This window comes from Oncorhynchus mykiss, chromosome 5 (genome assembly GCF_013265735.2).
Source record: "Oncorhynchus mykiss isolate Arlee chromosome 5, USDA_OmykA_1.1, whole genome shotgun sequence".
Taxonomy (NCBI): domain Eukaryota; kingdom Metazoa; phylum Chordata; class Actinopteri; order Salmoniformes; family Salmonidae; genus Oncorhynchus; species Oncorhynchus mykiss.
The window spans coordinates 99,913,870-100,058,048 of record NC_048569.1 but is presented as its reverse complement, the minus strand read 5'-3'; the positions used below and the strand labels follow the sequence as shown (position 1 = coordinate 100,058,048).

General features: G+C 44.4%; 1 protein-coding gene across 1 annotated transcript; it reads left to right on the top strand.

Annotated features, from left to right (window-relative positions):
* The first annotated feature begins 41,752 nt into the window (after window positions 1–41,752).
* tprg1 (tumor protein p63 regulated 1) lies at window positions 41,753–107,186 on the top strand. Its single transcript, XM_036979014.1, has 6 exons — window positions 41,753–42,164; window positions 43,441–43,846; window positions 46,988–47,076; window positions 64,769–64,945; window positions 104,262–104,415; window positions 106,507–107,186. The coding sequence occupies exons 2-6, from the start codon at window positions 43,457–43,459 to the stop codon at window positions 106,699–106,701; spliced, it is 1,005 nt and encodes a 334-aa protein (XP_036834909.1). The 5' UTR covers window positions 41,753–42,164; window positions 43,441–43,456; the 3' UTR covers window positions 106,702–107,186.
* The last annotated feature ends 36,993 nt before the right edge of the window (window positions 107,187–144,179 follow it).

The window sequence follows — 144,179 nt, the reverse complement described above, 5'->3', positions numbered from 1 at the left end:
GACAGTAGATCCAGCTGGTCTGTCATAATCTAATAGAGACAGTAGATCTAGCTGGTCTGTCATATTATAATAGATACAGTAGATCTAGCTGGTCTGTCATGTTATAATAGAGACAGTAGATCTAGCTGGTCTGTCACAATATAATAGAGACAGTAGATCTAGCTGGTCTGTCATATTATAATAGAGACAGTAGATCCAGCTGGTCTGTCATATAATAATAGAGACAGTAGATCTAGCTGGTCTGTCATAATCTAATAGAGACAGTAGATCTTGCTGGTCTGTCAAATTATTATAGAGACAGTAGATCTAGCTGGTCTGTCATATTATGATAGATACAGTAGATCTAGCTGGTCTGTCATATTATAATAGAGACAGCAGATCCAGCTGGTCTGTCATATTATAATATAGACAGTAGATCTAGCTGGTCTGTCATAATATAATAGAGACAGTAGATCCAGCTGGTCTGTCATATTATAATAGATACAGAAGATCTAGCTGGTCTGTCATGTTATAATAGAGACAGTAGTTCCAGCTGGTCTGTCATATTATAATAGAGACAGTAGATCTAGCTGGTCTGTCATATTATAATAGAGGCAGTAGATCTAGCTGGTCTGTCATATTATAACAGATACAGTAGATCTAGCTGGTCTGTCATATTATAATAGAGACAGTAGATCCAGCTGGTCTGTCATAATCTAATAGAGACAGTAGATCTAGCTGGTCTGTCATAATATAATAGAGACAGTAGATCTAGCTGGTCTGTCATATTATAATAGAGACAGTAGATCCAGCTGGTCTGTCATATTAAAATAGAGACAGTAGATCTAGCTGGTCTTTCACATTATAATAGATACAGTAGATCTAGCTGGTCTGTCATGTTATAATAGAGACAGTAGTTCCAGCTGGTCTGTCATATTATAATAGAGACAGTAGATCTAGCTGGTCTGTCATATTATAATAGAGGCAGTAGATCCAACTGGTCTGTCATATTATAACAGATACAGTAGATCTAGCTGGTCTGTCATATTATAATAGAGACAGTAGATCCAGCTGGTCTGTCATAATCTAATAGAGACAGTAGATCTAGCTGGTCTGTCATATTATAATAGATACAGTAGATCTAGCTGGTCTGTCATGTTATAATAGAGACAGTAGATCTAGCTGGTCTGTCACAATATAATAGAGACAGTAGATCTAGCTGGTCTGTCATATTATAATAGAGACAGTAGATCCAGCTGGTCTGTCATATAATAATAGAGACAGTAGATCTAGCTGGTCTGTCATAATCTAATAGAGACAGTAGATCTAGCTGGTCTGTCAAATTATTATAGAGACAGTAGATCTAGCTGGTCTGTCATATTATGATAGATACAGTAGATCTAGCTGGTCTGTCATATTATAATAGAGACAGCAGATCCAGCTGGTCTGTCATATTATAATATAGACAGTAGATCTAATTGGTCTGTCATAATATAATAGAGACAGTAGATCCAGCTGGTCTGTCATATTATAATAGAGACAGTAGATCTAGCTGGTCTGTCATAATATAATAGAGACAATAGATCTAGCTGGTCTTTCAAATTATAATAGATACAGTAGATCTAGCTGGTCTGTCATATTAAAATAGAGACAGTAGATCTAGCTGGTCTGTCATATTATAATAGATACAGAAGATCTAGCTGGTCTGTCATGTTATAATAGAGACAGTAGTTCCAGCTGGTCTGTCATATTATAATAGAGACAGTAGATCTAGCTGGTCTGTCATATTATAATAGAGGCAGTAGATCTAGCTGGTCTGTCATATTATAACAGATACAATAGATCTAGCTGGTCTGTCATATTATAATAGAGACAGTAGATCCAGCTGGTCTGTCATAATCTAATAGAGACAGTAGATCTAGCTGGTCTGTCATAATATAATAGAGACAGTAGATCTAGCTGGTCTGTCATATTATAATAGAGACAGTAGATCCAGCTGGTCTGTCATATTGTCATATTAAAATAGAGACAGTAGATCTAGCTGGTCTGTCACATTACAATAGATACAGTAGATCTAGCTGGTCTGTCATGTTATAATAGAGACAGTAGTTCCAGCTGGTCTGTCATATTATAATAGAGACAGTAGATCTAGCTGGTCTGTCATATTATAATAGAGGCAGTAGATCCAACTGGTCTGTCATATTATAACAGATACAGTAGATCTAGCTGGTCTGTCATATTATAATAGAGACAGTAGATCCAGCTGGTCTGTCATAATCTAATAGAGACAGTAGATCTAGCTGGTCTGTCATATTATAATAGATACAGTAGATCTAGCTGGTCTGTCATGTTATAATAGAGACAGTAGATCTAGCTGGTCTGTCACAATATAATAGAGACAGTAGATCTAGCTGGTCTGTCATATTATAATAGAGACAGTAGATCCAGCTGGTCTGTCATATAATAATAGAGACAGTAGATCTAGCTGGTCTGTCATAATCTAATAGAGACAGTAGATCTAGCTGGTCTGTCAAATTATTATAGAGACAGTAGATCTAGCTGGTCTGTCATATTATGATAGATACAGTAGATCTAGCTGGTCTGTCATATTATAATAGAGACAGCAGATCCAGCTGGTCTGTCATATTATAATATAGACAGTAGATCTAGCTGGTCTGTCATAATATAATAGAGACAGTAGATCCAGCTGGTCTGTCATATTATAATAGAGACAGTAGATCTAGCTGGTCTGTCATAATATAATAGAGACAGTAGATCTAGCTGGTCTGTCATAACATAATAGGGACAGTAGATCTAGCTGGTCTGACATAATATAATGGAGACAATAGATCTAGCTGGTCTGTCATAATATAATAGAGACAGTAGATCTAGCTGGTCTGTCATATTATTTTAGAAACAATAGATCTAGCTGGTCTTTCAAATTATAATAGATACAGTAGATATACCTGGTCTGTCATTTTATTATAGAGACAGTAGATCTAGCTGGTCTGTCATATTATAATAGAGACAGTAGATCTAGTAGATTATGTAGTTTATGTCTGTCATAATATAATAGAGAGAGTAGATCTAGCTGGTCTGTCATAATATAATCGAGACATAGAAACAGTAGATCTAGCTGGTCTGTCATAATATAATTGAGAGAGTAGATCTAGCTGGTATGTCATATTATAATAAATACAGTAGATCTAGCTGGTCTGTCATATTATAATAGAGACAGTAGATCCAGCTGGTCTGTCATAATCTAATAGAGACAGTAGATCTAGCTGGTCTGTCATAATATAATAGAGACAGTAGATCTAGCTGGTCTGTCATATTATAATAGAGACAGTAGATCCAGCTGGTCTGTCATATTGTCATATTAAAATAGAGACAGTAGATCTAGCTGGTCTGTCACATTACAATAGATACAGTAGATCTAGCTGGTCTGTCATGTTATAATAGAGACAGTAGTTCCAGCTGGTCTGTCATATTATAATAGAGACAGTAGATCTAGCTGGTCTGTCATATTATAATAGAGGCAGTAGATCCAACTGGTCTGTCATATTATAACAGATACAGTAGATCTAGCTGGTCTGTCATATTATAATAGAGACAGTAGATCCAGCTGGTCTGTCATAATCTAATAGAGACAGTAGATCTAGCTGGTCTGTCATATTATAATAGATACAGTAGATCTAGCTGGTCTGTCATGTTATAATAGAGACAGTAGATCTAGCTGGTCTGTCACAATATAATAGAGACAGTAGATCTAGCTGGTCTGTCATATTATAATAGAGACAGTAGATCCAGCTGGTCTGTCATATAATAATAGAGACAGTAGATCTAGCTGGTCTGTCATAATCTAATAGAGACAGTAGATCTGTCAAATTATTATAGAGACAGTAGATCTAGCTGGTCTGTCATATTATGATAGATACAGTAGATCTAGCTGGTCTGTCATATTATAATAGAGACAGCAGATCCAGCTGGTCTGTCATATTATAATATAGACAGTAGATCTAGCTGGTCTGTCATAATATAATAGAGACAGTAGATCCAGCTGGTCTGTCATATTATAATAGAGACAGTAGATCTAGCTGGTCTGTCATAATATAATAGAGACAGTAGATCTAGCTGGTCTGTCATAACATAATAGGGACAGTAGATCTAGCTGGTCTGACATAATATAATGGAGACAATAGATCTAGCTGGTCTGTCATAATATAATAGAGACAGTAGATCTAGCTGGTCTGTCATATTATTTTAGAAACAATAGATCTAGCTGGTCTTTCAAATTATAATAGATACAGTAGATATACCTGGTCTGTCATTTTATTATAGAGACAGTAGATCTAGCTGGTCTGTCATATTATAATAGAGACAGTAGATCTAGTAGATTATGTAGTTTATGTCTGTCATAATATAATAGAGAGAGTAGATCTAGCTGGTCTGTCATAATATAATCGAGACATAGAAACAGTAGATCTAGCTGGTCTGTCATAATATAATTGAGAGAGTAGATCTAGCTGGTATGTCATATTATAATAAATACAGTAGATCTAGCTGGTCTGTCATATTATAATAGAGACAGTAGATCCAGCTGGTCTGTCATATTATTATAGAGACAGTAGATCTAGCTGGTCTGTCATAATATAATAGAGACAGTAGATCTAGCTGGTCTGGCATAATATAATAGATACAGTAGATCTAGCTGGTCTGTCATAATATAATAGAGACAGTAGATCTAGCTGGTCTGTCATATTATAATAGAGACAGTAGATCTAGCTGGTCTGTCATAATATAATAGAGACATTAGATCTAGCTGGTCTGTCATATTATAATAGAGACAGTAGATCCAGCTGGTCTGTCATATAATAATAGAGACAGTAGATCTAGCTGGTCTGTCATAATCTAATAGAGACAGTAGATCTAGCTGGTCTGTCAAATATATTATAGAGACAGTAGATCTAGCTGGTCTGTCATATTATGATAGATACAGTAGTTCTAGCTGGTCTGTCATATTATAATAGAGACAGCAGATCCAGCTGGTCTGTCATATTATAATAGAGACAGTAGATATTGCTGGTCTGTCATAATATAATAGAGACAGTAGATCTAGCTGGTCTGTCATATTATAATAGAGACAGTAGATCCAGCTGGTCTCGCATAATATAATAGAGACAGTAGATCTAGCTAGTCTGTCATAATATAATAGAGACAGTAGATCTAGCTGGTCTGTCATATTATAATAGAGACAGTAGATCTAGCTGTTCTGTCATATTATAATAGAGACAGTAGATCCAGCTGGTCTGTCATATAATAATAGAGACAGTAGATCTAGCTGGTCTGTCATAATCTTATAGAGACAGTAGATCTAGCTGGTCTGTCATATTATGATAGATACATTAGATCTAGCTGGTATGTCATATTATAATAGAGACAGCAGATCCAGCTGGTCTGTCATATTATAATAGAGACAGTAGATCTAGCTGGTCTGTCATAATATAATAGAGACAGTAGATCTAGCTGGTCTGTCATATTATAATAAATACAGTAGATCTAGCTGGCCTGTCATATTATAATAGAGACAGTAGATCCAGCTGGTCTGTCATATTATAATAGAGACAGTAGATCTAGCTGGTCTGTCATAATATAATAGAGATAGTAGATCTAGCTGGTCTGTCATAATATAATAGAGACAGTAGATCTAGCTGGTCTGTCATATTATTTTAGAGACAATAGATCTAGCTGGTCTTTCAAATTATAATAGAGACAGTAGATCTAGTAGATTATGTAGTTTAAGTCTGTCATTATATAATAGAGAGAGTAGATCTAGCTGGTCTGTCATAATATAATAGAGACAGTAGATATACCTGGTCTGTCATATTATTTTAGAGACAATAGATCTAGCTGGTCTGTCATATTATAATAGAGACAGTAGATCTAGTAGATTATGTAGTTTATGTCTGTCATAATATAATAGAGAGAGTAGATCTAGCTGGTCTGTCATAATATAATCGAGACATAGAAACAGTAGATCTAGCTGGTCTGTCATATTATAATAAATACAGTAGATCTAGCTGGTCTGTCATATTATAATAGAGACAGTAGATCCAGCTGGTCTGTCATATTATAATAGAGACAGTAGATCTAGCTGGTCTGTCATAATATAATTGAGACAGTAGATCTAGCTGGTTTGTCATATTATAATAGAGACAGTAGATCTAGCTGGTCTGTCATAATATAATAGAGACAGTAGATCTAGCTGGTCTGTCATAATATAATAGAGACAGTAGATCTAGCTGGTCTGTCATATTATAATAGAGACAGTAGATCTAGTAGATTATGTAGAGTATGTCTGTCATAATATAATAGAGAGAGTAGATCTAGCTGGTCTGTCATAATATAATAGAGACATAGAAACAGTAGATCTAGCTGGTCTGTCATAATAAAACAGAGACAGTAGATCTAGCTGCTATGTCATAATACAATAGAGACAGTAGATCTAGCTGGTCTGTCATATTATAATAGAGACAGTAGATCTAGCTGGTCTGTCATAATATAATAGAGACATAGAGACAGTATATCAAGCTGGTCTGTCATATTATAATAGAGACAGCAGATCCAGCTGGTCTGTCATATTATAATAGAGACAGTAGATCTAGCTGGTCTGTCATATTATAATAGAGACAGTAGATCCAGCTGGTCTGTCATATTATAATATAGACAGTAGATCTAGCTGGTCTGTCATAATATAATAGAGACAGTAGATCCAGCTGTTCTGTCATATTATAATAGAGACAGCAGATCTAGCTGGTCTGTCATAATATAATAGAGACAGTAGATCTAGCTGGTCTGTCATAATATAATAGAGAGAGTAGATCTAGCTGGTCTGTCATATTATAATAGAGACAGTAGATCTAGTAGATTATGTAGAGTATGTCTGTCATAATATAATAGAGAGAGTAGATCTAGCTGGTCTGTCATAATATAATAGAGACATAGAAACAGTAGATCTAGCTGGTCTGTCATAATGTAATAGAGACAGTAGATCTAGCTGCTATTTCATAATACAATAGTGACAGTAGATCTAGCTGGTCTGTCATATTATAATAGAGACAGTAGATCTAGCTGGTCTGTCATAATATAATAGAGACATAGAGACAGTATATCAAGCTGGTCTGTCATATTATAATAGAGACAGCAGATCCAGCTGGTCTGTCATATTATAATAGAGACAGTAGATCTAGCTGGTCTGTCATATTATAATAGAGACAGTAGATCGAGCTGGTCTGTCATATTATAATATAGACAGTAGATCTAGCTGGTCTGTCATAATATAATAGAGACAGTAGATCCAGCTGGTCTGTCATATTATAATAGAGACAGTAGATCTAGCTGGTCTGTCATAATATAATAGAGACAGTAGATCTAGCTGGTCTGTCATAATATAATAGAGAGAGTAGATCTAGCTGGTCTGTCATGATATAATCGAGACATAGAGACAGTATATCAAGCTGGTTCTTTCATATTAAAATAGAGACAGTAGATATAGCTGATCTGTCATAATATAATAGAGACAGTAGATCTAGCTGGTCTGTCATAATATAATAGAGACAGTAGATCTAGCTGGTCTGTCATATTATTATAGAGACAATAGATCTAGCTAGTCTTTCAAATTATAATAGATACAGTAGATATACCTGGTCTGTCATATTATTATAGAGACTGTAGATCTAGCTGGTCTGTCATATTATAATAGAGACAGTAGATCTAGTAGATTATATAGATTATGTCTGTCATAATATAATAGAGAGAGTAGATGTCAGGATTTGGCCAGGGTTGTTCCGGTTTTTGGTCACTAGATGCCCCCATTGTGCTTTTTGACCATTTGTTTTCCCTTGATCCCCATTATTATTTGCACCTGTGCCTCGTTTCCCCTGATTGTATTTAAACCCTTAGTTTTCCTCAGTTCTTTGCTCTTTGTTTGTATGTTAGCACCCAGCCCTAGTATTCTGTGAACTCTTGTTAATCCCGGTGGACTCTCTTGTGGAATTCTGTTTTTGTTCTTGTTTATTTATTTTTGAGTATCTTTTGAGGCTTTTTATGCTAATCCTACCACCTTGTGGATTTACCTTTTTGTCTTGGAGGATTACCTTTGTTCTTGTGGAATTCCTTTTGAGGTTGTGGAGTTACATGTTTTCCTGAAGGACTTCTTTTTTTACTTCATTAAATACACCGTCTCAAGTACTGCTGTGTCTGCCTCATCTTCTGGGTTCTGCCGACTATTCGTGGCTCAGTAGGTTAAGTGACTGTTTCTCACTCCGGAGACCCGGGTTCGTAACTGGGTCCTGACAGAAACACAGAGCCAAAAATGAACCCAGAGGCAGCCAGTTCCCAGGACCTTGTTGCCATGCTGTCCCACCACCAGGAGACTGTCCAACGCCACGAAGCCGCCCTGGTTCAGCAAGAGGCCTTAATGGCTAGACATTCTCATCTTCTGTCGGAGATGCTGACTTCCATAAAGCAGATATCTGATCGACTTACCCCGGCAACAGTTCCCGTCCCAGTACCTCAGATTCACGTACCCATGGCAGTTAATCCCCTGGCTGAACCTCGTCTTCCACCTCCCCAACGGTTCTCAGGTGATCCAAGTGCTTGTAAAAGGTTTCTCACCCAATGTTCTCTCTCCTTCGAGCTGCAACCCTCGTCGTTCCCCACCGACCGGTCTAAGATCGCATATATCATCACCCTGCTGTCGGAAAAAGCCCTGGCCTGGGCTACTGCTGTGTGGGATGCCCATAATTCCTGCTGTGCCAGCAACTCTGCCTTTGCTGAGGAATTCAAACGAGTGTTTCAAGGCCCAAGCAGTGGTCCTGACTCAGCCAAACAGCTCCTGACTCTCCACCAAGGTCGGCGCAGCGTGACGGACTATGCCATCCAGTTCCGCACGGAAGCAGCAGCGAGTGGCTGGAACAACGAGGCGCTCACGGTGTGCTTTCTGAAAGGCCTTTCCGACACTATCCAAGATGAACTGGCCACTCGGGAACCACCGGACAATCTCGAGTCCCTGATCAAGTTGGCCTCACGCATTGACCAGCGTCTGAGAGAGAGAGAACTCAACCGTAGACCTCTAGCCCCTATCAGTCCCAGCTCCGAGTCCCCACCTTTATCCTCGCTGGCTCCACCGGAACCCATGCAGATTGGACGTATCTCCCAGGCTGAGAGAGACCGCCGGATGAAGGAGCGACGCTGTCTATATTGTGGCAAACCGGGCCATTTCCGTTCCACGTGTCCCGTGATCCAGGGAAACGCTCTGTCCCGTACAGACCGGGGGGAACTGTAACGGGAAACATAACCTCCTCCCATCCGTCCAACTCCCGTCTGCTCATTCCAGTCACCCTTTCCTGGGACAACCGCAAGCTTCACCTTCAAGCCTTGGTAGACTCTGGAGCCGCAGGTAACTTCATGGATGGTGTCTGGGCGAAGGAGAATGGCGTTCCCTCTGAACCTCTAAGTGACCCCATGAGGGTTACTACATTGGATGGAAGCCCTTTGGGATCTGGACTTGTCACTCATGTCACTACCTCCTTGCGACTTTCAGTTTCACAACACCAGGAATTGATGAACTTTCATTTGATCTCCTTTTCCGAGTTCCCTCTCGTCCTTGGATACCCCTGGCTTCACAGCCATAACCCTCACCTCGACTGGTCTGTGGGCACTATCAAGCAGTGGGGTCCTACGTGCCAAGCTACTTGTATTTTCTCGAATTCCCCGAGTTCTACTCCCGAGTCTTTAGAATCCATCGACCTGACCCGAGTTCCCGAGTGTTACCATGACCTCAAACTGGTATTTAGCAAACAGAGGGCCACCATGCTACCACCCCATAGACCTTATGATTGCCCCATCGAACTGTTTCCGGGCACTTGCCCCCCCAGGGGTCGGATCTTTTCCCTATCTCTACCCGAACGAGCTGCTATGGATACCTACATCAAGGACGCTCTGGAAGCAGGCCTCATGCGTCCATCCACCTCCCCGGCGGGAGCAGGGTTTTTCTTTGTGGCCAAGAAAGACGGTGGCTTACGTCCTTGCATCGACTACTGGGGACTCAATGCCATAACCGTCCGTAACCGTTACCCGCTACCCCTTATGGCCACAGCCTTCGAGCTGCTCCAGGAAGCAGTTGTTTTCACTAAGCTTGACCTGCGGAACGCATACCATCTTGTGCGGATCAGACCTGGTGACGAGTGGAAGACCGCTTTCAACACGCCTACTGGTCACTATGAATACTTGGTGATGCCCTTCGGCCTGACCAACGCCCCAGCGGTGTTCCAAGCGCTCATAAACGATGTGCTTAGGGATATGCTTAACATATTTGTGTTCGTTTACTTGGATGACATCCTCATCTTTTCGAGCTCTCTTCAAGAACACACAAAGCATGTCAGACAAGTACTCAGACGCCTCCTAGACAGCCATCTGTACGTTAAGCCAGAAAAATGTGAATTCCATTCATCCCGAGTACAATTCCTGGGATTTGTAGTGGAACCCGGTCGAGTCCAAATGGACCCCAGGAAGGTAGGGGCGGTAGCGGATTGGCCCACCCCCAAATCTGTTAAGGAAGTTCAGCGTTTCCTGGGCTTCACAAACTTTTACCGCAAGTTCATCAAGAACTTCAGCTTGGTGGCAGCCCCTCTCTCAGCTTTAACCAAGGGTGGCAATGCAAGGTTTTTGTGGGGAAGAGAAGCTGAGACGGCCTTCCAAGGACTCAGGCAGCGCGTCCTCTCTGCTCCCATCCTGATACTACCGACTACGGATGAACCGTTTGTGGTGGAGGTAGACGCCTCAGAGGTTGGTGTTGGAGCTGTCCTGTCTCAGAGGGGTGAAGACAAGAAGCTTCATCCGTGCGCTTTCTTCTCACACCGGCTTACACTGAGAGGAACTACGATGTGGGGGATCGTGAACTCCTAGCGGTTAAGATGGCATTGAAGGAATGGAGACACTGGCTCGAGGGGGCTTCTCACCCGTTTCAAGTGCTCACGGACCACAAAAATCTGGAGTATATCCAGCAGGCGAAGCGGTTGAACTCTAGACAAGCTAGATGGTCTCTTTTCTTCAATTGATTCCAGTTTATCCTCACCTATCGGCCCGGGTCGAAGAATCTCAAACCGGATGCCCTGTCCCGAGTCTACGCTCCTGCCATTCGAGATGACACGGACATGCCTGTCCTTCCTGCTGCTAAGATCGTGGCTCCGATCTCGTGGCAAGTTGAGGATACCGTGAGACGAGCTCAAGCTATCGAACCGGACCCGAAAGGAGGCCCTGCCAATCGGTTGTTTGTCCCCAAGGCAGTGAGGACTCAGGTCCTTCTGTGGGGGCACTCCTCTCGCCTCACCTGTCATCCGGGCGTAGGTCGCACCTTGGAGTTCATCCAGCGTAAGTTCTGGTGGCCTACCATAAGAGAAGACGTTGCCACTTTCGTCAAAGCCTGCCCTGTGTGCTGCCAGGGCAAATCTTCTCACCTCCGCCCTCAAGGACTCCTTCACCCTTTACCTGTTCCCCACAGACCCTGGTCCCATATCTCGTTGGACTTTATTACTGGCCTTCCTCCATCCCATGGCAATACTACTATCCTAGTCATAATCGACAGGTTTTCTAAGGCGGCCAGGTTCGTCCCTCTGACTAAGTTACCTTCTGCCAAGGAAACTGCTGAGTTGGTAATTAATCATGTGTTCCGAGTCTTCGGCATTCCTCAAGATATGGTTTCTGACAGAGGTCCCCAGTTCGCCTCAAGGTTTTGGGAAGGCCTTCTGCCAACTCATGGGGGCTTCTGCCAGTCTATCTTCAGGGTACCATCCGGAGTCCAACGGTCAAACAGAGAGGATGAATCAAGAGCTGGAAACCACCCTCCGATGTATGACTCGTAACAACCTGTCCACATGGTCGTCCTTCATTGTTTGGGCCGAATACGCGCACAACACCTTGCGCTCCTCCTCCACTGGTATGTCCCCGCACGAGTGTCAGTTTGGCTATGCCCCTCCATTGTTCCCGGACCAGGAGGCAGAAGTCAGAGTGCCTTCAGCCTTGAAGTTCGTCAGACGCTGTCGGCTTATGTGGAGGAAGACCCGTCTTAATCTTATGCGTTCCTCACAGAGGTACCAACAACAAGCCAACAGACGTCGCCGACCCGGGCCTACCCTGCGCCCCGGCCAGAGAGTCTGGCTCTCCACAAGAGACTTACCACTACGGGTGGAGTCTCGCAAGCTGTCCCAAAAATACATCGGTCCCTTTAAGGTTGCCAGGAGAGTTAACCCAGTTTCTTATCGCCTATACTTACCCAGATCCCTTAAGATTAATCCCACGTTTCACATTTCCTTATTAAAACCTGTTGTTTTTTCTCCCCTTGTCCCGGCAGACAGACCTCCCCCTCCGCCTCGTGTCATTGGAGGCCAGCCGGCTTATACCGTCCATCGGATACTGGATTCCCGCCGGGTGCAGCGGTCCTGGCAGTATCTGGTGGACTGGGAAGGCTACGGTCCCGAGGAGCGCTCCTGGGATCCTGCCAAAGACATACTGGACCCTGACCTCATTCGTCGGTTCAGGGCCCTCCACCCCGAGAGAGCTGGTAGGAACGTCAGGAGCCGTTCCTAGGGGGGGGGGGGGGATTCTGTCAGGATTTGGCCAGGGTTGTTCCGTTTTTTGGTCACTAGATGCCCCCATTGTGCTTTTTGACCATTTGTTTTCCCTTGATCCCCATTATTATTTGCACCTGTGCCTCGTTTCCACTGATTGTATTTAAACCCTTAGTTTTCCTTAGTTCTTTGCTCTGTGTTTGTATGTTAGCACCCAGCCCTAGTATTCTGTGAACTCTTGTTGATCCCGGTGGACTCTCTTGTGGAATTCTGTTTTTGTTCTTGTTTATTTATTTTTGAGTATCTTTTGAGGCTTTTTATGCTATTCCTACCACCTTGTGGATTTACCTTTTTGTCTTGGAGGATTATCTTTGTTCTTGTGGAATTCCTTTTGAGGTTGTGGAGTTACATGTTTTCCTGAAGGACTTCTTTTTTTACTTCATTAAATACACCGTCTCAAGTACTGCTGTGTCTGCCTCATCTTCTGGGTTCTGCCGACTATTCGTGGCTCAGTAGGTTAAGTGACTGTTTCTCACTCCGGAGACCCAGGTTCGTAACCGGGTCCTGACAGTAGATCTAGCTGGTCTGTCATAATATAATAGAGACAGTAGATATAGCTGGTCTGTCGTATTATAATAAATACAGTAGATCTAGCTGGTCTGTCATATTATAATAGAGACAGTAGATCCAGCTGGTCTGTCATAATTAATTAGAGACAGTAGATCTAGCTGCTATGTCATAATACAATAGAGACAGTAGATCTAGCTGGTCTGTCATATTATAATAGAGACAGTATATCTAGCTGGTCTGTCATAATATAATAGAGACATAGAGACAGTATATCAAGCTGGTTCTGTCATATTAAAATAGAGACAGTAGATCTAGCTGGTCTGTCATAATATAATAGAGACAGTAGATCTAGCTGGTCTGTCATAATATAATAGAGACATAGAGACAGTATATCAAGCTGGTTCTGTCATATTAAAATAGAGACAGTAGATCTAGCTGGTCTGTCATAATATAATAGAGAGAGTAGATCTAGCTGGTCTGTCATAATATAATAGAGACAGTAGATCTAGCTGGTCTGTCATATTATAATAGAGACAGTAGATCCAGCTGGTCTGTCATAATTAATTAGAGACAGTAGATCTAGCTGCTATGTCATAATACAATAGAGACAGTAGATCTAGCTGGTCTGTCATATTATAATAGAGACAGTATATCTAGCTGGTCTGTCATAATATAATAGAGACATAGAGACAGTATATCAAGCTGGTTCTGTCATATTAAAATAGAGACAGTAGATCTAGCTGGTCTGTCATAATATAATAGAGACAGTAGATCTAGCTGGTCTGTCATAATATAATAGAGACATAGAGACAGTATATCAAGCTGGTTCTGTCATATTAAAATAGAGACAGTAGATCTAGCTGGTCTGTCATAATATAATAGAGAGAGTAGATCTAGCTGGTCTGTCATAATATAATAGAGACAGTAGATCTAGCTGGTCTGTCATATTATAATAGAGACAGTAGATCCAGCTGGTCTGTCATAATTAATTAGAGACAGTAGATCTAGCTGCTATGTCATAATACAATAGAGACAGTAGATCTAGCTGGTCTGTCATATTATAATAGAGACAGTATATCTAGCTGGTCTGTCATAATATAATAGAGACATAGAGACAGTATATCAAGCTGGTTCTGTCATATTAAAATAGAGACAGTAGATCTAGCTGGTCTGTCATAATATAATAGAGACAGTAGATCTAGCTGGTCTGTCATAATATAATAGAGACATAGAGACAGTATATCAAGCTGGTTCTGTCATATTAAAATAGAGACAGTAGATCTAGCTGGTCTGTCATAATATAATAGAGAGAGTAGATCTAGCTGGTCTGTCATAATATAATAGAGACAGTAGATCTAGCTGGTCTGTCATAATATAATAGAGACATAGAGACAGTATATCAAGCTGGTTCTGTCATATTAAAATAGAGACAGTAGATCTAGCTGGTCTGTCATAATATAATAGAGACAGTAGATCTAGCTGGTCTGTCATAATATAATAGAGACAGTAGATCTAGCTGGTCTGTCATAATATAATAGAGACACCTCAGCTCAACTCCTCCCATCTATCTCTGAACACCCCTCAGCTCAACTCCTCCCATCTATCTCTGAACACCCCTAAGCTCAACCCCTCCCATCTATCTCTGAGCACCCCTCTGCTCAACCCCTCCCATCTATCTCTGAGCACCCCTCTGCTCAGCTCAACTCCCATCTATCTCTGAACACCCCTCAGCTCAACTCCTCCCATCTATCTCTGAACACCCTTCAGCTCAACTCCATCTTTCTCTGAACACCCCTCAGCTCAACTCCATCTTTCTCTGAACACCCCTCAGCTCAACTCCATCTATCTCTGAATGTAACGGATGTGAAACGGCTAGCTTATTTAGCGTGGGCGCTAAATAGCGTTTCAATCAGTGACGTCACTTGCTCTGAGACCTTGAAGTAGTAGTTCCCCTTGCTCTGCAAGGGCCGCGGCTTTTGTGGAGCGATGGGTAACGATGCTTCGAGGGTGACTGTTGATGTGTGCAGAAGGTCCCTAGTTCGCTTTTCTATTATCCTTATATTTTTCAACTGTGCTGTGATGTTTCACTAAAGTTCTGAACCTTTCTATTCTCATAGTTTCTACAGATTGTAAATTAAAGATGTTTTGTTGTTGTATATTATATTATGGATCGATTGCCTTTTAAAATCACCCAGTATTACTTTCTGCAGCGTTAGTTTTAGGTAAATGTTGCAACTCTTCAGCCATTCCTGGACCTGCGATCAAAAACAACAGTACCAATATGAACAGTACCAAATAAAAATATAAAATTATTCTGTTTCTTCGCAGCAAAATCTGCAGAGTTGGGAAGGTTGTATCCCCCATATATATAACAGTCCATTGTTTGCAAGAATTTTGTATAATAATTTAAATAGAAAAATGTTAAGTTTTGAATCCGGCATTGTTTTGCATATCGGTTCATAAACCATGTTCCATGGAATCGGTACATCGAAAATCTCTTCCCAACTATTTAGCAATCTATATATATATATATATATATATTTTGTAGAGCAGATATTTCCATATTGTCATGTACTGTCATGTTGTGTCTTGACTCTGTCCTTTCCCTTCACCCTGTCTCCCTCTGCTGGTCGTTGTTAGGTTACCTTTTCTCCCCCGCTTTCCCCCAGCTGTTCCTTGTCTCCTCTTGACTACCTCGTCACCCCTTCTCCCACCTGTTCCCCTTTTCCCTCTGATTAGTCCCCTATATCTCTCTCTGTTTTTGTTCCTGTCCTTGTCGGATTCTTGTTTGTTGTGTTTCATGCCTGAACCAGACTGTCGTCATGTTTGCTGTAACCTTGTCTTGTCCTGTCGGAATCTGCCGGTCCGTCTGAGCCTACCTATGTTTGGTAATTAAAGAAGCTCTGTTTAAGTTAATTCGCTTTTGGGTCCTCATTCACTCACCGTAACAGAAGAATCCGACCAAGAATGGACCCAGCGACTTCGGATCCTCTCCACTCAGCCGTCGGGATCCAGGGAGCGATGCTAGGCAGACACGAGCAGGAAGTGTCTGCTGCTCGACATGCCGTTGAGACCCTGGCCACCCAAGTCTCCAACCTCACAGAACAGGTTCACCATCTCCGCCTCGATCCACCGGCCACTTCCAGGTCTTTCGAATCTCCGGAGCCCAGAATCAATAACCCGCCGTGTTACTCTGGGGAGCCCACTGAATGCCGCTCGTTCCTCACCCAGTGTGATATTGTGTTTTCTCTCCAGCCCAACACTTACTCCAGGAGCACTGCTCGTGTCGCCTACGTCATATCTCTCCTTATTGGACGGGCTCGTGAGTGGGGCACGGCAATCTGGGAGGCAAGGGCTGAGTGTACTAACCAGTATCAGGACTTTAAGGAGGAGATGATACGGGTTTTTGATCGATCTGTTTTTGGGGAGGAGGCTTCCAGGGCCCTGTCTTCCCTATGTCAAGGCAATCGATCCATAACAGACTACTCTATTGAGTTTCGCACTCTTGCTGTCTCCAGTGGCTGGAACGAGCCGGCCTTGCTCGCTCGTCTTCTGGAGGGTCTCCGCGCAGAGGTAAAGGATGAGATTCTCTCCCGGGAGGTTCCTTCCAGCGTGGATTCCTTGATTGAACTCGCTATTCGCATTGAGCGACGGGTTGATCTTCGTCACCGAGCTCGTGGAAAGGAGCTCGCGCTCTCCGTCGCCCCCCTCTCCGCATCACTACCATCTTCCTCTGCCGGCTCGGGTGCTGAGCCCATGCAGCTGGGAGGTATCCGCATCTCGACTAAGGAGAGGGAACGGAGAATCACCAACCGCCTCTGTCTCTATTGCGGTTCCGCTGGTCATTTTGTCACTTCATGTCCAGTAAAAGGCCAGAGCTCGTCAGTAAGCGGAGGGCTACTGGTGAGCGCTACTACTCCTGTCTCTCCTTCAAGATCCTGCACTACCTTGTCGGTCCATCTACGCTGGACCGGTTCGTCAGCTTCCTGCAGTGCCTTAATAGACTCTGGGGCGGAGGGCTGTTTTATGGACGAGACCTGGGCTCGGGAACATGACATTCCTCTCAGACAGTTAAAGGAGCCCACGGCCTTGTTCGCCATGGATGGTAGTCCTCTCCCCAGGATTCAGCGTGAGACGCTACCTTTAACCCTCACTGTTTCTGGTAATCATAGCGAAACCATTTCTTTTTTAATTTTTCGTTCACCTTTTACACCTGTTGTTTTGGGCCATCCCTGGCTAGTTTGTCATAATCCTTCCATTAATTGGTCTAGTAATTCTATCCTCTCCTGGAACGTCTCTTGTCATGTGAAATGTTTAATGTCTGCTATCCCTCCTGTTTCCTCTGTCTCTTCTTCACAGGAGGAGCCTGGTGATTTGACAGGGGTGCCGGAGGAATATCACGATCTGCGCACGGTGTTCAGTCGGTCCAGGGCCACCTCTCTTCCTCCACACCGGTCGTATGATTGTAGTATTGATCTCCTTCCGGGAACCACCCCCCCCCCGGGGTAGACTATACTCTCTGTCGGCTCCCGAACGTAAGGCTCTCGAAGATTATTTGTCTGTAGCTCTTGACGCCGGTACCATAGTCCCCTCCTCCTCTCCCGCCGGAGCGGGGTTTTTTTTTTGTCAAGAAGAAGGACGGGTCTCTGCGCCCCTGCATAGATTATCGAGGGCTGAATGACATAACAGTGAAGAATCGTTATCCGCTTCCTCTTATGTCTTCAGCCTTCGAGATCCTGCAGGGAGCCAGGTTTTTCACTAAGTTGGACCTTCGTAACGCTTACCATCTCGTGCGCATCAGGGAGGGGGACGAGTGGAAGACGGCGTTTAACACTCCGTTAGGGCACTTTGAATACCGGGTTCTTCCTTTCGGCCTCGCTAACGCTCCAGCTGTCTTTCAGGCATTAGTCAATGATGTCCTGAGAGACATGCTGAACATCTTTGTTTTCGTTTACCTTGACGATATCCTGATTTTTTCACCATCACTCCAGATTCATGTTCAGCACGTTCGACGTGTCCTCCAGCGCCTTTTAGAGAATTGTCTTTTTGTGAAGGCTGAGAAGTGCACTTTTCATGCCTCCTCCGTCACATTTCTCGGTTCTGTTATTTCCGCTGAAGGCATTAAGATGGATCCCGCTAAGGTCCAAGCTGTCATTGATTGGCCCGTCCCTAAGTCACGCGTCGAGCTGCAGCGCTTTCTCGGCTTCGCGAACTTCTATCGTCGTTTCATCCGTAATTTCGGTCAGGTGGCAGCTCCTCTCACAGCCCTTACTTCTGTCAAGACGTGCTTTAAGTGGTCCGTTTCCGCCCAGGGAGCTTTTGATCTCCTCAAGAATCGTTTTACATCCGCTCCTATCCTTGTTACACCTGACGTCTCTAGACAGTTCGTTGTCGAGGTTGACGCGTCAGAGGTGGGCGTGGGAGCCATTCTTTCTCAGCGCTCCCTCTCTGACGACAAGGTCCACCCATGCGCGTATTTTTCTCATCGCCTGTCGCCGTCGGAACGTAACTATGATGTGGGTAACCGCGAACTGCTCGCCATCCGGTTAGCCCTAGGCGAATGGCGACAGTGGTTGGAGGGGGCGACCGTTCCTTTTGTCGTTTGGACTGACCATAGGAACCTTGAGTACATCCGTTCTGCCAAACGACTTAATGTGCGTCAGGCGCGTTGGGCGCTGTTTTTCGCTCGTTTCGAGTTCGTGATTTCTTATCGTCCGGGCTCTAAGAACACCAAGCCTGATGCTTTGTCTCGTCTCTTCAGTTCTTCAGTAGCCTCCACTGACCCCGAGGGGATTCTCCCTGAGGGGCGTGTTGTCGGGTTGACTGTCTGGGGAATTGAGAGGCAGGTAAAGCAAGCGCTCACTCACACTCCGTCGCCGCGCGCTTGTCCTAGGAACCTTCTTTTCGTTCCCGTTCCTACTCGTCTGGCCGTTCTTCAGTGGGCTCACTCTGCCAAGTTAGCCGGCCACCCTGGCGTTCGGGGTACGCTTGCTTCCATTCGCCAGCGTTTTTGGTGGCCCACCCGGGAGCATGACACGCGTCGTTTCGTGGCTGCTTGTTCGGTCTGCGCGCAGACTAAGTCCGGTAACTCTCCTCCTGCCGGCCGTCTCAGGCCGCTTCCTATTCCCTCTCGACCGTGGTCTCACATAGCCTTAGATTTTGTCACCGGACTGCCTTCGTCAGCGGGGAAGACTGTTATTCTTACGGTTGTCGATAGGTTCTCTAAGGCGGCTCATTTCATTCCCCTTGCTAAGCTTCCTTCTGCTAAAGAGACGGCACAAATCATCATCGAGAATGTTTTCAGAATTCATGGCCTTCCGTCAGACGTCGTTTCGGACAGAGGTCCGCAATTCACGTCTCAATTTTGGAGGGAGTTTTGCCGTTTGATTGGGGCTTCCGTCAGTCTCTCTTCCGGCTTTCACCCCCAGTCTAACGGTCAAGCAGAACGGGCCAATCAGACTATTGGTCGCATCTTACGCAGTCTTTCTTTTCGCAACCCTGCGTCTTGGTCAGAACAGCTCCCCTGGGCAGAATACGCCCACAACTCGCTTCCTTCGTCTGCGACCGGGCTATCTCCTTTTCAGAGTAGCCTCGGGTACCAGCCTCCGCTGTTCTCATCTCAGTTCGCCGAGTCCAGCGTCCCCTCCGCTCAGGCTTTTGTCCAACGTTGCGAGCGCACCTGGAAGAGGGTCAGGTCTGCACTTTGCCGTTATAGGACGCAGACTGTGAGGGCTGCTAATAAGCGTAGAACTAAGAGTCCTAGATATTGTCGCGGTCAGAGAGTTTGGCTCTCCACTCAGAACCTTCCCCTTAAGACGGCTTCTCGCAAGTTGACCCCGCGGTTCATTGGTCCGTTCCGTATTTCTCGGGTCATTAATCCTGTCGCAGTTCGACTTCTTCTTCCGCGTTACCTTCGTCGCGTCCACCCGGTCTTCCATGTCTCCTGCATCAAGCCCGTCCTTCGCGCCCCCGCTCGTCTTCCCCCCCCCCCCCCCCCCATCCTTGTCGAGGGCGCACCCATCTACAGGGTCCGTAGAATTTTGGACATGCGTCCTCGGGGCCGTGGTCACCAGTACCTCGTAGATTGGGAGGGGTACGGTCCTGAGGAGAGGAGTTGGGTTCCCTCTCGGGACGTGCTGGACCGTGCGCTGATCGAGGATTTCCTCCGTTGCCGCCAGGTTTCCTCCTCGAGTGCGCCAGGAGGCGCTCGGTGAGTGGGGGGGTACTGTCATGTACTGTCATGTTGTGTCTTGTCTCTGTCCTTTCCCTTCACCCTGTCTCCCTCTGCTGGTCGTTGTTAGGTTACCTTTTCTCCCCCGCTTTCCCCCAGCTGTTCCTTGTCTCCTCTTGACTACCTCGTCACCCCTTCTCCCACCTGTTCCCCTTTTCCCTCTGATTAGTCCCCTATATCTCTCTCTGTTTTTGTTCCTGTCCTTGTCGGATTCTTGTTTGTTGTGTTTCATGCCTGAACCAGACTGTCGTCATGTTTGCTGTAACCTTGTCTTGTCCTGTCGGAATCTGCCGGTCCGTCTGAGCCTACCTATGTTTGGTAATTAAAGAAGCTCTGTTTAAGTTAATTCGCTTTTGGGTCCTCATTCACTCACCGTAACACATATATTTGTGTTAGTTGCATGTGTGACATAACTCCACCAGTCCTAATTATGATATAATTTACAAAGATTATATATTTATTTTTGGGGAAAATATATATATTTTTTTATCAATTAGTATATTTGAGTTTAACCACAATATTTGTTGTATTATTTATTCTGATTAAACTGAAATTAAACTGTTTTACTTGAGCCAAGCAGTTAAATATAGTCAAAGTGAAATGTGTGTAATGATGGGGCTGTGAGTCAGAAGCAGGTGAAACGTTTGAATAAAACCCCAATCCAAGAACAGGACACTAACATAAGGCAGAACGCCGATACACAAGAACAATACCAACTGGTGAGTGAACATGGGAGAGTGAGATATAAAAGGGGAGGAAATTAAGGTAATGGAGTCATAATGATTCACAGGTGCGCGTAATGATGAGTACCATGTGCGCGTAATGATGAGTACCAGGTGTGCGTAATGATGAATCCCAGGATGGTGAGCACTCTGGTGACATCGTACGCCGGAGGAGAGGAGCAGGAGCAGACGTGACAATGTACAATATTTGGTATGATTACTTTGATAGACTAACAGTAGCTAACAAACTTTTGTACATCGCAACTGTTCAGTACCTTATTTTAGAGCCAAAAAAACGTCATACTTCCGGGTATATTGTAATATGAATAGTATCGTAAAGCACAATTTCTCCCCTTTCCATTAAAAAATCAATGATGAGACCATGGCTTGCAGTGATGACACAACAAATGTATGCATTCAGATTGACTAGGTATCCCCCCTTACCACCCTGTCCCTTTCTTGTTTTTAATCTGCGAGAGAAGCTCTACACCTGGTGGAGAGAGGCTGTACGACACAGAATGAGTTGCATTATTCGTGCTGTACGTTACGTCATGACACGTCACAATGTAACATACATCGTCAGAGGGGTCCGTTTTTTAAAAACTTTTCTGCAATACTATTGGGCCATTACCATGTCAATCAATGCTTGAATAGAAAAATGTAGTTCACACCCCAGATTTTGATGCCAACACAGTCGCTACAGTCCCAGTTCGTTTTCATTGCAGCCTCGTTTGAATGCCGCGGTTGCGCAAATTTTTACGGAACGGCGTTACTCACCATTACACTATCAACCTTAGTACTTTGGATTGTGGGCAGTTAGATCACATATGTCATCACAAATAACTGCACTCAGACTACTAGACTCTCATACACCATCCTACCAGACTATCACAGTATATGACACCTGGAATAATATAATACAGAAGACAAGGAGACATTGTTGAAGTTTAAAATAAAAACATATTAAAACTTTGTCCCTTACCTCAATCATATATTATTATCTTAATCATATTATAAAGCTGTTGAAAGAAAGTTAAGACTGGACAGATAAATAAATAGGATATATAAATAAATAGGATAGATAAATAAATAGGATAGATAAATAAATAGAATAGATAAATAAATAGTATAAATAGTATAAATAAATAGGATAGATAGATAAATAGGATAGATAAATAAATAGGATAGATAAATAGGATAGATAAATAGGATAGATAAATACATAGGATAGATAAATAAATACTATAAATAAATAGGATAGATAAATAAATAGGATAGATAAATAAATAGGATAGATAAATAGGATAGATAAATAAATACTATAAATAAATAGGATAGATAAATAAATAGTATAAATAAATAGGATAGATAAATAAATAGGATAGATAAATAAATAGAATAGATAAATGAATAGGATAAATAAATAGGATAGATAAATAAATATAATAAATTAATAGGATAGATAAATAAATAGAATAGATAAATAAATAGGATAAATAAATAGGATAGATAAATAAATAGGATAGATAAATAAATAGGATAGATAAAGAAATAGGATAGATAAAGAAATAGGATAGATAAATAAATAGTATAAATACATAGGATAGATAAATAAATACTATAAATAAATAGGATAGATAAATAAATAGTATAAATAAATAGGATAGATAAATAAATAGGATAGATAAATAAATAGAATAGATAAATGAATAGGATAAATAAATAGGATAGATAAATAAATAGAATAAATTAATAGGATAGATAAATAAATAGAATAGATAAATAAATAGGATAAATAAATAGGATAGATAAATAAATAGGATAGATAAATAAATAGGATAGATAAAGAAATAGGATAGATAAAGAAATAGGATAGATAAATAAATAGAATAGATAAATGAATAGGACAAATAAATAGGATAGATAAATAAATAGGATAGATAAATAAATAGGATAGATAAAGAAATAGGATAGATAAATAAATAGAATAGATAAATGAATAGGACAAATAAATAGGATAGATAAATAAATAGGATAGATAAATAGGATAGATAAATAAATAGGATAGATAAATAAATAGGATAGATAAATAAATTGGATAGATAAATAAATAGGATAGATAAATAAATAGGATAGATAAATAAATAGGATAGATAAATAAATAGAATAGATAAATGAATAGGATAAATAAATAGGATAGATAAATAAATAGGATAGATAAATAAATAGGATAGATAAATAAATAGGATAGATAAATAAATAGGATAGATAAATAAATAGAATAGATAAATGAATAGGACAAATAAATAGGATAGATAAATAAATAGGATAGATAAATAAATAGGATATATAAATAAATAGGATAGATAAATAGGATAGATAAATAAATAGGATAGATAAATAGGATAGATAAATAAATAGGATAGATAAATAAATAGGATAGATAAATAGGATAGATAAATAAATAGGATAGATAAATAAATAGGATAGATAAGGTGTCATACCCTTTACGTTTTTCATCTATGACGCGTTGTTGGGGAAAGTGGTCAAGGAAGTCAATTTGTGTCAAAAGGCACATTGTTTACTCATTGTCTCATGCTTAGAATGTGCTCCCCCATTGTTTACTCATTGTCTCATGTTTAGAATGTGCTCCCCCATTGTTTACTCATTGTCTCATGCTTAGAATGTGCTCCCCCATTGTTATAATTTGAAAGTTCTGAATAATTCCATAGCAGTAAATTCAACAGTGGGAAGTTAGATAAATTAGCTGATGTAGTTACTAAAACAGCTGTACCTCTTGTTTCGTAGTATATATTTCTGTTCTTATTTCCAGATTTGAAAAGCAGAGAAGTAGAAGAAGATTTCATACCCTCTAATTTTTTGACTAATTTGTTCGGATAGTAGTCAAAACAGCCGTTTTTAAAAAGTAAAATTGAGACGAAAAATCATTGATGTGGTTACTAAAACATTAGTTCTGTACAATATATTTCTGTTCCGATTCAAGATTTGAATAGCAGAGAAGTAGTCCAAGATGTTATACGTCAAACTTGTTGGGAAAGTGGTCAAAACAGTTGATTATGTGTCAAAAGTAACGTTGTTTACAGTGAATATTTTACTTAACCTTTATTTAACTAGGCAAGTCAGTTAAGAACAAATTCATATTTTACAATGACGGCCAACCCCGGCCAAACCCTCCCCTAACCCGGACGGCACTGGGCCAATTGTGCGCAACCCTTTGGGACTCCCGATCACGGCTGGTTGTGAGATACAGCCCGGGATTGAACCAGGGTCTGTAGTGATGCCTCTAGCACTGAGATGTAGTGCCTTTAGACCGCTGCTCCACTCGGGAGTAAAGCCATGTTGAAGTCATGATGTCACAATGGAGAGCTTTAGAATGTTGAGGAAATATGAATATGAATATTATAATGACTGTTGTGAATATTACAATGATTGTTATGAATAATATTATGTATGCATGCTATACATTATGAAAGATCCACTTCCTACGTATCCCACTGTATGTAAAAATAGGATTCATCTAACTAGATGATGTGGTCAGCCCCAGTTTGAAAACATACGCTAGTGTTGTGTTTGACGTGGACAGTTCCTAACAAGGGTTACACCAATGAATCTCCCAGATGGTTTATGGTCCAATGTGTATATTAGACATGATTGTTCAACTGCTTTCAGTCTGTTAAAGCCTTTAAGGCTCATAAAGACATACGCACGTACGGCCACACACACACACCATCCATGCATGGTCATGCACATTCCCAGACAGACGTGTACACACACACACACTCGCACACACACACACACACACTCACAGCTTGGCAACAGGCAACGTTTCCAGTAGGCAGCAGTGTGTTGATTGCTTGGCCCAGATACAGCAAAATGAATTATTCTGATCCTCGCTTCTCTTCTCCGAATGCATAATGTAATGCATCACGAGGATAGGGATGGGGGGGTCTGGGGGCAAAAGGGTTTGTTAAGTTCATCGGTTTAATATAAATAACGGTTTACATAAAGGATGAGGAAGCAGAAATGAAAGGGATGGTTCTGGGATTACATCAAACATACTCAAGGTCTTGATTAATTATCTATGAGCAAAGATGTATTTTTTTGCTATGACCCCAGAATCACCCATTGTTTCAATAGCTTTCAACTGGTATACAAAATGGCAGATATTCTGACCTTTTGACCGTGTGAGGTCAATTCTTAGTAGCCTTCCAGCAGAGCAGGCTAAAGAGCTAAATACACCATCTCATGTTGGTTCTCCGGTGCATGTTGGTTCTCCGGTGCGTGTTGGTTCTCCGGTGCATGTTGGTTCTCCGGTGCGTGTTGGTTCTCCGGTGCGTGTTGGTTCTCCGGTGCGTGTTGGTTCTCCGGTGCGTGTTGGTTCTCCGGTGCGTGTTGGTTCTCCGGTGCGTGTTGGTTCTCCGGTGCGTGTTGGTTCTCCGGTGCGTGTTGGTTCTCCGGTGCATGTTGGTTCTCCGGTGCGTGTTGGTTCTCCGGTGCATGTTGGTTCTCCGGTGCGTGTTGGTTCTCCGGTGCGTGTTGGTTCTCCGGTGCGTGTTGGTTCTCCGGTGCGTGTTGGTTCTCCGGTGCGTGTTGGTTCTCCGGTGCATGTTGGTTCTCCGGTGCGTGTTGGTTCTCCGGTGCGTGTTGGTTCTCCGGTGCGTGTTGGTTTTCCAGTGCGTGTTGGTTCTCCGGTGCGTGTTGGTTCTCCGGTGCGTGTTGGCTCACTTTGCGTGACCGATTTGTTTTGTTTTTCTCTGATGGCTGTGAGACTGTTCCTGAGGGTCAATTCATAACCTACTAGGTGCCATTAAGTGCATGGATCTGGCTATTTTGATTCATCGTATATTTACATTGCCTTCAGGAACCCCTTTGAATTAATCCACATTTTGTTGCGTTACAGCCTGAATTCAAAATGTATTCAATATATATTTTCCCCAATCCATTTACACACAATACCCCATAATGACATCACAATACACAATAATGACATCACAATACCCCATAATGACATCACAATACCCCATAATGACATCACAATACCCCATAATGACATCACAATACCCCATAATGACAAATTGAAAACATGTTATAGAAATGTTTAAATATGGAAATATCTCATTTACATAAGTATTCACACACCCCCGAGCACCTTTGGCAGTGGTTACAGCTGTTACAGAGTCTTAGTCTCCACGATTTTTGTATACCTGGATTGTACAATATTTGTACATTATTCTCTTTGAAATTCTTTAAGCTCTGTCAAGTTGGATGTTGATCAGTGCTAGACAGCCATTTTCAATTCTTGCCATAGATTTTCAAGACAAAACTGTAACTAGGCCACTTAGGAATGTTCAATGTCGTCTTGGTAACCAACTCCAGTGTATATTTGTCCATTTGTTTTAGGTTATTGTCCTGCTGAAAGATCAACAGTTGGGCCTGAAAGGTGAATTTGTGTCTGTTGGAAAGCTGACTGAACCAAGATTTTCTCTATGATTTTGCCTGTGCAAACAGTAGCTGTTGTCTGTTTCTTTTTATCCCCCTAAAACTTGCAGATGACAAGCAAACCCATAACGTGATGCAGTCACCAACATGCTTGAAAATATAAAGAGTGGTACTCAGTGATCCGTTGTATTGGTTTTGCCTCAAACATAATGCTTTGCATTAAGGACATAAAGTTAATTTCTTTCCTCTCTGACAACTGAGAGGAAGGACGCCAGTATCTTTGTAGCGACTGGGTGTATTGCTACACCATCCAAAATGTAATGTTACGCCCCCTCTCGCTGCCTCTTTCTCTGTGTTTGTGCTTTTATTTGCAGACTGGGGACAGGTGGAGCTGATTGGATCGTTAAGATGACAAGTTGCACCTGGTTTGGGATCAACTAGGATAAAAAAAATGCCCAATCCTGCCTCTCTCTCTCTCCACGAGCTCCATTTTGTTTTGTGATCTGCTTGATAATGTGTTTTTGATTAGGTGCACCCTTCAAAAAATAAAAGCACAACCACAGAGGCAGGGAGAGGGTAACAGGTAACTAACTATAACTTCACCGTGGTCAAAGGGATCGAGTTCACTTTTCTATACCCCCCCCCCCCCCCCACCATTAGGTGCCCTATGTGAGGTATTGGAAAACCTCCTTGTGTGTCTTTTTATAAGGCTTAAACAGACTGAAAGCATACTGGACCAGAAACCATCTGGGAGATTCATTGGTGTAACCCTTGTGTTTAACGTGGACAGTTCCTAACAACACTAGCATATGTGGTCAAACTGGGGCGGACCATATCTAGTTAGATGAATCCTATACGGTAGGAAGTGGATCTTTCATATAGCATGCAAACACAGTATTATTCATTTAAAAAAAAAAACAATGATGCACATTAGGAATAATTCATATATAAATACACATTGTCACTGGTGTAGAGAGGAGTAGGCAAGAGACAGTCGCAGGGTTAGAACTACTGAATTTATTTAAGCACCGTAGATCAAAGCACGACGAAACCCAAACGCTGTTGTGCTGAAAATCTATCTTCATAAACAAAAAGCGGTGAACCTAAAGTGCTCATGAAATAGTAGGAGAAAACAAGTAACATTTACAATGAAAGACACATGACAGAGGGAGTGTGTGTATACACAGGGATGGAGTGGGGATTGGGAACCAGGTGTGTGTAATGATGACGAGACGAGTCCGGGGTTGATGAGTGAAGGTCGTTTGGCAGCATCTTGAAGGCCGGCGACGCTGAGCACCTGAGCCGAACAGAAGGGGGAGCCAAAGCGAAGTCTGGTGTGATACACACACTCCATTAAGTTCAGGGTATCCTTCTAATGATGGAGTCCCTTTTAGATTCCCATACCTAAGGGTATAGATTCCTGTGGTCAACAACTGTTTATTTCAACTGCAAATGGTCTATTTTTTTGTTGTTGCATCCTTTGTAAGACGACCTCACCCAACAACTGACTATATAAAGTCAATGGCCTTTCATCTTCGAAATATGCAAAACATTTAACTTTTGTGAAACTTTCCGGAACTGGCTATAAAACACCAAGTGCCAGAATAAGGGTGCATGGTACATTATCGCGCTCTTTTAACCTCCTTAGGGGGACAAGACAGGGTGATCCTCTTTCCCCTTTAATCTTCATTATGAGTATGGAACCGTTTGCCAAAAATATTTTAAAAAACGATCGGAAAATACAAGGTCGACAGATCGACCTGGAAGAACACAAATTAGCAATGTAGGCAGAAGACCTCAGTCAGTTCCCGCCTCTATGGATGAAATTAAACAATCCAATGTCATGTCCGGTTAAAGACTAAATAACATCCCAAGACATCGAAAATAAGTTTGAGCTTAAAGAGATCAAAATAAACTGAAATAGAGGATTACTATTCCCTAAGACCTAATGAAAGTACATTGGTAAAACTTTGGAACATTGGAAAAGCAGCTTATACAGGAAGTATAGATTTATACAGGACCTACACAGATGGACATTAGTACCTTTTAACAATAACAGGAATAATTGAAACTATTCAAATGTATGTTTATTCCTGTTCCAGAATATACCAATAAATATTACTCCAAATATGTTTAAACAGAGGGACAAACTATTGAATACATGTATTTGGGGAGGTAGAAAAGCCTGTGTCAAACTTAAAAACAATCAAACAACGTAAACAAGCAGGGCGACTAGCATTACCAAACCTAATGAATTATTACATAGCCGGCCAATTAAAATCAATTATTGTATGGATGAATCTGGCATCAACAGCTAAATGGAAACAGATGGATGTCGAACAAGTGGAAAAACCAATACGAACAACTAAATTAATGAAGACAATCAAGACAAGTACTAGGAAGATGGAAAATACCTGCATAAATAACACCGTAAAGGTCTGGACAAAGATCCCCAAAATTAAAGATATCCAAACAGACCTGTGGGATGGTTGAGCTAACGTAGGCTAATGTGATTATCATGAGGTTGTAAGTAACAAGAACATTTCCAGACCTGTGGGATGGTTGAGCTAACGTAGGCTAATGTGATTATCATGAGGTTGTAAGTAACAAGAACATTTCCAGACCTGTGGGATGGTTGAGCTAACGTAGGCTAATGTGATTATCATGAGGTTGTAAGTAACAAGAACATTTCTAGACCTGTGGGATGGTTGAGCTAACGTAGGCTAATGTGATTAGCATGAGGTTGTAAATAACAAGAACATTTCTAGACCTGTGGGATGGTTGCGCTAACGTAGGCTAATGTGATTAGCATGAGGTTGCAAGTAACAAGAACATTTCCAGACCTGTGGGATGGTTGAGCTAACGTAGGCTAATGTGATTAGCATGAGGTTGTAAGTAACAAGAACATTTCTAGACCTGTGGGATGGCTTCTACCAGATCTGTGTTATATTCTCCTACATTCATTTAACATTTCCACAAACTTCAAAGCTTTTCCTTTCAAATGGTATCAAGAATATGCATATCCTTGCTTCAGGTCCTGAGCTACAGGCAGTTAGATTTGGTTATGTCATTTTAGGTCCTGAGCTACATGCAGTTAGATTTGGGTATATCATTTTAGGTCCTGAGCTACAGGCAGTTAGATTTGGGTATGTCATTTTAGGTCCTAAGCTACAGGCAGTTAGATTTGGTTATGTCATTTTAGGTCCTAAGCTACAGGCAGTTAGATTTGGATATGTCATTTTAGGTCCTAAGCTACAGGCAGTTAGATTTGGTTATGTCATTTTAGGTCCTAAGCTACATGCAGTTAGATTTGGGTATGTCATTTTAGGCGAAAATGTTTTTTTTTAAAGGGGGGGATCCTTAAAAGGTTTCAAGCCAAGCATGATGGATGATACATTTAAATTATGAGCAGAAAAAGGACTGACTAGATATCATAAGATGTTCACAGATAACGGGATACAACCTTCAGCAGCAGGACAAAATAAAATGCTTCATGGTTTACAGGGCTTTCAGAAAGTATTCAGACCCCTTGACACAAATGTTGTTGTGTTACAACCTGAATTTAAAATGGATTCAATTGAGATTTTCATTCCACTGGCACAACAAACAACACCCCATAATATCAAAGTGGAAATATGTTTTGAGAAATGTTTACAAATTATTTTCCACCTCATCTCTGTACTCCCACATACAGTACAATTATCTGTCCCCAGTCGAGCAGTGAATTTCAAACACAGATTCAATCACAAAGCCCAGAAAGGTTTTCCAATACCTCGCAAAGAAGGGCACCTATTGGTAGATGGGTAAAACAAAAAAGCAGATAATGAATATCCCTTTGAGCATGGTAAAGTTATTAATTACACGTTAGATACCTTTGAGCATGGTGAAATTGTTAATTACACTTTGGACGGTGTATCAATAAACCCAGTCACTACATAGATACAGGGGTCCTTTCTAACTCAGTTGCCGGCGAAGAAGGAAACTGCTCAGGTATTTCGCCATGAGGCCGATTGTGACTTTAAAAATTACAATTACAGCAGCAGTTCCTAAATGAGGGTTCGCAACCCCATGTGAGGTAGCCTGATAAGAAAATGGGGTCACGGGAGAATTTCCCAAAATCCTGAAAAAAAATCTATATGCAAAATAAATGAACTGTTCGAATATCGTCTTTGTCTCTCAAAATCATGGTAATGTGGCTAACCTTAAAAATCTAAATGAAAAGGATTAAAATCTGAAAGATAGAATTCAACCAGAGAGTGCCCTTAGATCATTGGAATCGGCTGCCCTTGACCGTTGCACATTAACCACTTCCACAGAGAAGGCTGCTACGCTGTGAAACACTATTGCAGACACTTTGGTATTACCCACAGCAACTGATATGGTGAAAACAATGTATGGGGAGGCAGAGGAACAAAAACTCACATTAATACCTTTGTCAAATAATGATGTTAAACAAAGAATTGATTCTCTGACTGAACGACTCAAGCTTATGCTCTCCGAATGGATGTTATCTTTGAGGGCCGAGATGGCCATGTATTGATTTTTGTTCGCTATCTCAGCTGAAATGACTGAGCGTGAGACTAAGGTTAAAGAGAATAATTCATCGGCTCCCAAGGACAAAGACGGAGTGAATGAAACATTGGGGTTGGTACCTGGTGAGCCTGAGTCTGCCACAGTGACCTCTCATTTCAAGAAAAATAAGAAGAATAACAGGAAAAATGCTAAAAATGAAGTTGGGAAAGTGGCTACTGAGACCAGAGATAATCATAAGCCAATAGAAAATGCAAATGATAATAAGGGTACCCTGAAGGCGGGGCAACTCTCTGTGGAATACAAAAGAAGGCAGCCAGACATCAATGCTGGCCTTCATTCAAACAATCCGGAATCAATATGCACCCAAGCGGCCCAGGGTACCAAGCTCCCCATCAGAGTCTGGAGTTAGGTCACCTGCAGAAAAAAAGGCTGATATGTAAGATGTAATTCTGGGAGATAATGGAGAAAATTCCCATGAAATGAAATAATCTGTATTTGAGTATACGTATATATATATATCTGGTTCGCTAACATGGCTTTTCAAGAGATTGAGCAATCTGCTGATAATTTAATTTTAATGCCAACTCTTGATACATGTCCCAATAAAAACCTGCCTTCGAGTCAGAAACTCGGTTCCCTTTACCCAGGTATTAGAACACCTTGTACCATGAAACCTTTTCAAACTGTTAATCAGGTTAAAAGGTTCTGGGACCCTCGTTACAAGCCTCGAGGAATATTGGGAGGTCATCTATATTTTCTTAGCATTATTTCTAAGAGTGAACAGGTAGAACATTTATTGAACGACTCTAATATAGATTTTTTTTCTGTTTCTCTGAGATGAGACATGGCTTAAGAAATCTCCTATTTCTGCCTTTAATGTCCGTGGATTTTCCATATTCAGGAGGGGCAGGGGAGAGGGCAGAGTGGGTAGATTGTTTATGTACATGAAAGACTTTAAACGCAATCGTATCATATGGAAACATACCAATGACATTGAATGTATGGGGCTGAATGTCTTCCTCTCCCCTCATATGTCTTTCAATATTATCAGATTATATCGACCACCAACATCTGATATCTTGTCTCGTTTCATGACCATCTTAATGCCATGCTTAAAGAATGTCATCATAAGAAGGAGATTATCATCTTGGGCGATTTCAATATAAACTGGGAAAACAAAACTTGCAAAAAAAACTCAAAGAGATCACAGACTATTTCAACCTGACTCAAATAATACAAGTACCAACCAGAGTAACACAGTCATCCCAGACTCAAATTGCTCTGGTGTTTACTAACAGACCTGATAAGTCTGACCGAATAAGTCCAGTACCTTACTAGCTGATATATCTGACCACAATGTTACATTGGTAGTTAGAAAACTCACTAAAAAGAGATTTATGAACCATATTAATGTGAAACAATACGAAGAAGAAAAAAAAAGCAATGAAGACACAGAGTCCGGATACAGAACATTTCTGTCAGCTATTGACAAAGTGGATACCTTTTTTAAAACATTTTTTGGGAAATTTCAACGTAAGCCAAAAAAAGGAAAACCTCTCTAGCATGGCTCAACGAGGACCTCCTGGAGGCAGATGAGAGAACCGGATTTTTCCTTGGAAAAAAGCCCTGAAGTCAGAATGATGACAGATGTTTATTTCAATCACTGAGAAATAAGGTGGTTAGAAATACAGTATGAGTTCTTTCTTAGAGCAAAATTGAGATGGCAAAGTGATTTGGGAAAATCTCAACAAACTGACAGGGAGAGGAGCTGAAAAGTTCCCCCAAAAAAACATCCTGAGGTCCTCTTAGGTTAATGGGATTCTAATTCTCAAGACTCCAATTTCATATCCACCACCTTTTAACATTTTTTTGTGGTTGACTCTGTCAGGGAACTGGCTCAAATAAGTTCAACCAAGACCACAGTTCTCACTCCCATAGATAGTAATAAACCGATATTCAGAATTGCTGAAATCTCCGCGTCAGCAGTGGACAGTATTATTAGCTTCTTCAGGAACTCCAGAACAAAATATATATATTTGGTCCAGACACTGTATTCTTGAAGAGACACAAATATTATCTGATTGCCCCTATTGTACATCTAGTTCATCTGTCCATCAAATATGTGTTCCTCCCCAATGCTTGGAAGTCTGCTGCAGTGGTACCTGTTTTACAATCTGGGGACCCAAAAAGACCGACCTATAAGCATTCTTCCAGTGCAACGTAGCTGAAAGATGGATGGCTGATCATCTGACTGATCACCTCCTTTAGGGCAACTCCATACATCAAATGCAATTTGGATTCAGAACTAACCATTCTACCGAAACAGCCAATAGTTATTTTCTGGAGTGCATTACATCTAACCTGGACGTAGGTGGTGAAATCAGTCTGTTTGGATCTTAAAAAAGCCTTTGATTCTGTGAATCAGGAGGTCCTCCTATCCAAACTATCCTCCCTTAATGTGTCCACTGAAGTTATTAGTTGGCTGTATTCCTATCTGACAAACCGAAGTCAAAGGGTTTGTCTGGGGGACACTCAGTCAGTCTCTTTACTATAACATTGGGGTCCCACAAGGGTCAATATTAGGCCCCCTTCTGTTTACTATGTATATACATGATCTCCCAATTGCTTGCCCACAAGTTAACATGCAGATGTATGTAGACGATGGAGTTCTGTATGTACACTCCACAAAATAGACAACTAGTTGTTAACAAGTTAACTGAAGCTCTGGTACATGATTCTATGTGGATGACTAATTATTTCCTGCCGTTTTAAGACTGTTAGTATGTACGTCTCTAAGAAATCCATTGATTCTTCACAACCAGCTGCTCTTGTTAATGGGGGAGCATCTGAAAGTTGTGTCTAACTTCAGGTATCTTGGTGTCATTTTGGACTCCAACTTGTCATTTTTCCAAAAGGACTCCAACTTGACATTTAAGAAACATGTGAAGAAGGTGGTTTAACATGGTTAAGTTTGGATTATCCAACTTTAGGCTTATCAGTCCTTTCCTTCCTCTGGAGGCCACCAAACTATATATGCTGTGATCCTCTCACAGCTGAGATGTAGCCTCACATGCTGGTCACAAACAGGTGCTACTATTCTGAAACAAATTGAATTCACTCTACAAACAAACACCTACTATTTTTGATTACAAACCAAACAGTTACCACCATTGTCATATCATTTACAAACATACTTTATTTAGTTTGGATAGCTTTAAGCGGTATGTAGATGCAAGCCTTGTCTTTAAGATCCTGCATGGTTTTGCCCCTCCTCCTCTATGCCGGCATATCATGCTCAATGAAAGCACCTCCAGGGTAACAAGGGCAGTAACTAAAGGGGCGTTGTCCCTTTTCGACACAATAAAATCGGCCAATCGGCCTTCTCTGTTAGAGCTACAATATCCTGGAATGCAATGCCCATGGACTTGAGAAGCTGCACTGATTATTGTACTTTTAAATTTAAACTGAAAACATGGCTCAAATCTATCCAAACCTGTTATCTGTGGTTCCTCATATCTACGACGACAGTTGATGATAGTGTTGTTGTTGTTGTTAGAATGATATATTATTGGATGGTATTGGTATTTTGTATTGTTTTAGTGAGTATGTGTATTGTAACTGTGTAATTGTTGTCATGATGTGGTCCTCTTTGGGTACAGCGAGCACCATCTCCCTCTCTCTCTCACCACCTCTCTCTCTCTCTCTTCCCCCTTCACCCAGGCTCTGTTAGGCAGGTCATAAATTCCTAGAAGATTTTCTCTCCTCATGGCCAGAGTATATAGAGAGAGTGAGTTTCACAGGAGAATAAAGGAACCTCTTCCACATCACAGAACTTGAGAACTGAACAATTTCCATGTTTTGGAGAATGTGTACACGGTCGGGGAAGAATCCAGCTACCACCGGTCCATTTCATTTAATGTTTGTGAAACTCATGAGAGACAATACAGCCACATTACCATAACTCTTTTTATACAAGAGTCTCAGCTGTGAGGCTTGCATCTAATTGTTGTATAAAATGAATGAGTAAAGATACAACTATTTGTGAAATGATGTATTGTGATTTTAAACTTTTTAATGAAGGAAACTCCAATTCCTTTTGGAGTTTAACTAAATCCTTGGCTCGCCCCATGAGCACAGACATTGATCTGGCATCATGGGACAGCCCCTTTCTACTCTTCCGAATATAACCCCCACAGGGAGGAATTCCCTTCAGACCAGCTTACCTTGGTTACCGAGAGGGCTAAGGTTTGAGTCGAGACCAGTACCTCATCACAGAGGGAGCTAAGGTTTCAGACCAGCTTACCTTGGCTACCACGAGAGGGCTAAGGTTTGAGTCGAGACCAGTACCTCATCACAGAGGGAGCTAAGGTTTCAGACCAGCTTACCTCGGTTACCACGAGAGGGCTAAGGTTTGAGTCGAGACCAGTACCTCATCACAGAGGGAGCTAAGGTTTCAGACCAGCTTACCTCGATTACCACAAGAGGGCTAAGGTTTGAGTAGATTGCTGAATCTTTTAACCGTACCACGTGGTTAAACTCTGAGACTATCGATCCGACAGAATAAGAGCTACTCTTCGATACTAATTACTAGTCTGCAGCTAGAAATTATGTACCCGTGAATGCGAAGGCCGACAACCGCCGACACATCTATTCTATAACAACATTTCTGAATGGGACTCTGAACTATCCATTCTAACCACGGAAGCGAGAGAGAGAGTGTGGACAAACTCTCTAACAGAAACAAACTTTCCAACAGAGATCACGATGACACACTGAGCGTAAATATATATATTGATTGCAATTATTCCCGAATGAGTGAGCGTTCATGTGCAAAGGATTAGCATTTCAATGAATATGATTATCAAGTGTGTAGTGATTCATTTGCATAATTCCCGCCTTTCTCAGTCTACACCCACTTCCCTTTTGCCCACCAAGCCGCAATACCGGGGTAGCCCACTAGGGCACATCCCCTATCATTTCCTTGTAATCATATCTACTTTGTTTGTTTGTATGTGCATTTCTGCGATTATTTAGTTAGTTAATAAATAAATTATTGAGACAATTGATGTATGGAGGATTCAAAGTGAAGACTGGGTTCGTGCAGATAACCAACAATTTACAACTTTTGGAATGAGACGTGAGGTAAAGAATAATTAATTAATTAGAAGACTAGTCGATCAGATATTAAAATATCTAAAGAGAGAAAATTATAACTTTGTAATCTGAATATTTTCCTTGGTGCCCCGACTTCCTAGTTAATTAAATTTACCTGTTTAGTTAATCACGTAATAATAATGACAGAGAATTGATTTGGTAAACTAACAGTCTTCAGTTTAAGATGCCAAAGGCACGACATTGTGGTTGTCCTGGGACTACGGGGGCTAATTAGCTTTTGGCTAACCCCGGCACATTGACATGGATGTTGCATTATTGTAATATAGATGCTGATTAATGTGCATTGTCCCTTATAAATAAATATCAGAGCATGATGATGTTTCATTTCACACCGAGACTTGGTGGTTATCAAGGGGGTGTTGAGAAATATTTTTCTCATCGAGAGAGGAACTGTTGTCATTCACAATGAGTGCAAAAAAAATAATACTTTGTGTAATGAAAAGAAAATGTGTAACAGACATATTAGGGAAACTGAACAAGCTGAATGAAAGCATGCAAGGGAAATACAAAAACCTTCTACAGATGAGTGACCGAATCAGTGGATTCAGAGGAAATCATTCATATTGGAGAGAGACTCTTTCAAAAGCAAACCATGCCCTGTTCCCCGTGTCTGCTTTCCAGACACGGGGAGATTCATTTTGATTAATTGTTTATTTTATTTTTATTTAACCTTATTTATCTAGGCAAGTTAGTTAATTAAGAACAAATTATTATTTACAATGACAGCCTACCAAAAGGCAAAAGGCCTCCTGCGGGGAAGGGGGATTAAAAATAAATAAATATAGGACAAAACACACATCACAACAAGAGAGACAACACAACACTACACATAGAGAGACCTAAGACAACAACAACATAGCATGGCAGCAACACATGACAACACAGCAGGGTAGCAACACATGACAACGCAGCATGGTAGAAACACCACATGACAACAACATGGTAGCAACACAACATGGTAGCAGTACACAACATGGTACAAACATTATTGGGCACAGACAACAGCACAAAGGGCAAGAAGGTAGAGACAACAACACATCATACAAAGCAGCCACAACTGTCAGTAAGAGTGTCCATGATTGAGTCTTTGAATGAAGAGATTGAGATTGAACTGTCCAGTTTGAGTGTTTGTTGCAGATCGTTCCAGTCGCTAGCTGCAGCGAACTATTCACCTTTCAGGCCCAACTATTGATCTTTCAGCTGAACATTAACCTAAAATAAAAGGTCAAATCTACACTGGAGTTGCTTACCAAGAGACAGTGAATGTTTCTGATTGGCCGAGTTACAGTTTTGACATAAATCTACGTGAAAATCTATGGTAAGACCTGAAAATGGTAATCAATCAATTTGACAGAACTTTGAAAATAATTTTGAAAAGAATCATGGTCAAATGTTGCACAATCCAGGTGTGGAAATCTCTTAGAGACTTACCCAGAAAGACTCACAGCTGTAATCGTTGCTAAAGGTGCTTCTACAAAGCATTGATTCAGAGTTGTGAATACTGATGTAAATGAGATATCTATATTTTATTTTTAATACATTTGAAAAAATTCTCAAAACATGTTTTCACTCTCATTATGGGGTATTGTGTGTAGATGGGTGAGTTTTAAATAAATATTGAATCAATTTTGAATTCAGGCCGTAACACAACAAAATGTGCAGTAAGTCAAGGGGTATATATACTTTCTTACTTTTTAAAAAATTATACTGAACAAAAATATCAACGCAAAATGCAACAATTTCAACAATTTTACAGCGTTACAGTTCATATGAGGAAATCAGTCAATTTAAATAAATAAATTAGGCCCTGATCTATGGATTTCACATGACTGGGTTGGTGGGCCACCACAATCACTTGAGAGCCAGGCCCAGCCAATCAGAATTAGTTTTCCCCACAAAAGGGCGTTATTACAGACATAAATACTTATTAGTTTCGTCAGCCGTTTGGGTGGTCTCAGATGATCCCTCAGGTGAAGAACCCGGATGTGGAGGTCCTGAGCTGGTGTGGTTGCATGTAGTCTGAGGTTGTGAGGCCGGTTGGATGTACTGCCAAATTCTCTAAAATGACGTTATGGTAGAGAAATTAAAATTCAATTATCTGGCAATAGCTCTGGTGGACATTCTTGCAGTCAGTATGCCAATTGCACACTCTCTCAAAACTGAAGGCATCTGTGGCATTGTGTTGTGTAACAAAACTGCACATTTTAGAGAGGCCTTTTATTATCCCCAGCACAAGGTGCACCTGTGTAATGAGCATGTTTCTTGACATGCCACACCATTCAGGTGGATGGATTTTTTTTGGCAAAGGAGAAATGTTCACAAACAGGGATGTAAACACATGTTTTGCCCAAATTTTGAGAGAAATAAGCTTTTTGTGCGTATGGAAAAGTTCTGGGATCTTTTATTTCAACTCATGAAACATGGGACCAACATTTTACATGTTGCATTTGTATTTTTTGTTCAGTGTGTATATAGCTAGCTAGTTAGCTATGTTAGCTAATAAAACCAATCTTCACATTACATACAATAGCATAATGCTGCAACAGTTTCATCAAACAGATGTAGAATGTTAAAGAATGTCAATTCTTACCTTGATCATCGGTAACTACACTCTATTAGCTCGTATCTACAATATTATGTTGAGTCTCATCCCAAATAATACCTGTGTCCGGCAGTACACTGGATTTTGACTGATGTTGCAGCATCTTAGCCTGACTTTTTGGATAATTGTGCAATTCATAAACCGGGTGGAAAAATAACACCCACCACCCGACAAATATGGGTAGATTTTGGAATTGGCGGGTAAGAATGTCAATTTCACCAGCGGTTGGTCACCCAGAGCATTTGGGAAAAGTAAAACATTTATCAAATCTGAAGCCAAAATGTAGTTGGTCGATTTGACCCGAAATGCTAATAAAGTGTAACTTTGTCCTTGTGTTTCTTGGCTATTTACATAGTTTTGTTCAAGTGCTAGGTTGTTTTCAATATTACAGTAGTTTGAGTTTTCCTGCAATTGGCTGCTCCTAGCGAAGAGACAAAAGCTGTGTAATAATGTAAATAGCCAAGAAACACAAGGACAAAGTCTCAGTAGACTTTAGTTTCAAATAAATTAGACCAACTGTTATGCCTGTGCTCAGCGCTTCGAACAATTCATCTTTCACTCAGCTCTTTATGTGCGTACAGCCCCCAGCCAGGCAGTGTTGAGGCACCAGGTGGGAGAGGCCATATAAATCATAGTTCTTTCACTTTCAGTGATTTAATTTACAAGCTATGAAACAAAACAACAGAAATACTTTGAAAACAGCTACTGCATAATTATTTTTGATGTTGTTGTTGCCTAAAACGAGATCATACTTGACTATTGTTATTCACAAATGTGAGAGAAATGCTCAACACTTGTGGTACCACCCGGGTGTTCATTTTAGGCCTTGGTAACATGTGATAATCGTAAAAGACCCGATTATCACATTATGACGTCACTGCAGCGTGACGTCATAAAGACGGACGCTCCATTCTATATGTAGATCCTATGTAGATCCTATGTAGATCCTATGTAGATCCTATGCAGATCCTATGTGGATCCTATGTAGATTCTATGTGGATTCTATGTAGATCCTATGTAGATCCTATGCAGATCCTATGCAGATCCTATGTAGATCCTATGTAGATCCTATGCAGATCCTATGTAGATCCTATGTATGTGTACCCTTGCTTTTACCTCTTATGTTCTGGTGCCAACTCCCGAAAGAGAGGTTTCATTAGACTCCATAGAACAAGGTGTTCAGTATATTACCCTCCAGCAGTCTCTAATAATGATCACATTGTTGGACCTGTTTATACAGTCCGCTACATCAACTTGTAGCAGTCTGTTCACTACGTTAGACTTACTCTGACAATAAACAGCTGAAGTCCATGTCACCCCACATTACAGCGCTCTCCCTTAGTCTGTTGTGTTGCACCTGGAACTGAGGCCAGTCAGTGGGCAAATCAAATCAGATGTTATTGGTCACATACACATATTGAGCAGATGTTATTGCGGGTGTAGCGAAATGCTTGTGCTTCTAGCTCCAACAGTGTAGTAGTATCCTAACAATTCACAACAATACACACAAATCTAAAAGTAAAATAATGAAATTAAGAAACATATAAATATTAGATTGAGTAATGTCGTGGTGGCATTGTTTAAAATACAGTAGAATAGAATACAGGATATACATATGAGATGAGTAAAGCGGTATGTACATATTATCGTGTCATTGGAACACAGGAGTGATGGTTGCTGATAATGGGCCTCTGTACGTCTATGTAGATATTCCATTTGAAAATCAGCCGTTTCCAGCTACAATAGTCATTTACAGCATTAACAACGTCTACACTCTATTTCTGATCAATTTGATGTTATTTTAAAGGACAAAACAAGGTGCTTTTCTTTCAAAAAACAAGGACATTTCTAAGTGACCCCAAACTTTTGAACGGTAATCTATATATTTTTATATTCATAGCAAATACAACATGATCCCCAGATGTCCTAAAGCACTGGGTCGGGGACCCTTCAGTAATGCTTCTGGTTATCTAATTAAAGGTTTCTTTAGGAATTTAAAACAGGAGGACACTTAATAACATATTATTAGCGTATTACATCAAAGCAGCGATTAGATAAATGAGCAGTAATGACATGAATCTGGCCATAACCCATCGATTCCTGGTCTTTCAGCTCTAGGGTATTCAGTTAACAATACTGAAGACTTTCTCCTGTCTCGGCGGACAGAGAATAGATTAACACTGAATTCAGACTGTTTTTCTGTCTTTAAATAGAAAATAGACCTGCCATGCGTAGGTGTAGCCAAACCATACGCACAAAGCCTTTTATAGAACGCTGCCTGTCGCCTGTCAACATGACTTTGACGGTTCCTCAGGATTAGAACTAGGTTTGGGTTTAAACGTCAAGCCCTTAACAGAATATAAGAATAGGCTCCTTCAAAGACTTAGAAGAAATGAGTGGCCTTTACAGCGCGCCATTTCAGAAACGATTAGCCCGAATAGATGAACGGTGCGTCGACGGTTGATGATGTAAGGCCTATTCAATCTAGATGTATCGCCTCATCCCCGTCATTAAATTGTTTTAAAGATTAATGTCTGTCTCTCACGGTCAAACCTGGTGAAATTAAGTATTGGTATTTTAGGCACAAAAGAGAGTATAGCCAAGGAATAGCTTGTATGGTATCCTAAGATCTATTCTTTAGAGATGTGTCATACACAAGGCCTAACAGTGTTACAATTGGAAATTGAAATACAGCCAATAAAATGACATTTTATTGCAATCACCGTGGGCGATTTTTATAGACTGTAGGCACATTTCTTTGAATATTTAAATCCCCATAAACTGATTATTTTTTGTAGGGTGAATAGCTGGCTATAAGCTAGGCCTGTAACCACAATGTATGGGTGGCATGGGTAATACCCGAGACACATTTGAATATAGTACTTGACATTGAATTGGTACCAGATATACGGCAGCTGACTGCAGGCGACAGCCTTCTCAAGCCGTTCAGACATTTAGACTACAAGAAAGCGGCGTTATTTTTGAACTTAAGCTTTTTGCTCGTTTAAGGCTAAATAGCTCTGACCCAGGGAGAAGTGTCGCCTTCCTTCACTACTGGCCCAGTGTACAGATTGTCCAGCACCGAAACTACCGTGAACAACAAGTGTGTTGTGTTTCCGTGTACGTCTCCGTGGCTGCCCATTTAACTACAACACGGAACAAGGAAACACCTGATGCCCTGCAGTTGCGCATCTTTCACTGACTCTCATACCACTCGTTTTCCTCTGACAACAATACGTCCCAGAGTCCACAAATACCAACCGGTAAGTAGCCTATACTTGTCAACTATCTCAATTTGTTTGAAATAAGGAGTTTTTTTCCTCCCGATATTGTTTTAATGAAGAAACAGCGAAACACTAATGTGTCACGTTAGATTTATGGTGCGTAATGTATCCGAATGGCTCTGTTCTATGAAATAATGTCAGCACTAAAGTCTAACACATTTGTTTCAAGACCGAAGCATAATGAAATCTACTGATTATAGCGGAATGAAACCTAGTAGGCCTAATTATAGCCTATTTAATTTGGGTGGGGGATTGGGGATTGAATACAGGTAGACATTGCCTAATCAGTGACCAAAGCTATCAAACATGAATTGCCAACAGAACATGGCAACGAATGCAAGAGAAAGGCTATTTGTCCCACAAGGCACCCTATTTCCTACACTCCTGCACTCCTTCTGACCAGAACTCTATGAGCCATGGTCTAACAGTGCACTCCTTCTGACCAGAACTCTATGAACCCTGGTCTAACAGTGCACTCCTTCTGACCAGAACTCTATGAGCCCTGGTCTAACAGTGCACTCCTTCTGACCAGAACTCTATGAGCCCTGGTCTAACAGTGCACTCCTTCTGACCAGAACTCTATGAACCCTGGTCTAACAGTACACTCCTTCTGACCAGAACTCTATGAGCCCTGGTCTAACAGTGCACTCCTTCTGACCAGAACTCTATGAACCCTGGTCTAACAGTACACTCCTTCTGACCAGAACTCTATGAGCCTTGGTCTAAAATTTGGTACACTTTACATCTCATGGGTTTCCGTGGTGGGGTTAGTCTGTAAAATAACACGTGTAATGGCGATATTAATAAAAGTTAATATACAGTAAAGACGGATCAACACAATGCTTCGTGTACTGATATGTTTTCTCTTTCTTTAATACACTTGATTTTTACAAGGTTTTGTTTGTTCAAGATTGTGTTGATAGTGATTGACACCAGACTGGAGGCACAAGGACATCCATTGATTATTATTCTATTCTGTTGTACACTGTGTGATTCTGTAGCAGCTGACAACGCCACTGCGTTTTGTTTTGACTTCCTACAGGCCTCTCGGGTTGGTATTTACTGAACGATTAGAATAGACAAGGGCCTTCAAGAGGCCAGTTAGACCCTGTTGTCTTCTTCTGTTCAGGTGTCTCCCTGTTGCAACTTGTAATAAACCTGATCGATTTGTTTTAATTGATATTATCAACGGCTGCTCTGACTTTTTGTTCACCTGGATATTCCTATTACAGAATGTATGTGCGTTTTTGTTCAGATCTCGTCATAGGACAATGTCTGAGGGTAAAACAGTCACTTCCAAGGCTGTGGAGCTGGAGCCCCCAGAACTAGGACCAGAGACCCAGTCCTCCCCTCGGCCCCAGAGTCAACCTGACCCCCAGAGCAACCACCCGCCCCAGAGTCAACCTGACCCCCAGAGCAGCCAGCCGCCCCAGAGCAACCAGCCGCACCAGAGCCCCCAGGCCCAGAGCTCCCAGGTCCCGGAGAGTGGTCATCCCGAGGTAGAGACAGAGGAGAGAGGGTCTGCTGCCCCTACACCTGATATTGGAGCTGGACCCGGGGATGGAGCTGGACCCGGGGATGGAGCTGGACCCGGGGCCAAGGGGAACCGTTGGACTTCTGCACTAAATCAGTTCAAACTCAAGAGGTTCTTTGTTTTGAGGGTAATAATAGCCTACTTTTTAAAACGTATCCTACTGTAAAGACTTACTGTACACACATAGTAGGTCTACTACTGTAAAGGTTTACTGTACACACATAGTAGGTCTACTACTGTAAAGGTTTACTGTACACACATAGTAGGTCTACTACTGTAAAGGTTTACTGTACACACATAGTAGGTCTACTACTGTAAAGGCTTATTATACACACATAGTAGGTCTACTACTGTAAAGGCTTATTATACACACATAGTAGGTCTACTACTGTAAAGTGAAATCAACATTTCAATGGTTCTACTACACAGATGAATTACATTTGAATTATTGTAGTGATCCACCACGTTTATTTACTCTCAATGCAGTTTGATCAGATTAAGACCCCAGATTAACGTCCCCCTCAACCAGCTGTGTCTGTCCACTCCTACAGTAAATATAATAATGATTAACCAGCTGCCAGGCCAACGAGACACTCCTAAACTAACCACATTAATCTGAGCTTTTACAGTGCATTCAGACACCTTCTCTTTTTCAAAAATGTGTTTTTACGTTACAGCCTTATTCTAAAATTGGTTAAAGATATATTTTTCCTCATCAATCTATACACAATTCCCCATAATGACAAAGCAAAGTACAGAGAGATCATTGATGAAAACCTTCAGAGCGCTCAAGACTGCAGACTGGGGCAAAGGTTCACCTTCCAAGAGGACAATGATCTTAAGCACACAGCCAAGACAACGCAGGAGTGGCTTCAGGACAAGTCTCTGAATGTCCTTGAGTGGCCCAGCCGGAACCCGGACTTGAACCTGATCTAACATCTCTGTAGAGACCTGATAATAGCTGTGCAGCGACGCTCCCCATCCAACCTGACAGAGGTTGAGAGGATCTGCAGAGAAGAATGGGAGAAATTCCCCAAATACAGGTGTGCCAAGCTTGTAGCATCATACCCAAGACGACTCGAGGCTGTAATCGCTGCCAAAGATGCTTCAACAAAGTACTGAATTAAAGGGTCTGAATCCTTATCGTATGTTAATGTGATATTTCAGTTTTTAATTTTTTATAAATTGGCCAAATTTATGTGGTGGAAAAACTATTTTATCCATAAGGCATAACATAACAAAATGTGGAAAAAAGTTAAGGGGTCTGAATACTTTACGAAGGCACTGTATTTACTGACATGTCAATGTGTTCCAAATGGCACCCTATTCCTATATAGTGCACTAGTTTTGAACAGGGCTGGCACCCTATTCCCTATATAGTGCACTAAAACTGACCAGGGCTGGCACCGTATTCCCTCTCTAGTGCACTACCTCTGACCAGGGCTGGCACCCTATTCCCTATATAGTGCACTACCTCTGATCAGTGCTGGCACCGTATTCCCTCTCTAGTGCACTACCTCTGATCAGTGCTGGCACCCTATTCCCTCTCTAGTGCACTAGTTTTGAACAGGGCTGACACCCTATTCCCTATATAGTGCACTACCTCTGACCAGGGCTGGCACCGTATTCCCTCTCTAGTGCACTACCTCTGATCAGTGCTGGCACCCTATTCCCTCTCTAGTGCACTACCTCTGATCAGTGCTGGCACCCTATTCCCTCTCTAGTGCACTAGTTTTGAACAGGGCTGACACCCTATTCACTATATAGTGCCCTACTTAAGACCTGCAAAATGTGTGGTTTCACATGTTAATAACTTTTTCACGCCTGAAAATCCAATTTGCACTTTCACATGTAAGACAACTCCGCATGTAAGACAACTCCACATGTAAGACAACTCCACATGTAAGACAACTCCACATGTAAGACAACTCCACATGTAAGACAACTCCACATGTAAGACAACTCCACATGTAAGACAACTCCACATGTAAGACAACTCCACATGTAAGACAACTCCACATGTAAGACAACTCCACATGTAAGACAACTCCACATGTAAGACAACTCCACATGTAAGACAACTCCACATGACTCCACATGTAAGACAACTCCACATGTAAGACAACTCCACATGTAAGACAACTCCACATGTAAGACAACTCCACATGTAAGACAACTCCACATGTAAGACAACTCCACATGACTCCACATGTAAGACAACTCCACATGTAAGACAACTCCACATGTAAGACAACTCCACATGTAAGAACTCCACATGTAAGACAACTCCACATGACTCCACATGTAAGACAACTCCACATGTAAGACAACTCCACATGTAAGACAACTCCACATGTAAGACAACTCCACATGTAAGACAACTCCACATGTAAGACAACTCCACATGTAAGACAACTCCACATGTAAGACAACTCCACATGTAAGACAACTCCACATGTAAGACAACTCCACATGACTCCACATGTAAGACAACTCCACATGTAAGACAACTCCACATGTAAGACAACTCCACATGTAAGACAACTCCACATGTAAGACAACTCCACATGACTCCACATGTAAGACAACTCCACATGTAAGACAACTCCACATGTAAGACAACTCCACATGTAAGACAACTCCACATGTAAGACAACTCCACATGTAAGACAACTCCACATGTAAGACAACTCCACATGACTCCACATGTAAGACAACTCCACATGACTCCACATGTAAGACAACTCCACATGACTCCACATGTAAGACAACTCCACATGACTCCACATGTGAAAATCGCACTTTCGCTTTTGAGCCATTTTAATATCAAGAAAAACTTCTGAAGTCGAGGACAACATTTGTACAAAACAAACTCAAAAGTATTAAAGGAAAACTGTATTTTTTTGTTTTGTTTCATTAGTCCATTGTTGACATAGTCCCAAAATATTTAGCTCGTCAGCAATCAAGTTTTCAAGATATGTAACTTTCTAAATACAGAAATGATCCCCGTAGGTCCGCGTTTTGCATCATAAGATGCATTTTATTTCCCGATTTGACATATATACAGTATATCAGCCACCTGAGTCCCTCTCAACAGAGCAGAATAGATTCAAGTTCACTGTGACTCAGATGATAATGATCGCTAATGGTCGAAATAATTCTGAAGTTTTAGCTCTCATAACTGCAAGATGTGTATTTTAAACGTGGCTATTGTCCCGTTTTAAAGGTTGAACTGTAATCTAACACATTGCTTCCCTGTCCTGTGCAGCCTGGGACCCTGGACCAATCCCTAGAAGACATCAAGGCTCTGATCAATCAGGAGGACGGAGCTGTCCACGGTGTCTGGCTCATGGCTGAGTGAGTTTCATTGTTACCCATACCGTCTCTTCTAATCCCTTACAACAACAGAAAAGATATGTCAAATGAGCATTTTCACATGTATTAAATATAGGCGGCAGGGTAGCTTAGAGCGTTGGACTAGTAAGAAAGGTTGCAAGTTAAAATCCCCGAGCTGACAAGGTACAAATCTGTCGTTCTGCCCCTGAACAGGCAGTTAACCCACTGTTCCTAGGCCGTCATTGAAAATAAGAATTTGTTCTTAGCTGACTTGCCTAGTTAAATAAAGGTAAAAAAATATATTAAAAAAAATAGAGTTGACATGACCCTTTCACAGTAGGAGTCAGATGTACTCATGGATACCCTTTGTATGTGTCCAGTGTGAAGAAAGTTAGCATTGGCTGGTGAAACTACCTCTAAATTACATTAGCACTTCCAGTCTTTGTGCTAACGCTAGCAGATACCCATAGACTTTCAGTCATTGTGCTAACGCTAGCAGAGACCCATAGACATCCAGTCTTTGTGCTAACGCTAGCAGATACCCATAGACTTCCAGGCTTTGTGCTAACGTTAGCAGATACCCATAGACTTCCAGGCTTTGTGCTAACGTTAGCAGATACCCATAGACTTCCAGGCATTGTGCTAACGCTAGCAGATACCCATAGACTTCCAGGCTTTGTGCTAACGCTAGCAGATACCCATAGACTTCCAGGCATTGTGCTAACGCTAGCAGATACCCATAGACTTCCAGGCATTGTGCTAACGCTAGTTAACAATTGCACTAGTTAGCAACTTCCTTCAAACTGCTCGCAGAGACACATCTGACTCTGGGTCAGTAGATAAAGGACCTCATCTGACTCTGGGTCAGTAGATAAAGGACCTCATCTGACTCTGGGTCAGTAGATAAAGGGCCTCATCTGACTCTGGGTCAGTAGATAAAGGAACTCTGACTCTGGGTCAGTAGATAAAGGAACTCTGACTCTGGGTCAGTAGATAAAGGGCCTCATCTGACTCTGGGTCAGTAGATAAAGGAACTCTGACTCTGGGTCAGTAGATAAAGGAACTCTGACTCTGGGTCAGTAGATAAAGGGCCTCATCTGACTCTGGGTCAGTAGATAAAGGGCCTCATCTGACTCTGGGTCTGTAGATAAAGGGCTTCATCTGACTCTGGGTCAGTAGATAAAGGGCTTCATCTGACTCTGGGTCAGTAGATAAAGGGCTTCATTGCCAAAAAATCCCAAAGCGTCCGTTTTAAGGAGGAAGATGGCATTATCCAGTGTCTGGCTGAGTGAGTTTATCACATAGAAATACATTATAGATTCTTAATCACTTTGTCTCTTTGATGTCCTTGTTTCCATGGTCATTCTAGGCAGAGTGAGCTGGTTGTAAACTGGTTTTCTGGTTGAGAGGACTTCATATAATCAGGTTACAACCATCTGATCAGTGTCAGAGCCAGGTAGGGGTTTTCCTGATGTGTTTCTGTCATAGGTGCAACTGAAACAAACCACTGATCAACAGTATGGACATGAGGCCAATCGCTTTTCTCTGGAATTGATTTACTTGGAGCAGAAACACTCCAAACCTGGTCACTCTCAGCATGGGGGAAACATCAGGGAAACAAACCTGGTCACTCTCAGCATGGGGGAAACATCAGGGAAACAAACCTGGTCACTCTCAGCATGGGGGAATCGTCAGGGAAACAAACCTGGTCACTCTCAGCATGGGGGAATCGTCAGGGAAACAAACCTGGTCACTCTCAGCATGGGGGAATCGTCAGGGAAACAAACCTGGTCACTCTCAGCATGGGGGAATCGTCAGGGAAACAAACCTGGTCACTCTCAGCATGGGGGAATCATCAGGGAAACAAACCTGGTCACTCTCAGCATGGGGGAATCATCAGGGATAGAAACCTGGTCACTCTCAGCATGGGGGAATCGTCAGGGAAACAAACCTGGTCACTCTCAGCATGGGGGAATCGTCAGGGAAACAAACCTGGTCACTCTCAGCATGGGGGAATCATCAGGGATAGAAACCTGGTCACTCTCAGCATGGGGGAATCATCAGGGAAACAAACCTGGTCACTCTCAGCATGGGGGAAACATCAGGGAAACAAACCTGGTCACTCTCAGCATGGGGGAATCGTCAGGGAAACAAACCTGGTCACTCTCAGCATGGGGGAATCGTCAGGGAAACAAACCTGGTCACTCTCAGCATGGGGGAATCATCAGGGAAACAAACCTGGTCACTCTCAGCATGGGGGAATCATCAGGGATAGAAACCTGGTCACTCTCAGCATGGGGAGAATCGCCAGGGAAACAAACCTGGTCACTCTCAGCATGGGGGAATCATCAGGGAAACAAACCTGGTCACTCTCAGCATGGGGGAATCGTCAGGGAAACAAACCCGGTCACTCTCAGCATGGGGGAATCGCCAGGGAAACAAACCTGGTCACTCTCAGCATGGGGGAATCGCCAGGGAAACAAACCTGGTCACTCTCAGCATGGGGGAATCATCAGGGAAACAAACCTGGTCACGCTCAGCATGGGGGAATCATCAGGGAAACAAACCTGGTCACTCTCAGCATGGGGGAATCGCCAGGGAAACAAACCTGGTCACTCTCAGCATGGGGGAATCGCCAGGGAAACAAACCTGGTCACTCTCAGCATGGGGGAATCATCAGGGAAACAAACCTGGTCACTCTCATCATGGGGGAATCATCAGGGAAACAAACCTGGTCACTCTCAGCATGGGGGAATCATCAGGGAAACAAACCTGGTCACTCTCAGCATGGGGGAATCATCAGGGCGGCAGGGTAGCCTAGTGGTTAGAGCGTTGGACTAGTAACCGGAAGGTTGCGAGTTCAAACCCCCGAGCTGACAAGGTACAAATCTGTCGTTCTGCCCCTGAACAGGCAGTTAACCCACTGTTCCCAGGCCGTCATTGAAAATAAGAATGTGTTCTTAACTGACTTGCCTGGTTAAATAAAGGTAAAATAAAAAAAAATAAAAAATAAAAAGGGAAACAAACCTGGTCACTCTCAGCATGGGGGAATCATCAGGGAAACAAACCTGGTCACTCTCAGCATGGGGGAATCGTCAGGGAAACAAACCCGGTCACTCTCAGCATGGGGGAATCGCCAGGGAAACAAACCTGGTCACTCTCAGCATGGGGGAATCGCCAGGGAAACAAACCTGGTCACGCTCAGCATGGGGGAATCGCCAGGGAAACAAACCTGGTCACTCTCAGCATGGGGGAATCGCCAGGGAAACAAACCCGGTCACTCTCAGCATGGGGGAATCGCCAGGGAAACAAACCTGGTCACTCTCAGCATGGGGGAATCGCCAGGGACCTCACAATACGATATCACTATGCTTATTTGATACATATACTGTATGATATGTACTCTATTGTGATTTTCACGATTCTCACAATTCTACACGTATTGTGATTCTATACGTATTGTGATTTTATACGTATTGTGATTCTATACGTATTGTGATTCTACACGTATTGTGATTCTATACGTATTGTGATTCTACACGTATTGTGATTCTACACGTATTGTGATTCTACACGTATTGTGATTCTATACGTATTGTGATTCTATACGTATTGTGATTCTACACGTATTGTGATTCTACACGTATTGTGATTCTATACGTATTGTGATTCTACACGTATTGTGATTCTACACGTATTGTGATTCTACACGTATTGTGATTCTACACGTATTGTGATTCTACACGTATTGTGATTCTATACGTATTGTGATTCTATACGTATTGTGATTCTACACGTATTGTGATTCTACACGTATTGTGATTCTACACGTATTGTGATTCTACACGTATTGTGATTCTATACGTATTGTGATTCTACACGTATTGTGATTCTACACGTATTGTGATTCGAATACTGTGATTGTGTTGATGTTCCAGACATATTGCTCACCACTATACAGTATATCTGCTGCAGAGAAACAAGAAAGAGAATGAGAAATTAGCTTTGATTAGTCATGGAACAAACAAAATGCTGAAAACAGGTTGGGTTGCTATTTAAAAAGCAGATGGATAACAAGCGATAGCTAACGCTATCTAGCAAACATTAGATTTCATTTCACGTATGATACTTGGAGTCGAAGTGCGTTGACTTTTGTTCTCTATACATGTCGGGGATGTTATTCACCAGGACATATTGTTATGTCTCATGATTCCCAGAGAATGAAACGCCACAGGGGATGTTCAGTGGGCTGCGGGGCCGTATTGATGAAAAACAGATTCCACAGGGGATGTTCAGTGGGCTGCGTGGCCGTATTGATGAAAAACAGATTCCACAGGGGATGCTCAGTGGGCTGCGTGGCCGTATTGATGAAAAACAGATTCCACAGGGGATGCTCAGTGGGCTGCGTGGCCGTATTGATGAATAACAGATTCCACAGAGGATGTTCAGTTGGCTGCGTGGCCGTATTGATGAATAACAGATTCCACAGGGGATGTTCAGTGGGCTGCGTGGCCGTATTGATGAATAACAGATTCCACAGGGGATGCTCAGTGGGCTGCGTGGCCGTATTGATGAAAAACAGATTCCACAGGGGATGTTCAGTGGGCTGCGGGGCCGTATTGATGAATAACAGATTCCACAGGGGATGTTCAGTGGGCTGCGTGGCCGTATTGATGAATAACAGATTCCACAGGGGATGCTCAGTGGGCTGCGTGGCCGTATTGATGAAAAACAGATTCCACAGGGGATGTTCAGTGGGCTGCGTGGCCGTATTGATGAATAACAGATTCCACAGGGGATGCTCAGTGGGCTGCGTGGCCGTATTGATGAATAACAGATTCCACAGGGGATGCTCAGTGGGCTGCGTGGCCGTATTGATGAAAAACAGATTCCACAGGGGATGTTCAGTGGGCTGCGTGGCCGTATTGATGAAAAACAGATTCCACAGGGGATGTTCAGTGGGCTGCGGGGCCGTATTGATGAAAAACAGATTCCACAGGGGATGTTCAGTGGGCTGCGTGGCCGTATTGATGAAAAACAGATTCCACAGGGGATGTTCAGTGGGCTGCGGGGCCGTATTGATGAAAAACAGATTCCACAGGGGATGTTCAGTGGGCTGCGGGGCCGTATTGATGAAAAACAGATTCCACAGGGGATGTTCAGTGGGCTGCGGGGCTGTATTGATGAAAAACAGATTCCACAGGGGATGTTCAGTGGGCTGCGGGGCCGTATTGATGAAAAAGATTCCACAGGGATGTTCAGTGGGCTGCGGGGCCGTATTGATGAAAAACAGATTCCACAGGGGATGTTCAGTGGGCTGCGGGGCCGTATTGAAGAATAACAGATTCCACAGGGGATGTTCAGTGGGCTGCGTGGCCGTATTGATGAAAAACAGATTCCACAGGGATGTTCAGTGGGCTGCGTGGCCGTATTGATGAATAACAGATTCCACAGGGGATGTTCAGTGGGCTGCGGGGCCGTATTGATGAAAAACAGATTCCATATGGGATGTTCAGTGGGCTGCGGGGCCGTATTGATGAAAAACAGATTCCACAGGGGATGTTCAGTGGGCTGCGGGGCCGTATTGATGAAAAACAGATTCCACAGGGGATGTTCAGTGGGCTGCGTGGCCGTATTGATGAAAAACAGATTCCACAGGGGATGTTCAGTGGGCTGCGTGGCTGTATTGATGAAAAACAGATTCCATAGGGGATGTTCAGTGGGCTGCGTGTCCGTATTGATGAAAAACAGATTCCATTTGGCATCGAATGGTTGGCTTTTGTACAGATGCCTGCCGTCACGGGACGGCGGGCAGGCCTCTTCACTCTAGTTATGAATGTGTCTCCGATTCCCATATGGAAGCATTGTGTGATACACCGCACTGGGCTAGAATGGATACACCGGGAGCAACTGGAGGAAAAAGACTCTGAGATATTCAGCAGGTAATTTAGATTGTAAAGTACATCACTCACGCCTGTTCACTAAACTTTGTGGAGATTTGGGATCAGAGCATGACGATGTTTCACTTCACAGCAATACTTGGTGGTTATGGAGAGGGAGTGTTTTTTTTCACATTGAGAGAGGATACTGTTGTCATCCACAATAGGATGTAAACAAACAGATTTAGTTGACTTTCTGTGTAATGAAAATAAAATAACAGGTCACAGCATCAGTAAGTGTACCACACCAGTGATGACTGCTCACCTCTAACACTTGGAAGAGCACCGTGGGACCTGCTTCCCAAACCGTTTGACTGTGATCCTGGCTCAGTTGACATGCCGGTAAGGGAAATGGAACAGCTGACTGAGCTGTCATGTGACCGAATGCTGCAGACAACGTATTCACGGGTCACTACCAAGTAGTTTTGGTTCCTGACTCGAAGGGAACGATACCCTGCCGTCTGCCTCTGAGCATTAATGTTGCGTTCAAAACAGCTGGGAACTTGGAACCAGGAAATCTACAACTTCAGTGCGTTCAAGACAACTGGGAACTATGGAGAGAAAAAAAAACGAGCTCCAACTCGGAATTCCAACTCAGGAACTCAGGCCTCTTTCTAGAGTTCCGACTCTCCGACCTGTAGATCACTGATGTCTCGATTTGACCTCGTATTGTTCTGAATTCCTAGTTGTCTTGAAAGCACCATAAAACTCATGGTACCTTTCACCAGCTCTTACCTGTGTGGAGCTGGAGTCAGGGCTCTCGTCTCCATTATAACTAAAGTATCCATCCAGGTTGGATGTGACAGCGGAGATGAGGTGCTCACTGTCGACCTGACATGAGGGGACACGCCCCCCTGACTTTTAGAAGCTCTGAGGGGACATGCGTCAAGCCACACCCATCCCATTAGTGGTGGTGAGATAAGATGCATTATGTCAGACTCATTTGTAATTGACTCTCATAGCCACACATTAAAATTATGTGATGGTGATTTGAGAATACAATCAGAAATACTGATCGAATGTTTTACAATTGACTGCCATAGCCCGAAATAAAAAAAGTGAACATTGTCTCTTCATTACAGAATGGGTGGGGCAAAATAAGTTCAGGAACCAATGTAGTACTTTGGACCAGAGCCCTGTGGGGAATGAAGTACCATTTAGGACACAGACAGTCTCTTCCTGACGGAGCAGGAAGCAGGAAGCAGGAAGCAGGAAGAAGGCGTTATATATATATATATACATACACTACACACACACACACACACACACACACACATATATACACACACACACAGACAGATACAGACATACACACACACACAAAAACACACACACACACACACACACACACACGGCTGCTTGCCTGAGGAGTTACTCTGTTGTTGGTATCATTTAACAGAAGCGGCCACGTAGACCGCATGGGGCCTGCTCCACACAGCCCCTTGCTCTCTGCTCTGCCCAGTCAAGGTTAGTCATCCTATCTTCCCAGTCCAGGTTCAAGTCATCCTATCTGCCCAGTCCAGGTTAAAGTCATCCTATTGGATCAGTCAAAGTTACTTCAGCTCTTTCTTCTGCCGTTGTTTTGACTTGCCTCAGTGAACTATCCACCCAGCAACCCTGAAGGCTCCTAGCAGAAGTCTGAGTGTCGACGGAGGCGGAGACGGAGGCTGAGGCCACGTGCTACCGGCTCACCGAGCTGTGGAAGAGAGAGCGAGAGAGAATCCATGCCATTGTTAATTACTTGTATGCACAGGGGCAAGGGACTAAGTGTGTGTGTGTGCGTGTGCGTGTGTGTGCGTGTGAGACACAAACAACACGTTCAGACAGAGGTCCTCATGACATCAATTAATAAGACAACATTTCTCAACTCCCCCTTAGACTCAGAAGTGCTGAAGGAATGAAGAGGGGGTGTGGAAGAAAGAGGGGGTGTGGAAGAAAGAGGGGGTGTGGAAGAAAGAGGGGGTGTGGAAGAAAGCTAGAGAATGAAATGCTCCACTTTCTCTCTCCTTGTCTTCATCTATGATGAATAATGGAGGAGCATTTCATTCTCTTTCTTCAGTTAGATGAGTTGAAGTTTCCACCTCATTTTGTGGGCAGTGTGCACATAGCCTGTCTTCTCTTGAGAGCCATGTCTGCCTACGGCGGCCTTTCTCAATAGCAAGGCTATGCCCACTGAGTCTGTACATAGTCAACGCTTTCCTTAAGTTGGGGTCAGTCACAGAGGTCAGGTATTCTGCCGCTGTGTACTCTCTGTTTAGGGTCAGTCACAGTGGTCAGGTATTCTGCCGCTGTGTACTCTCTGTTTAGGGCCAAATACCATTCTAGTTTGCTCTGTTTATATGTTAATTCTTTCCAATGTGTCAAGTAATTATCTTTTTGTTTTCTCATGGTTTGGTTGGGTCTAATTGTGTTTCTGTCCTGGGGCTCTATGGGGTCTGTTTGTGTTTGTGAACAGAGCCCCAGGACCTGCTTGCTTAGGGGACTCTTCTCCAGGTTCATCTCTCTGTAGGTGATGGCTTTGTTATGGAAGGTTTGGGAATCGCTTCCTTTTAGGTGGTTGTAGAATATTTTCTGGATTTTTATAATTAGTGGGTATCGGCCTTATTCTGCTCTGCATGCAGTTTCAATTTGGTGTTTGTCCCATTTTGTGAATTCTTGGTTGGTGAGCGAACCCCAGACCTCACAACCATAAAGGACAACGGGTTCTATGACTGATTCAAGTATTTTTTAGCCAAATCCTAATGGTTGCTTTTTATGTTTCTTTTGATGGCATAGAAGGCCCTTCTTGCCTTGTCTCTCAGATCGTTCACAGCTTTGTGGAAGTTACCTGTGGCGCTGATGTTCAGGCCGAGGTTTGTATAGTTTTTTTGTGTGCTCTAGGGCTCTCTACTTCTCTCTCTCTAAATAAACATACATTTGTGTTGCGTTTTACAATGGTGTTTGTTCTTCACTGGTTGCATTTTTCTTGTGGCAACAGGTCACAAATCTTGCTGCTGTGATTTGTTGTCGAATTCTTTGTGGGTCTGTGTAATCAGAGGGAAATATGTGTCTCTAATATGGTCATACATTTGGCAGGAGGTTAGGTCAGGGAGTGCTTTTCAGTTTCCATCTCATTTTGTGGGCAGTGTGCACATAGTCGGTCTTCTCTTGAGTTCTCGATTTCTGTTCCTTCTGATTTAAAAAAAAATGTATTCACTAGGTGTTTTTATTCATTGATCTCTCAATTTGAATAACAATCAGAATCAACCTGTTTTTGCATTTGTTCTGTGTCTGCTACTATGGGTGTGGCGGGGAGGGGGAGGGAGCGCGGTCAGCCGGTCTCACGGTAATTGACCGGTAATTAACATGAACACGTTTAGCTTCTCCACGCCTCTACGGAAACAAGCTGGCTACATGCCGCTAATGTGTAACGTAGATGCAGGGAGTCAGGAAGCAGGTTGAAAATGGTGAGTTTAATAATAACAAACATGGAGAAAACAAGAGCAGCGTCTGGACATTAAAACTGAACCAATACTGCCTGTAGAGTGATGCTAGGTGGTGCTAGATAAAGAGGGAGTAATCAGGGAGGTGATGAAGTCCAGGTGTGAGGGTTGCCAGGTAGGCGTATTTAGGGTTGCCAGGTGGGCGTATTTAGGGTTGCCAGGTGGGCGTATTTAGGGTTGCCAGGAGGGCGTATTTAGGGTTGCCAGGTGGGCGTATTTAGGGTTGCCAGGTGGGCGTATTTAGGGTAGCCAGGTGGGCGTATTTAGGGTTGCCAGGTGGGCATATTTAGGGTTGCCAGGTGGGCATAATGAGGGTTGCCAGGTGGGCGTAGTGAGGGTTGCCAGGTGGGCATCGTGAGGGTTGCCAGGTGGGCGTCGTGAGGGTTGCCAGGACCGGTGTTTGGTAAACCGGCGATGCCAAGCGCTGGAGCTGGGGTAGACGTGACAGCGTGCTTTTGGAACATCTGCATTTTTAAAAGTAATAATATTTTTTTTAAATCAATAATATCACAATAAATCCATGATTTATTTTAGTCAGGTCTGAAGAAACATTATGATATGAAGAAAATGTATTTCAGAAGAACAGATTACGAGTTGGTCCACTGTATGTTATCTGGCTATAGGGCTGTAGGCTTGTTCATTTATCAGTCTAGATACTGTATGTTATCTGGCTATAGGGCTGTAGGCTTGTTCATTTATCAGACTAGATACTGTATGTTATCTGGCTATAGGGCTGTAGGCTTGTTCATTTATCAGTCTAGATACTGTATGTTATCTGGCTATAGGGCTGTAGGCTTGTTCATTTATCAGTCTAGATACTGTATGTTATCTGGCTATAGGGCTGTAGGCTTGTTCATTTATCAGACTAGATACTGTATGTTATCTGGCTATAGGGCTGTAGGCTTGTTCATTTATCAGACTAGATGCTGCATGTTATCTGGCTATAGGGCTGTAGGCTTGTTCATTTATCAGACTAGATACTGTATGTTATCTGGCTATAGGGCTGTAGGCTTGTTCATTTATCAGACTAGATGCTGCATGTTATCTGGCTATAGGGCTGTAGGCTTGTTCATTTATCAGACTAGATACTGTATGTTATCTGGCTATAGGGCTGTAGGCTTGTTCATTTATCAGACTAGATACTGCATGTTATCTGGCTATAGGGCTGTAGGCTTGTTCATTTATCAGACTAGATACTGTATGTTATCTGGCTATAGGGCTGTAGGCTTGTTCATTTATCAGACTAAATACTGTATGTTATCTGGCTATAGGGCTGTAGGCTTGTTCATTTATCAGTCTAGATACTGTATATTATCTGGCTATAGGGCTGTAGGCTTGTTCATTTATCAGTCTAGATACTGTATGTTATCTGGCTACAGGGCTGTAGGCTTGTTCATTTATCAGACTAGATACTGTATGTTATCTGGCTATAGGGCTGTAGGCTTGTTCATTTATCAGTCTAGATACTGTATGTTATCTGGCTATAGGGCTGTAGGCTTGTTCATTTATCAGACTAAATACTGTATGTTATCTGGCTATAGGGCTGTAGGCTTGTTCATTTATCAGTCTAGATACTGTATATTATCTGGCTATAGGGCTGTAGGCTTGTTCATTTATCAGTCTAGATACTGTATGTTATCTGGCTATAGGGCTGTAGGCTTGTTCATTTATCAGACTAGATACTGTATATTATCTGGCTATAGGGCTGTAGGCTTGTTCATTTATCAGACTAGATACTGTGTGTTATCTGGCAATAGGGCTGTAGGCTTGTTCATTTATCAGACTAGATATGCTTATAAGTCCCCTGACATTGTTTTATATTATTTTTATAGTAAGAAAAATATAATTGAATTCAGCTGAATAAAATAGAAAGGCTCCTTATCCCATTCTGGTGCGAGTGCTCATATGCAGTAGCTATGTTGAGCGTAAACATGATCATTTAATACAGGTCCTATGCACTAGATTTGGCAACTCTTACTCGCGAGAATAATGGCATAAATCAATAGAATGGAATGCTTCAATCTAGTTCACATCTTTAGTGAAGCAAAGACATTTAGGGACAGGGGAGAAAATGCAACAACTCAAAATAAACGGGACAGATTTTCTATTGACATCAGGAAATAGAAAGCTGTGAAAACGACCCAACATGTTTCTGATAATATTTCACTTCATATTGTATTTGGTTGAAATACTAGCAGCTGTTATGATGCTGATAAAGACAGCACCTTTTATAGACAGTCCCTAACTGTGGTTGAAATACTATCAGCTGTTATGATGCTGTTGAAGACAGCACCTTTACAGACGGTCCCTAACTGTGGTTGAAATACTAGCAGCTGTTATGATGCTGATAAAGACAGCACCTTTACAGACGGTCCCTAACTGTGGTTGAACTACTATCAGCTGTTATGATGCTGTTGAAGACAGCACCTTTACAGACGGTCCCTAACTGCACATTTACATTCTCTCAAGATGCTGAAAGAAATCAAACATATTTCTCCACTCTTGTTCCCGAGTACATTTGGTATATAATTTTACTGCAATAAATACTTCATTATGCATGAGTTAATATTACGGCTACAGTGTCAACAACAAATATTTGAAACCTTTGGAATTACCTGGATTTCTGCATAAATTTGTCATAAAATTTTATCTGATCTTCATCTAGGTCACAACAATAGACAAACACAGTCTGCTTAAACTAATAACAGAAAAACAATTATATGTTTTCATGTCTTTATTGAACACACCATGTCAACATTCACAGTGCAGGGTGGGAAAAGTATGTGAACCCTTGGATTTAATAACTGGTTGACCCTCCTTTGGCAACCAATAACCTCAACCATATGTTTTCTGTAGTTGCGGAACAGACCTGCACAGCGGTCAGGAGGAATTTTACAAATCTGTTTCAGTTCAGCAATATTCTTAGGATGTCTGGAATGAACCACTCTCTTGAGGTGGTGCCACAGCATCTCAATCGGGTTGAGGTTAGGACGGACTGGGCCACTCCAGAAGGCGTATTTTCTTCTGTTGAAGCCACTCTGTTGTTGATTTACTTCTGTGTTTTGGGTCGTTGTCTTGTTGCATCACCAAACTTCTGTTGAGCTTCAATAGGTGGACAGATAGCCTTGCATTCTTCTGCAAAATGTCTTGGTGAATTAATTTTTCTGTCGATGATAGCCAGCTGTCCAGACCCTGAGGCAGCAAAGCAGCCCCAAACCATGATGCTCCCTCCACCATTCTTTACAGTTGGGATGAGGTTTTGATGTTGGTGTGCTGTGCCTTTTTTTCTCCACACATAGTGTTGTGTGTTCCTTCCTTCCAACCAACTCAACTGTAGTTTCATCTGTCCACAGAATATTTTGCCAGTAGTGCTGTGGAACATCCAGATGCTCTTTTACAAACTTCAGACGTGCAGCAATGTTTTTTTTTGGACAGCAGTGGCTTCTTCCGTGGTGTCCTCCCATGAACACCATTCTTGTTTAGTGTTTTACGTATCGTAGACTCGTCAACAGAGATGTTAGCATGCTCCAGAGATTTCTGTAAGTCTAGGATTCTTCTTAACCTCATTGAGCATTCTGCGCTGTGCTCTTGCATTCATCTTTGCAGGACGGCCACTCCTAGGGAGAGAAGCAACAGGGCTGAACTTTCTCCATTTATAGACAATTTGTCAAGGCTTTTAGTGATACATCTGTAACCCTTTCCAGCTTCATGCAAGTCAACAATTCTTAATCTTTGGTCTTCTGAGATCTCTTTTGTTGGAGGCATGGTTCACATCAGGCAATGCTTCTTGTGAATAGCAAACTCAAATTTTGTGAGTGTTCTGTATAGGGAAGGGCAGCTCTAACCAACATCTCCAATCTTGTCTCATTGATTGGACTCCAGGTTAGCTGACTCCTGACTCCAATTAGCTTTTTGATACGTCATTATCCTAGGGGGTTCACATACGTTTTCTTGCCACTGTATGTGAGAGGTTACAGATTTCATATTCCTTTTAACCAATCTGAACAGTAGGCTACAGTTCCCTTGACCTATTTGAAGTTCCTGTCTTGTACAGTGCATTCGGAAAGCATTCAGACCCCTTGACTTTTTCCACATTTTGTTACGTTACAGCCTTATTCTACAATGGATTCAATTATATTTTTTCCTCATCAATCTACACACAATACCCTATAATGACATCACAATACCCCAGAATGACATCACAATACCCCATAATGACATCACAATACCCCAGAATGACATCACAATACCCCAGAATGACATCACAATACCCCAGAATGACATCACAATACCCCAGAATGACAAAGCAGAAACAGGTTTTTAGACATTTTAGCAAATGTATGAAATAAAAAAACTGAAATATCACATTTACATAAGTATTCAGACCCTTTATTCAGTACTTTGTTGAAGCACATTTGGCAGCAATTAAAGCCTTGTCTTCTTGGGTCTGATGCTACAAGCATGGCCCACCTACAGTACCACTCAAACGTTTGGACACACCCTCTCATTCAAGGGTTTTTCTTTATTTTTACTATTTTCTACATTGTAGAATAATAGTGAAGACATCAAAACTATTAAATAGCACATATGGAGTCATGTAGTAACCAAAAAGTGTTAAACAAATCAAAATATATGTTTGATTCTTCTATGTAGCCACACTCTACACACTCTTGGCATTCTCTCAACCAGCTTTACCTAAAATGCTTTTCCAACAGTATGGAAGGAATTCCCACATATGCTGAGCACTTGTTGGCTGCTTTTCCTTCACTCTGCAGTCCGACTCATCCCAAACCATTTCATTAGAGTTACCAGCCTGGAGGTGTGTTGGCTCATTGTCCTGTTGAAAAACAAATGATAGTCCCACTAAGGGCAAACCAGATGGGATGGTGTTTCACTGCAGAATGCTGTGGTAGCCACGCTGGTTAAGTGTGCCTTGAATTCTAAATATATCACTGACAGCGTCACCACTAAAGCACTCCCACACCTCCTCCTCCATGCTTCACGGTGGGAACCACACATGCAGAGATAATCTGTTCACCTACTCTGCATCTCACAGAGACACGGCAGTTGGAACCAAAAATCTCAAATTTGGACTCATCAGACCAAAGGATAGATTTCCACTGGTCTAATGTCCATATTCTTATTGGTGTCCTTTTGTAGTGGTTTCTTTGCAGCAATTCGACCATGACAGCTTGATTCACACAGTCTCCTCTGAACAATTGTTGTTGAGATGTGTCTGTTACTTAAACTCTGGGAACCATTTATTTGGGCTGCAATTTCTGAGTCTGGTAACTCTAATGAACTTCTCCTCTGCAGCAGAGGTAACTCTGGGTCTTCCTTTCCTGTGGCGGTCCTCCTGAGAGCCAGTTTCATCATGGTGCTTTGCTTTCTCTATGCTTATTTGAGCTGTTCTTGCCATAATATGGACTTGGTCTTTTACCAAATAGGGTTATCTTCTGTATACCACCCCTACCTTGTCACAACTAAACTGATTGGCTCAAACGCATTAAGAATGAAAGAAATTCCACAAATTAACTTTTAACCAGGCACACCTGTTAATTGAAAGGCATTGATTTACTACCTCATGAAGCTGGTTGAGAGAATGCCAAGAGTGTGCAAAGATGTCATCAAGGCAAAGAGTGGCTATTTTGAAGAATCTCAAATATAAAATATATTTAGATTTCTTTTTAACCCTTTTTTGGTTACTACATGATTCCATATGTGTTATTTCATAGTTTTAATGTCTTCACTATTATTCTACAATGTAGAACATAATACAAATAAAGAAAAACCCTTGAATGAGTACTGTACGTTTGTCCAAACTTTTGACTGGTACTGTATATTTGGAGAGTTTCACCCATTCTTCTCTGCAGATCCTCTCAAGCTCTGTCAGGTTGGATGGGGAGCGTCGCTGCACAGCTATTTTCAGGTCTCTCCAGAGATGTTCGATCGAGTTCAAGTCCCGGCTCTGGCTGCGCCACTCATTCAGAGACTTGTCCCGACGCTTCTCCTGCGTTGTCTTGGCTGTGTGCTTAGGGTCGGTGTCCTGTTGGAAGGTGAACTTTCCGTCTCCCAGTTCCTGCCGCTGAAAAACATCCCTACAGCATGATGCTGCCACCACCATGCTTCACCATGGTGCCAGGTTTCCTCCAAACGTGATGCTTGGCTTTCAGGCCAAAGAGTTCAATCTTGGTTAAAACAGACCAGAGAATTTTGTTTCTCATGGAATGAGAGTCCTTTAGGTGCCTTTTGGCAAACTCCAAGCGGGCTGTCATGTGCCTTTTACTGAGGAGTGGCTTCCGTCTGGCGACTCTACCATAAACACCTGATTGGTGGAGTGCTGTAGAGATGGTTGTCCTTCTGGAAGGTTCTCCCATCTCCACGGAGGAACTCTGGAGCTCTGTCAGTGACCATCAGATTCTTGGTCACCTCCCTGACCAAGGCCCTTCTCCCCCGATTGCTCAGTTTGGCCGGGCGGCCAGCTCTAGGAATAGTTAATCCAAACTTCTTCCATTTAAGAATGATGAAGACCATTTTGTTATTCGGTACTTTCAATGCTGCAGGTATTTTTTGGTACCCTTCCCCAGATCTGTGCCTCGACACAATCCTGTCTTGGAGCTCTACAGACAATTCCTTCGACCTCATGGCTTGGTTTTTGCTCTGACATGCACTGTCAACTGTGGAACCTTATATAGACAGGTGTGTGCCTTTCTAAATCATGTCCAATCAATTGAATTTTTCCACAGGTGGACTCCAATCAAGTTGTAGAAACATCAATGGAAACAGGATGCAACTGAGCTCAATTTCAAGTCTCATAGCAAAGGGTCTGAATACTTATGTAAATAAGGTATTTCTGTTTTTTATGTTTTCATTCATGGTCAGAAATGTCTAAAAACCTGTTTTCTCTTTGTCATCATGGGAAGTTTCTTCTTCTTCAGGCTGACGGATGGTAGAAAACAGGGTGAGGCTGTAGCATAACAAAATGTCAAGGGGTCCGAGTACCTTCCGAATGTCAATAGAAGAAGAATGATACATTTATGGATTGTTTTTGAAGGTATTCTTTTCTCTTTATTCAACCCGCCCACCTTTCAACCACACAGTATTGAATGACCCCAAACCCACCTGCCCCGTGGATATTTTATTGATTTATTTTACCTTTATTTAACGAGGCAAGTCAGTTAAGAACAAATTCTTATTTTCAATGACGGCCTAGGAACAGTGGGGTTACCTGTCTGAGGAGAGACCGCTGGGGAAGCTGAAGTTGACCGTGGGGACTGCAGGTTATGAGTCAACCCGCACATCACTAGTGTGTGTGTTCCTGTTGTTTAATTCACTGATTGGCTGGAGTGTCTGTGTGTGTGTCTGTATAATTCACTGATTGGCTGGAGTGTCTGTGTGTGTGTCTGTATAATTCACTGATTGGCTGGAGTGTCTGTGTGTGTGTCTGTCTAATTCACTGATTGGCTGGAGTGTCTGTTTGTGTTTGTCTAATTCACTGATTGGCTGGAGTGTCTGTGTGTGTGTGTCTGTTTAATTCATTGATTGGCTGGAGTGTCTGTGTTTGTGTCTGTCTAATTCACTGATTGGCTGGAGTGGCTGGTAGTAATGAATCTGCTTCTGCTATAGAGGAAGTTTTCATACTCTGTGTTTTTATCTGACTTGTTTGGATGAGTGGTCAAAATGGAAGTTGTTTGGAAAATGTGTTAATGCAGTTACCAGAACAGTTTTGTCGGTACCAGATAGTTTTATCGGTACCAGATAGTTTTATCGGTACCAGATAGTTCAGTTATTATTAGAGGATGATTTTATTATTATATATTTATTATTTATATATTGTCTACATGTTATAAAGTGGTCTGAATGGGGAGGGGAAAACTGAAAACTAGCTGTTATTGGCAGAGAGATTCGGAACTCTCTTTCTTATTGGTCTATTAACTAATTGCTCACCTGGTGATGTCATAAGGCCGGCCAAAACTCCATCCCACCAAATCAATCTGACATTTCAGGCAGTCTTTTCAAACAGCTCTGACACGTAAAGGGCATTATCATAATTTTCACAGTATTATTCCAATCTCATAGTGTTGGAAATCACTTTTTTTTCACTGCACTGGGCCTTTAAAGGTCATTTCCAATTGTGCCAATAAATGTTTACCGTGAATCCAGTCTCCGCTAACGCGGAAAACATTTCATTTCAATTTCCATCACGTTGTAACGCTGAACTTCCGCGATACAGATTGAGTAGAGCCCTTACTTTGTTAAGTAACTGATAAATACTGCATCTCTATTCTCCAGGGTTGACCATTGGAACAACGAGAAAGAGCGTGTAGTTCTGATCACAGACAACTCCCTGCTGGTCTGTAAGTACGACTTCATCATGCTCAACATTGAGCAGATACAGAAAATCCCTCTCAACTTCATAGACCGCATCTCCCATGGCAACTTCAGCTTCCCCCAGCGGTCTCTCCTCAAGTGAGTACCTCTCTCCTCCTTTTCTCCTTTCCTCTCCTCCTCACGTGAGTACCCCTCTCCTCCTTTCCTCTCTTCCTCACGTGAGTACCCCTCCCTCTCCTCCTCTTCTCTTCTTTCCTCTCTCCTCTCCTTTCCTCATCTCCTCTCCTCTCCTCCTCACATAAGTATCCCTAAGTATCCCTCCCTTCCATCTCCATCACTCCCTCTCCTCTTCCTCCTCCTCCTCTTCCTCCTTAACCCATACATTTCATTGCTGGCCAACAGCTTTTCTTTTTTGCTAAGGGTTGGATCAGCTTTAATATTGTGGATAGATGGTTTCTTCCATCAATGTAATTGTCTGCATCATTTCCAATACCCCATATATTGTTTGGGTAAATATATCTACACTGGGCAATGCATGCATGTGTGTGTGTATGTATATACAGTATATATCGGTTTTTCCTCAGTTTTTCACAATTCCTGACATTTTAATCCTAGTAAAAATTCTCCGTCTTAGGTCAGTTAGGATCACCACTATATTTTAAGAATGTGAAATGTCAGAATAATAGTAGAGAGAGATTTCTTTCAGCTTTTATTTCTTTCATCACATTCCCAGTGGGTCAGAAGTTTACATACACTCAATTAGTATTTGGTTGCATCGCCTTTAAATTGTTTAACTTGGGTCAAATGTTTCGGGTAACCTTCCACAAGCTTCCCACAATAAGTTGGGTGAATTTTGGCCCATTTCTCCTGACAGAGCTGGTGTAACTGAGTCAGGTTTGTAGGCCTACTTGCTCGCACACACTTTTTCAGTTCTGCCCACACATTTTCTATAGGATTGAGGTCAGGGCTTTGTGATGGCCACTCCAATACCTTGACTTTGTTGTCCTTAAGCCATTTTTCCACAACTTTGGAAGTATGCTTGGGGTCATTTTCCATTTGGAAGACCCATTTGCGACCAAGCTCTATCTTCCTGACTGATGTCTTGAGATGTTGCTTCAATATATCCACATCATTTTCCTTCCTTCAATGCCATCTATTTTGTGAAGTGCACCAGTCCCTCCTGCAGCAAAGCACCCCCACAACATGATGCTGCCACCCCTGTTCATCATGGTTGGGATGGTGTTCTTCAGCTTGCAAGCCTCCCCCCTTTTCCTCCAAACATAACGATGGTCATTATGGCCAAATAGTTATATTTTTGTTTCATCAGACGAGAGGACATTTCTCCAAAAAGTACGATCTTTGTCCCCATGTGCAGAAACCGTAGTCTGGCTTTTTTTATGGCGGTTTTGGAGCAGTGGCTTCTTCCTTGCTGAGCGGCCTTTCAGGTTATGTCAATGTAGGACTCGTTTTACTGTGGATATAGATACTTATGTACCTGTTTCCTCCAGCATCTTCACAAGGTCCTTTGCTGTTGTTCTGGGATTGATTTGCACTTTTTGCACCAAAGTACGTTCATCTCTAGGAGACAGAACGCGTCTCCCTCCTGAGCGATATGACGGCTGCGTGGTTCCATGGTGTTTATACTTAAGTACTATTGTTTGTACAGATGAATGTGGTACCTTCAGGCGTTTGGAAATTGCTCCCAAGGATGAACCAGACTTGTGGACGTCTTGGCTGATTTCTTTAGATTTTCCCATGATGTCAAGCAAAGAGGCACTGAGTTGGAAGGTAGGCCTTGAAATACATCCACAGGTACACCTCCAATTGACTCAAATGATGTCAATTAGCCTATCAGAAGCTTCTAAAGCCATGACATCATTTTCTGTAATTTTCCAAACTGTTTAAAGGCACAGTCAACTTAGTGTATGTAAACATTTGACCCACTGGAATTGTGACACAGTGAATTATAAGTGAAATAATCTGTCTGTAAACAATTGTCGTAAAAATGACTTGTGTCATACACAAAGTAGATGTCCTAATCGACTTGCCAAAACTATAGTTTGTTAACAAGAAATGTGTGGAGTGTTTGAAAAACGAGCTTTAGTGACTCCAACCTAACTTCCGACTTTAACTATACCTTGATGATCTGTTTGGACAATTTGCACATTTGGATCAAAATGACTGTTTATTTTAATATCATCACCCCCTTTTGAACGTCTTTGCCCATGGGAGAAATATATTTATCCCCCCCAGTCCTTTTCCACAAAAACTTCATCTAAAATTGTTGAATGAGTTTCCTGTAAACAATAGATATTATAGATATTATATTACCTCTCTCTCAGCCAGGTAAATACTGATTGTCTTTTCTTATTATCTGATAAACCACTACAAATATAACTGGCTATACTTATTTCACCACTTACCATAATGAGATACAACTTTCAATTCTATTGATCATAATATATGTTTGTAAAATGATGATTGAGTGTCTATATAGCTGTACCATGATATAGCAATTGCATTGCTTATACGTACACCTCCAATTGGTCCCCACTATTCCACCCGCTAAAAGCCCTCCTCATCCCGAGTTGTCATCCCATGGACCCGATGAGAACTCATCCACAGAACAGAAGCAAATCAAACGCATGTATATTTTATATAGCCAACAAATATACACTGCAGTTCAAAAGTTTGGGGTCACTTATAGACATTTCCTTGTTTTTGAAAGAAAAGCTATTTTTTTTGGTCCATTTAAAATTAGATCAAATTGATCAGAAATAAGGTGTAGACATTGTTAATGTTGTAAATGACTATTGTAGTTGGAAACGGCTGAATGGAATATCTACATAGGTGTACAGAGGCCCATTAATGCATTAATAGGTTATTAACAGTGGCTATTAACAGTGGCTATTAACAGTGGCTATTAACAGTGGCTATTAACAGTGGCTATTAACAGTGGTTGTTAACAGTGGTTATTAACAGTGGTTATTAACAGTGGTTATTAACAGTGGTTGGAGGTGGAAGTGTTTATTTGTCACATGTGCCGAATACAACAGGTGTAGTAGACCTTACAGTGAAATTATGAATACAACAGGTGTAGTAGACCTTACAGTGAAATGCTGAATACAACAGGTGTAGTAGACCTTACAGTGAAATGATGAATACAACAGGTGTAGTAGACCTTACAGTGAAATGCTGAATACAACAGGTGTAGTAGACCTTACAGTGAAATGCTGAATACAACAGGTGTAGTAGACCTTACAGTGAAATGCTGAATACAACAGGTGTAGTAGACCTTACAGTGAAATGCTGAATACAACAGGTGTAGTAGACCTTACAGTGAAATGCTGAATACAACAGGTGTAGTAGACCTTACAGTGACATGCTAAATACAACAGGTAGACCTTACAGTGAAATGCTGAATACAACAGGTGTAGTAGACCTTACAGTGACATGCTAAATACAACAGGTAGACCTTACAGTGAAATGCTGAATACAACAGGTGTAGTAGACCTTACAGTGAAATGCTAAATACAACAGGTAGACCTTACAGTGAAATGCTTACTTACAGGCTCTAACCAATGGTGCGGGGAAAAAAAGGTTGTGTGTGTGGGTAAGTAAATAAATAAAACAACAGTAAAAAGACAGGCTATATACAGTAGTGAGGCTATATACAGACACCTGTTAGTCAGGCTGATTGAGGTAGTATGTACATGTAGATATGGTTAAAGTGACTATGCATATATGATGAACAGAGAGTAGCAGAAGTGTAAAAAGAGGGGTTGGGGGGGCACACAATGCAAATAGTCCGGGTAACCATTTGGTTACCTGTTCAGGAGTCCTATGGCTTGGGGGTAAATCTCTTGAGAATATTTTTTGTCCTAGACTTGGCAATCCGGTACTGCTTGTCTATGACTGGGGTGGCTGGGGTCTTTGACAATTATTAGGGCCTTCCTCTGACACCACCTGGTGTCCCCAGTGATGTACTGGGCCGTACGCACTACCCTCTGTTGTGCCTTGCGGTCAGAGGCCGAACAATTGCCATAACAGGCAGTGATGCAACCGGTCAGGATGCTCTCGATGTTGCAGCTGTAGAACCTTTTGAGGGGGAATAGGCTTTGTCGTGCCCTCTTCATGACTGTCTTGGTGTGTTTGGACCAATCTAGTTTGTTGTTGATGTGGACACCAAGGAATTTGAAGCTCACAACCTGCTCCACTACAGCCACGTCTATGAGAATGGGGACGTACTCAGTGCTCCTTTTCCTGTAGTCCACAATCATCTCCTTAGTCTTGGTTACGTTGAGGGATAGGTTGTTATTCTGGCACCACCCGGCCAGGTCTCTGACCTCCTCCCTATAGGCTGTCTCGTCGTTGTTGGTGATCAGGCCTACCACTGTTGTGTCGTCAGCAAACTTAATGATGGTGTTGGAGTCGTGCCTGGCCATGCAGTCGTGGGTGAACAGGGAGTACAGGAGGGGACTGAGCACGCACCCCTGGGGAGCTCCAGTGTTGAGGATCAGCGTGGCAGATGTGTTGTTCCCTACCCTCACCACCTGGGGGCAGCCAGATTCCAGAAATCCAGATTCCAGTTGCAGAGCGAGGTGTTTTAGTCCCAGGTTCCTTAGCTTGGTGATGAGCTCTGAAGGTACTATGGCGTTGAACTCTGAGCTGTAGTTAATGAACAGCATTCTCACATAGGTGTTCCTTTTGTCCAGGTGGGAAAGGGCAGTGTAGAGTGCAATAGAGATTGCATCATCTGTGGATCTGTTTGGGCGGTATGAAAATTGGAGTCAGTCTAGGGTTTCTGGGATATTGGTGTTGATGTGAGCCATGACCATCCTTTCAAAGCACTTCATGGCTATGGAAGTGAGTGTCTGTAGTCATTTAGGCAGGTTGCCTTTGTGTTCTTGGGCACAGGGACTATGGTGGTCTGCTTGAAGAATGTTGGTTTTACAGACTCAATCAGGGACATGTTGAAAATGTCAGTGAAGACACCTGCCAGTTAGTCAGCACATGGCCGGAGCACACGTCCTGGTAATCCGTCTGGCCCAGCAGCCTTGTGTATGTTGACTTGTTTAAAGGTCTTACTCACGTCGGCTACGGACAACGTGATCACACAGTCGTCCGGAACAGCTGATTCTCTCATGCATGCCTCAGTGTTGCTTGCCCCGAAGCGAGCATAGAAGTGATTTAGCTCGTCTGGTAGGCTCGTGTCACTGGGCAGCTCGCGGCTGTGCTTCCCTTTGTAATCTGTAATAGTTTGCAAGCCCTGCCACATCCGACGAGCGTCGGAGCTGGTGTAGTATGATTCAATCTTAGTCCTGTATTGACGCTTTGCCTGTTTGATGGTTCGTCACAGGGCATAGCGGGATTTCTCCAACAGTGGTTGGAGGTGGAAGTATTAGCAGTGGTTGGAGGTGGCAGTATTAACAGTGGTTGGAGGGGGCAGTATTAGCTGTGGTTGGAGGTGGCAGTATTAGCTGTGGTTGGAGGTGGCAGTATTAGCTGTGGTTGGAGGTGGCAGTATTAGCAGTGGTTGGAGGTGGCAGTATTAGCAGTGGTTGGAGGTGGCAGTATTAGCAGTGGTTGGAGGTGGCAGTATTAGCAGTGGTTGGAGGTGGCAGTATTAGCTGTGGTTGGAGGTGGCAGTATTAGCTGTGGTTGGAGGTGGCAGTATTAGCTGTGGTTGGAGGTGGCAGTATTAGCTGTGGTTGGAGGTGGCAGTATTAGCTGTGGTTGGAGGTGGCAGTATTAGCTGTGGTTGGAGGTGGCAGTATTAGCTGTGGTTGGAGGTGGCAGTATTAGCTGTGGTTGGAGATGGCAGTATTAGCTGTGGTTGGAGGTGGCAGTATTAGCAGTGGTTGGAGGTGGCAGTATTAGCAGTGGTTGGAGGTGGCAGTATTAGCAGTGGTTGGAGGTGGCAGTATTAGCAGTGGTTGGAGGTGGCAGTATTCGCAGTGGTTGGAGGTGGCAGTGTTAACAGTGGTTGGATGGGGAGGTATTAACAGTGGTTGGAGGTGGCAGTATTCGCAGTGGTTGGAGGTGGCAGTATTCGCAGTGGTTGGAGGTGGCAGTATTAACAGTGGTTGGAGTTGGCAGTTTTAGCAGTGGTTGGGGGTGGCAGTATTAGCTGTGGTTGGGGGTGGCAGTATTAACAGTGGTTGGATGGGGAGGTATTAGCAGTGTTTGGATGGGGAAGTTATCAATTAAATTAGACAGATGATTGGACAGATGATTGGACAGATGATTGGACAGATGATTGAACAGATGATTGCCATTCAAAAAAAGAGAGGGAGATGTAACATTTCTTTGGGCCAGAGTGAACTGTATCAGGGTTAGGATTGGGAGAGAATGTGAAAGGGGAAGAGTGAGGAAGGGAGTGAGTGAGGAAGAATAGAGTGAGTGAGGAAGAAGAGAGTGAGTGAGGAAGAGAGTGAGTGAGGAGGAAGAGAGTGAGTGAGGAGGAAGAGAGTGAGTGAGGAAGAAGAGAGTGAGTGAGGAAGGAGAGAGTGAGTGAGGAAGAAGAGAGTGAGTGGGGAAGAAGAGAGTGAGTGGGGAAGAAGAGAGTGAGTGGGGAAGAAGAGAGTGAGTGGGGAAGAAGAGAGTGAGTGGGGAAGAAGAGAGTGAGTGGGGAAGAAGAGAGTGAGTGAGGAAGAGAGTGAGTGAGGAAGAGATGGCTCTATGATGTGTTTCAAGACTTTAACAGAGACCAAGGCCAGTGACGTGTCGTTGTCTTGCCTGTTCATTGGACCGTTCTGTGCTGTGCAGGACCAGGGTCTACTATGGAGCTTTGGCTCCCCTTAGTGTTTAACACACACACCAACACCTCCTTAATCTGGATCTTCATTTGGATCTCCATTAGCTGACACGTTCAACCTATCCCTGACCCGGTCTGTAATACCAACTTGTTTCAAGCACACCACCATACTCCCCGTGCCCAAGGACGTCAAGGTAACCTTCCTAAATTACTTAGGAAGCATCTAAATCCATTGAAATGGTTTGAAAGGCTGGTCATGGCTCAGATCAACACCATCATCCCAGACTCCCTGGACCCACTCCAGTTCACACACCACCCCAACAGATCCACAGATGACACAATCTCTATTGCACTCCACACTGCACCCACCTGGACAAAAGGAACACCTATGTGAGAATGCTGTTCATTGACTACAGTTCTGCATTCAACGCCATAGTACCTTCCAGTTTCATCACCAAGCTCAGGACCCTGGGACTGATCACCTTCCATACCCCTGTTCGAAGGCACTTCAATCTCTTGTGTTGCTCATTCACCCTCTGAATGGCACATATACATAATCCATATCTGAATTGTCTCGAGGTTTAACAATCCTTCTTTAACCCACAATAGTCTAAGCCGGGGGAGGTGGGTTCTACTAAGCTATATGGAATTGTTTTAAGGTTCCCCTAAAACATCACTCACTACCTGGAACAACAGATAGTCCCCCTAAAACATAATTCACTACCTGGAACAACAGATAGGCCCCCTAAAACATCATTCACTACCTGGAACAACAGATAGGTCCCCTAAAACATAATTCACTACCTGGAACAACAGATAGTCCCCCTAAAACATCATTCACTACCTGGAACAGCAGATAGTCCCCCTAAAACATCATTCACTACCTGGAACAGCAGATAGTCCCCCTAAAACATAATTCACTACCTGGAACAACAGATAGTCCCCCTAAAACATAATTCACTACCTGGAACAACAGATAGTCCCCCTAAAACATAATTCACTACCTGGAACAACAGATAGTCCCCCTAAAACATCATTCACTACCTGGAACAACAGATAGTCCCACTAAAACATCATTCACTACCTGGAACAGCAGATAGTCCCCCTAAAACATCATTCACTACCTGGAACAGCAGATAGTCCCCCTAAAACATCATTCACTACCTGGAACAACAGATAGTCCCCCTAAAACATCATTCACTACCTGGAACAACAGATAGGCCCCCTAAAACATCATTCACTACCTGGAACAACAGAGGCCCCCTAAAACATCATTCACTACCTGGAACAACAGATACAGTGCCTTGCGAAAGTATTCGGCCCCCTTGAACTTTGCGACCTTTTGCCACATTTCAGGCTTCAAACATAAAGATATAAAACTGTATTTTTTTGTGAAGAATCAACAACAAGTGGGACACAATCATGAAGTGGAACGACATTTATTGGATATTTCAAACTTTTTTAACAAATCAAAAACTGAAAAATTGGGCGTGCAAAATTATTCAGCCCCTTTACTTTCAGTGCAGCAAACTCTCCAGAAGTTCAGTGAGGATCTCTGAATGATCCAATGTTGACCTAAATGACTAATGATGATAAATACAATCCACCTGTGTGTAATCAAGTCTCCGTATAAATGCACCTGCACTGTGATAGTCTCAGAGGTCCGTTAAAAGCGCAGAGAGCATCATGAAGAACAAGGAACACACCAGGCAGGTCCGAGATACTGTTGTGAAGAAGTTTAAAGCCGGATTTGGATACAAAAAGATTTCCCAATCTTTAAACATCCCAAGGAGCACTGTGCAAGTGCTAATATTGAAATGGAAGGAGTATCAGACCACTGCAAATCTACCAAGACCTGGCCATCCCTCTAAACTTTCAGCTCATACAAGGAGAAGACTGATCAGAGATGCAGCCAAGAGGCCAATGATCACTCTGGATGAACTGCAGAGATCTACAGCTGAGGTGGGAGACTCTGTCCATAGGACAACAATCAGTCGTATATTGCACAAATCTGGCCTTTATGGAAGAGTGGCAAGAAGAAAGCCATTTCTTAAAGATATCCATAAAAAGTGTTGTTTAAAGTTTGCCACAAGCCACCTGGGAGACACACCAAACATGTGGAAGAAGGTGCTCTGGTCAGATGAAACCAAAATTTAACTTTTTGGCAACAATGCAAAACGTTATGTTTGGCGTAAAAGCAACACAGCTGAACACACCATCCCCACTGTAAAACATGGTGGTGGCAGCATCATGGTTTGGGCCTGCTTTTCTTCAGCAGGGACAGGGAAGATGGTTAAAATTGATGGGAAGATGGATGGAGCCAAATACAGGACCATTCTGGAAGAAAACCTGATGGAGTCTGCAAAAGACCTGAGACTGGGACGGAGATTTGTCTTCCAACAAGACAATGATCCAAAACATAAAGCAAAATCTACAATGGAATGGTTCAAAAATAAACATATCCAGGTGTTAGAATGGCCAAGTCAAAGTCCAGACCTGAATCCAATCGAGAATCTGTGGAAAGAACTGAAAACTGCTGTTCACAAATGCTCTCCATCCAACCTCACTGAGCTCGAGCTGTTTTGCAAGGAGGAATGGGAAAAAATGTCAGTCTCTCGATGTGCAAAACTGATAGAGACATACCCCAAGCGACTTACAGCTGTAATCGCAGCAAAAGGTGGCGCTACAAAGTATTAACTTAAGGGGGCTGAATAATTTGCACGCCCAATTTTTCAGTTTTTGATTTGTTGAAAAAGTTTGAAATATCCAATAAATGTCGTTCCACTTCATGATTGTGTCCCACTTGTTGTTGATTCTTCACAAAAAAATACAGTTTTATATCTTTATGTTTGAAGCCTGAAATGTGGCAAAAGGTCGCAAAGTTCAAGGGGGCCGAATACTTTCGCAAGGCACTGTAGGTCCCCTAAAACATCATTCACTACCTGGAACAACAGATAGGCCCCCTAAAACATCATTCACTACCTGGAACAACAGATAGTCCCCCTAAAACATAATTCACTACCTGGAACAACAGATAGTCCCCCTAAAACATCATTCACTACCTGGAACAACAGATAGGTCCCCTAAAACATCATTCACTACCTGGAACAACAGATAGTCCCCCTAAAACGTCATTCACTACCTGGAACAACAGATAGTCCCCCTAAAACATCATTCACTACCTGGAACAACAGATAGTCCCCCTAAAACGTCATTCACTACCTGGCCATACCATAACCTCACCACCACCATGGGGCACTCTGTTCACAACGTTGACATCAGCAAACCGCTGTCGCACACAACGCCATACACGCTGTCTGCCATCTGCCCGGTACATTTGAAACCTGGGATTCATCTGTGAAGAGCACGCTTCTCCAGTGTGCCACTGGCCATGGAAGGCGAGCATTTTGACCACTGCAGATGGGTACGACGTGAACTGCAGTCAGGTCAAGACCCTGGTGACTACGACAAGCACGCTGATGAGCTTCCCCGAGACGACAGTTTCTGACAGTTTGTGCGTAAATTATTCGTTTGTTCAAACCCAAAGTTTCATCATGTCACGTGTACGCTAAGAATCAGGACGGGGAGCGAATTTAATAAATAACGTAACATGGAACAAAACAAAATACAGGAGTAGCATACAGACAGAAACAGAATCAATAACACCTCGGGGAAAGAACCAAAGGGAGTGACAGATATAGGGGAGTCCAGGGGAGTCTCATGATGCGCAGGTGTGCGTAACGACTGCGGCAGGTGTGCGTAACGACGGCGGCAGGTGTGCGTAACGACGGCGGCAGGTGTGCGTAATAATGAGTAAACTGGCCAAAGTGAGCGCCGGGGAGCGGGATTAGACCTGACACATCAGCTGTCCAGGTGGCTGGTCCCAGACGATCCCGCAGGTGAAGAATCCAGATGTGGAGGTCTGTCATGTTCTTAGTTCCTCTTTGTTTTAGTATGGTCAAGGGTGTGTGTTGGGTGCGTTTGTCTATGTTCCATTTTCTATGTTGTGTTTTCGCGTTTGGCCTGGTATGGTTCTCAATCAGAGGCAGGTGTCGTTAGTTGTCTCTGATTGAGAATCATTCTTAGGTAGCCTTTTCCCACTTGTGTTTCGTGGGTGTTTATTTTCTGTCTTTGTGTTTGTCACCAGACAGGACTGTTTAGTGTCGTATCTTTCTCGTTGTTATTTTTGTTTTAGTGTTCTGAGTTGAATAAATATCGTCATGAACACGTACCACGCTGCTCTTTGGTCCGATCCTTGCGACTCCTCGTCAGAAGAAAAGGACAAGCGTTACAAGGTCCTTGGCTGGCGGTTGTGAGGTCAGTTGGACATACTGCCAAATTCTCTAAAAATGACATTGGAGGTGGCTTATGGTAGAGAAATTAACATTCAATTATCTGGCAACAGCTCTGGTGGACATTCCTGCAGTCAGCATGCCAATTGCTCTCTCCCTTAAAATATTTGCCATCTGTGGCATTGTGGTGTGTGACAAACCTGCACATTTTAGAGTGGCCTTTTATTGTTCCCAGCACAAGGTGCACCTATGTAATGATCATGCTGTTTAATATGCTACACCTGTCAGGTGAATGGATTGTCTTGTCAAAGGAGAAATGCTCATTATAGGGATCTAAACAAATTTGTAACAAAAATGTTAACGAAAAAAGCTTTTTGTCCATTTGGAACATTTCTGGGATCGTTTATTTCAGCTCATGAAAGGATCAATGCTTTACATGTTGCATTTATATTTTTGTTCAGTATAGATTTCCACGGGCCTCAGACATCGACCTTAGGGGGTTTAACATGTCTCCTCCCCTTTATCTACAATGACTTATGTGGATTTAACAAGTGACATCAATAAGAGATCATAGCTTTCACCTGGATTCACCTGGTCAGTCTACAGTATGTCATGGAAAGAGCAGGTGTTTTAAAAAAATGTTGTACACGGTGTGTGTCCTTGAATTTATTATTTAAAAATCGCACACAGAAGAAGTTATAAGGGTAATTTAGTTGCTAATGTCAGCCTGCAGTACACCGGTTGGCCTTCACCTTGAGTTACTCAATGAGTGGGGGCATCACTGAGCTAGCCTGCAACATCACTTCCTGGAGTAGTTTAAACTGGGCGTGTTATGTCTCCATGAGACGCCATCTTTGCCAACTTTATTTGGCCTCAAAGCACTAAGTCTTCACATATGAATGAATCGTGTCACATGATCGATGGCATTGTCCGTTCATATATATATATATATATATATATATATGTCATTGGTTGGTTGTGATGCTGCAGGAGAGGGAGAGTTTAATGGGTCATGTGATGCTGCAGGGGAGGGAGAGTTTAATGGGTCATGTGATGCTGCAGGGGAGCGAGAGTTAAATGGGTCATGTGATGCTGCAGGGGAGGGAGAGTTAAATAGGTCATGTGATGCTGCAGGGGAGGGAGAGTTTAATGGGTCATGTGATGCTGCAGGGGAGGGAGAGTTAAATGGGTCATGTGATGCTGCAGGGGAGGGAGAGTTAAATAGGTCATGTGATGCTGCAGGGGAGGGAGAGTTAAATGGGTCATGTGATGCTGCAGGGGAGGGAGAGTTAAATGTGTCATGGTGGTGTGTGTGTGTGTGTGTGAAAGAGAGAGAGTTCAAGTGTGTTTTTTGAGTGTTGCCTTACTGCTTTCTCTCCAAACTGACATGGTAATTAGTTATCCGGCACATCATTCACACACACATTCTTCTTTATTTATTGATTTATTATAAAGGAGCATTTTGTGAAGTATTCAAAAGAGGAAAACCCACCAGGAGTTGAAGGAGTCAGTAGTGATATCAGAGAAAGATGTCTATGAAGTTTGGAAATAATCCTTCCTCCTGCTCCCACTGTTTTCTGTGACTCGTTAGTTTAAAGGTAGAGGAAGAGAGAGAGAAGACAGAGAGGTAGGGGTAAAGCAGAGGTTGCTGTACACAGATGAGAAGAGAGAGAGAAAGAGAAAGAGTGAGGAGTTGCTGTTAACAGACGTAGGGAAGAGCACGAATACAAATTCCATCTCGACACCGTTTCCCTAGAGCACGCAAAAAACTATACATACCTCGGCCTAAACATCAGCAACACAGGTGACTTCCACAAAGCTGTGAACGATCTGAGAGACAAGGCAAGAAGGGCCTAAAATTCAACATACCAATTAGGATCTGGCAAAATAATACTTGAATCAGTCATAGAGCCCATTGCCCTTTATGGTTGTGAGGTCTGGGGTCCGCTCACCAACCAAGAATTCACAAAATGGGACAAACACCAAATTGAGACTGCATGCAGAATTCTGCAAAAATATCCTCTGTGTACAACGTAGAACACCAAATAATGCATGCAGAGCAGAATTAGGCCGATACCCACTAATTATCAAAATCCAGAAAAGAGCCATTAAATTCAACAACCACCTAAAAGGAAGCCATCCTGAGGCTCTGTTGACAAACACAAACACACCCCACAGAGCCCCAGGACAGCAACACAATTAGACCCAAACATCATGAGAAAACAAAAAGATAATTACTTGACACATTGGAAAGGATTTATCAGTCTGGAATGCTATTTGGCCCTGAACAGAGAGTACACAGTGGCAGAATACCTGACCACTGTGACTGACTCAAACTTAAAGAAAGCTTGTACAGACTCCGTGAGCATAGCCTTGATATTGAGAAAGACCGCCGTAGGCAGACATGGCTCTCAACAGAAGACAGGCTATGTGCTCACTGCCCACAAAATTAGGTGGAAACTGATTTTCACTTCCTGACATCCTGCCAAATGTATGACCATATTAGAGAGACATATTTCCCTCAAATTACACAGATCCACAAAGAATTAGAAAACAAACCAAGAGAGGTGTCTGTAAACAGGTGTAGGGGAGAGAGAGATAAGGAGAGAGAGAGGTGGCTGTAAACAGACGAAGGGAAGAGAGAGAGAGAGGTGGCTGTAAACAGACGTAGGGAAGAGAGAGAGAGAGAGAGAGAGGTGGCTATAAACAGACGTAGGGAAGAGAGAGAGAGGTGGCTATAAACAGACGTAGGGAAGAGAGAGAGAGAGAGGTGGCTATAAACAGACGTAGGGAAGAGAGAGAGAGAGGTGGCTGTAAACAGACAAAGGGAAGAGAGATAGCGAGATGGCTATAAACAGACTCAGGGAAGAGAGAGAGAGATGGCTATAAACAGACGTAGGGAAAAGAGAGAGATAGCGAGATGGCTATAAACAGACTCAGGGAAGAGAGAGAGATAGCGAGATGGCTATAAACAGACTCAGGGAAGAGAGAGAGATAGCTAGATGGCTGTAAACAGACTCAGGGAAGAGAGAGAGATAGCGAGATGGCTGTAAACAGACTCAGGGAAGAAGAGAGAGATAGCGAGATGGCTGTAAACAGACTCAGGGAAGAGAGAGAGATAGCGAGATGGCTGTAAACAGACTCAGGGAAGAAGAGAGAGATAGCGAGATGGCTGTAAACAGACTCAGGGAAGAGAGATAGATAGCGAGATGGCTGTAAACAGACTCAGGGAAGAAGAGAGAGATAGCGAGATGGCTGTAAACAGACTCAGGGAAGAAGAGAGAGATAGCGAGATGGCTGGAAACAGACTCAGAGAAGAGAGAGATAGCGAGATGGCTGTAAACACACTCAGGGAAGAGAGATAGATAGCGAGATGGCTGTAAACAGACGTAGGGAAGAAGAGAGATAGCGAGATGGCTGGAAACAGACTCAGGGAAGAGAGATAGATAGCGAGATGGCTGTAAACAGACGTAGGGAAGAAGAGAGATAGCGAGATGGCTGTAAACAGACTCAGGGAAGAAGAGAGATAGCGGTGTCTGTCTGGGAATAAGTGATACCTTGCTGAGATCCCACCTTCAAATACACACACCCTTACCTTACCTTTCCTAAACCGTGGATTTGCCTATTTGCTCATACAATTTCCAGTATTACAAGCTTTTTGGTCTGGAGAAAATCAAAGCCATGCATCTAAATATATCCCATTCACTGGTGGACTTGGTTGATTTCTATTTCTTCATTATAGAGCAGGCCTGACTGTACCTGCTGGAACCAGTAGCAACTACTGAGATGAACAGCAGAGGGCGCTCTAGCACATACAGATGTTGCCTCTTAAAGAGCAACTGAACGCACCTATTGGTTTTCTTTTGCTCATTAGAAAAAAACAAAGAGTCTTTAGGCAGTGTGGTTCGGTGTGGCAGTTACTGATGTTTGTCCCCGATGAGACACCATAGGAATAAAGCCAGTGTCCCTTCCTCAAAATAGTCAGAATGAATGTTGGATAGTTCATTTTGAGAGAAAAAAAATTCCGTACAGGAGCTTTTTAGTCACACAATTTGACATGTAGATGTTTGGTGGGGTATTTCTCAAGTAAAAAAAACACATGTAAACAAAGTCATAGCTGCCGTGTAGGTCTGTTTCACTGTCTGTGCCGTTGGATAGACACTAGTCACCACAGTGGTTCGTCTTAGTGGTTGTGGGCCAATCAAAACCCAGCCCTCAGGTAGGTCCTGACGAACATTTCAAATCTCACAACTCCGTGTAGGAAGAGATTGACCTTCGTGACCAAAAATGAACCTACTTTGCTTATTTTTTTTTTATGTTTCTGACTAATATCGATGTCACACATGCCGTTTTCAACAAGAAAAGTTTCACGTTTCCAGTTTTAATGTCACGTGCACAAGTACAATGAAATGCCTTTCTTGCACAGTTTAAAGCCAACAATGTAGTAATCAATGTCAACGTAGCACTAAAAATAACATAAAGGTGGAACTAAAACAATGTCACGTTCTGACCTCTATTTCCTTTGTTTTGTCTTTATTTAGTATGGTCGGGGCGTGAGTTGGGGTGGGCAGTCTATGTTTGTTTTTCTACGTTGGTTTTTGAGTTCGGCCTGGTATGGTTCTCAATCAGAGGCAGGTGTCGTTAGTTGTCTCTGATCGAGAATCATACTTAGGTAGCCTGGGTTTCACTGTTGGTTTGTGGGTGTTTGTCGCCACACGGTACTGGGTTTCACTGTTGGTTTGTGGGTGTTTGTCGCCACACGGTACTGGGTTTCACTGTTGGTTTGTGGGTGTTTGTTTCCGTGTGAGTGTTTGTCGCCACACGGTACTGGGTTTCACTGTTGGTTTGTGGGTGTTTGTCGCCACACGGTACTGGGTTTCACTGTTGGTTTGTGAGTGTTTGTCGCCACACGGTACTGGGTTTCACTGTTGGTTTGTGAGTGTTTGTCGCCACACGGTACTGTTTCACTGTTGGTTTGTGGGTGTTTGTCGCCACACGGTACTGTTTCACTGTTGGTTTGTGGGTGTTTGTCGCCACACGGTACTGTTTCACTGTTGGTTTGTGGGTGTTTGTCGCCACACGGTACTGGGTTTCACTGTTGGTTTGTGGGTGTTTTGTCGCCACACGGTACTGGGTTTCACTGTTGGTTTGTGGGTGTTTGTCGCCACACGGTACTGTTTCACTGTTGGTTTGTGGGTGTTTGTCGCCACACGGTACTGTTTCACTGTTGGTTTGTGGGTGTTTGTCGCCACACGGTACTGTTTCACTGTTGGTTTGTGGGTGTTTGTCGCCACACGGTACTGTTTCGGTTTTCATCACATCGTTTATTGTTTTGTATTTCAGTGTTCAGTTCGTTTTTAATAAATCGTCATGAACACTTCCCACGCTGCATCTTGGTCCGATCCTTACTCCTCTTCAGACGAAGAGGAAATCTGCCGTTACAAACAAACGAGAAATAAAAAAATAAGAAATAAGAACTCAAGAAAGTAAGACTCTACAGTATCAAATCAAATTTAAATCAAATCAAATGTATTTATAAAGCCCTTCGTACTTCAGCTGATATCTCAAAGTGCTGTACAGAAACCCAGCCTAAAACCCCAAACAGCAAGCAATGCAGGTGTAGAAGCACGGTGGCTAGGAAAAACTCCCTAGAAAGGCCAAAACCTAGGAAGAAACCTAGAGAGGAACCAGGCTATGTGGGGTGGCCAGTCCTCTTCTGGCTGTGCCGGGTGGAGATTATAACAGAACATGGCCAAGATGTTCAAATGTTCATAAATGACCAGCATGGTCCAATAATAATAAGGCAGAACAGTTGAAACTGGAGCAGCAGCACGGCCAGGTGGACTGGGGACAGCAAGGAGTCATCATGTCAGGTAGTCCTGGGGCATGGTCCTAGGGCTCAGGTCCTCCGAGAGAGAGAAAGAAAGAGAGAAGGAGAGAATTAGAGAGCGCACACTTAGATTCACACAGGACACCGAATAGGACAGGAGAAGTACTCCAGATATAACAAACTAACCCTAGCCCCCCGACACGTAAACTACTGCAGCATAAATACTGGAGGCTGAGACAGGAGGGGTCAGGAGACACTGTGGCCCCATCCGAGGACACCCCCGGACAGGGCCAAACAGGAAGGATATAACCCCACCCACTTCATATCTACCTCAGACTATATACAGGGTCAGTTCCATGTTAACAATGTACAGGGATACTGGAGTGATGGAGGTAGATATGTATAGGGGTAAGGAGACAGAGATACTGGAGTGATAGAGGTCGATATGGAAGGTGATCCATTCTGCTTTAATGTCTACTACAGCATTATATTTAGGATTTACTTTCCTGCACTGTGCCCAATGCACTACTAAATGAATCCATTAAAGTGCATTACGTTGGTGGGCTGTAGTATGCACATACAGGTGCACCTTAACACCTAAAGGATCAATTAGAAGCCATCTAGTACTCTAACCACTAGGCTACCCTGGGGCGGCAAGTAGCCTAGGGGTTAGAGTGTAGAGGCGGCAAGTAGCCTAGTGGTTAGAGTATAGAGGCAGCAAGTAGCCTAGTGGTTAGAGTGTAGAGGCGGCAAGTAGCCTAGTGGTTAGAGTATAGAGGCAGCAAGTAGCCTAGTGGTTAGAGTGTAGAGGCGGCAAGTAGCCTAGCGGTTAGAGTGTAGAGGCGGCAAGTAGCCTAGTGGTTAGAGTGTAGAGGAGGCAAGTAGCCTAGTGGTTAGAGTGTAGAGGAGGCAGGGTAGCCTAGTGGTTAGAGCGTTGGACTAGTAACTAAAAGGTTGTAAGATCAAATCCCTGAGCTGAACTGGTAAAAATCTGTCGTTCTGCCCCTGAACAAGGCAGTTAGTTACCTCACTGTTCCTAGGCCGTCATTGAAAATAAGAATCTGTTCTTAACTGACTTGCCTAGTTAAATAAATAAATAGTAGAGTCAATGAAATTCTCGGCTGGGGTCTTAAACAACATACTGAATGTGGTTGGTATATCTGGTTCACTCAGTTCAGAGGGGTGTGGCGGATAGAGAGAGGCCACAAGAAGCATAGCTACACATGTGTTTTACTGCCGTGAACACACCTGTAGGTACTAACTAACCTGACCTGAACAGTCCACCCCTCAACTTCTCTCTCTAGCAAACAAAACAGTGAAGACATCTGTAGATCTGTTGTCCTCCCTCCATTCTATATCTGACTCCATCTCTAGATCTGTTGTCCTCCCTCCATTCTATCTCTGACTCCATCTCTAGATCTATTCTCCCTCCATTCTATATCTGACTCCATCTCTAGATCTATTCTCCCTCCCTCCATTCTATATCTGACTCCATCTCTAGATCTACTCTCCCTCCCTCCATTCTATATCTGACTCCATCTCTAGATCTATTCTCCCTCCATTCTATCTCTGACTGCATCTCTAGATCTATTCTCCCTCCATTCTATCTCTGACTCCATCTCTAGATCTAAATTCCCTCTCTCCATTCTATATCTGACTCCATCTCTAGATCTATCCTCGCTCCCTCCATTCTATATCTGACTCCATCTCTAGATCTACTCTCCCTCCCTCCATTCTATATCTGACTCCATCTCTAGATCTACTCTCCCTCCCTCCATTCTATATCTGACTCCATCTCTAGAGCTACTCTCTCTCCCTCCATTCTATATCTGACTCCATCTCTAGATCTACTCTCCCTCCCTCCATTCTATATCTGACTCCATCTCTAGATCTATTCTCCCTCCATTCTATCTCTGACTCTATCTCTAGATCTATTCTCCCTCCATTCTATATCTGACTCCATCTCTAGATCTATTCTCCCTCCATTCTATCTCTGACTCCATCTCTAGATCTATTCTCCCTCCATTCTATCTCTGACTCCATCTCTAGATCTATTCCCCCTCTCACGGATGGATGGCCGTGAGAGAGAGGACGACTCTGAGGCTCAGAGCCCTGGGTCTGGACACCAAGCTCAGAGCCCTGGGTCTGGACACCAAGCTCAGAGCCCTGGGTCTGGACACCAAGCTCAGAGCCCTGGGTCTGGACACCAAGCTCAGAGCCCTGGGTCTGGACACCTAGCTCAGAGCCCTGCGGTCTGGACACCTAGCTCAGAGCCCCGGGTCTGGACACCAAGCTCAGAGCCCCGGGTCTGGACACCAAGCTCAGAGCCCCGGGTCTGGACACCAAGCTCAGAGCCCCGGGTCTGGACACCAAGCTCAGAGCCCTGGGTCTGGACACCAAGCTCAGAGCCCTGGGTCTGGACACCAAGCTCAGAGCCCCGGGTCTGGACACCAAGCTCAGAGCCCCGGGTCTGGACACCAAGCTCAGAGCCCCGGGTCTGGACACCAAGCTCAGAGCCCTGGGTCTGGACACCAAGCTCAGAGCCCTGGGTCTGGACACCAAGCTCAGAGCCCTGGGTCTGGACACCAAGCTCAGAGCCCCGGGTCTGGACACCTAGCTCAGAGCCCCGGGTCTGGACACCAAGCTCAGAGCCCCGGGTCTGGACACCAAGCTCAGAGCCCCGGGTCTGGACACCTAGCTCAGAGCCCCGGGTCTGGACACCTAGCTCAGAGCCCTGGGTCTGGACATCTATCTCAGAGCCCTGGTTCTGGACACCAAGCTCAGAGCCCTGGGTCTGGACACCAAGCTCAGAGCCCTGGGTCTGGACACCAAGCTCAGAGCCCTGGGTCTGGACACCAAGCTCAGAGCCCTGGGTCTGGACACCAAGCTCAGAGCCCTGGGTCTGGACACCAAGCTCAGAGCCCTGGGTCTGGACACCAAGCTCAGAGCCCCGGGTCTGGACACCAAGCTCAGAGCCCTGGGTCTGGACACCAAGCTCAGAGCCCCGGGTCTGGACACCAAGCTCAGAGCCTAAATGGATTCTGGACTTCCTGACAGGCAAACCACACACTATGAGGATTCACAACAACACCTCCTCCACACTGACTCTTAACACAGGGCCCCCCCCAGGGGTGTGTCCCCCAGTCCTTTGCTGTACTCCCTGTTCACCCAGGACTGCGGTGGTTTGCACGACACCTACTCCATCATCAAGTTTTCTGACAACACGACAGTTGTAGGCCTAATACTACTGCTGCTTCATCGAGAGCGTCCTGACCGGTTGCATCACGGACTGGTGAGGGAAAGGCTGCGACCACGACCGCAAGGCCTACCAACAGGTGGGTGAAGACGGCCCAGTACATCACTGGAACCGTGCTCCCACCCATCCAGGACATCTAGTTGAAACGTAAGGAAGTCCTGCAGCATTATCAAGGACCCCCCCCAGCCATGAGCTGTTATCTCCCTTACTGTTGGGCAAACTGTATCGGAGCATGAGGTCTGATACTAACAGGCTCAGAGACAGTTTCTGTCTACAAGCCATCAGACTGCTGAACACTTGAACTGGACTGACCTCCATGCTCTGATTCTCCACACCTTATCACTCACTCACTCACTCACTCACTCACTCACACACACACACACACACACACACACACACACACACACACACACACATTCATGCTACACACGCATCTCAACTGCTGCTACCAGTCTTTCATTATGATTTTTATATGCCTCACAATGTAACCACTTCCCCCTACCCCCACGTCCCCCAACCCCCACGTCCCCCTACCCCCATGTCCCCCAACCCCCATGTCCCCCTACCCCCATGTCCCCCAACCCCCACGTCCCCCAACCCCCACTTCCCCAAAATGTATAAAAATTGGACTATAAAATGTATCTTTCTGTTTCATATTGATGCTAGAATGTTTATTCTATTTACTTTGTTTTGTGTTCTTATAAATATATTTTCTTATTGTAGTTTCATTGTCAAGACCTGCAAGTAAGCATTTTGTTGGAAGATAAATACCATATGTTTCAAGTACGACTAATAAAACTGTCTGTCTGTCTGTCTGTCTGTCTGTCTGTCTGTCTGTCTGTCTGTCTGTCTGTCTGTCTGTCTGTCTGTCTGTCTGTCTGTCTGTCTGTCTGTCTGTCTGTCTGTCTGTCTGTCTGTCTGTCTGTCTGTCTGTCTGTCTGTCTGTCTGTCTGTCTGTCTGTCTGTCTGTCTGTCTGTCTGTCTGTCTGTCTGTCTGTCTGTCTGTCTGTCTGTCTGTCTGTCTGTCTGTCTGTCTGTCTGTCTGTCTGTCTGTCTGTCTGTCTGTCTGTCTGTCTGTCTGTCTGTCTGTCTGTCTGTCTGTCTGTCTGTCTGTCTGTCTGTCTGTCTGTCTGTCTGTCTGTCTGTCTGTCTGTCTGTCTGTCTGTCTACTTGCGTTGAAGCGGGCGTGCTATGTACAGCCCCCAGCAGTGTGTTTAGTTGTGGTGTATTGTCAACACAGTGAAGACTTCCAAGGTCTCTGGCAGGTTGGAGAACCCAGCCCTGTTGTGCCTGTCTGGGCTAGTCCCTCCACCCTGGTTCCTTACCTGAGGAATTCTGCCTCTTTCAAACTCTTTTCTATCTCCATTGATAACCAGGGCAATAGGCTCCACGCTCATACAAAAGGGTTGTGTATACACACCTTATCCCCTTCTCCTCCAGCCTCGCCTTCTTTTGGTGAAATATAATAAGTTGTCTATGAGCCAAGGCTTTAGGTGTTTGTACCCCCCCTGGGCTTATTGCTTTGGGTCTTTAGGTCTCTGTACCCGCCCGGAGTCTCCTTCCCTCCCAGCAGAACGTTTGGGTCTGTGGTCCCAAAATCGCACACCCTATTCCCTATATAGTACTGTACACTATTGTTGACATTCGCACACACACTTCTAAACTCATCATTTCCTGCTACTCTGTTCGTTATTTTACTCATATTATTATCTATCCTGATGTCTAGTCACTTTACCCTGCCTTCATGTACATATCTACCTCAAATACCTTATTATTATCTATCCTGATACCTGGTCTCTTTACCCTGCCTTCATGTACATATCTACCTCAAATACCTTATTATTATCTATCCTGATACCTGGTCTCTTTACCCTGCCTTCATGTACATATCTACCTCAAATACCTTATTATTATCTATCCTGATACCTGGTCACTTTACCCTGCCTTCATGTACATATCTACCTCTAATACCTTATTATTATCTATCCTGATGTCTAGTCACGTTACCCTGCCTTCATGTACATATCTACCTCAAATACCTTATTATTATCTATCCTGATGTCTAGTCACTTTACCCTGCCTTCATGTACATATCTACCTCAAATACCTTATTATTATCTATCCTGATGTCTAGTCACTTTACCCTGCCTTCATGTACATATCTACCTCAAATACCTTATTATTATCTATCCTGATGTCTAGTCACTTTACCCTGCCTTCATGTACATATCTACCTTATTATTATCTATCCTGATGTCTAGTCACGTTACCCTGCCTTCATGTACATATCTACCTCAAATACCTTATTATTATCTATCCTGATGTCTAGTCACTTTACCCTGCCTTCATGTACATATCTACCTCAAATACCTTATTATTATCTATCCTGATGTCTAGTCACTTTACCCTGCCTTCATGTACATATCTACCTCAAATACCTTATTATTATCTATCCTGAAGTCTAGTCACGTTACCCTGCTTTCATGTACATATCTACCTTATTATTATATATCCTGATGTCTAGTCACTTTACCCTGCCTTCATGTACATATCTACCTCAAATACCTTATTATTATCTATCCTGATGCCTAGTCACTTTACCCTGCCTTCATGTACATATCTACCTCAAATACCTTATTATTATCTATCCTGATGACTAGTCACTTTACCCTGCCTTCATGTACATATCTACCTCAAATACCTTATTATTATCTATCCTGATGTCTAGTCACGTTACCCTGCCTTCATGTACATATCTACCTCAAATACCTTATTATTATCTATCCTGATGTCTAGTCACTTTACCCTGCCTTCATGTACATATCTACCTCAAATACCGTATTATTATCTATCCTGATGTCTAGTCACTTTACCCTGTCTTCATGTACATATCTACCTCAAATACCTTATTATCTATCCTGATGCTGATTGCTCCACATTGATCTGGTACTCCCTGTATATAGCTCCATATTGATCTGGTACTTCCTGTATAAATCTCCACATTGATCTGGTACTGGTACTTCCTGTATATCGCTCCACATTGATCTGGTACTTCCTGTATGTAGCTCCACATTGATCTGGTACTGGTACTTCCTGTATATAGCTCCACATTGATCTGGTACTTCCTGTATATAGCTCCACATTGATCTGGTACTGGTACTCCCTGTATATAGCTCCACATTGATCTGGTACTTCCTGTATATAGCTCCACATTGATCTGGTACTGGTACTCCCTGTATATAGCACCACATTGATCTGGTACTGGTACTTCCTGTATATAGCTCCACATTGATCTGGTACTCCCTGTATATAGCTCCACATTGATCTGGTACTCCCTGTATATAGCTCCACATTGATCTGGTACTCCCTGTATATAGCTCCACATTGATCTGGTACTCCCTGTATATAGCTCCACATTGATCTGGTACTGGTACTCCCTGTATATAGCTCCACATTGATCTTGTACTCCCTGTATATAGCTCCACATTGATCTGGTACTGGTACTTCCTGTATATAGCTCCACATTGATCTGGTACTTCCTGTATATAGCTCCACATTGATCTGGTACTCCCTGTATATAGCTCCACATTGATCTGGTACTTCCTGTATATAGCTCCACATTGATCTGGTACTCCCTGTATATAGCTCCACATTGATCTGGTACTCCCTGTATATAGCTCCACATTGATCTGGTACTGGTACTCCCTGTATATAGCTCCACATTGATCTGGTACTCCCTGTATATAGCTCCACATTGATCTGGTACTGGTACTTCCTGTATATAGCTCCACATTGATCTGGTACTTCCTGTATATAGCTCCACATTGATCTGGTACTCCCTGTATATAGCTCCACATTGATCTGGTACTTCCTGTATATAGCTCCACATTGATCTGGTACTCCCTGTATATAGCTCCACATTGATCTGGTACTTCCTGTATATAGCTCCACATTGATCTGGTACTCCCTGTATATAGTTCCACATTGATCTGGTACTGGTACTTCCTGTATATAGCTCCACATTGATCTGGTACTCCCTGTATATTGCTCCACATTGATCTGGTACTGGTACTTCCTGTATATAGCTCCACATTGATCTGGTACTTCCTGTATATAGCTCCACAATTAACTGGTACTGGTACTTCCTGTATATAGCTCCACATTGATCTGGTACTTCCTGTATATAGCTCCACATTGATCTGGTACTTCCTGTATATAGCTCCACATTGATCTGGTACTTCCTGTATATAGCTCCACATTGATCTGGTACTTCCTGTATATAGCTCCACATTGATCTGGTACTTCCTGTATATAGCTCCACATTGATCTGGTACTTCCTGTATATAGCTCCACATTGATCTGGTACTTCCTGTATATAGCTCCACATTGATCTGGTACTTCCTGTATATAGCTCCACATTGATCTGGTACTTCCTGTATATAGCTCCATATTGATCTGGTACTTCCTGTATATAGCTCCACATTGATCTGGTACTTCCTGTATATAGCTCCACATTGATCTGGTACTTCCTGTATATAGCTCCACATTGATCTGGTACTTCCTGTATATAGCTCCATATTGATCTGGTACTTCCTGTATATAGCTCCATATTGATCTGGTACTTCCTGTATATAGCTCCACATTGATCTGGTACTTCCTGTATATAGCTCCATATTGATCTGGTACTTCCTGTATATAACCCTTTCTTGTGTATTTTATTTTATTCATCTAGTGTTACTATTTTAAAACTCTGAATTTTAGGGAAGGACTCATAAGCAAGCATTTCAGGGTAAATTCTACACCCGTTGTATTTGGCTCATGGGACAAATACAATTCCATTTGATTTCTATGTCAAAAGTAGTGCAGTATATATGGAATAGGTAGCCATTTGGGACATCCCTGGTCAAAGGCAGTGCACTATGTAGTGAATAGGGAGCCATTTGGGATGTCACTGGTCAAAGGCAGTGCACTATGTAGTGAATAGGTAGCCATTTGGGACATCCCTGGTCAAAGGCAGTGCACTATGTAGTGAATAGGTAGCCATTTGGGACATCCCTGGTCAAAGGCAGTGCACTATGTAGTGAATAGGTAGCCATTTGGGACATCCCTGGTCAAAGGCAGTGCACTATGTAGTGAATAGGTAGCCATTTGGGACATCCCTGGTCAAAGGCAGTGCACTATGTAGTGAATAGGGAGCCATTTGGGACGCATACTTTGGTAGCAGCTGGGCTGGCAGGACACAGAGTTCAGGGGACATTGTCCTGTGTGTGTGTGTGTGTGTGTGTGTGTATAGAGTGGTTGTGTAAACAGGGATAGTACATGATTGCGTTATAAACGCAGCCCCACCCTGTCCTGCTGGCTAGGTGTGATATAAAGAGGAGGAGGAGACAGCTGTATTCTGTAGCCTCAGGGATCGAAGTGGGCTTGGCAGGCAGGAAGTACTAGGTGTGTTCTGGAGGTACTGTAAAGAGCACTGTGAAGACAGAACATTAGGGAAAAAATAAAAGCAGGAATAACCAAAAGGCATGGATGGGGATTGTGAATGACCCACCGACAAGTCTCTATTCTTCTAACCACTATCCTGTTCAGTATGCTACTGGGAAGGACTCAACAGGCTACCATTAATGTCCTGAGTGACAGAATGGGAGAGAGAGGAGAGAGAAGAGAGGGAGAAGAGAGAGAGCAAGAGAGAGAAGAGAGTGATAGGAGGGATAGAGGGATATGAGAGAGAGGAGAGAAAGGGAGAGGAGAGAGAGGGAGAGGAGAGAGAGGGAGACGAGAGAGTGTGAGGAGGGATAGAGGGAGAGGAGGGAGAGGAGAGAAAGGGAGAGGAGAGAGAGGGAGAGGAGAGAGAGGGAGACGAGAGAGTGTGAGGAGGGATAGAGGGAGAGGAGGGAGAGGAGAGAAAGGGAGAGGAGAGAGTGTGAGGGGGGATAGAGGGATAGGAAGGAGATGAGAGAAAGGGAGAGGAGGGATAGAGGGATAGGAGAGAGAGGGAGAAGAGAGAGTGTGTGGGGGGATAGAGGGATAGGAAGGAGATGAGAGAAAGGGAGAGGAGGGATAGAGGGAGATGAGAGAGAGAGGGAGAAGAGAGAGAGGGTGAAGAGAGAGTGTGTGGGGGGATAGAGGGATAGGAAGGAGATGAGAGAAAGGGAGAGGAGGGATAGAGGGATAGGAGAGAGAGGGAGAAGAGAGAGTGTGTGGGGGATAGAGGGATAGGAAGGAGATGAGAGAAAGGGAGAGGAGGGATAGAGGGAGATGAGAGAGAGAGAGAGGGAGAGGCTGTTGAAGTGTGTTTGGCAGGATGTACTGTTGTTTAAGGTGTGTTCCAGAGGTCTCACCTGGCTGACAACAGAACATTAGAACAAATAAGATCAGGACAAATGGTGATTAAAAGCATGACCAACATTCAGGATGGGGAATGACTCAACTCTTCTAACTATTCTCTGTCAATGTAACACACAGAGGGAGGAAGCAGAGGACCGAGAGGGAGAAGTGGACAGAGAGGGAGAAGTGGACAGAGAGGGAGAAGTGGACAGAGAGGGAGAAGTGGACAGAGAGGGACCAGTGGACAGAGAGGGAGAAGTGGACAGAGAGGGAGAAGTGGACAGAGAGGGAGAAGTGGACAGAGAGGGACCAGTGGACAGAGAGGGACCAGTGGACAGAGAAGGGACCAGTGGACAGAGAGGGACCAGTGGACAGAGAGGGACCAGTGGACAGAGAGGGACCAGTGGACAGAGAGGGACCAGTGGACAGAGAGGGAGAAGTGGACAGAGAGGGAGAAGTGGACAGAGAGGGGGACCAGAGGACAGAGAGGGACCAGTGGACAGAGAGGGACCAGTGGACAGAGAGGGACCAGTGGACAGAGAGGGAGAAGTGGACAGAGAGGGAAAAGTGGACAGAGAGGGAGAAGTGGACAGAGAGGGAGAAGTGGACAGAGGGGGACCAGTGGACAGAGAGGGGGACCAGAGGACAGAGAGGGGGAGCAGAGGACAGGGAGCAGAGGACAGACAGAGAGGGGGAGCAGAGGACAGACAGAGAGGGGGAGCAGAGGACAGACAGAGAGAGGGAGCAGAGGACAGAGAGGGAGCAGAGGACAGAGAGGGAGCAGAGGACAGAGAGGGAGCAGAGGACAGACAGAGAGGGGGAGCAGAGGACAGAGAGGGACCAGAGGACAGAGAGGGACCAGAGGGGTTAAATGGTGGAGAAGGAGCAGATTTCTCTGAATTTTAAATCAAATCAAATCAAATTTTATTTGTCACATACACATGGTTAGCAGATGTTAATGCGAGTGTAGCGAAATGCTTGTGCTTCTAGTTCCGACAATGCAGTAATAACAAGTAATCTAACTAACAATTCCAAAACTACTGTCTTGTACACAGTGTAAGGGGATAAAGAATATTTACATAAGGATATATGAATGAGTGATGGTACAGAGCAGCATAGGCAAGGTACAGTAGATGGTATCGGGTACAGTATGTACAAATGAGATGAGTATGTAAACAAAGTGGCATAGTATAGTATAAAGTGGCTAGTGATACATGTATTACATAAGGATACCGTCGATGATATAGAGTACAGTATATACGTATGCATATGAGATGAATAATGTAGGGTAAGTAACATTTATATAAGGTAGCATTGTTTAAAGTGGCTAGTGATATATTTACATCATTTCCCATCAATTCCCATTATTAAAGTGGCTGGAGTTGAGTCAGTGTCAGTGTGTTGGCAGCAGCCACTCAGTGTTAGTGGTGGCTGTTTAACAGTCTGATGGCCTTGAGATAGAAGCTGTTTTTCAGTCTCTCGGTCCCAGCTTTGATGCACCTGTACTGACCTCGCCTTCTGGATGATAGCGGGGTGAACAGGCAGTGGCTCGGGTGGTTGATGTCCTTGATGATCTTTATGGCCTTCCTGTGACATCGGGTGGTGTAGGTGTCCTGGAGGGCAGGTAGTTTGCCCCCGGTGATGCGTTGTGCAGACCTCACTACCCTCTGGAGAGCCTTACGGTTGAGGGCGGTGCAGTTGCCATACCAGGCGGTGATACAGCCCGCCAGGATGCTCTCGATTGTGCATCTGTAGAAGTTTGTGAGTGCTTTTGGTGACAAGCCGAATTTCTTCAGCCTCCTGAGGTTGAAGAGGCGCTGCTGCGCCTTCTTCACGATGCTGTCTGTGTGAGTGGACCAATTCAGTTTGTCTGTGATGTGTATGCCGAGGAACTTAAAACTTGCTACCCTCTCCACTACTGTTCCATCGATGTGGATAGGGGGGTGTTCCCTCTGCTGTTTCCTGAAGTCCACAATCATCTCCTTAGTTTTGTTGACGTTGAGTGTGAGGTTGTTTTCCTGACACCACACTCCGAGGGCCCTCACCTCCTCCCTGTAGGCCGTCTCATCGTTGTTGGTAATCAAACCTACCACTGTTGTGTCGTCCGCAAACTTGATGATTGAGTTGGAGGCGTGCGTGGCCACGCAGTCGTGGGTGAACAGGGAGTACAGGAGAGGGCTCAGAACGCAACCTTGTGGGGCCCCAGTGTTGAGGATCAGCGGGGAGGAGATGTTGTTGCCTACCCTCACCACCTGGGGGCGGCCCGTCAGGAAGTCCAGTACCCAGTTGCACAGGGCGGGGTCGAGACCCAGGGTCTCGAGCTTGATGACGAGCTTGGAGGGTACTATGGTGTTGAATGCCGAGCTGTAGTCGATGAACAGCATTCTCACATAGGTATTCCTCTTGTCCAGATGGGTTAGGGCAGTGTGCAGTGTGGTTGAGATTGCATCGTCTGTGGACCTATTTGGGCGGTAAGCAAATTGGAGTGGGTCTAGGGTGTCAGGTAGGGTGGAGGTGATATGGTCCTTGACTAGTCTCTCAAAGCACTTCATGATGACGGATGTGAGTGCTACGGGGCGGTAGTCATTTAGCTCAGTTACCTTAGCTTTCTTGGGAACAGGAACAATGGTGGCCCTCTTGAAGCATGTGGGAACAGCAGACTGGTATAGGGATTGATTGAATATGTCCGTAAACACACCGGCCAGCTGGTCTGCGCATGCTCTGAGGGCGCGGCTGGGGATGCCATCTGGGCCTGCAGCCTTGCGAGGGTTAACACGTTTAAATGTCTTACTCACCTCGGCTGCAGTGAAGGAGAGACCGCATGTTTTCGTTGCAGGCCGTGTCAGTGGCACTGTATTGTCCTCAAAGCGGGCAAAAAAGTTATTTAGTCTGCCTGGGAGCAAGACATCCTGGTCCGTGACTGGGCTGGGTTTCTTCCTGTAGTCCGTGATTGACTGTAGACCCTGCCACATGCCTCTTGTGTCTGAGCCGTTGAATTGAGATTCTACTTTGTCTCTGTACTGGCGCTTAGCTTGTTTGATAGCCTTGCGGAGGGAATAGCTGCACTGTTTGTATTCGGTCATGTTACCAGACACCTTGCCCTGATTAAAAGCAGTGGTTCGCGCTTTCAGTTTCACACGAATGCTGCCATCAATCCACGGTTTCTGGTTAGGGAATGTTTTAATCGTTGCTATGGGAACGACATCTTCAACGCACGTTCTAATGAACTCGCACACCGAATCAGCGTATTCGTCAATGTTGTTATCTGACGCAATACGAAACATCTCCCAGTCCACCTGATGGAAGCAGTCTTGGAGTGTGGAGTCAGCTTGGTCGGACCAGCGTTGGACAGACCTCAGCGTGGGAGCCTCTTGTTTTAGTTTCTGTCTGTAGGCAGGGATCAACAAAATGGAGTCGTGGTCAGCTTTTCCGAAAGGGGGGCGGGGCAGGGCCTTATATGCGTCGCGGAAGTTAGAGTAACAATGGTCCAAGGTCTTTCCTCCCCTGGTTGCGCAATCGATATGCTGATAAAATTTGGGGAGTCTTGTTTTCAGATTAGCCTTGTTAAAATCCCCAGCTACAATGAATGCAGCCTCCGGATAAATTGTTTCCAGTTTGCAGAGAGTTAAATAAAGTTCGTTCAGAGCCATCGATGTGTCTGCTTGGGGGGGGATATATACGGCTGTGATTATAATCGAAGAGAATTCTCTTGGTAGATAATGCGGTCTACATTTGATTGTGAGGAATTCTAAATCAGGTGAACAGAAGGATTTGAGTTCCTGTATGTTTCTTTCATCGCACCATGTCACGTTAGTCATAAGGCATACGCCCCCGCCCCTCTTTTTACCAGAAATATGTTTTTTCCTGTCTGCGCGATGCGTGGAGAAACCTGTTGGCTGCACCACTTCGGATAGCGTCTCTCCAGTAAGCCACGTTTCCGTGAAGCAAAGAACGTTACAGTCTCTGATGTCCCTCTGGAATGCTACCCTTGCTCGGATTTCATCAACCTTGTTGTCAAGAGACTGGACATTGGCAAGAAGAATGCTAGGGAGTGGTGCGCGCTGTGCCCGTCTCCGGAGTCTGACCAGAAGACCGCCTCGTTTCCCTCTCTTTCGGAGTCGTTTTTTTGGGTCGCTGCATAGGATCCACTCCGTTGTCCTGTTTGTAAGGCAGAACACAGGATCCGCGTCGCGAAAAACATATTCTTGGTCGTACTGATGGTGAGTTGATGCTGATCTTATATTCAGTAGTTCTTCTCGACTGTATGTAATGAAACCTAAGATGACCTGGGGTACTAATGTAAGAAATAACACGTAAAAAAACAAAAAACTGCATAGTTTCCTAGGAACGCGAAGCGAGGCGGCCATCTCTGTCGGCGCCGGAAGTAACAGAGTGATGGAGTGAGAGAAGCTATACAGGCTCATTTAACTTCCAATCGTGTCTTGATAAATATGATTATGAGAGGCATATAAGGAGAACTGAAAGGCATCGTGTGGTTGCGCTGTAGATAACCCATCAGAAGGAGTCAATGCCAGGTTGTGCTCCCATTTTCCCTGGTCAAATGTGGTGCTAATCATTCAATGAGGCCGATGGCTCATTCATAACAAAACCCTTTGATATGGCCAAACAACCTGTAATAACTTTTTGTTGTTGACCAGATTAGAGAACGTAGGCATGTCATGCAGACAACAAACGCTGAGCTTCATATTCATGCAGAACAGACCAAATAATGAAAAGGCAAGCGCTGTAGTTTTCTGTTCCACAAAGTTAGGGTGAAAGAGGTGAGAAAAGATTATTGTTATCCATAAATGAGGACAAACCACCTGGTTCCCGACAACCTGGATGGTAAATTACCGAGGTTGGTAGCAGAATACATTGTGACTCCTGTTTACCACATCTTTAATCCTAGAAGATGGAGGGTGCCCTCAGGCCTGGAGGATGACAAAGGTAAATCTGCTGTCCAAAAATAGCAGAGCACCCCTTTAATGTCTCAAACAGCCGACCAATCAGAGCACCCCTTTAATGGTTCAAACAGCCGACCAATCAGAGCAGCCCTTTAATGGTTCAAACAGCCGACCAATCAGAGCACCCCTTTAATGGTTCAAACAGCCGACCAATCAGAGCACCCCTTCAATGGTTCAAACAGCCGACCAATCAGAGCACCCCTTTAATGGTTCAAACAGCCGACCAATCAGAGCACCCCTTTAATGGTTCAAACAGCCGACCAATCAGCCTGTTACCGGTGATAAACAAACTGTTGGGAAAAAAGCGAGAGACACCAAAACACTACATAAAGAGAGACCTAAGACAACAACATAGCATGGCAGCAACACATAACAACACAGCAAGGTAGCAACACAACATGACAACAACATGGTAGCAACACAACATGACAACAACATGGCAGCAACACAACATGACAACAACATGGCAGCAACACAACAAGGCAGCAACACAACATGACAACAACATGGCAGCAACACAACATGGCAGCAGCACAACATAGTAGTAACACAACATGACAACAACACAACATGGCAGCAACACAACATGGCAGCAACACAACATGACGACAACATGGCAGCAACACAACATGGCAGCAACACAACAAGGCAGCAACACAACATGACAACAACACAACATGGCAGCAGCACAACATAGTAGTAACACAACATGACAACAACATGGTAGCAACACAACATGACAACAACATGGCAGCAACACAACATGGCAGCAACACAACATGGCAGCAGCACAACATGGTAGCAACACAACATGACAGCAACACAACATGATAGCACACAACATGACAATAACATGGTAGCAACACAACATGGCAGCAGCACCAAACAGGGTACAAACCTTGTTGGGCACAGACAGGGCAAGAAGGTAGAGACGACAATGCATCACGCAACGCAGCCACAACTGACAGTAAGAGTGTCCATGATTGAATACATTTTCTTACGCACGACGCAACACAGAGTTCCTGGATACAGCCCTTAGCCGTGGTATACTGGCCATATACCACAAACCCACTACACTATATATACAAAAGTATGTGGACACCCCTTCAAATGAGTGGTTTTGGCTATTTCAGCCACAACCATCGAGCACACAGCCATGCAATCTCCATAGACAAACATTGGCAGTAGAATGCCCCGGTCAACTGTAAGTGCTGTTATTGTGAAGTGGAAACGTCTAGGAGCAACTACGGCTCAGCCGCGAAGTGGCTGAAGCGTGTAGCGTGTAAATATTGTCTGTCCTGAGTTATAACACTCACTACAGAGTTCCAAACTGCCTCTGGAAGCAACGTCAGCACAATAACTGTTTGTCGGGCTGGAGTGGTGTGAAGCTCGCCGCCATTGGACTCTGGAGCAGTGGAAACGCGTTCTCTGGAGTGATGAATCACGCTTCACCATCTGGCAGTCCGATTTGGCGGATGCCAAGAGAACACTACCTGCCCCAAAGCATAGTGCCGTGCCAACTGTAAAGTTTGGTGGAGGAGGAATAATGTCTGGGGCTGTTTTCATGGTTTGGGCCCCTTAGTTCCAGTGAAGGGAAATCTTAACGCTACAGCAAACAATGACATAGACGATTCTATACTTCCAACTTTGTGGCAACAGTTTGGGGAAGGCCCCTGTCAGCATGACAATGCCCCCGTGCACAAAGCGAGGTCCATACAGAAATGGTTTGTCAAGATCTGTGTGGAAGAACCCAAAAGACATCCAGCCGTCTTGACACAACTGTGTGAAGCACTGGAATCAACATTTCCTTATAGAGTCGATGTCCTGACGAATTGAGGCTGTTCTGAGGGCAAACGGGGGTGCAACTCAATAATAGGAATGTCTTCTTAATGTTTGGTATACTCAGTGTATAGTGTATATTATATAAATAGTGTGTTAGTCAAAGTGGAACAACAGAAGTTAGGTGGCAATATTACCTTGGTGTCCTAGACTTTCACATCCATACGGGCCAGGCAGGAAGACTGTCCAGGCAGGAAGACTGTCCAGGCAGGGAGACTGTCCAGGCAGGGAGACTGTCCAGGCAGGAAGTCTGTCCAGGCAGGGAGACTGTCCAGGCAGGGAGACTGTCCAGGCAGGGAGACTGTCCAGGCAGGGAGACTGTCCAGGCAGGAAGACTGTCCAGGCAGGAAGACTCTCCAGGCAGGGAGACTGTCCAGGCAGGGAGACTGTCCAGGCAGCTAGACTGTCCAGGCAGCTAGACTGTCCAGGCAGGAAGACTGTCCAGGCAGGGAGACTGTCCAGGCAGGAAGACTGTCCAGGCAGGGAGATTGTCCAGGCAGGGAGACTGTCCAGGCAGGAAGACTGTCCAGGCAGGGAGACTGTCCAGGCAGGAAGACTGTCCAGGCAGGGAGACTGTCCAGGCAGGGAGACTGTCCAGGCAGGAAGACTGTCCAGGCAGGGAGACTGTCCAGGCAGGAAGACTGTCCAGGCAGGAAGACTGTCCAGGCAGGAAGACTGTCCAGGCAGGGAGACTGTCCAGGCAGGAAGACTGTCCAGGCGGGAAGACTGTCCATTCAGATAATATCCTAGTCTATCAAATCAAATCAATTTTATTTGTCACATACACATGGTTAGCAGATGTTAATGTGAGTGTCGCGAAATGCTTGTGCTTCTAGTTCCGACAATGCAGTAATAACCAACGAGTAATCTAACCTAACAATTCCACAACTACTACCTTATACACACAAGTGTAAAGGGATGAAGAATATGTACATAAAGATATATGAATGAGTGATGGTACAGAACGGCATAGGCAAGATGCAGTAGATGGTATCGAGTACAGTATATACATATGAGATGAGTAATGTAAGGTATGTAAAGAAAGTGGCATAGTTTAAAGTGGCTAGTGATACATGTATTACATAAAGATGCAGTAGATTATATAGAGTACAGTATATACATATACATATGAGATGAGTAATGTATGGTATGTAAACATTATATTAAGTAGCATTGTTTAAAGTGGCTAGTGATATATTTTACATCAATTTCCATCAATTCCCATTATTAAAGTGGCTGGAGTTGAGTCAGTGTCAGTGTGTTGGCAGCAGCCACTCAGTGTTAGTGGTGGCTGTTTAACAGTCTGATGGCCTTGTGATAGAAGCTGTTTTTCAGTCTCTCGGTCCCAGCTTTGATGCACCTGTACTGACCTCGTCTTCTGGATGATAGCGGGGTGAACAGGCAGTGGCTCGGGTGGTTGTTATCCTTGATGATCTTTATGGCCTTCCTGTGACATTGGGTGGTGTAGGTGTCCTGGAGGGCAGGTAGTTTGCCCCCGGTGATGCGTTGTGCAGCCCTCACTACCCTCTGGAGAGCCGTACGGTTGTGGGCGGAGCAGTTGCCGTACCAGGCGGTGATACAGCCCGACAGGATGCTCTCGATTGTGCATCTGTAGAAGTTTGTGAGTGCTTTTGGTGACAAGCTGAATTTCTTCAGCCTCCTGCTCCTGCTGCTGCGCCTTCTTCACGGCGCTGTCTGTGTGGGTGGACCAATTCAGTTTGTCCGTGATGTGTACGCCGAGGAACTTAACTTACTACCCTCTCCACCACTGTTCCATCGATGTGGATAGGGGGTGTCCCTCTGCTGTTTCCTGAAGTCCACAATCATCTCCTTTGTTTTGTTGACGTTGAGTGTGAGGTTTTTTTCCTGACACCACACTCCGAGGGCCCTCACCTCCACCCTGTAGGTCGTCTCGTCGTTGTTGGTAATCAAACCTACCACTGTAGCGTCGTCTGCAAACTTGATGATTGAGTTGGAGGCGTGCATGGCCACGCAGTCATGGGTGAACAGGGAGTACAGGAGAGGGCTCAGAACGCAGCCTTCTGGGGCCCCAGTGTTGAGGATCAGCGGGGTGGAGATGTTGTTACCTACCCTCACCACCTGGGGGCGGCCCGTCAGGAAGTCCAGTACCCAGTTGCACAGGGCGGGGTCGAGACCCAGGGACTCAAGCTTGATGACGAGTTTGGAGGGTACTATGGTGTTAAATGCTGAGCTGTAGTCGATGAACAGCATTCTCAGATAGGTATTCCTCTTGTCCAGATGGGTTAGGGCAGTGTGATTGCGTCGTCTGTGGACCTATTTGGGCGGTAAGCAAATTGGAGTGGGTCTAGGGTGTCAGGTAGGGTGGAGGTGATATGGTCCTTGACTAGTCTCTCAAAGCACTTCATGATGACGGAAGTGAGTGCTACGGGGCGGTAGTCGTTTAGCTCAGTTACCTTAGCTTTCTTGGGAACAGGAACAATGGTGGCCCTTTTGAAGCATGTGGGAACAGCAGACTGGGATAAGGATTGATGATAATTGATAACATGATAATTCTGTTCAGTAATAGACACATGAAGAGACCCAGCTTCCTGTGTATTTCTGAGAAGAGAAGGAAACGTATTTAGAATGCTGCTGTTGCTCAAAAACATTTTGAATTTAATTATTGAAGGACGAGGTTACATACAGGTTACATACATACAGGTTACATACAGGTTACATACAGGTTACATACAGGTTACATACAGGTTACATACATACAGGTTACATACAGGTTACATACAGGTTACATACAGGTTACATACATACAGGTTACATACAGGTTCCATACAGGTTACATACATACAGGTTCCATACAGGTTACATACATACAGGTTACATACAGGTTACGTACATACAGGTTACATACATACAGGTTACAGTCATACAGGTTACATACATGTTACATACAGGTTACATATATACAGGTTACATACAGGTTACATACAGGTTACATACATACAGAATACATACAGATGACATACAGGTTACATACAGGTTACATACGTACAGGTTACATACAGGTTACATACATACAGGTTACATACATACAGGTTACATACAGGTTACATACAGGTTACATACATACAGGTTACATGCAGGTTACATACATACAGGTTACATACATACAGGTTACATACAGGTTACATACAGGTTACATACATACAGGTTACATACATACAGATGACATACAGGTTACATACAGGTTACATACAGGTTACATACATACAGGTTACATACAGGTTACATACATACAGGTTACATACATACAGGTTACATACAGGTTACATACAGGTTACATACATACAGGTTACATGCAGGTTACATACATACAGGTTACATACATACAGGTTACATACAGGTTACATACAGGTTACATACATACAGGTTACATACATACAGGTTACATACAGGTTACATACAGGTTACATACAGGTTACATACAGGTTACATACATACAGGTTACATGCAGGTTACATACATACAGGTTACATACATGTTACATACATATATGTTACATACATACAGGTTACAATCATACAGGTTACATACAGGTTACATACATACAGGTTACATACAGGTTACATACAGGTTACATACAGGTTCCATACAGGTTACATACATGTTACATACATACAGAATACATACAGATGACATACAGGTTACATACAGGTTACGTTCAGGTTACATACAGGTTACATACATACAGGTTACATACAGGTTACGTACAGGTTACATACAGGTTACATACAGGTTACATACATACAGGTTACATACAGGTTACATACAGGTTACATACAGGTTACATACAGGTTACATACATACAGGTTACATACAGGTTACATACAGGTTACATACATACAGGTTACATACATACAGGTTACATACAGGTTACATACAGGTTACATACATACAGGTTACATACAGGTTACATGCATACAGGTTACATACATACAGGTTACATACATACATACAGGTTACATACATACATACAGGTTACATACAGGTTACATACAGGTTACATACATACAGGTTACATACATACAGGTTACATACAGGTTACATACAGGTTACATACATGCAGGTTCCATACATACAGGTTCCATACATACAGGTTACATACAGGTTCCATACATACAGGTTACATACATACAGGTTCCATACATACAGGTTCCATACATACAGGTTCCATACATACAGGTTACATACATACAGGTTACATACATACAGGTTACATACAGGTTACATGCAGGTTCCATACATAAAGGTTACATACATACAGGTTCCATACATACAGGTTACATACAGGTTCCATACATAAAGGTTACATACATACAGGTTCCATACATACAGGTTACATACAGGTTCCATACATACAGGTTACATACAGGTTACATACAGGTTCCATACATACAGGTTCCATACATACAGGTTCCATACATACAGGTTACATACAGGTTACATACAGGTTCCATACATACAGGTTCCATACATACAGGTTACATACAGGTTACATACAGGTTACATACATATAGTTTACATACATACAGGTTACATACAGGTTCCATACATACAGGTTACATACATTTTACATACAGGTTACATACAGGTTACATACATACAGGTTACATACAGGTTACATACAGGTTACATACAGGTTACATACAGGTTACATACATACAGGTTACATACATACAGGTTACATACAGGTTACATACAGGTTACATACAGGTTACATACATACAGGTTACATACAGGTTCCATACATACAGGTTACATACATACAGGTTACATACATACAGGTTACATACAGGTTACATACAGGTTACATACATACAGGTTACATACAGGTTACATACAGGTTACATACAGGTTACATACAGGTTGCATACATACAGGTTACATACAGGTTACATACAGGTTACATACAGGTTACATACAGGTTACATACATACAGGTTACATACATACAGGTTACATACATACAGGTTACATACATACAGGTTACATACAGGTTACATACAGGTTACATACAGGTTACATACAGGTTACATACATACAGGTTACATACAGGTTACATACAGGTTACATACATACAGGTTACATACAGGTTACATACAGGTTCCATACAGGTTCCATACAGGTTCCATACAGGTTCCATCGGCAGTTTACTGTTAGTTGATTATTTGTGTTGAATGGTTCTGTTGTTCCTTCAAGACTCTCATTCTGTTCCTCTGTGTGTTTTCAGGGGAGGGTGTGACTGTCATTCTGTTCCTCTGTGTGTTTTCAGGGTAGGGTGTGACTGTCATTCTGTTCCTATGTGTGTTTTCAGGGGAGGGTGTGACTGTCATTCTGTTCCTCTGTGTGTTTTCAGGAGAGGGTGTGACTGTCATTCTGTTCCTATGTGTGTTTTCAGGGGAGGGTGTGACTGTCATTCTGTTCCTCTGTGTGTTTTCAGGAGAGGGTGTGACTGTCATTCTGTTCCTCTGTGTGTTTTCAGGGGAGGGTGTGACTGTCATTCTGTTCCTATGTGTGTTTTCAGGGGAGGGTGTGACTGTCATTCTGTTCCTCTGTGTGTTTTCAGGAGAGGGTGTGACTGTCATTCTGTTCCTATGTGTGTTTTCAGGGGAGGGTGTGACTGTCATTCTGTTCCTCTGTGTGTTTTCAGGAGAGGGTGTGACTGTCATTCTGTTCCTCTGTGTGTTTTCAGGAGAGGGTGTGACTGTCATTCTGTTCCTCTGTGTGTTTTCAGGAGAGGGTGTGACTGTCATTCTGTTCCTCTGTGTGTTTTCAGGAGAGGGTGTGACTGTCATTCTGTTCCTCTGTGTGTTTTCAGGAGAGGGTGTGACTGTCATTCTGTTCCTCTGTGTGTTTTCAGGAGAGGGTGTGACTGTCATTCTGTTCCTCTGTGTGTTTTCAGGAGAGGGTGTGACTGTCATTCTGTTCCTCTGTGTGTTTTCAGGAGAGGGTGTGACTGTCATTCTGTTCCTCTGTGTGTTTTCAGGGGAGGGTGTGATTTGTCATTCTGTTTCACTGTGTGTTTTCAGGAGAGGGTGTGACTGTCATTCTGTTTCTCTGTGTGTTTTCGGGGGAGGGTGTGACTGTCATTCTGTTTTTCTGTGTTTTCAGGGGAGGGTGTAATTTGTCATTCTGTTTCTCTGTGTGTTTTCAGGAGAGAAGGAGAGGGTGTGCGTGTGTTCTGGGACCGGCTAAGGGAACCGTCGTTCTCGTCTCGGTGGAACCCGTTCGCTACAGACTACCCATTCAGCACCTTTACCTATCACCCTGTCAGGAACATAGACCACAGGTTCACTGCTCTCTGTGAGGTGAGCTTTGTGATGTGTACCATCCTGCCACCCTACCATATTACACCCTACCATCTTACATTCTATCACCCTACCATATTACACCCTACCATCTTTCATCCTACCACCCTACCATATTTGACCCTACCATCTTACATCCTACCACCCTACCATATTTGACCCTACCATCTTACATCCTACCACCCTACCATATTTGACCCTACCATTTTACATCCTACCACCCTACCATATTTGACCCTACCATCTTACATCCTACCACCCTACCATATTTGACCCTACCATCTTACATCCTACCACCCTACCATATTTGACCCTACCATCTTACATCCTACCACCCTACCATATTTGACCCTACCATCTTACATCCTACCACCCTACCATATTACACCCTACCATCTTACATCCTACCACCCTACCATCTTACATCCTACCACCCTACCATCTTACATCCTACCACCCTACCCTCCTACCTCCGTACCACCATACCATCTTACATCCTACCACCCTACCATCTTACATCCTACCATCGTACCATCTTACATCCTACCACCCTACCATCCTACCATCCTACCTCCCTACCTCCCTACCACCATACCATCTTACATCCTACCACCCTACCATCTTACATCCTACCACCCTACAATATTACATCCTACCACCCTACCCTCCTACCTCCGTACCACCATACCATCTTACATCCTACCACCCTACCCTCCTACCTCCGTACCACCCTACCATCTTACATCCTCCCACCCTACCATCCTACATCCCTACAACCATACCATACTGCTACCCTACCATCTTATATCCTACCGACAAACTGTGCCGATTCAACATGTAGAATAGTCGGGAAATTAATAGAACATTGCAGCCGATGTTCTGTGGTCAGAGGTGATAGAAAGGCCAAACGCTGTTTTGATCTTTTCCTCATTCTGGCATGTTTCCTCTTCCTCTCCTCTCTCCCTCCTCCTCTCTTCCTCTCTCTCTCCTTCTCTCTCCCTCTCTCTCTCCTTCTCTCTTCCTCTCTCTCTTCCTCTCTCCCTCTCTCTCCTCCTCTCTCCCTCTCTCTCTCCCTCTCTCTCCCTCCTCTCTTCCTCTCTCTCTCCCTCTCTCTCTCCTCCTCTCTCTCTCCTCCTCTCTCTCCTCCTCTCTCTCTCCCTCTCTCTCTCCTCCTCTCTTCCTCTCTCTCTCTCCTCCTCTCTTCCTCTCTCTCTCCTCCTCTCTTCCTCTCTCTCCCTCCTCTCTTCCTCCCTCTCCCCTCTCTCTTCCTCCTCTCTTCCTCCTCTCTTCCTCTCTCTCCCTCCTCTCTTCCTCCCTCTCCCCTCTCTCTTCCTCTCTCTTCCTCCTCTCTTCCTCCTCTCTTCCTCTCTCTTCCTCCTCTCTTCCTCTCTCTCTTCCCCTCTCTCCCTCCTCTCTTCCTCTCTCTCTCGCCCTCTCTCCCTCCTTTCTTCGTCTCTCTGTCCCTCCTCTCTTCCTCTCTATTCCTCTCTCTTCCTCTCATGTTTCTTCTTCCTCTCCTCACTCCCTCATTCTCTCTTCCTCTCTCTCTCCCTCCTCTCTCCCTCTCTCTCCTTCTCTATTCCTCTCTTCCTCTCTCCCTCCTCCTCTCTCCCTCTCTCTCTCCTCCTCTCTCCCTCTCTCTCTCCCTCTCTCCCCCTCTCTCTCCCCCTCTCTCTCCCCCTCTCTCTCTCCCTCTCTCTTCCTACTCTCTCCCTCTCTCTCCTCCTCCTCTCTTCCTCTCTCTCCCTCCTCTCTCCCTCCTCTCTTCCTCCCTCTCCCTTCTCTCTTCCTCTCTCTTCTTCCTCTCTCTCTCCCTCATGTTCTCCTCATCTCTTCCTCTCTCTCTCCCTCTCTCTCTCCCTCCCTCCTCCTCTCTTCCTCTCTCTCTCCCTCCCCTCTTCCTCTCTCTCTCCCTCCTCTCTCCCTCCTCTCTTCCTCCCTCTCCCTTCTCTCTTCCTCTCTCTTCTTCCTCTCTCTCCCCCTCCCTCCCTCCTCCTCTCTTCCTCTCTCTCTCCCTCTCCCTCCTCTCTTCCCTCTCTCTCCCTCCTCTCTTCCTCTCTTCTTTTATCTCTCCCACCCTCCCTTTCTCAGATCCAGAGTTTCCGTGAGCAGCTGATGGAGTCAGCCCAGAAGGCCCACCTAAAGATGCCCGTCCCTGGCAAGGCCAACGGGGTCCTGGTGCTGAACCAGCCCCTGCTCATCGAGGCCTACGTGGGTCTGATGTCCTATATCGGTAACCAGAACAAACTGGGGTACAGTCTGGCACGGGGAAACGTTGGGTTTTAATCTAGGATTTTTTCTTTGTGCTTTTCAATGTACAATAACTACTTCATTACTTAACCCTATTTTACAGTTGTGGCCGAGTTACAGATTTTAAGTAATATTGTAAAAAAAAAAAATGGTATACTTCGGGTTTTAAAAGCTCTAGTGAGACATTTTTAAATCTACATTTGTACTTGATTTGCTTCTGAACACTTTGTTTACATTTATTTAGTCAGATTTACAGATTTGAAGTAGTATTGTCTATTTGTATTTAATAGTACACAACATGGAAGGAAGTGTTTTTATTTCATATGTGGTTTAAAGGTGATTTGTTGGTTGGTTTTCTTGGCTTGTTCAACTAAAGTCTGTCTAAAATTGAAACGTATGTAGTTCTCTATCATTAGGATTACCTACAGGACTAAGGTATTAGTCTACTGTAATTTCATACTCAAATTACCATGCCAAATTGTTCCTGCCGTCACAGTCAATAAAGTTTTCGCATTACCATCCGTGACTGTACAGCTCTGATTTACAATCCTCTAACTGAGTCACTTATTGTACAAACAGACATTTCACCAGGCTCCCGAGTGGCACCAGCGGTCTCAGGCACTGCATCTCAGTGCTAGAGGCGTAACTACATACCCTGGTTCAATTCCTGGCTGTATCACAACCTGCCGTGATTGGGAGTCCCAGCGTCGTCTGGGTTTGGCCGGTGTCATTGTAAAGTAACGTCATGAGTGGTGATTATGGTTCATTGTTTAGCTAGCTAGCTACATGTCTTTAACAAAAGACTCCACGATGCAAGTAACCATTTCGGGTGCGTTCGTAAATTCAGTCTGGCCGTCTACTCCGATTTCAGAGCCCTCTCGCCTGAGTGTGCCAGAGCGCAGAATAACTGATGAATTTACAAACGCTCAACACCCGTTGAATATGGCCCGGTGTCAGTAAACGTCAGCAAAAAAAGAGTAATTAAATGGTTGCAGCTACAGTCACCATCTGGATAACATGGAAACAGCCTAAGCATCTCTGCTAGGGCTAGGTAAAATGGTCAGGGTTTGTGTCACGCCCTGACCTTAGTTATCTATGTTTTATGTATTATTTTGGTCAGGGTGTGACGAAGGTGGGTTGTGTGCTTTGTCCTGTCTAGGGTTTTTGTATATCTATGGGGTTTTTGTATGTCTAGGTAATGTAGGTCTATGGTGGCCTGAATTGGTTCCCAATCAGAGACAGCTGTTTATCATTGTCTCTGATTGGGGATCCTATTTAGGTTGCCATTTTCCATTTTGGTTTTGTGGGTTATTGTCTATGTGTAGTTGCATGTCAGCACTAGTTGTTTATAGCGTCACGTTTGTTTTGTTAGTTTGTTTAAGTGTTCTTCCTTTTAATAAAAGTAGAATGTATTCCAATCACGCTGCGCCTCGTTACGATGAACGTGACAGTTTGGGGGGGGCTAAAGCTTTAGAGGGAACGATGCTGAACGAGTGTAAAGAAAGACGAGCTCTCCAGTAGGTACCAAATCATTTAAAGGCCATTTTCTCAAAAGTGAGTTTACAAGTTGATCAAATTTCAAAGCAGAATAACTTTCCCATTGTTCCTCAAATGCAGTGTATATATACTATTTTGTAGCTCTGTGTCTCTACTTTCATCCAATATGATAATCAAATGTTGCTTCATAAGACAGACTCTAGGCGGTCGGTCACATATACTGTATGTCTCTCTATTTATGAGTGGGATTCTTGGGAACTGATTTCCTAAATAAACATCCTGGTGATTTTTACACATAAACAATCAAAACGTCAAATTAAAACTTGGAGACGTAGAGAATAGGGTACCATTTGGGATGTAAACTGATTTCTGCTCAGAGATGATCCATGCCTCATTCTGTGTCTTACAGACTCACTGTGTTTGGCAGCTCTCTGCTAGGTTTGTAGTGTATTATCACAGTGAGCAAAGCAAGGGGCATTTCCACTGATTTGTATGTGTACCATGTAACCTGCTGTCATGCTTGTATCTATAACACTGGGCCCTAACAATCACCACAAACTATCTAGGTCCAATAGGGGAGAGAGGCGTTGTGCCGTGAGGTGTTGATTTATCTGTTTTTACATATCAATACATACACACAGACTATCTAGGTCCAATAGGGGAGAGAGGCGTTGTGCCGTGAGGTGTTGCTTTATCTGTTTTTACATATCAGTACATACACACAGACTATCTAGGTCCAATAGGGGAGAGAGGCGTTGTGCCATGAGGTGTTGATTTATCTGTTTTTACATATCAATACATACACACAAACTAGGTCTAGGTCCAATAGAGGAGAGGCGTTGTGCCGTGAGGTGTTGCTTTTATCTGTTTTTTGAAACCAGGTTTGCTGTTTATTTGAGCAATATGAGATGGAAGGAAGTTCCATGCAGTAATGGCTCTGTACTTTGCCTTCGGAAAGTATTCAAACCTCTTAACTTTTTCCACATTTTGTTAGGTTACAGTTTTATTTTAAAATGGATTAAATGTATTTTTCCCCCATCAATCTTCAGACAATACCCCATAATGACAAGTTAAAACAGGTTTTTAGAAATGTTTGCTGATTTATAAAATATAAAAAAACTAATATCACATTTACATAAGTATTCAGACCCTTTACTCAGCACTTTGTTGAAACACCTTTGGCAGCGATTACAGTCTTAAGTCTTCTTGGGTATGACACTACAAGCTTGGGACACCTGTATTTGGGGAGTTTCTCCCATTCTTCTCTGCAGATCCTCTCAAGCTCTGTCAGGTTGTATGGCGAGTGTTGCAGCACATCTATTTTCAGGTCTCTCCAGAGATACTCGATTGGGTTCAAGCCAGGGCTATGGCTGGGCCACTCAAGGACATTCAGAGACAATCCTGAGTTGTCATGGCTGTGTGTTTAGTGTCGTTGTCCTTTTGGAAGGTGAACCTTTGCCTCAGTCTGAGGTCCTGACCGCTCTGGAGCAGGTTTTCATCAAGGATCTCTCTGTACTTTATTCCGTTCATCTTTGCCTCAATCCTGAGTAGTCTCCCAGTCCCATCCGCTGAAAAACATCCCCACAGCCTGATGCTTGCTAACATTTCCCCACAGCTAAACTTGCTAACATTTCTAAAAACCTGTTTTTGCTCTGTCGTTATGGGGTATTGTATGTATTTGGTGAAGGGAAAAACTAACAATTGAATCCATTTTAGAATAAGACTGTAACGTAACAAAATGTAGAAGAAGTCAAGGGGTCTGAATACTTTTTCGATGCCCACAAGGACACATACTATCCTTGTGGGTATCAAACAATTACCATTCAAAATCCTTATTTTCCATAGCTCTTTAACCTATCCCTTAACCTTAACACTTAACCCTTAACCTATCCCTAACCCTAACCTAACCTTAACCCCCAACACTTAACCTAACCTAACCTGAACCCCTAATCCTTAACCTAACCTTAACACCTAACCCTAACCTTAACCTAACCCTAACCCTTAACCTAACCTTAACCCCTAACACTTAACCTAACCTAACCTGAACCACTAACCCTTAACCTAACCTAACCTGAACCCTAACCTTAACCCCTAAACCTAACCCTTAACCTATCCCTTAACCTGAACCCCTAACCTAACCTGAACCCCTAACCCTTAACCTAACCTTAACCCCTAACCCTTAACCTATCCCTAACCCCTAACCCGAATCCCTAATCTTAACCCCTAACCCTAACCTTAACCCCTAACCCTAACCTTAACCTCTAATCCTTAACCTAACCTTAACCCCTAACCCTAACCTAACCTTAACCCCTAATCCTCAACCTAACCTTAACCCCTAATCCTCAACCTAACCTTAACCCCTAACCCTAACCTAACCTTAACCCCTAATCCTTAACCTAACCTTAACCTCTAATCCTTAACCTAACCTTAACCCCTAACCTAACCTTAACCCCTAATCCTTAACCTAACCTTAACACCTAACCTTAACCTAACCCTAACCCTTAACCTAACCCTAACCTGAATCCCTAATCTTAACCCCTAACCCTAACCTTAACCCCTAAACCTAACCTTTAACCTCTAACCCTAACCCCTAACCTTAAGCCCTAACACTTAACCTAACCTAACCTGAACCCCTAATCCTTAACCTTAACCCCTAACCCTAACCTAACCTTAACCCCTAACACTTAAGCTAACCTAACCTGAACCCCTAATCCTTAACCTAACCTTAACACCTAACCCTAACCTTAACCTAACCCTAACCCTTAACCTAACCTTAACCCCTAACCCTTAACCTAACCTTAACCCCTAACACTTAACCTAACCTAACCTTAACCCCTAACACTTAACCTAACCTAACCTGAACCCCTAACCCTTAACCTAACCTAACCTGAACCCTAACCTTAACCCCTTAACCTGAACCCCTAACCCTTAACCTAACCGAACCTGAACCCTAACCTTAACCCCTAAACCTAACCCTTAACCTGAACCCCTAACCCTTAACCTAACCTGAACCCCTAACCCTTAAGCTAACCTTAACCCCTAATCCTTAACCTAACCTGAACCCCTAATCCTTAACCTAACCTTAACCCCTAACCCTAACCTCACCATTAACCTAACCTTAATCCCTAACACTTAACCTAACCTAACCTGAACCCTTAACCTAACCTAACCTGAACCCTAACCGTAACCCCTAACCCTAACCTTAACCTAACCCTTAACCTAACCTTAACCCCTAACACTTAACCTAACCTAACCTGAACCCCTAACCCTTAACCTAACCTAACCTGAATCCTAACCTTAACCCCTAAACCTAACCCTTAACCTATCCCTTAACCTGAACCCCTAACCTAACCTTAACCCCTAACCCTTAACCTAACCTTAACCTGAACCCCTAACCCTTAACCTAACCTTAACCCCTAACCTAACCTTAACCCCTAACACTTAACCTAACCTAACCTGAACCCCTAATCCTTAACCTAACCTTAACCCCTAACCCTTAACCTAACCTAACCTGAACCATAACCTTAACCTCTAACACTTAACCTAACCTTAACCCCTAACCCTTAACCTAACCGTAACCCCTAACCCTAACCTTAACCTAACCCTTAACCTAACCTTAACCCCTAACACTTAACCTAACCTAACCTGAACCCCTAATCCTTAACCTAACCTTAACCTAACCCTAACCTTAACCTAACCCTAACCCTTAACCTAACCCTAACCTGAATTCCTAATCTTAACCCCTAACCCTAACCTTAACCCCTAAACCTAACCTTTAACCTCTAACCCTAACCCCTAACCTTAACCCCTAACACTTAACCTAACCTGAACCCCTAATCCTTAATCCTAACCCCTAACACTTAACCTAACCTGAACCCCTAATCCTTAACCTTAACACCTAACCCTTTACCTAACCTGAACCCCTAATCCTTAACCTTAACACCTAACCCTTAACCTAACCTGAACCCCTAATCCTTAACCTTAACCCCTAACCCTTAACCTAACCTGAACCCCTAATCCTTAACCTAACCTAACCTTAACACCTAACCTAACCTTAACCCCTAACACTTAACCTAACCTAACCTTAACCCCTAATCCTTAACCTAACCCTAACACTTAACCTAACCCTAACCTGAATCCCTAATCTTAACCCCTAAACCTAACCTTAACCCCTAAACCTAACCTTTAACCTCTAACCCTAACCCCTAACCTTAACCCCTAACACTTAACCTAACCTAACCTGAACCCCTAATCCTTAACCTTAACCCTTAACCTAACCTAACCTGAACCCCTAATCCTTAACCTAACCTTAACCCAACCCTAACCTGAATCCCTAATCTTAACCCCTAACCCTTAACCTAACCTAACCTGAACCCCTAATCCTTAACCTAACCTTAACACCTTAACCTAACCCTAACCCAACCCTAACCTGAATCCCTAATCTTAACCCCTAAACCTAACCCCTAACCCTAACCTTAACCCCTAAACCTAACCCTTAACCTAACCCTTAACCTAACCCCTAAACTTAACCCTTAACCCTAACCTTAACCCTAACCTTAACCCCTAAACCTAACCCTAACCTTAACCCTTAACCCTAACCTTAAGCGCTAGCCCTTCAGTTGATCCAGAAGTCTTCACAAGGGCAGTAAAACAAGGAATGTTTGGACAAGTGGGGACATATCGCCGGTCTCCACAATAAAAAGGTTATTAAATAACTTGTCTGAGAGCCGAGCACATAAAGCACTGTAGTTAGTTAGAGCCCTCCAGACTTATTTCACTGGGCAGGGTTTCACAACGACATTAAAACTGACTTAGTGCTTTATATTGTTGTTTCGCAAGAGGAACATTAAAATAAGATGTCATTCAGATTTCTGTACTGCAATTACGCTGCATTTGATCATGGCTTGAGAAGTCCATCCATTGAATCTTGTTTGTTTATTATTGGACACAATACTGTAGCTAAAGTTTAGAAGGCTATAGTCCATCTTACATACCTGAATGACTGTTTACCTACCTGGATGACTGTTTACGTCCCTGAATGACTGTTTACCTACCTGGATGACTGTTTACGTACCTGAATGACTGTTTACGTCCCTGGATGACTGTTTACGTCCCTGAATGACTGTTTACGTACCCGAATGACTGTTTACGTACCTGAATGACTGTTTACGTACCTGAATGATTGTTTGCTTACCTGAATGATTGTTTGCTTACCTGAATGACTGTTTACGTACCTGAATGACTGTTTATATACCTGAATGACTGTTCGGTGATGGGTTATTGTAATGTCTCATGTCATCATCTTTCGCTATAATAAAGGTCATCGCTGAGGTGTTTTTCTGTGCTGGTTTCTTAAGGAGACCATAATTGCCTGTTTTAAATCATCATGTTGTGAAGGTGTGTTTTTATGGCCCTGAAATTACCTCCTCACCACAGGGAGGCGCCGTAGGGGAAAACATATTTGATTTCATGGATCTTTGGCAGAGAAAGTGCAGAATACTCATAATATTTCTATCACTGCGGTGTAGAGCTCTGTTCATTTTAATTTCAAATCATAAACAAAGGAGTAGTTCTCAATTTTATTTAACCTTTTATTTAACTAGGCAAGTCAGTTAATAACAAATTCTTTTTTTACGATGACAGCCTACGACAGGCCAAACCCTACCCTAACCTGGATGATGCTGGGCCAATTGTGCACAACCCTATGGGACTCCCGATTACGTCCGGTTGTGATACGGATCGAACCAGGGTCTGTAGTGACACCTCGAGAGTTGTAAGCTTCCATTTATCTATCTAAGCTGCATCTACAGTGTAGATGGTGGTACATTAGGTCACTATCTAAAAGTGACTACATTTCAGTCTCTTCTCCCTCTCTCTCTCTCTCAATCTCTCTCCCCTCCTCCTCTCTCTCTCTCAATCTCTCTCCCCTCCTCCTCTCTCTCTCTCAATCTCTCTCCACTCCTCCTTCTCTCTCTCTCTCTCTCTCTCTCTCTCCCCTCATCCTTCCTTCCTCTCTCTCTCTCTCTTTCTCTCTCTCTCTCGCTTTATTTCTCTCTCTCTCCCCTCATCCCTCTCTCTCTCTCTTTATTTCTCTCTCTCCCCTCATCCCTCTCTCTCTCTCTCTCTTTATTTCTCTCTCTCTCCCTCATCCCTCTCTTTTTCTCTCTCTCTGTCTCTCTCTCTGTCTCTCTCTCTGTCTCTCTCTCTGTCTCTCTCTCTCTTTCTCTCTCTCTCTCTTTCTCTCTCTCTCTCTCTCTCTTTCTCTCTCTTTCTCTTTCTCTCTCTCCCATCATCCTTCCCTCTCTCTTTCTCTCTCCTCATCCTTACTTCTCTCTCCTCATCCTTCCTTCTCTCTCTCTCTCTCTCACTCTCTCTCTCTCCCCTCATCCTTCCATCCCCCCTCTCTCTCTCTCTCCCCTCATCCTTCCATCCCCCTCGCTCGCTCGCTCGCGCTCTCTCTCTCTCTCTCTTTCTCACTCGCTCTCGCTCTCTCTCCTCATCCTTCCTTCTCTCTCTCGCTCTCTCTCCTCATCCTTCCTTCTCTCTCTCTCTCTCCCCTCATCCTTCCATGCCCCTCTCTCTCTCTCTCTCTCTCTCGCTCTCTCTCCTCATCCTTCCTTCTCTCTCTCGCTCGCTCTCTCTCCTCATCCTTCCTTCTCTCTCTCACTCACTCTCTCTCCTCATCCTTCCTTCTCTCTCACGCTCTCTCTCCTCATCCTTCCTTCTCTCGCTCTCTCTCTCTCTCTCTCTCTCTCTCCTCATCCTTCCATCCCTCTCTCTCTCTCTCTCCTCATCCTTCCATCCCCTCTCTCTCTCTCTCTCCTCATCCTTCCTTCTCTCTCTCTCTCTCTCCTCATCCTTCCTTCCTTCTCTCCTCATCCTTCCTCTCTCTGTGTCTCTCTCTGTCTCTCTCACTCACTCTCTCTCCTCATCCTTCCTTCTCTCTCTCGCTCTCTCTCCTCATCCTTCCTTCTCTCGCTCTCTCTCTCTCTCTCTCTCTCTCCTCATCCTTCCATCCCCTCTCTCTCTCTCTCTCCTCATCCTTCCATCCCCTCTCTCTCTCTCTCTCCTCATCCTTCCTTCTCTCGCTCTCTCTCTCTCCTCATCCTTCCTTCCTTCTCTCCTCATCCTTCCTTCTGTCTCTCTCTCTGTCTCTCTCTCTCTCTGTCTCTCTCTCTCTCTCTGTCTCTCTCTCTCTCTCTCTGTCTCTCTCTCTGTCTCTCTCGCTCTCGCTCTCGCTCTCGCTCTCGCTCTCTCTCGCTCTCTCTTATTTTTGCAACATAAAAACCCCATTGAAACTAAAGGAATGGGAGCGTCCTTAAGATGATAATCTCATTGCCATAGACGTATTCATGTTGAATCTTTTCTAGTGTATTAACTGATTACAGCATATCATCATGGAACCAGGACATCAGGTTTTGTGTAATTAAACAGTAACCTCATCAGGTTTTATGTGTAATTAAACAGTAACCTCATCAGGTTTTATGTGTAATTAAACAGTAACCTCATCAGGTTTTATGTGTAATTAAGCAGTAACCTCATCAGGTTTTATGTGTAATTAAGCAGTAACCTCATCAGGTTTTATGTGTAATTAAACAGTAACCTCATCAGGTTTTATGTGTAATTAAACAGTAACCTCATCAGGTTTTATGTGTAATTAAGCAGTAACCTCATCAGGTTTTATGTGTAATTAAACAGTAATTACAAGATTTATAAATATGTCAAACAAAAGATTTTACAAAGAATCTTGAATACAAAGTCTGTTGATTTAGCATGGGTTGAAGGAGGCTGTGTAGCTGTCGCGGTTTGGAAAGGTAGAAAGATGTGCTTGATTTAGAAACTGCTGTTTTAAATAGTGCCAGTGATGCTTACCTGTGCATTCAGGTGTGTGTCATTCAAGGAAGCCTCCTTCAACCCATGCTAGAATGCCTGCATTCAGGTGTCATTTAGGTGTGTAAGTATGGCTGCATTCAGGTGTCATTTAGGTGTGTAAGTATGGCTGCATTCAGGTGCCATTTAGGTGTGTAAGTATGGCTGAATTCAGGTGTGTGTCATTCAGGTGTTCTAGAATGTCTGCATTCAGGTGTGTGTCATTCAGGTGTTCTAGAATGTCTGCATTCAGGTGTGTGTCATTCAGGTGTTCTAGAATGTCTGCATGGGCGAGGTGCAGAGCAGCGAGATTAATGACCTGAGAGGCGTTCTAATCAGCGTTCCATTCTGGGAAGGTAAGCCAGCGCCCCGGGGGAGAGAATATGGGTTGAACTTCACTCCAGTTATATTTACTAAAATAACATCTAACTGATCAACTGGCAGCTTGTCTCTCCTATTCATGACAATAGGCAGAGATTAACGTTAGTCTTTCTGCACGGCACAGAGCAGACTGAAAACTATATTTGTGCAGTGTGGACAAAGTCATAGGGAATAAGGCCGGGATCCAATCCAATCGTGCTAAATTAGCTATGCACCTTTTAAAGACAATGTTTCCGTGTTTTCGGCTCAGTAGGAAATGACCTTTAAATGGTGCATAGCCGACAGAATGCAACCCGGATCGGATCCTGGCGTAATTGTACAAAGTGTTGTTCAAGATAGTGCATCTGAGTATCAGTGACCATAGTCAAATTACCTTTCTCTGTTGTAGAGCTTGTTGTGAATTCATCTGAAACACCCATTCAGTACGGTAGATGTTGTGGGTAAAATCCCAAGTTCTTTCTACATATTTGTATAAGAAACCACATATCTGAGAAGAGGAACAGCGAGGTGTGAAGGATCCTTCTCCCTACGTAGAGGTCAGCGGCATCATATCGGCTGGCTGGTAGTCCTCTGCTGTTATTATCCCTAGTCAGGCCCAACTACTTCCTTGTTTTTGGACAGTCAGGCCCAACTACTTACTTGTTTTTGGACAGTCAGGCCCAACTACTTCCTTGTTTTTGGACAGTCAGGCCCAACTACTTCCTTGTTTTTGGACAGTCAGGCCCAACTACTTCCTTGTTTTTGGACAGTCACGCCCAACTACTTCCTTGTTTTTGGACAGTCAGGCCCAACTACTTCCTTGTTTTTGGACAGTCAGGCCCAACTACTTACTTGTTTTTGGACAGTCAGGCCCAACTACTTCCTTGTTTTTGGACAGTCAGGCCCAATAAGGAATGAGGGTGCCGTTTGAGATGCACTCCTTGTCAGTCCCAAATAGTTGGATGGTTGGACTGATCTGAAACAAGATTCCTTATTGCCCTGAAGTGGAATGTGATTGACTGTGTAAGTGATGGGGCTTAAAGAAGCTCTCCAGAATGCCCATGACCTCGGCTGACCCCCCCAGCCTGCGTCCCAAATACAAGGTTATTTGTCACGTGCTTTGTAAACAACAGGTTTAGACTAACAGTGGAATGCTTACATACGGGCTTACTTACTTACTTACAAACAAATGCTTACTCACCCTATGGGCCCTGTTAAAAAGTAGTACACTATATACAGATAGGATACCATTTGGGATTCAATGAGCTGGGCTGCCTGGGATCATTGGGATGCTCCGGGCGTCAGAGTAACTTTAGACACATTCTGGAAGACACTAGATCCTGATGTGGCATGCAGCCTGCTCTGATCTCCTTCACAGGAACACTTAGTCAGAGCTTCTAGAGATCAGGGAGGGGCCGCATCGATTTCCCCCCCCCAAAAAAAAACATTTGGTGGGGGAGTTCAGTAGGGGTCTCAATTTACTGTTGAGAGTTAAATAGTAGAAGTAGTTATCTTGTTACGTCAGACACTGACCATGTCAGCTAACAGTTTTTAGATTGTCAAGTTAGTTTATCAGCCGCCGGCTATTTCAACTTGTAGTAATCATGGTTGAATGACTGACCCCTTGGGGTCGCCCATTGATTCTGTTAGTCACTCGCACTCAGATATCATATTAAAAACTGAAAACATCATTCTCCACCCCCATGGCAAAATGGGTAGAGAGAATTGCATGACATTTTTTTAATAAAATTGCAACATTTTCTCTACGCCCCGTTGTCATGGAATCTCCAGCCTCCATCTTCATGTTTGTTTGTTCCGTAAACATGCTGCACCTGTCCATGGAATGCTGGTTGCCAACCAACAATGGAATGCTGGTTGCTAACCAACCAGACTGACTATATGCTATGACCCTCTCCCTGGCCTCTCTCCTCGTCTCTCTGTTTTCCATCCGTGTATGTGTTTGTGAGTGCAAATATGTGTGTGTGCGTACATTCATAACACCGTGTTCATAAGGATATGTTTGGGCCAGAAGATAGACAAGATATCTGTCTAGCTTGCTCTCAGGCCAGGGTGACAGAGAGAGGGTTTTTCCTCTCCAGGCAGCTGTCACTGTTGTGTCTGAAGCAGCACACGGATCTGAACTCTGAGAGGAACCCTAGTCTGTATCTCAAATAGCACCCTAATCCCTACAGACTGAACTCTATATAGTGTCCTACTGTTGGTCAAAATCGAGCGATGAAACGATGATTTGAGATCGGCAGGATAGCCTAGTGGTTAGAGCGTTGGACTAGTAACTGGAAGGTTGCAAGTTTGAACCCCCGAGCTGACAAGGTACAAATCTGTCGTTCTGCCACTGAACAGGCAGTTAACCCACTGTTCCTAGGCCGTCATTAATTTGTTCTTAACTGACTTGCCAAGTTAAATAAAGGTAAAATAAAAAATTATTTGGAGCAACCGGTCAGTTCCAAGTGGAACAACATCTACCTTCTTTTTTCTGATAGACGTTACACCGTTCTCCATGTAGTCGTTTACTAATTGATGAGATCTATTGATGAGATCTATTGATGAGATCTATTGATGAGAGATATTGATGAGAGATATTGATAAGAGTTAATGAAAATAGATATTGATAAGAGCTATTGATAAGAGTTAATGAAAATAGATATTGATAAGAGTTAATGAAAATAGATATTGATAAGAGTTAATGAAAATAGATATTGATAAGAGCTATTGATAAGAGTTAATGAAAAGAGATATTGATTAGAGCTAATGATTAGAGCTATTGATTAGAGCTATTGATTAGAGCTATTGATAAGAGCTATTGATAAGAGTTAATGAAAAGAGCTATTGATTAGAGCTATTGATTAGAGCTATTGATTAGAGCTATTGATTAGAGCTATTGATTAGAGCTATTGATTAGAGCTATTGATTAGAGCTATTGATTAGAGCTAGGTAAATGAGTAAACTGTTTGGTTCAGGGGATTGTAAATATCAATGACAGTTGTTTTAGATCTAGTTGACCTTCTGATCGCTGGAGACGAATGTGAAACCAGTAGTACGGCAGAACACTGAAGCATCAACACATCACCTGTTCCACAGTGAAGTTTATGAAACGCCTTATAACTTGGGATGAAATCAGGAGACCCGAGCTATAGACTTCTGTAGCCATGTACAAATGATGGTATAGTGCCAAACCTACTAATGTACAAACCTACCCGGGGTGATTTATGATTTCTAGAAGGTTTGAATTATATGCCCAGACTGTACTGGTCTACTCCCCAGGGCTGTACTGTACTGGTCTCCTCCCCAGGGCTGTACTGGTCTACTCCCCAGGGCTGTACTGTACTGGTCTACTCCCCTTCTGTAGCCATGTACAAATGACGGTATAGTGCCAAACCTACCAATGTACAAACCTACCCGGGGTGATTTATGATTTCTAGAAGGTTTGAATTATATGCCCAGACTGTACTGGTCTACTCCCCAGGGCTGTACTGTACTGGTCTCCTCCCCAGGGCTGTACTGGTCTACTCCCCAGGGCTGTACTGTACTGGTCTACTCCCCTTCTGTAGCCATGTACAAATGACGGTACAGTGCCAAACCTACCCGAGGTGATTTATGATTTCTAGAACGTCTCAATTATATGCCCAGACTTTTCACTGTATTTTTAACTATTTGTACAGTCAGTTATACTCACATACATTTACAACGCTCACTGACTTTAGTGTTCGTTTCCTTACATGTTGCATCATTCCATTACATCATTAGTTTAGTTTGCACCCCTCATGTTATTGACTGTACGTTTGTTTATGTATATCTCTGTGTTGTTGTTTTTGTGTCGCACTGCTTTGCTTTATCTTGTCCAGGTCGCAGTTGTAAATGAGAACTTGTTCTCAAATAGCCTACCAGGTTAAATAAAGGTGTTCTCAACTGGCCTACCTGGTTAAATAAAGGTGTTCTCAACTGGCCTACCTGGTTAAATAAAGGTGTTCTCAACTGGCCTACCTGGTTAAATAAAGGTGAAATAAAATAGAAACGTTTGTGTGGTATTTATTTTTATCTACTAATTTGTGCTGAAAGGAGACAAATTCAGTCCAACAAGACTTTCTGTCATTGAGGAAGGGATGCCTAGTCAGATTCACATCTGAATGCATTCAACTAAAATATATATTCTGCATATTTTACTGAACCTACCTCTTAACCTCTAGGCTACCACCCAGTTACTGACCCTACCTCTTAACCACTAGGCTACCACCCAGTTACTGACCCTACCTCTTAACCACCCAGTTACTGACCCTACCGCTTAACCACTAGGCTACCACCCAGTTACTGACCCTACCTCTTAACCACTAGACTACTACCCAGATACTGACCCTACCTCTTAACCTCTAGACTACCACCCAGTTACTGACCCTACCTCTTAACCACCAGGCTACCACCCAGTTACTGACCCTACCTCTTAACCTCTAGGCTACCACCCAGTTACTGACCCTACCTCTTAACCACCCAGTTACTGACCCTACCTCTTAACCACTAGACTACCACCCAGTTACTGATCCTACCTCTTAACCACCCAGGTACTGACCCTACCTCTTAACCACTAGACTACCACCCAGGTACTGACCCTACCTCTTAACCACCCAGTTACTGACCCTACCTCTTAACCACTAGACTACTACCCAGATACTGATCCTACCTCTTAACCTCTAGACTACCACCCAGTTACTGACCCTACCTCTTAACCACCCAGTTACTGACCCTACCTCTTAACCACCCAGTTACTGACCCTACCTCTTAACCACCCAGTTACTGACCCTACCTCTTAACCACTAGACTACTACCCAGATACTGACCCTACCTCTTAACCTCTAGACTACCACCCAGTTACTGACCCTACCTCTTAACCACTAGGCTACCACCCAGTTACTGACCCTACCTCTTAACCACCCAGTTACTGACCCTACCTCTTAACCACTAGGCTACCACCCAGTTACTGACCCTACCTCTTAACCACCCAGTTACTGACCCTACCTCTTAACCACTAGACTACCACCCAGTTACTGACCCTACCTCTTAACCACCCAGTTACTGACCCTACCTCTTAACCACTAGACTACCACCCAGTTACTGACCCTACCTCTTAACCACTAGGCTACCACCCAGTTACTGACCCTACCTCTTAACCACCCAGTTACTGACCCTACCACTTAACCTCTAGACTACCACCCAGTTACTGACCCTACCTCTTAACCACTAGGCTACCACCCAGTTACTGACCCTACCTCTTAACCACCCAGTTACTGACCCTACCTCTTAACCTCTAGACTACCACCCAGTTGCTGACCCTACCTCTTAACCACTAGGCTACCACCCAGTTACTGACCCTACCTCTTAACCACCCAGTTACTGACCCTACCTCCTAACCACTAGACTACCACCCAGTTACTGGCCCTACCTCTTAACCTCTAGGCTACCACCCAGTTACTGACCCTACCTCTTAACCACTAGACTACCACCCAGTTACTGACCCTACCTCTTAACCACTAGACTACCACCCAGTTACTGATCCTACCTCTTAACCACTAGGCTACCACCCAGTTAATGACCCTACCACTTAACCTCTAGACTACCACCCAGGTACTGACCCTACCTCTTAACCTCTAGACTACCACCCAGTTACTGACCCTACCTCTTAACCACTAGGCTACCACCCAGTTACTGACCCTACCTCTTAACCACCCAGTTACTGACCCTACCTCTTAACCACCCAGTTACTGAACCTACCTCTTAACCACTAGACTACTACCCAGATACTGACCCTACCTCTTAACCACTAGACTACTACCCAGATACTGACCCTACCTCTTAACCTCTAGACTACCACCCAGTTACTTACCCTACCTCTTAACCACCCAGTTATTGACCCTACCTCTTAACCACTAGACTACTACCCAGATACTGACCCTACCTCTTAACCACTAGACTACCACCCAGTTACTGACCCTACCTCCTAACCACTAGACTACCACCCAGTTACTGACCCTACCACTTAACCTCTAGACTACCACCCAGTTACTGACCCTACCTCTTAACCACTAGGCTACCACCCAGTTACTGACCCTACCTCTTAACCACCCAGTTACTGACCCTACCTCTTAACCACCCAGTTACTGAACCTACCTCTTAACCACTAGACTACTACCCAGATACTGACCCTACCTCTTAACCACTAGGCTACCACCCAGTTACTGACCCTACCTCGTAACCACCCAGTTACTGACCCTAACTCTTAACCACCCAGTTACTGACCCTACCTCTTAACCACTAGACTACTACCCAGATACTGACCTTACCACTTAACCTCTAGACTACCACCCAGTTACTGACCCTACCTCTTAACCACTAGGCTACCACCCAGATACTGACCTTACCACTTAACCTCTAGACTACCACCCAGTTACTGACCCTACCTCTTAACCACTAGGCTACCACCCAGTTACTGACCCTACCACTTAACCTCTAGACTACCACCCAGTTACTGACCCTACCTCTTAACCACTAGGCTACCACCCAGTTACTGACCCTACCTCTTAACCACCCAGTTACTGACCCTACCTCTTAACCACCCAGTTACTGACCCTAACTCTTAACCACTAGGCTACCACCCAGTTACTGACGCTACCTCTTAACCACCCAGTTACTGACCCTACCTCTTAACCTCTAGACTACCACCCAGTTACTGACCCTACCTCTTAACCACTAGGCTACCACCCAGTTACTGACGCTACCTCTTAACCACCCAGTTACTGACCCTACCTCTTAACCTCTAGACTACCACCCAGTTACTGACCCTACCTCTTAACCACTAGGCTACCACCCAGTTACTGACCCTACCTCTTAACCACTAGACTACTACCCAGATACTGATCCTACCTCTTAACCTCTAGACTACCACCCAGTTACTGACCCTACCTTTTAACCACTAGGCTACCACCCAGTTACTGACCCTACCTCGTAACCACCCAGTTACTGACCCTAACTCTTAACCACCCAGTTACTGACCCTACCTCTTAACCTCTAGGCCACCACCCAGTTACTGACCCTACCTCTTAACCACCCAGTTACTGACCCTACCTCTTAACCATTAGACTACCACCCAGTTACTCACCCTACCTCTTAACCACCCAGTTAATGACCCTACCTCTTAACCACCCAGTTCCTGATCCTACCTCTTAACCACTAGACCACCACCCAGTTACTGACCCTACCTCTTAACCACTAGACTACCACCCAGTTACTGACCCTACCACTTAACCACTAGGCTACCACCCAGTTACTGACCCTACCTCTTAACCACCCAGTTACTGACCCTACCTGTTAACCACCCAGTTACTGACCCTACCTCTTAACCTCTAGGCTACCACCCAGTTACTGACCCTACCTCTTAACCACCCAGTTACTGAACCTACCTCTTAACCACTAGGCTACCACCCAGTTACTTACCCTAACTCTTAACCACTAGGCTACCATACAGTTACTGACCCTACCTCTTAACCACCCAGTTACTGACCCTACCTCTTAACCTCTAGGCTACCACCCAGTTACTGACCCTGCCTCTTAACCTCTAGACTACCACCCAGTTACTGACCCTGCCTCTTAACCTCTAGACTACCACCCAGTTACTGACCCTACCTCTTAACCACCCAGTTACTGACCCTACCTCTTAACCACCCAGTTACTGAACCTACCTCTTAACCACTAGACTACTACCCAGATACTGACCCTACCTCTTAACCACTAGGCTACCACCCAGTTACTGACCCTACCTCGTAACCACCCAGTTACTGACCCTAACTCTTAACCACCCAGTTACTGACCCTACCTCTTAACCACTAGACTACTACCCAGATACTGACCTTACCACTTAACCTCTAGACTACCACCCAGTTACTGACCCTACCTCTTAACCACTAGGCTACCACCCAGATACTGACCTTACCACTTAACCTCTAGACTACCACCCAGTTACTGACCCTACCTCTTAACCACTAGGCTACCACCCAGTTACTGACCCTACCACTTAACCTCTAGACTACCACCCAGTTACTGACCCTACCTCTTAACCACTAGGCTACCACCCAGTTACTGACCCTACCTCTTAACCACCCAGTTACTGACCCTACCTCTTAACCACCCAGTTACTGACCCTAACTCTTAACCACTAGGCTACCACCCAGTTACTGACGCTACCTCTTAACCACCCAGTTACTGACCCTACCTCTTAACCTCTAGACTACCACCCAGTTACTGACCCTACCTCTTAACCACTAGGCTACCACCCAGTTACTGACGCTACCTCTTAACCACCCAGTTACTGACCCTACCTCTTAACCTCTAGACTACCACCCAGTTACTGACCCTACCTCTTAACCACTAGGCTACCACCCAGTTACTGACCCTACCTCTTAACCACTAGACTACTACCCAGATACTGATCCTACCTCTTAACCTCTAGACTACCACCCAGTTACTGACCCTACCTTTTAACCACTAGGCTACCACCCAGTTACTGACCCTACCTCGTAACCACCCAGTTACTGACCCTAACTCTTAACCACCCAGTTACTGACCCTACCTCTTAACCTCTAGGCCACCACCCAGTTACTGACCCTACCTCTTAACCACCCAGTTACTGACCCTACCTCTTAACCATTAGACTACCACCCAGTTACTCACCCTACCTCTTAACCACCCAGTTAATGACCCTACCTCTTAACCACCCAGTTCCTGATCCTACCTCTTAACCACTAGACCACCACCCAGTTACTGACCCTACCTCTTAACCACTAGACTACCACCCAGTTACTGACCCTACCACTTAACCACTAGGCTACCACCCAGTTACTGACCCTACCTCTTAACCACCCAGTTACTGACCCTATCTGTTAACCACCCAGTTACTGACCCTACCTCTTAACCTCTAGGCTACCACCCAGTTACTGACCCTACCTCTTAACCACCCAGTTACTGAACCTACCTCTTAACCACTAGGCTACCACCCAGTTACTTACCCTAACTCTTAACCACTAGGCTACCATACAGTTACTGACCCTACCTCTTAACCACCCAGTTACTGACCCTACCTCTTAACCTCTAGGCTACCACCCAGTTACTGACCCTGCCTCTTAACCTCTAGACTACCACCCAGTTACTGACCCTGCCTCTTAACCTCTAGACTACCACCCAGTTACTGACCCTACCTCTTAACCACCCAGTTACTGACCCTACCTCTTAACCACCCAGTTACTGACCCTACCTCTTAACCACTAGACTACTACCCAGATACTGACCCTACCTCTTAACCTCTAGACTACCACCCAGTTACTGACCCTACCTCTTAACCACTAGGCTACCACCCAGTTACTGACCCTACCTCTTAACCTTTAGGCTACCACCCAGTTACTGACCCTACCTCTTAACCACCCAGTTACTGACCCTACCTCTTAACCACTAGACTACCACCAAGTTACTGACCCTACCTCTTAACCACCCAGTTACTGACCGTACCTCTTAACCACCCAGTTACTGACCCTACCTCTTAACCACCCAGTTACTGACCCTACCTCTTAACCACTAGACTACTACCCAGATACTTACCCTACCTCTTAACCACTAGACTACTACCCAGATACTGATCCTACCTCTTAACCACTAGACTACCACCCAGTTACTGACCCTACCTCTTAACCACTAGGCTACCACCCAGTTACTGACGCTACCTCTTAACCTCTAGGCTACCACCCAGTTACTGACCCTACCTCTTAACCACCCAGTTACTGACCCTACCTCTTAACCACTAGGCTACCACCCAGTTACTGACCCTACCTCTTAACCACCCAGTTACTGACCCTACCTCTTAACCACCCAGTTACTGACCGTACCTCTTAACCACTAGACTACCACCCAGTTACTGACCCTACCTCTTAACCACCCAGTTACTGACCCTACCTCTTAACCTCTAGACTACCACCCAGTTACTGACCCTACCTCTTAACCACCAGGCTACCATCCAGTTACTGACCCTACCTCTTAACCACCCAGTTACTGACCCTACCTCTTAACCACCCAGTTACTGACCCTACCTCTTAACCTCTAGACTACCACCCAGTTACTGACCCTACCTCTTTACCACTAGACTACCACCCAGTTACTCACCCTACCTCTTAACCACCCAGTTACTGACCCTACCTCTTAACCACTAGGCTACCACCCAGTTACTGACCCTACCTCTTAACCACTAGGCTACCACCCAGTTACTGACCCTTCCTCTTAACCACTAGGCTCCCACCCAGTTACTAACCCTACCTCTTAACCACTAGACCCCCACCCAGTTACTGACCCTACCTCTTAACCTCTAGACTACCACCCAGTTACTGACCCTACCTCTTAACCACTAGCCTACCACCCAGTTACTGACCCTACCTCTTAACCTCTAGACTACCACCCAGTTACTGACCCTACCTCTTAACCACCCAGTTACTGACCCTACCCCTTAACCTCTAGACTACCACCCTGTTACTGACCGTACCTCTTAACCACTAGGCTACCACCCAGTTACTGACCCTGCCTCGTAATCATTAGACTACCACCCAGTTACTCACCCTACCTCTTAACCACCCAGTTACTGACCCTACCTCTTAACCACTAGGCTACCACCCAGTTACTGACCCTACCTCTTAACCACTAGGCTACCACCTAACTGGCTGACCCTACCTCTTAACCTCTAGACTACCACCCAGTTACTGACCCTACCTCTTAACCACCCAGTTACTGACCCTACCACTTAACCTCTAGACTACCACCCAGTTAGTGACCCTACCACTTAACCACCCAGTTACTGACCCTACCTCTTAACCACTAGACTACCACCCAGTTAGTGACCCTACCACTTAACCACCCAGTTACTGACCCTACCTCTTAACCACTAGACTACCACCCAGTTACTGACTCTACCTCTTAACCTCTAGACTACCACCCAGTTACTGACCCTACCACTTAACCTCTAGGCTACCACCCAGTTACTGACCCTACCTCTTAACCTCTAGGCTACCACCCAGTTACTGACCCTACCTCTTAAACACCCAGTTACTGAACCTACCTCTTAACCACCCAGTTACTGAACCTACCTCTTAACCACTAGGCTACCACCCAGTTACTGACCCTAACTCTTAACCACTAGGCTACCACCCAGTTACTGACCCAACCTCTTAACCACCCAGTTACTGACCCTACCTCTTAATCACAAGACTACCACCCAGTTCCTGACCCTACCTCTTAACCACTAGGCTACCACCCAGTTACTGACCCCACCTCTTAACCACCCAGTTACTGACCCTACCTCTTAACCTCTAGACTACCACCCAGTTACTGACCCTACCTCTTAACCTCTAGACTACCACCCAGTTACTGCCCCTACCTCTTAACCACTAGACTACCACCCAGTTACTGACCCTACCTCTTAACCTCTAGACTACCACCCAGTTACTGACCCTACCTCTTAACCACTAGCCTACCACCCAGTTACTGACCCTACCTCTTAACCTCTAGGCTACCACCCAGTTACTGACCCTACCTCTTAACCTCTAAACTACCACCCAGTTACTGACCCTACCTCTTAACCACTAGCCTACCACCCAGTTACTGACCCTACCTCTTAACCTCTAGGCTACCACCCAGTTACTGACCCTACCTCTTAACCACTAGACTCCCACCCAGTTACTGACCCTACCTCTTAACCTCTAGACTAACACCCAGTTACTGACCCTACCTCTTAACCTCTAGACTACCACCCAGTTACTGACCCTACCTCTTAACCACCCAGTTACTGACCCTACCCCTTAACCTCTAGACTACCACCCAGTTACTGACCGTACCTCTTAACCACTAGGCTACCACCCAGTTACTGACCCTGCCTCGTAATCATTAGGCTACCACCCAGTTACTGACCCTACCTCTTAACCACCCAGTTACTGACCCTACCACTTAATCTTGACTACCACCCAGTTAGTGACCCTACCACTTAACCACCCAGTTACTGACCCTACCTCTTAACCACTAGACTACCACCCAGTTAGTGACCCTACCACTTAACCACCCAGTTATTGACCCTACCTCTTAACCTCTAGGCTACCACCCAGTTACTGCCCCTACCTCTTAACCACTAGACTACCACCCAGTTACTGACCCTACCTCTTAACCTCTAGACTACCACCCAGTTACTGACCCTACCTCTTAACCACTAGCCTACCACCCAGTTACTGACCCTACCTCTTAACCACTAGGCTACCACCCAGTTACTGACCCTACCTCTTAACCACTAGATTACCACCCAGTTACTGACCCTACCTCTTAACCTCTAGGCTACCACCCAGTTACTGACCCTACCTCTTAACCACCCAGTTACTGACCCTACCTCTTAACCACTAGACTACCACCCAGTTACTGACCCTACCTCTTAACCAGTAGGCTACCACCCATTTACTGACCCTACCTCTTAACCTCTAGGCTACCACGCAGTTACTGACCCTACCTCTTAACCTCTAGGCTACCACCCAGTTACTGACCCTACCACTTAACCTCTAGACCACCACCCAGTTACTTACCCTGCCTCTTATCAACTAGGCTACCACCCAGTTACTGACCATACCTCTAAACCACCCAGTTACTGACCCTACCTCTTAACCACCCAGTTACTGACCCTACCGCTTAACCACTAGGCTACCACCCAGTTACTGACCCTACCTCTTAACCACCCAGTTACTGACCCTACCTCTTAACCACTAGGCTACCACCCAGTTACTGACCCTACCTCTTAACCACCCAGTTACTGACCCTACCTCTTAACCACCCAGTTACTGACCCTACCTCTTAACCACTAGACTACCACCCAGTTACTGACCCTACCTCTTAACCACCCAGTTACTGACCCTACCTCTTAACCTCTAGACTACCACCCAGTTACTTAACCTACCTCTTAACCACTAGGCTACCACCCAGTTACTGACCCTACCTCTTAACCACCCAGTTACTGACCCTACCTCTTAACCACTAGACTACCACCCAGTTACTGACCCTACCTCTTAACCACCCAGTTACTGACCCTACCTCTTAACCTCTAGACTACCACCCAGTTACTTAACCTACCTCTTAACCACTAGGCTACCACCCAGTTACTGACCATACCTCTTAACCACCCAGTTACTGACCCTACCTCTTAACCACCCAGTTACTGACTCTACCTCTTAACCACTAGGCTACCACCCAGTTACTGACGCTACCTCTTAACCTCTAGGCTACCACCCAGTTACTGACCCTACTTCTTAACCACCCAGTTACTGACCCTACCTCTTAACCACTAGACTACCACCCAGTTACTGACCCTACCTCTTAACCACCCAGTTACTGACCCTACCTCTTAACCTCTAGACTACCACCCAGTTACTTAACCTACCTCTTAACCACTAGGCTACCACCCAGTTACTGACCATACCTCTTAACCACCCAGTTACTGACCCTACCTCTTAACCACCCAGTTACTGACTCTACCTCTTAACCACTAGGCTACCACCCAGTTACTGACACTACCTCTTAACCTCTAGGCTACCACCCAGTTACTGACCCTACCTCTTAACCACCCAGTTACTGACCCTACCTCTTAACCACCCAGTTACTGACCCTACCTCTTAACAACCAAGTTACTGACCCTACCTCTTAACCACTAGACTACCACCCAGTTACTGACCCTACCTCTTAACCACCCAGTTACTGACCCTACCTCTTAACCACTAGACTACCACCCAGTTACTGAACCTACCTCTTAACCACTAGGCTACCATCCAGTTACTGACCCTACCTCTTAACCACCCAGTTACTGACCCTACCTCTTAACCACCCAGTTACTGACCCTACCTCTTTACCACTAGACTACCACCCAGTTACTCACCCTACCTCTTAACCACCCAGTTACTGACCCTACCTCTTAACCACTAGGCTACCACCCAGTTACTGACCCTACCTCTTAACCTCTAGACTACCACCCAGTTACTGACCCTACCTCTTAACCAATAGCCTACCACCCAGTTACTGACCCTACCTCTTAACCTCTAGACTACCACCCAGTTACTGACCCTACCTCTTAACCACCCAGTTACTGACCCTACCCCTTAACCTCTAGAATACCACCCTGTTACTGACCGTACCTCTTAACCACTAGGCTACCACCCAGTTACTGACCCTGCCTCGTAATCATTAGACTACCACCCAGTTACTCACCCTACCTCTTAACCACCCAGTTACTGACCCTACCTCTTAACCACTAGGCTACCACCCAGTTACTGACCCTACCTCTTAACCACTAGGCTACCACCCAGTTACTGACCCTACCTCTTAACCTCTAGACTACCACCCAGTTACTGACCCTACCTCTTAACCACCCAGTTACTGACCCTACCACTTAACCTCTAGACTACCACCCAGTTAGTGACCCTACCACTTAACCACCCAGTTACTGACCCTACCTCTTAACCACTAGACTACCACCCAGTTACTGACTCTACCTCTTAACCTCTAGACTACCACCCAGTTACTGACCCTACCACTTAACCTCTAGGCTACCACCCAGTTACTGACCCTACCTCTTAACCACCCAGTTACTGACCCTACCCCTTAACCACCCAGTTACTGACCCTACCTCTTAACCACTAGACTACCACCCAGTTAGTGACCCTACCACTTAACCACCCAGTTACTGACCCTACCTCTTAACCTCTAGACTACCACCCAGTTACTTAACCTACCTCTTAACCACTAGGCTACCACCCAGTTACTGACCATACCTCTTAACCACCCAGTTACTGACCCTACCTCTTAACCACCCAGTTACTGACTCTACCTCTTAACCACTAGGCTACCACCCAGTTACTGACGCTACCTCTTAACCTCTAGGCTACCACCCAGTTACTGACCCTACCTCTTAACCACCCAGTTACTGACCCTACCTCTTAACCACCCAGTTACTGACCCTACCTCTTAACAACCAAGTTACTGACCCTACCTCTTAACCACTAGACTACCACCCAGTTACTGACCCTACCTCTTAACCACCCAGTTACTGACCCTACCTCTTAACCACTAGACTACCACCCAGTTACTGAACCTACCTCTTAACCACTAGGCTACCATCCAGTTACTGACCCTACCTCTTAACCACCCAGTTACTGACCCTACCTCTTAACCACCCAGTTACTGACCCTACCTCTTTACCACTAGACTACCACCCAGTTACTCACCCTACCTCTTAACCACCCAGTTACTGACCCTACCTCTTAACCACTAGGCTACCACCCAGTTACTGACCCTACCTCTTAACCTCTAGACTACCACCCAGTTACTGACCCTACCTCTTAACCAATAGCCTACCACCCAGTTACTGACCCTACCTCTTAACCTCTAGACTACCACCCAGTTACTGACCCTACCTCTTAACCACCCAGTTACTGACCCTACCCCTTAACCTCTAGAATACCACCCTGTTACTGACCGTACCTCTTAACCACTAGGCTACCACCCAGTTACTGACCCTGCCTCGTAATCATTAGACTACCACCCAGTTACTCACCCTACCTCTTAACCACCCAGTTACTGACCCTACCTCTTAACCACTAGGCTACCACCCAGTTACTGACCCTACCTCTTAACCACTAGGCTACCACCCAGTTACTGACCCTACCTCTTAACCTCTAGACTACCACCCAGTTACTGACCCTACCTCTTAACCACCCAGTTACTGACCCTACCACTTAACCTCTAGACTACCACCCAGTTAGTGACCCTACCACTTAACCACCCAGTTACTGACCCTACCTCTTAACCACTAGACTACCACCCAGTTACTGACTCTACCTCTTAACCTCTAGACTACCACCCAGTTACTGACCCTACCACTTAACCTCTAGGCTACCACCCAGTTACTGACCCTACCTCTTAACCACCCAGTTACTGACCCTACCCCTTAACCACCCAGTTACTGACCCTACCTCTTAACCACTAGACTACCACCCAGTTAGTGACCCTACCACTTAACCACCCAGTTACTGACCCTACCTCTTAACCACTAGACTACCACCCAGTTACTGACTCTACCTCTTAACCTCTAGACTACCACCCAGTTACTGACCATACCACTTAATCTCTAGGCTACCACCCAGTTACTGACCCTACCTCTTAACCTCTAGGCTACCACCCAGTTACTGACCCTACCTCTTAACCACCCAGTTACTGAACCTACCTCTTAACCACTAGGCTACCACCCAGTTACTGACCCTAACTCTTAACCACTAGGCTACCACCCAGTTACTGACCCAACCTCTTAACCACCCAGTTACTGACCCTACCTCTTAATCACAAGACTACCACCCAGTTCCTGACCCTACCTCTTAACCACTAGGCTACCACCCAGTTACTGACCCCACCTCTTAACCACCCAGTTACTGACCCTACCTCTTAACCTCTAGACTACCACCCAGTTACTGACCCTACCTCTTAACCTCTAGACTACCACCCAGTTACTGCCCCTACCTCTTAACCACTAGACTACCACCCAGTTACTGACCCTACCTCTTAACCTCTAGACTACCACCCAGTTACTGACCCTACCTCTTAACCACTAGCCTACCACCCAGTTACTGACCCTACCTCTTAACCTCTAGGCTACCACCCAGTTACTGACCCTACCTCTTAACCTCTAGACTACCACCCAGTTACTGACCCTACCTCTTAACCACCCAGTTACTGACCCTACCACTTAACCTCTAGACTACCACCCAGTTAGTGACCCTACCACTTAACCACCCAGTTACTGACCCTACCTCTTAACAACTAGACTACCACCCAGTTAGTGACCCTACCACTTAACCACCCAGTTACTGACCCTACCTCTTAACCACTAGACTACCACCCAGTTACTGACTCTACCTCTTAACCACTAGCCTACCACCCAGTTACTGACCCTACCTCTTAACCTCTAGGCTACCACCCAGTTACTGCCCCTACCTCTTAACCACTAGACTACCACCCAGTTACTGACCCTACCTCTTAACCTCTAGACTACCACCCAGTTACTGACCCTACCTCTTAACCACTAGCCTACCACCCAGTTACTGACCCTACCTCTTAACCTCTAGGCTACCACCCAGTTACTGACCCTACCTCTTAACCTCTAGGCTACCACCCAGTTACTGACCCTACCTCTTAACCTCTAGACTACCACCCAGTTACTGACCCTACCTCTTAACCACTAGGCTACCACCCAGTTACTGACCCTACCTCTTAACCACTAGATTACCACCCAGTTACTGACCCTACCTCTTAACCTCTAGGCTACCACCCAGTTACTGACCCTACCTCTTAACCACCCAGTTACTGACCCTACCTCTTAACCACTAGACTACCACCCAGTTACTGTCCCTACCTCTTAACCAGTAGGCTACCACCCAGTTACTGACCCTGCCTCTTAATCACTAGGCTACCACCCATTTACTGACCCTGCCTCTTAATTACTAGGCTACCACCCATTTACTGACCCTACCTCTTAACCTCTAGGCTACCACACAGTTACTGACCCTACCTCTTAACCTCTAGGCTACCACCCAGTTACTTACCCTGCCTCTTATCAACTAGGCTACCACCCAGTTACTGACCATACCTCTAAACCACCCAGTTACTGACCCTACCTCTTAACCACCCAGTTACTGACCCTACCGCTTAACCACTAGGCTACCACCCAGTTACTGACGTGACCTCTTAACCTCTAGGCTACCACCCAGTTACTGACCCTACCTCTTAACCACCCAGTTACTGACCCTACCTCTTAACCACTAGGCTACCACCCAGTTACTGACCCTACCTCTTAACCACCCAGTTACTGACCCTACCTCTTAACCACCCAGTTACTGACCCTACCTCTTAACCACTAGACTACCACCCAGTTACTGACCCGACCTCTTAACCACCCAGTTACTGACCCTACCTCTTAACCTCTAGACTACCACCCAGTTAGTTAACCTACCTCTTAACCACTAGGCTACCATCCAGTTACTGACCCTACCTCTTAACCACCCAGTTACTGACCATACCTCTTAACCACCCAGTTACTGACCCTACCTCTTAACCACCCAGTTACTGACCCTACCTCTTAACCACTAGGCTACCACCCAGTTACTGACGCTACCTCTTAACCTCTAGGCTACCCAGTTACTTAACCTACCTCTTAACCACTAGGCTACCACCCAGTTACTGACCATACCTCTTAACCACCCAGTTACTGACCCTACCTCTTAACCACCCAGTTACTGACCCTACCTCTTAACCACTAGGCTACCACCCAGTTACTGACGCTACCTCTTAACCTCTAGGCTACCACCCAGTTACTGACCCTACCTCTTAACCACCCAGTTACTGACCCTACCTCTTAACCACCCAGTTACTGACCCTACCTCTTAACCACCCAGTTACTGACCCTACCTCTTTACCACTAGACTACCACCCAGTTACTCACCCTACCTCTTAACCACCCAGTTACTGACCCTACCTCTTAACCACTAGGCTACCACCCAGTTACTGACCCTACCTCTTAACCACTAGGCTACCACCCAGTTACTGACCCTTCCTCTTAACCACTAGGCTCCCACCCAGTTACTGACCCTACCTCTTAACCACTAGACCCCCACCCAGTTACTGACCCTACCTCTTAACCTCTAGACTACCACCCAGTTACTGACCCTACCTCTTAACCAATAGCCTACCACCCAGTTACTGACCCTACCTCTTAACCTCTAGACTACCACCCAGTTACTGACCCTACCTCTTAACCACCCAGTTACTGACCCTACCCCTTAACCTCTAGACTACCACCCTGTTACTGACCGTACCTCTTAACCACTAGGCTACCACCCAGTTACTGACCCTGCCTCGTAATCATTAGACTACCACCCAGTTACTGACCCTACCTCTTAACCACTAGGCTACCACCCAGTTACTGACCCTACCTCTTAACCACCCAGTTACTGACCCTACCACTTAACCTCTAGACTACCACCCAGTTAGTGACCCTACCACTTAACCACCCAGTTACTGACCCTACCTCTTAACCACTAGACTACAACCCAGTTACTGACTCTACCTCTTAACCTCTAGACTACCACCCAGTTACTGACCCTACCACTTAACCTCTAGGCTACCACCCAGTTACTGACCCTACTTCTTAACCACCCAGTTACTGACCCTACCCCTTAACCTCTAGACTACCACCCTGTTACTGACCGTACCTCTTAACCACTAGGCTACCACCCAGTTACTGACCCTGCCTCGTAATCATTAGACTACCACCCAGTTACTCACCCTACCTCTTAACCACCCAGTTACTGACCCTACCTCTTAACCACTAGGCTACCACCCAGTTACTGACCCTACCTCTTAACCACTAGGCTACCACCCAGTTACTGACCCTACCTCTTAACCTCTAGACTACCACCCAGTTACTGACCCTACCTCTTAACCACCCAGTTACTGACCCTACCACTTAACCTCTAGACTACCACCCAGTTAGTGACCCTACCACTTAACCACCCAGTTACTGACCCTACCTCTTAACCACTAGACTACCACCCAGTTAGTGACCCTACCACTTAACCACCCAGTTACTGACCCTACCTCTTAACCACTAGACTACCACCCAGTTACTGACTCTACCTCTTAACCTCTAGACTACCACCCAGTTACTGACCCTACCACTTAATCTCTAGGCTACCACCCAGTTACTGACCCTACCTCTTAAACACCCAGTTACTGAACCTACCTCTTAACCACCCAGTTACTGAACCTACCTCTTAACCACTAGGCTACCACCCAGTTACTGACCCTAACTCTTAACCACTAGGCTACCACCCAGTTACTGACCCAACCTCTTAACCACCCAGTTACTGACCCTACCTCTTAATCACAAGACTACCACCCAGTTCCTGACCCTACCTCTTAACCACTAGGCTACCACCCAGTTACTGACCCCACCTCTTAACCACCCAGTTACTGACCCTACCTCTTAACCTCTAGACTACCACCCAGTTACTGACCCTACCTCTTAACCTCTAGACTACCACCCAGTTACTGCCCCTACCTCTTAACCACTAGACTACCACCCAGTTACTGACCCTACCTCTTAACCTCTAGACTACCACCCAGTTACTGACCCTACCTCTTAACCACTAGCCTACCACCCAGTTACTGACCCTACCTCTTAACCTCTAGGCTACCACCCAGTTACTGACCCTACCTCTTAACCTCTAGACTACCACCCAGTTACTGACCCTACCTCTTAACCACCCAGTTACTGACCCTACCACTTAACCTCTAGACTACCACCCAGTTAGTGACCCTACCACTTAACCACCCAGTTACTGACCCTACCTCTTAACCACTAGACTACCACCCAGTTAGTGACCCTACCACTTAACCACCCAGTTACTGACCCTACCTCTTAACCACTAGACTACCACCCAGTTACTGACTCTACCTCTTAACCACTAGCCTACCACCCAGTTACTGACCCTACCTCTTAACCTCTAGGCTACCACCCAGTTACTGCCCCTACCTCTTAACCACTAGACTACCACCCAGTTACTGACCCTACCTCTTAACCTCTAGACTACCACCCAGTTACTGACCCTACCTCTTAACCACTAGCCTACCACCCAGTTACTGACCCTACCTCTTAACCTCTAGGCTACCACCCAGTTACTGACCCTACCTCTTAACCTCTAGGCTACCACCCAGTTACTGACCCTACCTCTTAACCTCTAGACTACCACCCAGTTACTGACCCTACCTCTTAACCACTAGGCTACCACCCAGTTACTGACCCTACCTCTTAACCACTAGATTACCACCCAGTTACTGACCCTACCTCTTAACCTCTAGGCTACCACCCAGTTACTGACCCTACCTCTTAACCACCCAGTTACTGACCCTACCTCTTAACCACTAGACTACCACCCAGTTACTGACCCTACCTCTTAACCAGTAGGCTACCACCCAGTTACTGACCCTGCCTCTTAATCACTAGGCTACCACCCATTTACTGACCCTGCCTCTTAATCACTAGGCTACCACCCATTTACTGACCCTACCTCTTAACCTCTAGGCTACCACGCAGTTACTGACCCTACCTCTTAACCTCTAGGCTACCACCCATTTACTTACCCTGCCTCTTATCAACTAGGCTACCACCCAGTTACTGACCATACCTCTAAACCACCCAGTTACTGACCCTACCTCTTAACCACCCAGTTACTGAACCTACCGCTTAACCACTAGGCTACCACCCAGTTACTGACGTGACCTCTTAACCTCTAGGCTACCACCCAGTTACTGACCCTACCTCTTAACCACCCAGTTACTGACCCTACCTCTTAACCACTAGGCTACCACCCAGTTACTGACCCTACCTCTTAACCACCCAGTTACTGACCCTACCTCTTAACCACTCAGTTACTGACCCTACCTCTTAACCACTAGACTACCACCCAGTTACTGACCCTACCTCTTAACCACCCAGTTACTGACCCTACCTCTTAACCTCTAGACTACCACCCAGTTACTTAACCTACCTCTTAACCACTAGGCTACCATCCAGTTACTGACCCTACCTCTTAACCACCCAGTTACTGACCATACCTCTTAACCACCCAGTTACTGACCCTACCTCTTAACCACCCAGTTATTGACCCTACCTCTTAACCACTAGGCTACCACCCAGTTACTGACGCTACCTCTTAACCTCTAGGCTACCACCCAGTTACTGACCCTACCTCTTAACCACCCAGTTACTGACCCTACCTCTTAACCACCCAGTTACTGACCCTACCTCTTAACCACCCAGTTACTGACCCTACCTCTTAACCTCTAGACTACCACCCAGTTACTGAACCTACCTCTTAACCACTAGGCTACCATCCAGTTACTGACCCTACCTCTTAACCACCCAGTTACTGACCCTACCTCTTAACCACCCAGTTACTGACCCTACCTCTTTACCACTAGACTACCACCCAGTTACTCACCCTACCTCTTAACCACCCAGTTACTGACCCTACCTCTTAACCACTAGGCTACCACCCAGTTACTGACCCTACCTCTTAACCACTAGGCTACCACCCAGTTACTGACCCTTCCTCTTAACCACTAGGCTCCCACCCAGTTACTGACCCTACCTCTTAACCACTAGACCCCCACCCAGTTACTGACCCTACCTCTTAACCTCTAGACTACCACCCAGTTACTGACCCTACCTCTTAACCAATAGCCTACCACCCAGTTACTGACCCTACCTCTTAACCTCTAGACTACCACCCAGTTACTGACCCTACCTCTTAACCACCCAGTTACTGACCCTACCCCTTAACCTCTAGACTACCACCCTGTTACTGACCGTACCTCTTAACCACTAGGCTACCACCCAGTTACTGACCCTGCCTCGTAATCACCCAGTTACTGACCCTACCTCTTAACCACTAGGCTACCACCCAGTTACTGACCCTACCTCTTAACCACTAGGCTACCACCCAGTTACTGACCCTACCTCTTAACCTCTAGACTACCACCCAGTTACTGACCCTACCTCTTAACCACCCAGTTACTGACCCTACCACTTAACCTCTAGACTACCACCCAGTTAGTGACCCTACCACTTAACCACCCAGTTACTGACCCTACCTCTTAACCACTAGACTACCACCCAGTTAGTGACCCTACCACTTAACCACCCAGTTACTGACCCTACCTCTTAACCACTAGACTACCACCCAGTTACTGACTCTACCTCTTAACCTCTAGACTACCACCCAGTTACTGACCCTACCTCTTAACCACTAGACTACCACCCAGTTAGTGACCCTACCACTTAACCACCCAGTTACTGACCCTACCTCTTAACCACTAGACTACCACCCAGTTACTGACTCTACCTCTTAACCTCTAGACTACCACCCAGTTACTGACCCTACCACTTAACCTCTAGGCTACCACCCAGTTACTGACCCTACCTCTTAACCTCTAGGCTACCACCCAGTTACTGACCCTACCTCTTAAACACCCAGTTACTGAACCTACCTCTTAACCACCCAGTTACTGAACCTACCTCTTAACCACTAGGCTACCACCCAGTTACTGACCCTAACTCTTAACCACTAGGCTACCACCCAGTTACTGACCCAACCTCTTAACCACCCAGTTACTGACCCTACCTCTTAATCACAAGACTACCACCCAGTTCCTGACCCTACCTCTTAACCACTAGGCTCCCACCCAGTTACTGACCCTACCTCTTAACCACTAGACCCCCACCCAGTTACTGACCCTACCTCTTAACCTCTAGACTACCACCCAGTTACTGACCCTACCTCTTAACCACTAGACTACCACCCAGTTACTGACCCTACCTCTTAACCTCTAGACTACCAACCAGTTACTGACCCTACCTCTTAACCACTAGCCTACCACCCAGTTACTGACCCTACCTCTTAACCTCTAGGCTACCACCCAGTTACTGACCCCACCTCTTTACCACCCAGTTACTGACCCTACCTCTTAACCTCTAGGCTACCACCCAGTTACTGACCCTACCTCTTAACCAGTAGGCTACCACCCAGTTACTGACCCTGCCTCTTAATCACTAGGCTACCACCCATTTACTGACCCTACCTCTTAACCTCTAGGCTACCACGCAGTTACTGACCCTACCTCTTAACCTCTAGGCTACCACCCAGTTACTGACCCTACCACTTAACCTCTAGACCACCACCCAGTTACTTACCCTGCCTCTTATCAACTAGGCTACCACCCAGTTACTGACCATACCTCTTAACCACCCAGTTACTGACCCTACCTCTTAACCTCTACACTACCACCCAGTTACTGACCCTACCTCTTAACCACCCAGTTACTGACCCTACCTCTTAACCTCTAGGCTACCACCCAGTTACTGACCCTACCTCTTAACCAGTAGGCTACCACCCAGTTACTGACCCTGCCTCTTAATCACTAGGCTACCACCCATTTACTGACCCTACCTCTTAACCTCTAGGCTACCACCCAGTTACTGACCCTACCTCTTAACCAGTAGGCTACCACCCAGTTACTGACCATACCTATTAACCACCCAGTTACTGACCCTACCTCTTAACCTCTAGGCTACCACCCAGTTACTGACCCTACCTCTTAACCACTAGACTACCACCCAGTTACTGACCCTACCTCTTAACCTCTAGGCTACCACCCAGTTACTGACCCTACCTCTTAACCACCCAGTTACTGACCCTACCTCTTAACCTCTAGGCTACCACCCAGTTACTGACCCTACCTCTTAACCACTAGACTACCACCCAGTTACTGACCCTACCTCTTAACCTCTAGGCTACCACCCAGTTACTGACCCTACCTCTTAACCACCCAGTTACTGACCCTACCTCTTAACCACTAGACTACCACCCAGTTACTGACCCTACCTCTTAACCTCTAGACTACCACCCAGTTACTGACCCTACCTCTTAACCACTAGCCTACCACCCAGTTACTGACCCTACCTCTTAACCTCTAGACTACCACCCAGTTACTGACCCTACCTCTTAACCACCCAGTTACTGACCCTACCCCTTAACCTCTAGACTACCACCCTGTTACTGACCGTACCTCTTAACCACTAGGCTACCACCTAGTTACTGACCCTGCCTCGTAATCATTAGACTACAACCCAGTTACTCACCCTACCTCTTAACCACCCAGTTACTGACCCTACCTCTTAACCACTAGGCTACCACCCAGTTACTGACCCTACCTCTTAACCACTAGGCTACCACCCAGTTACTGACCCTACCTCTTAACCACTAGGCTACCACCCAGTTACTGACCCTACCTCTTAACCACCCAGTTACTGACCCTACCACTTAACCTCTAGACTACCACCCAGTTAGTGACCCTACCACTTAACCACCCAGTTACTGACCCTACCTCTTAACCACTAGACTACCACCCAGTTAGTGACCCTACCACTTAACCACCCAGTTACTGACCCTACCTCTTAACCACTAGACTACCACCCAGTTACTGACCCTACCACTTAACCTCTAGGCTACCACCCAGTTACTGACCCTACCTCTTAACCTCTAGGCTACCACCCAGTTACTGACCCTACCTCTTAAACACCCAGTTACTGAACCTACCTCTTAACCACCCAGTTACTGAACCTACCTCTTAACCACTAGGCTACCACCCAGTTACTGACCCTAACTCTTAACCACTAGGCTACCACCCAGTTACTGACCCAACCTCTTAACCACCCAGTTACTGACCCTACCTCTTAATCACAAGACTACCACCCAGTTCCTGACCCTACCTCTTAACCACTAGGCTACCACCCAGTTACTGACCCTACCTCTTAACCTCTAGACTACCACCCAGTTACTGACCCTACCTCTTAACCACTAGACTACCACCCAGTTACTGACCCTACCTCTTAACCACTAGGCTACCATCCAGTTACTGACCCTACCTCTTAAACACCCAGTTACTGACCATACCTCTTAACCACCCAGTTACTGACCCTACCTCTTAACCACCCAGTTACTGACCCTACCTCTTAACCACTAGGCTACCACCCAGTTACTGACGCTACCTCTTAACCTCTAGGCTACCACCCAGTTACTGACCCTACCTCTTAACCACCCAGTTACTGACCCTACCTCTTAACCACCCAGTTACTGACCCTACCTCTTAACCACCCAGTTACTGACCCTACCTCTTAACCACTAGACTACCACCCAGTTACTGACCCTACCTCTTAACCCACCCAGTTACTGACCCTACCTCTTAACCTCTAGACTACCACCCAGTTACTGAACCTACCTCTTAACCACTAGGCTACCATCCAGTTACTGACCCTACCTCTTAACCACCCAGTTACTGACCCTACCTCTTAACCACCCAGTTACTGACCCTACCTCTTTACCACTAGACTACCACCCAGTTACTCACCCTACCTCTTAACCACCCAGTTACTGACCCTACCTCTTAACCACTAGGCTACCACCCAGTTACTGACCCTACCTCTTAACCACTAGGCTACCACCCAGTTACTGACCCTTCCTCTTAACCACTAGGCTCCCACCCAGTTACTGACCCTACCTCTTAACCACCCAGTTACTGACCCTACCCCTTAACCTCTAGACTACCACCCTGTTACTGACCGTACCTCTTAACCACTAGGCTCCCACCCAGTTACTGACCCTACCTCTTAACCACTAGACCCCCACCCAGTTACTGACCCTACCTCTTAACCTCTAGACTACCACCCAGTTACTGACCATACCTCTTAACCAATAGCCTACCACCCAGTTACTGACCCTACCTCTTAACCTCTAGACTACCACCCAGTTACTGACCCTACCTCTTAACCACCCAGTTACTGACCCTACCCCTTAACCTCTAGACTACCACCCTGTTACTGACCGTACCTCTTAACCACTAGGCTACCACCCAGTTACTGACCCTACCTCTTAACCACTAGGCTACCACCCAGTTACTGACCCTACCTCTTAACCTCTAGACTACCACCCAGTTACTGACCCTACCTCTTAACCACCCAGTTACTGACCCTACCACTTAACCTCTAGACTACCACCCAGTTAGTGTCCCTACCACTTAACCACCCAGTTACTGACCCTACCTCTTAACCACTAGACTACCACCCAGTTAGTGACCCTACCACTTAACCACCCAGTTACTGACCCTACCTCTTAACCACTAGACTACCACCCAGTTACTGACTCTACCTCTTAACCTCTAGACTACCACCCAGTTACTGACCCTACCACTTAACCTCTAGGCTACCACCCAGTTACTGACCCTACCTCTTAACCTCTAGGCTACCACCCAGTTACTGACCCTACCTCTTAACCACCCAGTTACTGACCCTACCACTTAACCTCTAGACTACCACCCAGTTAGTGACCCTACCACTTAACCACCCAGTTACTGACCCTACCTCTTAACCACTAGACTACCACCCAGTTAGTGACCCTACCACTTAACCACCCAGTTACTGACCCTACCTCTTAACCACTAGACTACCACCCAGTTACTGACTCTACCTCTTAACCTCTAGACTACCACCCAGTTACTGACCCTACCACTTAACCTCTAGGCTACCACCCAGTTACTGACCCTACCTCTTAACCTCTAGGCTACCACCCAGTTACTGACCCTACCTCTTAAACACCCAGTTACTGAACCTACCTCTTAACCACCCAGTTACTGAACCTACCTCTTAACCACTAGGCTACCACCCAGTTACTGACCCTAACTCTTAACCACTAGGCTACCACCCAGTTACTGACCCAACCTCTTAACCACCCAGTTACTGACCCTACCTCTTAATCACAAGACTACCACCCAGTTCCTGACCCTACCTCTTAACCACTAGGCTACCACCCAGTTACTGACCCTACCTCTTAACCACTAGACTACCACCCAGTTACTGACCCTACCTCTTAACCACTAGGCTACCATCCAGTTACTGACCCTACCTCTTAACCACCCAGTTACTGACCATACCTCTTAACCACCCAGTTACTGACCCTACCTCTTAACCACCCAGTTACTGACCCTACCTCTTAACCACTAGGCTA

Bases quoted from the DNA above. Each gene is read 5' to 3' on its own strand.
- tprg1 (XM_036979014.1), top strand. From the start codon at position 43,457: ATGTCTGAGGGTAAAACAGTCACTTCCAAGGCTGTGGAGCTGGAGCCC. The intron at 64,946-104,261 runs GTGAGTACCTCT...GTGTGTTTTCAG, and splicing joins CCCCAGCGGTCTCTCCTCAA to GAGAGAAGGAGAGGGTGTGC. The intron at 104,416-106,506 runs GTGAGCTTTGTG...TCCCTTTCTCAG, and splicing joins GGTTCACTGCTCTCTGTGAG to ATCCAGAGTTTCCGTGAGCA.